The sequence below is a fragment of the Arctopsyche grandis genome, chromosome 2 (assembly GCF_051622035.1).
Source record: "Arctopsyche grandis isolate Sample6627 chromosome 2, ASM5162203v2, whole genome shotgun sequence".
Taxonomy (NCBI): Eukaryota; Metazoa; Arthropoda; class Insecta; order Trichoptera; family Hydropsychidae; genus Arctopsyche; species Arctopsyche grandis.
In genome coordinates this window covers 4,391,006-4,535,184 of record NC_135356.1, presented here as the reverse complement: position 1 = coordinate 4,535,184, position 144,179 = coordinate 4,391,006, and the positions used below count along the sequence as shown (strand labels likewise).

The following is a 144,179-nucleotide window of genomic DNA, read 5'->3' as shown; positions in this document are numbered from 1 at the left end:
TTAAAGACTGCAAAAGCCAAAAAACTGTAAAAATCGCGGATTTTTTTAAACGCTCATATCTCGTAAACGATCACCCACCAACAAAAATCAATATCGTATTCGAATTAAGTGGGTCAAACTTAGTAAAGATTGGTTAGTCTCCGCTCTGGTAACTCAAAAACGTGATTTTTTGTTGCTCAGTGTAATCTAAAATAAACTATAAATTGAGTCGGCTTTGAAAGCCGTCCCATGCAACGTTTGACAAAAGAGACAATTAAAAACGGCTTTCAATATACACATATGTATTTTTATAACCGTTTTATCCTAAACTGACCTAGTACATACTACATGTATGTATTTAGAATAGTCCAAAAATAAACCTGACGTAACCAAAATAACCTAGCATAACATGTTTCTACGAATACTCGACCCTTTATCCCGATTAAATCCCACTCTATTTCAACGTAAACTTGACAGAACTTCGTAGAATTTTATCACGGGGTCACTACAGATTGTAAACGCTACCGAGTTATATAAATGCCTAGATATCATAAATATGTATACGTTGTATACGCGAGTTTAATGCCCCGGTTTATGCATATGTATGTATGTATAGCTCGCCCACTCTCGTTCATTCATTCGTTTCCCAGATTTTCCCGTATTTTCCCACAACCGGCAATATTTTTCCGACCGGTGGCGCGTTACTCACAATCGTTTTGTTTATTTTATTTAATGAATTCGACCGCCACCTCAGAGATGTTATGCAACCGAACGCCGAGTCTAAATACGCATTACGGAAATACATTACATTCGACCGTGAAATACTCGAATGAAGGCTCTACGCCCGGTTTTTAGACCGCAAATAAGGCTAAAGCTTAGTCATCGTAGTAAACAGATTTTTTTTCCCATCAGAAAACTTAGGTATTCATATTTTATATTATTTTAATATAAACATAAAGCTTTTTATGTTGAAATTTTTCCTTTTTATAAAAACAGTGACTGGTGCTATAATCAGTGGTGTAGTGCTAATTAAAAATGTGTTTAATTTTAAGACCCCCCCCCCTCCCCGCTTTTTTCGTTACTTATATATGTATGTATCCTAATATTGGTAGTACAAATATTTATAAAAACAATCAAATGCTAATTAACTTGAAAAGTCAATCAAAATGGTCTGAGTAAGGCTTATTATTTTTTGCAATATAATATACAGTTCTGAAAAATTTGTTAGATGATTAGAATTCGGCATCATTCAAAGTGCATATAATTTTTTCGATGGATTGTTGTTGGATTGTTTTTAAATTTTTTTCTGCATTCAAATGGGCATTTGAGTGAGGATACGGTTGTAGTCACCAAATGTTAAATCGAGAGTCTACTCATAATATTTGGAATACAAAATTTTATATGAAATATAAGCAAAAATATTTTTTATTTGTACTCGAAAAATAAATTTTATATCAAAGTAGCAGGGCGGCCACCTGGCTCAAAACGAAGTACCAAAACGAAGTACTGGCTCAAAATGAAGTATGTCGGGCGGTGACCTGGCCCAACTACACCACTGGTTATTTATTTATTCATTTTTGGACCATTGTGGCATTACAGGAAGAACCTAATGCGCCCCAATGGCCTACATTTGATAAAGAAGAAGTATAATATTATAATATTTAGAATTAGAGAGCTGCGCGAAAATGCGCCAGCACAGAAAAAATATGGGATCCATTTGTCAAGCAAAAAAAAAGCTTAACAATAGAAATTGACAAAAGGATACCGTTTCGGCGCATTTGTTCGCCGAAGACTGGTTATAATTAGTGGCCGGATCCACAGCGCGCCGTTTATTGTTCAATTGTTGTAAATGCTATTGTTCAATTGTTGTAAAAGGTTCACCCACCCTTTTTTTTTGTACTCTAGCTTTGTAAATAAAGCCAAATAGACCGTTGTAAATAGACCGTGCTTTTTCCAGATCCCTGGAAAAAGCACGGTCTCTATCCACAGTCTAGTTATAATAGTACTAGTGTTGTACCTGTTGATTTCAACGGGTGGTTTCGGAAAGGAATTGATACTCATTACTAGAGGTAGGACCGGAAGCGTGCGTTTTCCAGGAAACAGGGCGTTTTGGGTCTATTTTTTTTTTAATTATTTCTTATTTAACTATACATATATAATATTATTACAATTTAATTCAATGCAAGGTCTTTAATAATATTATTATATGATGGTATTTCCCTACATCAATTCAGGTCTAACATCAAGAGAATCTTGACCGATTGATTCATTTCTTCTCCTATTCTATTTTATAACCTTTTTCCAATATTTTTATACTTATAGTTTAGTTATGTAATGTGCTATTTAATCATGTTATAGCTTTCATTCTTTTCCTTTTCATTTGTCTATTTTGTATTTACCTTTTTCATTTGTTTTATATTTGTAAATTTCAATTTCTTCTTATATTCTATTTTATAACCTTTTTCCAATATTTTAATACTGTTGCGTAAGGGTGGGTGGAGGATCCAAGTCAAAAGGCCAACAGTCGTTTCACAGCATTTATTGATGATAAAGGAGTTACACACACTGTCACTGCTCCGTCCAGAATGAATTATATCGCCTACGTACTGCCTTATAAAGGGTAGATCTCTCAGGACGCCTAATCTGTTTACCTGTTATATAGTCACGTATTCGGATATGTATTTCAAAGACATTGGGACTTCCCGTACCGATTCTGAGAAATAACTAATAACGGTCATTGTTTAGCCTAAATGCACTTAGAGTCCAGATATAATCTTTGGAAGTAAGTGCATGCATTTAGTTAACCGATAACAGATATCCGTTGGTCTAAGTACAATTCGCTCAATCCACGGCGTACGTAACAATACTATAGTTTAAATATGCAATGTTCTACATATTTTGTCATGTTATAGCCTTTATTCTTTTCTTTTTCATTTATTTTCCTTATATTTATCTTTTTCATTTTTTTTATAATCTTTGTAAAAATCTGTTATTGGACTCGGATGTTACATATATTATATATTTACTTTTTGTTTTTTATACATATCTATGTACATCCTGTTGTCTGTTGATTTTTCGATAATTAAAATAAAATAAAATTACTGTAAGTTTTGGTGTCCATAACATGACGTCGACATTAATTTAAAAGTCTTTACTTTTATCGTCTAAAAATATAATTTTCCATTAATTTTAATAATATTTTTTTTTATTCCAGACGATAGGGAGAATGCAATCCCTATCGTCCATATAAATAATATATAGATAATAAATACAATAATATATGTACATAGCATAGTAATAAAAAATAAAGTTAATAAAATAATTATATAAATAATAATAAAAATAATAATAATAGAAAGAATAATTAATTCATTAATAAAAATATATACGTATTCCATAAATAAATTAATAAAACCAACAACTTAGTAGTACATAGAGTACATTTTCGAAGTGTTTACATTTAAGTATGGTAGAAGCTATTAGTACAAGTGAATAATATATGTAAGTGTGAGTGATGTGCTCTGTAGATGACTTTGCAGAATTCCTTCACTTGTCGATCTCTATATATTTGTAGCTTTATCCTTTTATATGTATAATATATGTAACTGCGTGTACTCATCGTCGCTGTGACACACACATCTGAGTGACGCTTAACTTTTTATTATATAATACGATTGTTGAAATTCACGATTTTTTTTAATTCAATTGCTTTATCACATTGGATTAGTCAGTGGTGAACAATTAGGTAATTGCACCGCAATGTAAATATAAATATATAAAACGCGCGTTATGTAAGGTCTGATTCGTTCAAAACCTATTGTTTGTTTCGGTAAATACATACATATGTACAGTACATACATATGTACGTACACACATATATCGAAAACAAATATATTTTTTTATATGTACATAGATAATACATATGATGAAATGAATTTTTCAAGCTACATATAACCAGTAGGTGAGTATGGTATAATATATTAATCTAAATTACGCTACAGGCAATAATTCAATTGGACAGCGATATTTATCTTGGTATAAAATGAAATTAACTTGTCGATTTATTTACTTTGGAAAAATCTTCTATAATCTCCATTGTTTTTATTATATTCAAATATATGTATGTACGTAGTTGTGCTGTGCTATTCATATCTTATATAAATAAATATAATTTTGTCAATGTTTTATTACGATTTTTAATAAGATCCAACAATATCATTCGATATACATACATATGAAGTCTGTCATTCCAATGAGATTGCTTCTTTCTTAACATTATGTATTTTAAATTTGGCTTTAAATTTTTATTGAACCCCGGCCCTAAGAAAATAATAAATACGAGCATGGTGACTAACAAAAAAAAAAACAACAGTTTTTAGATTGATTAGAGCTTGTTACGTGAAATTAGGCATTGGAATCAGTGGTCTTATAGAAATGTTTCGTGGAAGCACCAAAATTTTCTTCAGTGTGATTTAAAATTCAAAGCTAGTTTTATTTACTTTGGGGGGAGAGGTGGACTTAATTTTGAATACCGATTATTCTCCTCAGATGATTTTTTTGATACAATTATCTAAATTAAAATAAATGAAATAATTAAATTAAAATAAATAAATAATATACAAGGTTTTATATGTATTTGAAAGTGGCGAAAGTTCAATTTTAAGTTCCAAAAACACTTTTTCTGTTTGACTTAATTTACAAATTGTTATCACTTATTTTAATTCGATATGTCCCGAATCTCGGCAAAGCAGAATAAACGTATTACAGGCCACCGGTATTTTTGAATATTGTTAAACGTAAAACATTATATTATATTTCTAGAAATGAAAAAAAAGTGGACTAATGCCACTTTCAAATTTTACGACTTCAATTTTTGTCGGCTTTTAATTAGTTTTTTTTTATATAGATACATACATATATGTACATATGAGTCGTTATTATCAAAATTGGAATAAGTCCACTTTCCTTATTTCGAGAAAGATCTCGCAAAAAAAATAATTAAACACACGGACGCAATGTATGTACATATGTATATATTATATGTATGTTTGTGGGTGTGTATGTGGCGGACGCGTCGACAAGTATGGAGATTTTAGAATACCAGATATATATGTTATGCATAGGGATGTGGTGTGACGACCGATCGTGTCGCGGATGTGGGGGAGACAAACTTGCGATCTTTAAAAAAGAGAGTCTGTCATTGTAAGTTGATAACAATCTTACAAGACCAGTCTTATGGGATAAATGGCGCAGAAAACGCTTCGGAATTGTCTCTAAATTATCTACATGAGTTTGGTAATAAGGATACCATATGACTGAAGCATACTCCATACGAATCAAACTGTTAGAGAGCAATATCAGAGTATGCGGATTCTTAAAGAGCTTCGCAACTCGGCAGATAAATCCCAATAGTTTATATGAAGTAGTGACTATATGGTTAAAATTTGATATATACAATCATACATATACGTATCTATCTATCATCATCATCATCATCTATCTCATCTAATACCATTTGTTTTTAATTTTGTCGTCTCATGTCCCTCGTGGCCTTCCTTGCACCATTTTACATTCTCTCAGATATCATCCAAGCACTTATTTTGTCCACCTTTCCCATTCCAGAAACCCTTCTGCGCTGAGACAAACTTACGATCTTGACAAAAGAGAGTCTGTCATTGTAAATTGGTAACAATCTTACAAGACCAGTCTTATGGGATAAATGGCGCAGAAAAGGCTTCTGAATTGTCTCTAAATGATCTAAATGAGTTTGGTAATAAGGAGACCATATGATTGAAGCAAACTCTTTTCGAATGGTATAGTGCAGGGGTAGCCAATCTGCGGCTCGCGAGCCACATGCGGCTCTTTGAAGGATTATTTGTGGCTCTCGATAAATGTTCTCGATTACTGACGACAAATAAGAAAGACAACATTTTTACATTGCAACATTTTAAATGTTATGTATAGTTTTCAAAGGCCCTATAGTTAGGGAACGTGCGTCACAAAGCAGGTTAAAGCTTGCACTCGAGAATGTGCGCTCTTGCTGACGCCAAGTCTCTGTTCCGTCATAATGTTTTCCTAAATTTCCTTATGTGAATCATTTTATTCCACCTTAAAATTCGTGAAATCCAAACACCGATCAGTATTTTATTTATTTTATTTTATTTTATTAATTGAAAAATCAAAAGACAGGATGTACAGAGATAGGTATAAAAAAAACAAAAAGTAAATAAATAATATATGTAACATCCGAGTCCAATAATAGATTTTTACAAAAATGAAAAAGATAAATATAAGGAAAACAAATTAAAAAGTAAAGAATAAAGGCATGACAAAATATGTAGTACATTGCATAATTAGACTATAGTATTAAAATATTTGGAAAAGGTTATAAGATAGAATATAAGAAGAAATTGAAATTTACAAATATAAAACAAATGAAAAAGGTAAATACAAAATAAACAAATGAAAAGGAAAAGAATGAAAGCCATAATATGATTAAATAGCACATTACATAACTAAACTAAAGTATAAAAATAATGGAAATATTGGAAAAATAGAATAGGAGAAAAAATGAATCAATCGGTCAAGATTCTCTTGATGTTAGACCTGAATTGATGTAGGGAAATACCAAACAGATCAACCTCATTCAGCTCTCCGTTAAACATACGATAAACGCGCTGCAGATAAAAATATTTTTGGGAATTAGTATTGAAAGGATCAAGTGAAAAGAGTGCAACGCGTCTAGAGTATCGAACTGGGATTCTGAAATTAACCTTATTCAGTAAATCAGAACAATCAAGGAAACCATTTATGAGCTTAAAGAAGAATATAGCATCAGTATGTCGTCGCCTGACAGAAAGATTGTTAAAAGAAAGGATTTTTAAAATGTCGGAAACAGTAGAATGGGTATAGGTAGGAAAAAGGTAGCGTAAGGATTTAATAAATTTAAGTTGAACTTTCTCAATACAATTAATATGGGATAAATAAAAAGGTGACCTGATAATTGAGGCAAATTCAAGGTGAGACCTTACAAAGGAAAAATAAAGTAATTTTAGTACATACGGATCATTAAAGGGTTTTGTTGAGCGGAGTAGGAATCCAAAGAATTACTGAGAAGTGCCGTCACCAATTATTTATGCAAGTTTTAACTTTGCACTAAATTGCATCAAAATTAAGTTAATTAATAATAGTTGGTTAAATATGGATTTATTTAGGCCAGAGAGTATGTACAGGGATTTCAAATTTTGTTTAACAAATATGCACTTGATTGATTTTCTTCTGCGATATGTAACCCAAACAGAGCTGGACACTAGTGTATCGGTAGAGATGTGATGAATGAATTCACTTTCGTTTTTCTTTCAATCGGCGCGGCGCATCCATGCGTCAGCGTAACATCCATGGAAAGTGTCACGGAGAAAGTAACGAATCATTACTACGGCCTCCACGGAACCTTAACCCATATGCTCGACGTATGTTACGCAACCGGCTCGACGACCGAGGTGTGCGACCGCTGCCACCATCCTTGAGAATTCGTAATGAGACGCACACACACACACACACACATATGCTCGTCGTGCAATCGCATGTAACAAAAAAGCGTTACATGATCGCAAATCGAGCGAGACCGTTACGCAAAGCAAGTGGTGGCAAATGGTTGCTGGGTATGACCCAAATTTGTGATTTCTATAACTTCGACCTGCGACCTATGTATTTATGATGATTTTTAATGCTGAACCTTTTGAGTTCTAGAGCTATATACATATCTATCTATAGGTACATACGGGTGACCGTCACCGCATCGACAGTCAAAAAATCAAAATTTTTCGTTTACCATGCATACATATGAAAAATGGTTAGTATATACATATATCAGTGGGGTGCGGTAAAACTCTCTCCCCCCCCCGTCGTACATCCTCACTAAATTTGCGCTAGCAGGATACAAGAGGAACAAGAAGAACAGGCTTTTCCTCCCGTATCCTGCGCGCGCACATTAAACAAGGCTGTATGACAAAAAGAGAGATAATTTCACCGCATGCCACTTATATATATATTATATATATATATATATATATATATATATATATATATATATATATATATATATATATATATATATATATATGTATATGTATATATATATATATATATATATATATATATATATATATACAGGATCCGGATGTGAAGGATTCCAAGCGAAACGCACAGATTAAGTCAGAAGTATTTATTATAACATGATGTCGTCGGGCTTGTTCTCCAACAAGTGACCATAACAACACGCATCCGGTCTCTCCCATGCATACCACACACATACTTTATCCCTAGCGGTTTGACCAACCACACATACGGCTCGGCTCGTTTAAAAATCATTCCTACATATATATATATATATATATATATATATATATATATATATATATATATATATATATATATATATATATATATATATATATATATATATATATATATATATATATATATATATATATGTACGTTCGATTTTTTTGTCGTTGCTTACAATGATCATTTTACATAATGTAATTTTGCAGATTTCGATCATTTTTACGTGTACCTTGTGATGACCGGTCGTTATGACACACTCGAATGATTTTCCGAACGAAGTGGCATGCGGTGAAATTATCTCTCTTTTTGAAATTATCTCACCGTGTGACCGGTGTAAGTGGTTTTAAGGATTAGCGACAAGCTAAGTGCATGTAGGCTAAACAATGGCGACCGAGTTGGCTGGTATTGGTCCTTTCGCAGAATTGACCTATACCGTGTCGTAGGAAGACATATCCGTACGTGACCATAACAATAGGTAAACAAATTAGACTTCGAAGATGTCCTGTGAGATCTATCCCTTATAAGGCGATACTTAGGCGATATCAGGTCATTCTGGACTGAGCACTGCCAGTGCGTGTATCTCCTTAATCAATAAATGCTGTGAGACGACTGTTGGCCTTTTACTTGGATCCTCCACCCACCCCTACGCAACAATATACTATGTATACCATGCACCTTTTTTTTTAATCTTTCGATTTTGGATCTTTCCCTTCGGATATTTGCTTTTTCGATCTTTTGACTTTCGGTGCCGTGAGGTAGACCCAGGTACATATAATACATATGTACATACTTAGAAACAGGCGGGTTTTTGTGAGGTCTTACACCTGTGGGTTGTGATAACTAGAGGTAGGACTGGAAGTGTGTGGAAGGTTCATCATAAAAATGAACAATGAACGGCGCAGGGTCGGCGGTTCAGGCAGGTTCGGCGCAATAATTTGCAATATCTCAAGACTCGTTTTCCCAACTTTTTCGTTGTACTTCATCGTCGAGTTTGTATATGTATAAATATTTTTTTATTTATTTATTGAAAAATCAACAGGCCTCAGATGTAGAAATTCATAAAAATAAAGAATAAATTTAACAAAATAACATCTGAGCCCAATTATAGACTTTTACACAATACATAATATATCTAGTACATATAATCGCACGCATATGCCGTCTTTATGGATGATTGTCCCGACCTATTTGTTGACTCTTTCAGTACTTTTCGAGCTAAGGTGGAGAAGGAAATCTGTGGTTGATTTGCTTCTTCACCTTCATTGTCATTTATTGTTTATTAATTTTAATATGTTTTTGTAATTTTTCTTTTTTGTTTGCTTTATATTACCATGTGGTGCTCACTGTACACGGAATATAATATTTTCATTTGTACATATTTGTATATTTTTTGTCTTTTCTGTAGTGCTTCTTTTTTATATTTTATTCTGTATGTTTACGAAAGGAATATCAAATTGACACCCTTAAAAGGTATATAGTCGGCCTATGACGGATTAAAATAAAAACTGAAAGAATGCGACATTATATCGAAGAACGTATCATTAATGAACAGAATAAAATGTAACCTAATACGGATGTACGTAATTAGAAAACTTCTACAGCGGATTTAACCTTGTTCATTATTGTCTATTTCGTATTAATTCAACAATAAATTAGTTATTTGAACACAACCAGTTATATTCTTGAGCATAATTTTTATTGAAAGAGCAACGTCAAACTTTGGTCAGCTGTCAGACAACTCAAATTTTATTCGTCAGCAGATTCACTAGGAAACAACAGCAAGTGCATGAATTTGCGCGTCAGTGTATACTGATTCGAGATTTTACGCTCTTACTGTAACATATGTACATATATTCAAAACTTAATACGAAAATGTTTTACATGGTGAAATACTTCTTTTACAAGGTAAACATTAATTATTGAAAAAATATAATAAGAATTGATTTTTAAATGTGTTTTTTTTTTAAATATTTGTAGGTATGTTAATAGCTTAAAAATCTATCAATGATCACAATATTTCTCGTATTTTAAAGATATAACATACATGTATATATGTATGTATAAAAAAAACATTTTTGTATACAATATACATCTGTACATTGTATACAAAAATGTATACAATATACAAACGTATATTGTATACATTTTTGTATACAATATACGTTTGTGAGTCCACGTCAATCGTTTATTATCAGAATTTGCCAATTTTATCTGATCATTGTTGAAACGGTTCCTTTAAATTGGCAAAAAAATCATCCTACCCGCTGTCACAAATCTTCTTTATTATGTATGTACTAGTCTAAAAATCCATAGATGTTTCAATGGATTAATTAATTAATTAATCAGCTTCTCGAAATACAGTGATTTATGTCATAATAATGCATTTCAAAATGCAGTTTTCCTGTCAAGCCTTCCTGGTATGTTAAAAAAAAATATATGACCAATGAAAGCATTCAAAAATCAAACGATAATATTAATATTCGTAATACTACATATTTGGTATTTGGTGGAAGATGAACAGCCCAAAGCACTTTGCAATTTCTTTGGTGTGTGAATATTTTCAATTGCATTCTAAATAGTGTATAAAATAATCCAATAAAAAAAATATATAAACTAATTTATAAAAGTGCAGCCCTTGAATTCCTATACTAAGTTTGATAGCCCATTTATATATCTCATTGTTTAAATTTTCTACTAATTTCCAAGCGGTGACTTTTTCTTGTGCAAAATTTTCCTCCAGCGGCTTTTCTGTTTCCTACCTTCTGTAGGAATTAAATGGAACCTGTGAATGGTAATTAACAAGGACTCGTATTTTTAGCATTTTGCGATAGATACTAAAGATTTACGTTGGTTCGATTTGTGGCATTTTAAAAAATATATTTTCTCACTAAATATGTCCTGTTAACTGTCGTTTTATGTTATTTTTCATTTGTCATGCTAGCATTTAATTTTATGTATATCATAAATTTTATTCTGACAATTTAATAATGGCGAAGAAATAGGTGCGAAAAGTAAATTAGCAAAAATAAACGTGAAAAAACGGAATTTGAAAAAAAATACATACATATGCTGAAAATATTTACATTCATACATACATACATATATGTTTATGCTAAAAATATGTACATACATACACATCTCATGTTTCCTTTCATGTAAAATATATACATACATCTGGCTGAAAGTTTTCCGTTTCTCTTGTGTATGTTTTCTTAGAATTTGAACAACGGAATAAAATTTATTTTATGAGGCGTGGAAATCAATAAAAATTTACGATTGAATACGAATAAGTTTTTTGTTCTAAAGCTTTATTTTCCATACGTCTACATCATAAAATATCATGAAAGTGTGGTTGACATTGAAACCTGAATCGAATTTATTTTCAACAAATATTTCATTGCATTTTTTTTTAATTCAAAATTTGTATAAGATTTTGTAAATGTATGTATTAATTTTTATTACATATATTTACATACATATATGTAATGAATAATTAATTTTTTTTTTTATTATTTCTATATACATATTGTACATAATAATATAATACTAGCTGTATTACCCGGCTTCGCTTGGTATTTATAATATAAACCGCTTAAACATGACTAATCTAATAGTAAACATTTTATTAAATTTATTTAAATAGTTTTATTTTATATAAATTTATTTGAATATTTGGTTTCGTCCACACTTTTTTTTATCTTATCATATCAGGAGTGTTTACAATCTGATCACAACTAAATTCAAGTTTGCCTATCTAACCTATCCCAAAATGTCTAATTAAAAAAAACTAAATGAAAATAATGCGACATTCGATTTTCAGTGCGCTAGTTCTAGAATTCTTTTAAAATCAAACGTATTAATTAAAATTTGACATTATTCGAGGCGTAATTTAAATTATTATTGACACCTGATTAGGTTTCTTATAAACACGAGAAAATACGTCGCGAAGAACTCACACAAGTCGAAACTTTTTTGCTCGCGTTGCTAATTTTTCAATGGTTTTTGCACGTTTTATATAATATGCATTATCGTTTTATGTTGCAGATTCAAAATAATGAACAGGTAACACAACCAATCCAATGGACAACTCTACGAACCGGCTAAGATGGCTTTACGCTACTATGTTGACCGATATGCAGATAGGAAAATCGATTCAGGTGATATGCTTAAAAATCTTTTCTAAAATACAAATTTATACATACGTATGTTTGGATTGCATATTATACGTACACATGTAATGATATTTATCCCCTTGGTATAATGCCAGAATATCATCAATTGGTATGTCGTGTTGTTATTAAATATACACCTGACACGAAGTACATACACTGTTCTGTGCATGTTATATAACATAATTTTGCATAATACTGAATATTTCTCATTCCTACACAAATGCCTGTATAATATTAAAATATATAAAACATTATTTTTGTTGTATTGCGTACTATTGTTGTCAACATTTCGTTACATACATACAGGTGTATCTACATATTTTAGTACTATAGTCGATCCGATGTATCGGAAACTTACGAGAACTGAACATGCTGTCGCATTCGTGCAATGTTCAAAGTCGCTTCACAGTATTTATTGGGTGATTAAGGATATCCACGCACTGCCAGTGCTCCGTCCAGAATGCCTTGGTATGGCCTAAGTACCTGCTTATAAGGGGCAGGTAGCTCACTGCATCTTCCTCGACACGTTTGTTTACCTATTGTTATAGTCACGTACCAGATATGCAGTCCCACGGTCTCGCGCTGTCAGATCTGAGAACTCTAGCGGGAAGTGGCTGGGTGCCGTTACCGACCACTAAGTCCATTTGGGGGTCTCCATTGTTAACCGACAGCACTTAAGCCTGGAGATAATCCTTGAAAACCAATTATAACGGCGGCTCCAATATATGCTACAATATTATTACAATATAATTCAATGCAAGGTCTTTAATAATATTACTATAAGTTTTGCTGTCCATAACATGACGTTGACAAATACTTTTTAGTCTAAAAAATATTAATTAATAATAACTTTTTCATTACAAATTGCTATTGAAAAGGGGTCAATTTGAAATGAAAAAGGTTTAATATGAAACTAAAAAGGGTCAATTTGAAATGAAAAACGATCAATTTGGAATGAAAAACTTGTATAGTTCAATGAAAATTCTTTAAGGATATGTATTACTGTAAATTTTTCTGTCATAACTTGACGTTGACAATTACTTTTATCGTCTGAAAAATATAAATTACCATTAATATAAAATATACACGCATTCCATAAATAAATTAATAATATCAACAATTTACGTATTTTATATTAAAATTTTATTAATGTAAATATTTCGAAATACGAAACACGAACTCAAAACTAACAAATTCAAAAGTTAAATTCTACCGATCGCTATACGCACGAAAAATGTTGATTTCTTGACTATAATGCAATGCGAAACCGAAACGAAATGTAATTGGCCATCGCGGGTGGAGTGGGGGGGGGGGGCGTGAATGCGATAGCATGTACAAGTCTAATACTTGATCAGTTCGACTGTAACAAACGGGAAAACAAAAATGAATGAATATGTATTATGTGATCTAAAAAAGATCGAAAACTAATGGGGTAACTGATACTAAGTTGTATGTATTTTTATTTCATGAAACGGAATGTACTGCGAGTGCGACGAAACTGTGTTATTGTTTTGTTCGCCAAACATAACATATCGATATACATATCTCTCGACTGGGAGAGCTATATTCTGATTTGATCAGGATTTCGCCGTCTTAAAATTGACGAGCAAAGCGCTTAGAGAGTTTTCCGAACTGGAAAATCGTATAAAGAATATTTTGTAAATGAGAAAAATCGTCAAACAAAATAACCCGCTGAATCATCAAACGGCTTTGTAAGCGTCAGATATTATTATTATTATATAAAATGTAGTGCGCCAATTATTTCCGATTGAATGATTTGTAGCATAAGTCTTCTATAAATGTATATATGTACATACATATTTATAGATATGCAGAAGTTTTTCCTCGCTTTCCCAACATGTATCCTGAATATTATTTATCAGACTTGTAAAATGAATATGGAAAATGTAAAATGAATATGAGACTTATGTAAAATATGCTATCGCATTCACCTCCCCCCCCCCCCCCCACTCGAGCCGCGATGGCTGATATTTCGTTTCAGTTTCGCATTGCATTTTGGTCAGGAAATACAAAATTACGTATAAACTTGACTTTTATTTTTTGTTAGTTTTGAGTTCGTGTTTCTTATTTTGAAATATTTACATTAATAAAATTTGAATATAAAATACGTAAGTTTTTATTAATTTTTATTAATTTTATTATTATTTATTATTATTTATTATTATTATTATTAAGATTTTATTTATATATATTTATTATTATTATATATATATATATATATATATTTATTATTATTATATATTTATTATTATTATTATTATTATTATTATATTTATTATTATTATTATAAATATATATATTTATTATTATTAAGATTTTATTAATTTATTTATGGAATACGTATATATTTTATATTAATGGAAATTTATATTTTTTAGACGATAAATGTAATTGTCAACGTCATGTTATGGACAGCAAAACTTACAGTAATATTATTAAATACCTTGCATTGAATAATATTGTAATGATATTAAAAGAAATAATCAAAAAAAATTTACGTTCTTATAATGTCATAGCACATTGAACGAATGCGACAGCATGCTCGATGCTATATCGGATCGACTATATATTTTATAAGCCATTTTCATCCCTTATTCGACTTGTTCAATATCTTCAATTTAAAAATCTTTTTTGGCGAAATTTTTTTGTTCAAGAAAGCCTAGTGCAAAATATAAGTTTAATGGGCCACTGTTCGAAGAAGAGTATCTTCAAAAGTTTTCATATGTATATACATATATTCATAATAGATCGACATCGTTGTGTGTGATGTGTCAGGGTTTCTTAAATTAATTATTACTGATTTATTGTATACAGTCGCTAAATTCAAGTTTTATCATCAGAGGGACATGCAAGACTGGACGATTTTTAAATTTATGAAAGGGTACGGAAATATTTAATTTTTCACGAGAGGGAGCGCTACGTTTCTGGATTCCACGAAAGGGAGCGGCGTTCCCATGTGCTTCCATTCATTTCGAGCCTGAAAGCCTGGATCGCTGAAAGTTATTTGAAAAACTGGATGCTATCAGGCGAGTTTTCACAGTAGGGTGAGCAATCAGCTAGTGGCAAAAAAATTCGACTCAGAGGAGCTGCCACCGCAAAAAGATTCGCGCCTCGCAAAAATAATAAATAAAAACATACACCGCAATCGCGTGACTAATGGGATTTCGGTCGGGAAAATCGGGGTCGGACGAGACACTTGCTCTCACACTTGCTACTCGTATGATTAGTTTTTTTTCATTAATTTAATTTTGGCTCCTTTAACCTAGAAATGAGATCGACCATGTGGCGGGGATGTGGTGGCACGAGGCGCCAATTGGCTCGTTTTACTCCACACGTACACCTTCTTGCAATTTGCTCCTTATCACCGTACTCATTATGGAATTATATTGGGAATTATACATCACTATGTAGAGCAATATTCCGAGTGAACAGAATACAATGACCATTTTACAAAACTTTGCAAAACAATCAAGAATGTCGTAAATCTCAATAGATTAGATGTCAAACAAATCGATCGAGTGATCTCCATATCAGTGGCGTTCTCAATGAAATTCTCCCTGTTTTAATCGCACGGAATTACTTACGTGTGCGCGAGCAGGATACAAGGGGTAGGATACTAGTTGACGTCCTACCGAGTCCTCATGTATCCTGCTAGCGCACACGCAAGAAAAGCTGTGCGATAAAAACAAAGAGACTTTCACGGCACGATACTGGTGTTTACCTATCATTGAGGGAAACAGAGGAAGAATACGGTCGACAACAAGATGGCGTGAACAGGTCAGGACTGCCACTGGAAAAACGATTGTTGAATCATTGCGAGCTGCGGGGTGTCGAGAGAGTTGGAAGACTATAAAGGCGAAAACACACAGCACGGAACGTAGCACGTGGAACGTCTTCATCTTCCACCAAATACCAAATAGTATTAGGAATATTGATATGAGATATATAAATGGGCTATCAAACTTAGTATAGGTAGTTCAAGGGCAGGATTTTATAAAAAAAATATTTTAAATAAGGGAGACCTTCACCGAACCTAAGATTGTGGCCTTGCCCCAAGAAAACCCTCGCTCGTATAAAAATTTTAATACATGACAAACAACACATTTCTGATCTTTATTGATCTGCGGCTGCTCTTTTATTTGGTCAATTATAGTGTTTCTCCCCATATTACTGACAGATCATTTTCGAATGAAGCCACATACCTACATATGATATATATATATATATATATATATATATATATATATATATATATATATATATATATATATATATATATATTCACATTGAGAATATCTGTGATAGGGCAACAAAAATCCTTGGATTCGTAATCCGTAATTCGTCCGAACTAGGGCTCACTGCCATTCGTCTCTTATATTGTACATTAGTTCGCAGTGTGCTCGAGTTTGGCTCCATTATATGGTCTCCCTATCAACTTCGTTACTCTCTAATGTTGGAACGAGTCCAAAGGAAATTCCTTAGATTTTTATATCTGAAGACATTTGGATTTTATCCATATCTGTTCCCTAGTGCCTTTGTCTTGGGATCTTTGGGTTTCAACTCCCTGGCAAAGAGAAGAGATTTATTTCTTGGGAAACATTTCGTAAAATTACTTAGAGGAGAGATTCACAATCCCACTATCCTGGAGAAACTAAAATTCTGGGCCCCGGAAAATCGTAGAGTTTTAAGAAAACATGATATATTTTTACCAATTAGGGCTAAATCAAACGTGCTCATGAACTCCCCCCTCTCGAGAGCTGTTCGACTCCTTAACTTACTGGCACATTACTTGGACCTATTCGATGCCAGTTATGTTGAGTTGGTGGAACACATCCTAAATAGCACGATATAAATTTTTCAATCTTATTTCTTTGTTTTTATTTTGTGTACATATTTTTTACTTGATTTTTATTATTTTTTTATGATGTTTTTTTTTTATTTATGATTTTTATTATTTTCTTATGTTTTTTTTTTATTTATGATTTTTATTATTTTTTTTATGATGTTTTTTTTGTAATTTTTATGATTTTTATTATTTGTATTAAAATCACATTGACGCTTTGGGGCAACCTGTCAAGTCTCTGTGGTATTGATTTTTTAAAATAAAATAAAATAAAAATAAAATAATATATATATATATATATATATATATATATATATATATATATATATATATATATATATATATATATATATATATATATATATATTCGTCGAAGGAATATTTCGGAAGAGAATTGTTAATCAAGATAATTAAATTACATTTTCTACACAAATATTTAAATATCGGCAATCAATAAAAACATTATTTTAAATATTTAACTTAACTATATATATATATATAGTTCAGTGCTTTCACATATCGGTACATAATTGTGGCGTGTTCTCAATTTTTTTTATTTATCTTTTTTTTCGACAAAAAATAGCGTTTCATATTATCTTAAAATAATATGTACATAATAAAATTAACATTAAATATTTTCCTTCGCAGTGACAATTATAGTTTTCTTTAAATAGATTTAAATAGGTTTCACAGAAAACTATAATTTCATTATTCGTTGAAATAATTTTCAAATCTAAAAAAAAATGATCAATTTCGTCTGTGGTGCGGTTTAATTAGTGCGTCTCAATATTAATACGCATTTAATTTTCGATTATCAATTATTTCAATAAACTTTCATAGGAAAAAATGCCACTTGAGAATGGGGGAGGAGGAGGGGGCTAAAATATTTTTGTTCGATGGCGGCCTTGAACTTCTAAGAACTTTAATGTTGGCTAAGAACTTCTGATGTAAAATACATATAAATGCTCAACTAGAAATTTGAACCAAACCTGTCTTAAAAAATGCAGAACGTTGAACGATTAGCATTGACTTTGAAACTTAGCTCGATATAATCAGACCCACAAACGAAGCGATTTGTCGTATGATAGTTCTGTTGTAGATATCACATTATATTCCTTACATCATTATTTTATTCTTGTAAGTGTGATATGAGCCGCTCCATTGTTCAATTGGATCAGTCTTGTCAAGCGTGTGGAATCTATGATTGATTTAGGTATCACTTTTAATCATCAACTCACCTTTCACAACCACATCAAGACATTCGCTGACGTTTCCTTTCGTCAAATCAGATTTGTATTCTTGCTTGATTTTCAACTCGCTTGTGAGAAGCAAGCTAGAGTATAATTCGATTGTGTGGAATCCGCATGAAGCAAATTACTCTCTAATGATTGATCATGTGCAAAAAGCATTTCTTCCTTTCCTATATACATCGGAGAGAATATGGGTATTACACACATGTCTAACTCTACTCCTTTCCTTTTGGGCATGCTTTGATATTGTAATTCCCTTGAACTTCGGAGAAACTTCTCATTAATTCCTTTTGTTCTCCAGCTTCTACGTGGTAATACGTCATGGCCGCTGTTGCTGGAACAGTTGGGATTTTATGTCCCTAATAATTATGTGCGTGTTAGACATCTTCATTTGATGGTTATATGTACTTCCTGCTCCCAAACTTCTTTATCGAATGGCTCATATTCCAAGAGCTATCCGACTTCTATGTTAATGAAATCGTTGCTGCTGAGTCTGATTGTAATATTTATGTACATACTCACGAGATCATTCATATGTATGTAGCTAGTACAATGTATAGTGCTGATTTGTTTCAGCATACACTAGTTTCTCAACCAGATGTGATAAATCGTAAGTTCGTAAATTTTAAATCGTTATAATGTATTGTTGTGCTGCTATAAGGCACGTACGCCATCCATTTTGTCGTATCCAAATCGTCCCCAAATACGATGAGGATATTCCGAGCTATTATATCGTATATTATTATATACATAAGTATCTTCGGTGCTTCATATACATATGTACATACAGTCATATATAGGATTATGTTTCGCTGGCGTTTTTTCTTGGGATTTATATTTTTATTTTTGCAGACACGAAGATCGATATGAGGTTCTCCTTCTTTATTACCTTTTCTCTGTCTTGGTTGGGGCTAATTAATTCCAACACTCCGTCAAACGGAAAAGAAACCGCAAAAAGAAAATAAAATGAAAAAATTAACTGGGAGAGAGAGAGATTCTTTTGCGGGGGGCTTATAGGCTGTCGGAATTTCAGAGGTTTATAGTGCAGAATCTCCATGATAATTCTTTTCGCGTGAAAATTAACATTCAAACGCGGTTCATTGGCACGAATTTCCCGTGTGGACGCCGATAAATTTTTTTACTCGTATTTTTAGAATACACCGATGAATTTTTGCATACAACAGTGTTCATTAGAAATAAGCAGTCGCTAACCTGATTGTTTTTGCTTTTATCTGTATATGTATGTACGTACACATGTGTTGATGAAGTATAAATAAATAAAGTATTGTTTTAAATTTCGACTATTTTTAGATTTTCACTGATTGTTGTTGGTGAAAATCTAAAAATATGATGGTACTCGAACACCATAAATTCCATCACTCTGAAACATCGTATTGCTTTATAAAATGTTTATCGTAACGCTGTAAATTTAGAACCAAAAAATTAAGTCCATTGGATGTATCTTCTTCATAGGTATCCTCCGTTTTATTTTATTTGTCTAAAACCGCAAAATGAATTGAACTTAAATAGTAACAAGTTTCAATAAACAGTGTTTTTTTAACGGGAAGAACTACTTTTACTGAAGTTTTTGTTTTTGAATTTCTTATCTATAAACTCGATGCCTAAGTTTTGTAACAATACATTTTACTTAGATCTATCGACCGAGAGTCAAAATTCACATTTTATTCCACCATTTTCTTCAGCCTTTTAAATATTTTTGATCTTCACAGTAAAAATGGGTAATAAATAGGTAGTAAACATTAAAGTACGCTCTAAGGTCTATTCATAATGGCACAGCACAGACCGGCAACTGCACGTAAATAGCAGTAAGAAAAGTATTATTTGGTACATTCTACACACATATATGGGAGACATTAATTAATTTATTTATTTACATATTAGCCATAGTGACATTATATAATACTGCATCACTATGACCAGATATATAAGCATATTACAAATACTATGTATAAAAAAATTAGCGAGACATCTATGTTATAGATAATTTTTTTAAATCATATTCAAATAGTGGTGACATAGTGGGTAGGATGGTTTTTGCCAATTTGATGGAGGAACCGCTTCAACAATGAAATCAGATAAATTGGCAAACTCTGATAAGAAATGATTGACTTGGAGTCACAAATATCCAAATCTGACCAGCACCATTTAATATTATACTCAGAATAAATTATTTTCAATCGCGGTCAGCTCACGGGATCGAACCCAGCGACCTCTCGGTGCTTAGTATCATCGCAACCACTAAACCATAGCCTAAATATGTTCCGTAATAAGTTCGTGGCGTAGCCGACACTCATATGTATCTACATATGTATATATATGAATTTTTGAAAATATTGTAATACTGCATGTTTTTTAATAAATAAATATTATATTATACAGCAGTACATCTCACATTTTCCGGTTTTCTTTGGACATTGTAGAAATATTCAAGTGCGCATGCGCATATGAATATTTTCGGAAACGTCATATTGTGACAATATTGACTCGACAATACGGCGCAAGCAATATTGCGCTGTAACGACGCGCTCTGTAATGTATATGTAAACCTATTTTGCCTTGCACTCGGCCAACACAAGTCTAAACGTATCGAAACATGCGCTGCTGTATGGTATGAATATAAGTAGTTTTTCCGTACACTTCTGTGCCGGGCTAACAACCTTGCAGTGCTGGATAGTATGAATACACATTTATGATTCAAATCGAGATCGTGTCCGCAAAAATCATGGACAAAAGACAGCACCAAATAAAACAGATTCCCGTACAACAATGAAAGCTTACGAATGATAAAAAAAAATGAAGTAGCATAATTTTTAAATAGTTTTTTAATCATAACTCTAACATCTCGATCGATTGTACTAAATTAATTATTTAATCCCACTCGTTCCGTCGGCCGATGGAAGTCTAACGTTATCTGTGTGTAATTATGTAATTTATGTGGAAAAATATGAACCCGTAGATAGTAGATTAATCTGATGATATTATTTTTGATATCTATTTTATCGCATTTTTATGTGGTTATCAATATATATGTATTATATATTAAATATTCAGTTTCAATTTATATACAAAGTATGTACATCTACGGATGTAAATAATAATTATGTATATTCTCCTACATTTTGATCGAGAATATTATTATCATTACGATTTTGGTGACCGCCATCAAAACAAAAAGCCTTACAAATAGCCGCGTTTTAATCAATTCGTTCGAGCCGTTTTGTTGATTGCCTCATATTGTCAATGGAGACGACATCGAATCACCAATTTCCTCTTTCGCTCGTCTTATTGCAAAAGCCAAAGAAAGAAGACGTGCGGCTTTCTTTCTTCAAACCTTAGAAAGAAGCGACCAACCTTTTTTTTCAATTCCCTTATCGACTGCGGATTAAATACGTTACGATACGTGCTAATTCACCATCGATGACATATCCGTTATCTAATGCCTTGGCAGGTCAGATCGCTTATATAACATGTTTTCCCTTTTTTTCAGTATTTATGTAGGTTTAAGATTCAATCTAATATATAATAAATAAAAACAACATATTGCAGATTGAAACTGGTCTAATTGCTCTAATCAAATTCATTAGATTTCAATCCCTTTAACATGTGGAATTTTATCGACAGTGAAAATTTGATTGTTTTTGATAGCGCTTATCATTTTTCGTGTATTACATAAATGGTATTATAATAAATGTTATTGTCACGAATTGTGTTCCAATACAAAAGTCGGATATAACGTCATGAAGCCATAAAAAAACTGATAAAACCGCGTTGTATAAAGATAATTGAAGATTTGTCATGCTCACTAAAAAATATCAGATAACACAATTTCAATCATTTGCAATATATTTATCGAAAAAATCAACGCGTTTGCTAATTTCGAAGTTGAATGGTGGTCTTATATCATCATCATCATCATCTACAGCCATTCCAACACCCTTCCACTCGTCTCTAGTTTGTCTACCAACACCCTTCCACTCGTTTCTTCTCCAACAACCTTCCACCCTCAACTCTTATCCATCTCACTCCACACATTTTTCTAATTTCGTCTACCCATCTTCCCTGCGGTCTTCCTTTTACCCTTTTTCATTCTCTCGGGTACTATTTTAGCACTTATTTTGTCCACCTTTCGTCCATTCTTCTAGCCACGTGGCCCGCCCATTGCCATTTCAAACTCTTCACTTTATCCAATATATCCACAACCCTTGTCATACTTCTCAACCACCCACGTATCTCGTTTTCTGTCTTTCCTCGTTATGTCAAGCATACAACGTTCAATACTTCTTTGAGTGCATTGGACTTTGTGTACCAAATTGGCGTTCAATGTCCAAGTTTCACATCCATATGTCATCACTGGTAAACATTGATCGAAGATCTTTTTCTTCAAATAATATACATATGTAAAAACGGACGGGGTATTTGTATGGTTGTATGTGACGAGTGCGTGGACAAGTATGGAGATTTAAATAAAGTGAATTTTAGAATACGTTATAAATACATACATGTCGAGGAGACCCGGGAACATTTGCTCATGATATTGAGCGCCTGAGTTTGAACGGGTGACATCAACGTCAGATGCGTCAACGCGTGTGCGGAAGCGTACACACATAAAGGCACGCACCAAGAAATACACACAAACACACACACATTCATTCATCATTTGTACTTTGGCGAGCGTAAAATGAGCGCACTTGACTTTTACTATTAATACGCGCACCCGCCTATAAATTACCTTACGTTATATTTACGTTATATGTATGTTACAGTAAGAGTCTAAATCTCGAATCAATATACACTGACTAGTAAGTGTATGCATTGTGTAAGACATTCCCGGGAATTCACGGTTGTCCTGTGTCCCGGGAATTCTTATCTCGAATCCCGGGAAATGGAGTTAAAAACATCTTGGGAATATACAAAATTTTCACGACTGCACGAAGGGAAATAATAAATCAAATACACAAAGAATCGTAAAATATTCTCAAAGGTTTGTTGTTTAACAGTAAGTACAGCGCATTCCCCGAATGTGGAAATTTTATGAGCATAATGTTTATGTGCGTTTAGCCAAAATCGTTTCTTGTCATTCTATTTTTGGAAAATCTCAATACCGAAGGACTTGACCTCACCGATGAATTATTCCGAGAATTGAAAATTAAAATTGAAGAAAGAAGAAGAAAACTGATTTTCTGAACACAAATTTTTAATAATTCTTATTTTATATCGAACAAAACATTCTTTAAATGTTATAAAAGTGAATCTAGGTTCTACGGTGAAACTATTATATCCTTCTTGTTATTGACGATTCCACAATGGAAGAAACTATTTTATATTCGGATGAAGATGAAACAATTGTGTTTGACGATGAATGAAGAATTAAATAAGGAGTTATAAAAGACATTTATACAAAATATCGTAAATAAAAATAACCCCGACTTTAAAAAAGAAATTAAAATATAAATGCTGACAAGAAAACAAACCAAGAATTTAAAAATATATTTTCGTCCCTTTAAACAGTAAAAACAACTTCGACCAAAACTGAAAGAGTTTTTTCCATTGCTGGAAATTTTGTACCAAATCTAGAAATAGGCTTTCGGAATCTGACTTAAATATTTTAGTATTTTTAAGCAGCTACTTTACATAAGTTTACTTTTTCAATTACATTTTTTCCAGTTAATAGATATATGTATTATGTATTATTGTTTACTTTTTTAAATTTTGTAAATAAATATATAATTTTTTTTATTAAATTGAAAAAAAAATTTTTTTTTGACATGTGTCCCGGAATCCCGGGAATCCCGAGAACGATCCCGGCCTCCGTCTCGTGTCTCGGGAATTGAAAAAGTCCGGGAATACAGAAACCCTAATCCGTAAGCAGTAAATGTTTTTGAAAGGAATAACAATTTGACATTTAACAGTTAACAAGTATATAATCGGCCTATTACGGAATTAATTAAAAGCTGAAAGAATGCGACATTACATCGAAGAACATATATGTATGTATTATTAATGAACAAAATAAAATGTAACCTAACCTAACCTAACACGGATTTACTTATATTGTATTGATTATTATATTACGGATTTACTTACATATATGTATATTATAAAACTTATGCAGTGGATTTAACCTTGTTAATTATTGTCTATTTTGTATCAATTCAACAATAAATTAGTTATTTTGAACACAACCAATTAAATTCTTTAACATAAAATGCATTGGAGGTCATACTTTGGTCAGCTGTTAAACCACTCAAATTTCATTCGTTAGCAGATTTGCTAGTGCACAGCAGCAAGTGCATGAATTTACGCGTCAGTGTATACTTTGTCTAGTAAGATTATCTGCGAAATGCTTTAGCTTAAAACCAAAGCTAGTGTACACACTTCATTAGTCAGTGTATACTGTTTCGAGATTTGATGCTCTTACCTTAACATACATACATATAACCTTATTTTAATTCGTTTAACAATTCCTTTGCGAAACCACCCGTTGAAATCAACGGGCACAACACTAGTATTTTATTATTATTACGAATAATTCGCTCGAAATTATTCTTGTCATATAAAAGCGTATGAACGTTTGAGAATTCTCATCTTGTCTGGCATATTGCAGTACGTAATTTATTCTGTAACACGCCGTTGAGTGCCTTTTATATTAAATTATTCTAGAAAAATTTTCATCGGAGCAACTCTCGACTTCCACTTCCAGAGTCAAATGTAATTATAATAACAAAATAACAGTATAAAATTAAACTGAGCAAACGTACCTGCTTACATTACATACATACATATTTACATGCTTCATATATTTTATAACCGAGTATATCTCATGTGTAAGGCAATATAAAAGTCAAGTCGACGGAACCGCGTGCCGTCTACTCAGCAACTCGCTTGATATGTGTACATATACTAGAGCTTCATTTTTAATTTTAGCTTAACTCTTTTTCACAGTGCACATGAATACGATTCAACGGAAATTCCATTCGACCGATATTATGATAATATTATTCAGACTCAATTTTTCTGTTTCTTTATTTAAATATATTCAAAGTCATCTTTATTTATTAGTGAATCACAACTATTTTACCATCGTTTTTGTATAGACTAACCCTCAACCCGTCGTGATGTCAAATGAATATTTAATTTTATGCAATACAAGACACTAAATTATAAGACAATCTCCGAAATACGAATTAAATTGTATGAATATGCTATATTTGGTTGGTGCTTTGAGTTGATTTAACGCATCAATTATATATGATTTAATTATTCCGTACGAAAATTTTCAATGTTATATTCGTCTTGTTACCGTATTATTAGAGCGTATTTTTAGCTTCCCTTTTTTAATTTTCGTGTTTCATTTAAGCTTAATAGAATATTCAGTTTTATTTGACATATTAATCAAAAATTTCAATTTGACATTTATAAATTTTTAAATGAGTCGGATTGTGGGAAAATCTAGAAGCCAGTCGGAGTAGCGTTTTTCTTAACGATCTCACAATATTCGTTTTCAACAATATTGATCCCTCAATATTCGAATTCACTCTTGGATAATTCGCAAACCGCATACTTCGCACCCGGATAATCTATAACAGAGCTTCTCAAACTTATTCTAGGACGAAACAAATCTTACACCTTGGTTTTTCATGTATTTATAAATATCTAAACAAAAAACATTTATTTTCAAGCATTTATATCACAATATAGACCTTTTTTGACCGCAAATAATTTTCGGACATCTTAGGGAGAGATGGGCTAATAATAATATGATTGCGACGTACATATGTATAAGCACTTACAAAACATTATATAAAATATACATACTATAGTATTCATATTTTTAAAATAAAATCACCCGAAATAAAAAAACTATCCTTATTCAATACCCTTTTTAATAATAAAAACATGTAAACATTTGTTATTCACGCATTCCGTTTCTGATTCACGCATTCCGCTTTCTATCATATAGCGTTTCATACTTCCATAAAAAAGAAAACAATTAACTATAGTAGAACCGATCTAGCACGCGACTTGCGTAAAATGTATATGCTATCGCATTCACCCCCCATTCGACCCGCGAAAGCCAATTACATTTCGTTTCAGTTTCGTATTGCATTTTGGTCAACAACATTACATATTTGTGCGTTGGTAGAATTTGGCTATTATTCTTTGTTAGTTTTGAGTTCGTGTTTCGTATTTGGAAATATTTAAATTAATACAATTTTAATATAAAATACGTAAGTTGTTGATATTATTAATTTATTTATGGAATACGTACATATTTTATATTAATGGAAATTAATATTTTGTAGACTAAAAATTATTTGTCAACGTCATGTTATAGACAGCAAAACTAACAGTAATATTGTTAAAGACCTCGCATTGAATTATATTGTAATAATATTGTAGCATATGCTAAAAGGAGCCGCCGTTATAATTGGTTTTCAAGGATTATCTCCAGGTTTAAGTGTTGTCGGCTAACAATGGAGACCCCCGAATGGACTTAGAGGTCGGTAACGGCACCCAGACACTTCCCAGTTCTCAGAATTATCAGATCTGACAGCGCGAGACCGTGGGACGGCATATCTGGTACGTGACTATAACAATAGGTAAACAAACGTGTCGAGGAAGATGCACTGAGCTACCAGCCCTTTATAAGCTGGTACTAAGGCATTCTGGCCGGAGCACTGGCAGTGCGTGGATCTCCTTTTAATCACCCAATAAATGCTGTGAAGCGACTTTGGCCTTTTATTTAGATATTATATAGTCAAATAAGAAATAATTAAAAAATAAATAAAAAAAACATCATTTTACGTCCTTACAACGTGCAAAGGCTTTTCTTCCGGTATTAATTTGCGCGCGCAGAATACGGGAGGAAAAGCATGTTCGTCTTGTTCCTATTGTATCCTGCTCGCGCAAATTAAGTGAGTATGTACCGTTTACCATGCACCATTTTTTTTTATCTTTCGACTTCGAAGATCTTTCGATTTTCGATCTTTGCCTTCCGATTTGCGTTTTCTGTCATTTAACATTCTGTCTCGTCACATAGACCCATATGATATGTATGTACATAAATATTTAAAAAAAACTATTGATATTTGTATAATGTATTATACAAATAGGATTATACAATAAGAAATAGAGATATACATAGTTATTATACTAGAAATAAAAACAATTTAGTTGTAGGTAGAATAAGGAAAAAGAAGACAGCTGGTTGTGTTTTTCACAGGGGTGTGCTCATGTACAATGCCCTCCCTGAGTGCGTCAAGTCTTCCAAAACCGTGGATGCATTCTTGCGAGGTGCGAGGAAACACCTCTGTGAATTACAGTATATTTATATAATACATACAATTTTACAGTTTAGTAATTAAGAATGTATTTTTTAAATTATCTAGATAGCTAAAATTATATAAATAAATAAATAAAATATATATACATATATATATATATATATATATATATATATATATATATATATATATATATATATATATATATATATATATATATATATATATATATATATATATTAATTGATATATATACAGTGACAGTGTCAATGTACATATTTACCAACACTAACCCAATTCCTGGACTTCCTAGAAATTCTATAGCATCGCCCACTTATCACGTATATTTTTGCGCTACATTTTGGCCTAAATCGGCAACAAAACGTCATCAGTTGCGCAACGCAACGCAGTAGCGTCTGGTAAAAATCGACCTCAAATAACATTTCGCCGAACGGATTTAGATATAAAAAAAATATATATATAATATTTATACTTTCTATGAATAAACATTTGGAGCGTCGCGTTGCGAGTTTAGTGTGTTCGCTGTTTATATAATCAATCGTATTATTCTTATTTTTATATAACGAGATTTTAATGGATTTACCACACTATATGGCACATCGTATTCGATGATGTTGTGTCTTGCATACATACATATGTACATACACTACCATTTATTTAATTTCGTGACCAAAATTCACCTAACGGGGTCACTCACTTTTCGTACACCATGAATATATCCCACGTGTGTGCTGTTTCCCATCGATTCTACTACTATGCATGTGTGTGTGTGTATGTAATTACAACGCAACACAATTAACTAGAATATTCTATTGACTTAAATACATTATGTATGTACATATATAAATATATATATATATATATATATATATATATATATATATATATATATATATATATATATATATATATATATATATATATATATATATATATATATATATATATATATATATATATTTATGTATGTATGTAAGCCCGGCTCGACTTTTAGCTAGGAGTGTGATAAAGCGCCATATGGAGGCGTTTGCCTTTTATTGTGTTCGTATGACGCATTCTACGTACATATATTATAATATATACCTAAGTATGTATGTGCATACACATGTGCTTTATTGATTAATCGACGTATTAGTTTCTGGAAATTTAAGGAAAAACTTTGTCGTCGTTGAGCAACGTCTCGTGAATGATTGAGTAGCTATAATACATTACGCAAAATAACATATCCGAAATTGTGTACGCGTGATCGTGTGCATTGAAATACGTTACGTATCTATTATAAAATGCAATAAATGTGTTGAGTATTATAAAGTATGTGATGTTTTCATCTCACTGTGGCGAATTGTAACTCTCGATTCGTGTTGGTTCAAAATAACGAATTTCCTCCCGTCTAAAAATCATCTACATATATACATATACATATAAAATTCATACAATCATTGGCTACTAATACAGTTTTAATGTATGTATGTATATGTCACAGTGAAATTATATTCCAAGTGAAAATATATTTTCACTGAATATGCTTTTACTGTAACATATAAACGTGTTTAACATACATCCCTTGAACTTCGGAGAAAATTCTCATTAAATCGTTTTGTTCTCCAGCTACTACGTGGTAATGCCCGTCGTTGCTGGAATAGTTGGAACTTTATGTCCCTAATTATAATGTGCGTGGTAGACATCATCATTTGATGATTGTACCTCCTGCCCGCACAGAACTTCATCGGATGGCTCATATTCGAAAAGCTATAGGACTTATCAATGAAATCGTTGCTGCTGAGGCTGAATATGATATTTTCCACCTCAGTGAGCGTAGATTATCGGAGATAATTTTAACTTATTTGTCTGGTAGCCTGCGCTCATCATTATTTTCATAATAGCATGTGATGTATGAGTGGAATTTTGATCTTCTCTCTTCCGTTTGAGCCTCGCGGGGATGTTTTGTATTTGCGGCTGGTTCTTATATGTACATACATATGTTGGTGCTGGCTATATGTAGGTGCAAGACATTCCCTACTTTGTATCTTTTTTTGTTAAGAAAATTTAGTTTTTATTAAATACAAAATTGATAAAAAAAATTATTTTAAGAAAAACGATTTTAAAGTTTTCGCATGTTATTTGATATTTTTACTTTATCTGCTATTATTTTTTTACGATTATGTATAAATGTATTTTTGGGTTGTGTATACATATATCTATATATTTTTATTTTTCTCATCTCTCTGCATTTATTCGACCATTGTGGCGCATTAGAGACTCCTGTCATGCCACAATGGTCCAAACTTAAACATAAAAAATGACATTTAAAAACAAAAATAAAATTTTGCAAACATTAAAGTTTAATATAATATAATTAACTTTCGTCTATGGAATAGGAAATTTCGTCTTTGAAATGCGAAAGAAATTCCCCCCTCCGCAAAAATCTGAATAATACATGACATATGTAAATACAATATAAAAAGCTCGTTCTCCGTTAGAATTTGTACAATGTTTTGTTAGAGTTGTCGAGAAATGCCATTAAATAAAAAGGAAAATATTTTTTTTGCAAAAAGAAGCAAGCGGGACGACTCTCGTCTTCGGATCTTACATAGGAACTCGAGACGGAAGCGGGATTGTTTGCGTTTTCATAACGGTTTTTAAATAAAATCCATTTATTGTCTACTTAACTTCCTCCGCTATTTTGTATTCTAAATATTTTCCTTTTATACACAGAGCACGGGTGCCTTTCCCAGTATATACATTTTGTAACACATCAATTTTTCATTTAAACTCAATGGCAATTTTTCATTTAAACTCTTTGTAGACGTTCCGATGTAGAGTGAGACTTACAAGTACCAATCATGCTGGCGCATTCGTGCGATGTATTGTACAAACATTGAAGGAAGTAAAATAATTTCTTTATTTATATTAAATCATTTCTTATTTAACTATGTATATTATATTATTACAATATATGTAATTCAATGCAAGATCTTTAATAATATTCCTGTAAGTTTTGCTGTCCATAACATGATGTTGACAATTACTTTTATCATCTAAAAAATATAAATTTCCATGAATATAAAATATATCCGTATTCCATAAATAAATTAATAAAATCAACAACTTACGTATTTTATATCAAAATTTTATCAATGTAAATATTTCAAAACAAGAAACACGAACCCAATACTAACAAAAAAAAGTCAAATTCTACCGATCGCTATTCGCACAAACGGTAATTGGACTATTCGTCACATTGCGGTGGTCACAAAGACAATTTTTGCCATACAAATCGCGAATTCACAACATTTGGCACTAAAGTTCTCGTTAGTGTGATAGTTATCGTTAGTATGATGGACTTTTCGGCTGCCAAATGTTCCGTTATAGAGATTTTAGTGACTTTGTGACCAGTAATCACCGAACCCGCACGAACAATGTTGTATTCCTTGACCAAAATCCAACCCGAAACTGAAACGAAATGTAATTGGCCATCACGGGTCAAATGGGGGGGTGAATGCTATAACATGTTCCTTTTTTGTTCGGTGATTATTGGTCACAAAGCGTTCGCACAAATGTCACTAAAATCTCATAACGGAACATCTGACAACCGAAAAGTCCATCATTTTAACGATAGCTATCATACTAACGAGAGCTCGAGTGCCAAATATTCCGAATTCGTGATTTTCATTGCAAAAATTGTCTTTTGGGCGATCGCAATGTGACTAATAATCCAATTACCTCCAATAATCCATTAATCCAATTCTATCAACCAATCGGTTGATAGAATTTTCGGAGGGGTAGATGTTCCGTGATCGAGATTTCAGTCGAGACTTGCGCGGATCGTTGTGTGCGGAATAATCACCGAACCGTACATTTTACATATGTCTCATGCACTCGTTGAAACATTATTTCGATATTGTGTTTCCAGAAGATGTAATTAAAATTCTCATCAAATGTTTTGCCCCGCAGACCCTCCCCCCTCCCTTTGTTTCGCCACTGGAGCTCAGAATCATTTGTGAATGACGTTTGGGGGGAGGGGGGGGGGCAAAACATTTGTTTGAGCGAGTAGTGGGTTGAATAACCACGACTGGGAACCACAGTTTGAAAGGCGTCGAAGCGGTGTAGTGACCGAATGTCGGCCAGGCGGGAAGGTCAATGTCTTCGTCGTTGCGCATTTCACACGCGGCGCCCCTCGTCCTCTTTTTTTTTCCATGTCATGGCGTCCATTTTACGCTACGGCGTCATTCGTATTTATGACTTAAATTTCCCTGCCCTTCCACGTCCCTTTCCTCTTCTTCTTCTTATTTTTTTTATTCTTCTCTAACTTGCATACACCCGTCTCGCTCAGAAATCGCATATCTACGGAATGACCGAAATATATACATACTACATTTGATTTTGATTTTTAAATGCTTTTTATTATTACTAAATAACGTTCACAATACATTTTAGATCTATTTTAATAGCTACTGATCTACTGATAATTTTCTATTTTACAATTTTAATTTAATTTTGTTAATAATCATAGTATTATATTATTCAAATGTTAATGTGCCGTATAATAGAAAAAAGAGCTCAAGAACCTTTTTACAATTATTATAAATGCTCATAATTAAATGCCGGATAACCAAGGTGCCGCCTTGAAAAAAACGGACCCAGAGAGTGCTGTGTATTGTTCATTGCATTGTTAAAGGTTCGCCGAACGTTCTTTTTTTTTTGGACTCTAGCTTTGTAAATAGAATAAAACCGCCCCGATTCATAGAAAAAGCTCTGTGACTATCCGGTGTCTACTCACAATACATCTAATACATAATATTAACTAAAGACTCTCTAAAGTCGACGATCTAAAGCAGATTGTGGTGTTTAAGTAATCTGTGTTTATATCTGAAGGGTATAGACATTTTGTGGTACTCACCGAGACTCTTCGTAAGTGTGTTAGTATGGTTATTAGTGATTCTGTCTTAGAATCTACTGGTTAGTTTGTTAGTAATGTCTGTAACTAAGAATACAATTCATAATATATGTATATACAACTTTAAATCATTTGTTTTTCGTAGTAAAACGCGAAATATGGATATGGTAGTAAACGCATATATTAATCTATATTGTATATGTATATATATATATATATATATATATATATATATATATATATATATATATATATATATATATATATATATATATATATATATATATAATATATATAAATCAATGTTTGTTGTTTTTTTTGTCACGTAGGCGTTCCTATACCATTCAACCGATTGCGATGAAACTTACAAGAGTTATTGTGTGGTTTCGTTATCGCGATGGTTTCTGTTAAAAAAATCCCCCAAACACGGGAACGGAAATGGGAAAAACGGGAATGAGTGGCATTGCATGGCAAATAATTTCAAATAAGATTACAACCTACGTTGTTAGTGTAAAATAAACAAAGGATTGAATAATTGAAAAAGTGTTCGCCGCCTTATATTGTTTTTTTTAGTCAAGTTAAGTTCGCCGCCTGCGTTTTTCCGAAATGGGAACGGGAATTGTATGCGTTATTGTGGCATTGCAACGCATGCCACAATAACGCATACAACGGCTAGTTTATATATAAATTTTAAATCATATTCAAATAGTGGTGTCGGATGATTTTGCCAATTTGTTGAGAAACCGTTTCAACAATAAAATCAAAAGATAAATTAGCAAAAATCTAATAGAAAACGATCGATTTAGAATCACAAATATCCAAGTCTGACCAGCAGCACTACAGAAATACTTCCGAATAAATTATTGTCAATCGAGGTCAACCCAGGATTTCCTGGAACTTCCAACCCAGGAATTAATAAATTATTTAATCAATCGAGGTCAACCCAGAACTGGGGAAGCTCTCAGTGGTTAGCATTAACTTTATACAGCTGCCTACTAAAGTATTCCCAAAAGTTTGAAAACCACTGATCTACATATGTATGTTAATATTCAAACGAGCATTTCAAAATAGACAACGCTCAGTTGCGTAATCGTTATCGCCGATAAAAATCGGCCCTTGAGACCTCTTAATGAAAAATTTTTCTTTGTAATCGTTCTGGTTGATTTTCCGTGAAAAACATGAGAGTTTCCTCGCCACATTAATCCTCGTCGAATGGTGCACGATCTACATACATATGTATGTAGGATATTTTATCTGGGACCGTGGCCGTCGGCTATATTGCTATTTCACTGTCTTCCGGAAAATCGTCGAACCCGTTTTCCACTTCGAAAGCTAAATTCTCTCTCAAAGTAAATTCTGGCGGATGTAAATATGTATGCATGCATACGTATCGGAAATAATTCTGAAAAACCGAACTTACGCAATCGATTTATTTTCGTGCGGCCAATATTAACACAATCGATCGTTTTTACATCATCTCGAAAAATCTAATCGTTAAAAATCTGATCGTTTTTAGGGTTAAATTTATAGAGTTAAACGTTGTTTTCACTGCTTGAATTGGTGAAAATTAATTAATGTATGTAACATATACATACATACACTATGTTCTAAATACATATACATATGTTTAACGAGACATGAATTTTAACTTGTACTCAAATAGTGGTGACATAGTATTTGGGAAGGTTTAATTAGCCAATTTAATCGAGGAACCGTTTCAACAATGAAATCAGAAAAATTGGCAAACTGGTAGGAAACGAACGACCTAGAGTCACAAATATCCAAGTCTGACAAGCAGCATTACATTTTAAATCGAGGTCGCCTCTCGGTGCTAGACAAAAGTCCAACCACCGAGCCATGCTGCCGACTACAATTATATTAGATTCTTCTTATTTATCTTTTAATATAGTGTGAATCAATATGTATTTTTTTGTTTATATGTATATGCGTTGCGCGATTTTGTAGCCGCGCTTTTTTTTGTTTGCGCGGTTTCGTCCTAACGATTTTGTCCTGTACGGATTTGTGACTATTTTGAAACGTAAGCATTTTATTGTTACATTCAATTGCAGTAGTGCTTTTCCTTTGTTGAAGTTGATTTGTTAAAATAGAATCTACATATGTACATATGTATGTACATACGTATGAATGTATGTATATACGTAAATATTTATTTATTTATGTGTGCTGAAAATTTCAAGCTCGAATAATTTACTTTTTGATTGAAACTCGGCAACTCAATTTACGAAAGTTCGCGTTACAAAATAACAATTTTGATTGAAGTTATAAATATAAATATACTTCATTATGTATTTTGTCAGTAAAAAACATTTCATAATTTGTATCGCCCTACATAAATTATGTGTCGAAAAATAATACATTTTTATTTTTATTAACACCACTCATTTCGTTGGTTCCAAAATAGACCTTTCGAACACTTTTTCGACCTTAGATTTTTTTTTGCATACACTTTTTAATTGAAAATTGCTTATTTTTTCACGATATTAATACATTGATGTATAATACACATAGATGGGCCCTGACGTGTGATTTTGGTCGGAAATCTTGTCTTCACTAACTGAGGGGTGCGGGGGGCTTAACTAGCGGGGAAGTTGGGAAAAAAATGTTTTTTTTCCTACGACGCAGCGGCACCTACCTACCTACTAAGATAAAATGTGCATGCGCCATGTATTTTGCATGCGCCAAAAGGGAGACCAGTATAATACGTGAGGGCGGATCTAGTGTATTATACATCAATGTACTAATACGTATAATCTTATGAAATACGTCTCATCTACATATATTTTTTCTTTTATGAGACATTCCCTTCTTTGTTGTTTTTTTATAATTTGTAATTATTATTTTATATTATCCGCTATTATATAGCTTATTATTTTTATGGTTGTGTTAAATGTGTTGTTTGTGTGTGTATACATGTTTTGTTTTTGTCATGTCTAATTTCTTTAGTTATATTTTTGACCATTGTGTCGCATTAGGAATTCCTGTAATGCTACAATGGTCCAAACTTTAAATAAATATATGCATGTCACTGCTACATACATAATTACATTTAATTATATAAACATTTGCTTACTTTTGTGTAGATTAGATAAGCTGATTATTAAGAATATTACGAATATCCGACCTAAACAAATACTTTAAACAATACACTTTTTACAATTCGAATTACTTAACTTAAATCATACATTTACTTATAGGTTAAGACCAGTGGCGTGCCGAGTAAATCTCCCTGTTCTTATCGCATAGCCTTACTTACGTGTGCGCGAGCAGGATACAAGGTGACTCGGTATGACGTCACCTAGTCCCCTTAAGTAAGGCTGTGCGATAAAAACAGGGGGATTTTTACGGCACGCCACTGGCTTATACATATGTTCATACGTATGTTTGTCGATATCTAGTATTTGTTCATTTTTGAGTTGTGTTACAATTCAGTGATCCATATGCGATTGAGTATCACGTGTGCATTTTCTATGCCCTGCGAGATTTTTCGACCAAAAATATTTGCGCACAATTGTATCTTTGCTTTTTTAACTTTTTTTTCAAAAACATACAGAATTATTTAATTCTTAGTATTTCATAGGTTAGACGTGCGGAAATGAAACTTAAAACAATTATAAGACAGTTCATCACAAGATCTTTCGCCAACGCGGAAGTTTTTTTTAAGTAAACTAGGATTCCCGGGCGTTTACACTTGTCAAAGTATCAAAAATAGGTCGAATATTGTTGAAATGATACTCATGATGTCAACAGCACCCGATTGATATAAATAAGTCTGCTATTAAAACGAGGTAATCAAAATAAGGAAATGGATCCATTATTTATACGGAGTTATAATTATTTTCTCTGTGCCAAATGTCTATAAATCTAGTTATTATTGAATATGCAGTTAAGCTATATATGTATTTATATACAGGCTGGTTCGGTGATTATTCCGGAAAAAGCGATCTCGCAAAAACTCCATCAATCGAAAGCTACACATGCGAAATGTTGTACTAACGAGAACTCGAGTGCCAGATGTTCCGTGATCGAGATTTTAGTGACTTGCGCGAGATCGCTTTTTGCGGAATAATCCGTTTACCACACAGGCTGATTGTTTATTTTACAAAGCGCTTTTGAAGCATTCAAATAAATTTCGTTAAATTAAATTGAAAACTAAATGAAAATCCTTGTCGAGAATGTTCTTCATTTCAAAAGACGACTTAATTGAGTATTTCTTAAACTCCAGTTTTGTCATAATTAAATATCGATCCCACAAGCAACAATGTTTCGTAATCTTTATTTATTTAAAATACTTATTTTGACACACTGATGATTTTTCGTGCAGACGTTACGCCGACAATGAACATTTTTACTTTATCTATGTACATAGTAACAATAGATGACGTTTTGTGATCATGCGAAAATTCGAACTCGAGATTTTGACTGATACGAGCTCAGAATCGATCACTGATCACGTTTTCATGATCTAGAAAAAATGAGTGTGTGTCTTTGTATTTTGGGGATTTTTCGAACACCGTTAGTCCTATCGAACTGAAACTTACATAGTATCGGTTACTAAAATTCTTATCGATACGACGTAAATTTTTTTTAGATTTTTAAGTTGACTGGAAATAGTAGAGGTATCCTCATTCCTCAAAAACATATATAAAGTCATAGGTTGGTCACATCCGAATTTTTACGAACCTCTTTTACGTTTTACTTACGATTACAATTCAGGAAAAAGTTTGCCTCTTATCCGATCGTTTTCATACTTTGCCATATTGCTCATTTTGGTCATCAATATAAGTAAATGGAGCCTCCGCCATTATTTTTATTGTGATCACTTTTTAATAAATACACTAATGCTTGCACCTAGTTATTAGTATTACATAATATAATATTACTTTACTCGATCCAATGTACATAGGTGAGACTTAATAATATCAACAATTTGCTATTTTTATATTAAAATTTTATTAATGTAAATATTTCAAAGTACGAAACACGAACTCAAAACTAACAAAAAATAAAAGTCAAATTATACGCACAAGTATAGTATATAAGTAAGATACGTTTGTTTTCTGAATTTCTTAGTTTTATTTCTCTTTCATTTTTTTTTATTACGTGATTATGATATATACGATCTTTTGTCTGATCCAAAATTGACATAAACAAGCATCAAAAGGACGTAGCCGTCTGCGCGACCGGTGCTTGTTTCCCATCATACTTGTTTTACCATGGATGCTGAAGTTCTCTACAAATCTTTTGCGCATGCGCACAAGTGAGCTGTCACTCTTGCGTATGCGTATGCGATACTTGCTCTGGAAGTAAAATCTCCTTTTGCGTACGTATGGACTTGATTCGTTTTTTTATGTATGAATTTTCGCTTGATTCATTGATTGATATTTCGTACGCTACGTCCTAAATTATTTACTTTCATTATTTTATTGTAATTTATTACTTCCTAAATTATCATATATTATGGCCCTAAATATAAATAGCCAAAGTAACAATGCAAGTGGATTTATCGCCGTTGCTAATAATAATTGCAATTGTTTAATTAATTTATGTACTAAAAAGGACATTTGCTTTTGTCTACCATAAAAATGAAAAAGAGATTATTGAGAGAAAACCGACCCCAATTTTGAATATTCATTTAAAAATGAAATCATATCAAAGACATTTTAATAAAAATAAATATGACAATGTTTGGAAGAACGCCACTGATTAGGTTTCTAATTGGATTATTAGTCACATTCCGGTGGTCACAAAGACAATTTTTGCCATTAAAATCGCGAATACGCAATATTTTTGGCACTCAAGTTCTCGTTAGTATGATAGTGTTACGTACGCCGCGGATTAAGCGAATATAATCCCAGAGACAATGTGACCGTTCAAGGGTTATCGGTTACGGATTAACTAAGTGCTTGCACTTACTTCCAGGATTATATCTGGACTCTAAGTGAATTTAGGATAAACAATGACCGTTATTAGTCCTTTCTCAGAATCGGTACGGGGGGACCTAATGTCGTGGGAATACATATCCGAATACGTGACTATACAATAGGTAAACAGCATAGATCTAGAATATTCTAGATCCGCCCTCACGTGTTATACTTGTCTCCCTTTTGGCGCACGCAAAATACATGGCGCATGCACAGTTTCTCTTAGTAGGTAGGTAGGTACCGCTGCGTCGTGGGGAAAAAAACCCAACTTCCCCGGTAGTTAAACCCCCCGCACCCCTCAGTTAGTGAAGACAAGATCTCCGACCAAAATCACTCGTCTGGGCCCATCTAGTGTATTATACATCAATGGTAAACAGATTAGACGTCCTGAGAGATCTACCCTTTACAAGGCGGTGCGTAAGGATTAGCGACAGGCTAAGTGCAAGTAAGCTAAACAATGATTGCACTTCCCAGAATTGACCTGTTCCGCGGGAGCGAATGTCGTGGGAAGACATATCCGTACGTGACCATAACAATAGGTAAACAAATTAGACGTCGAAGATGTCCTGAGAGATCTATCCCTTATAAGGCGGTACGTAGGCGATATCAGGTCATTCTGGACTGAGCACTGCCAGTGCGTGTATCTCCTTAATCATCAATAAATGCTGTGAAACGACTAAGGCCTTTTACTTAGATCCTCCACCCACCCCTACGCAACAATAGTATTAGTATGATAGTATCGTTAGTATGATTGACTTTTCGTCTGTCAGATTTTCTCTGTTAAATAGATTTTAGTGACTTTGTGACCAGTAATCACCGAACCGATTAGAATACATATTTTTTAAGTAACGAAAAAAGCGGATGGGGGGGGGGAGGGATTGTAAAAATTAAACACCGCCCTGGTACTCTTTCATTTAAGACAACGACACTGACTGTGTGTGTGTGTGTGTGTAGTAACTAGCTGACTTCACCAAGTCGGAACTTGTGTTCTAGGCATGCGTGGGGAGGGGGGGGGGAGCTAATGGGCTGAATAGTGGGCGTGCCTCTCAAAGGATGAGGATCAAATCGGACCATGTCCTGACGTTGAGGATAAGGAGTGCACTAGGATTGCAGGTGTTGCGGATCGAAGAAGCCATTGCGCACACATGTGGGTCATGGTCGTGGGGCGAGCGCGGTCCGCAGTGGCGGTGCTTTCTCCATCGACACTCGAGCGTCGCTCGCTCGCTGGTGTGGACGCGCCATTATCCGGTAAACAAGCTCGCGATATCACCATCATTCAACGCTCTCACACCCATCCCCGCACATACATATATCCAAACCGTTCCCCATCACACTACCAAACCATCATCACACTACCGAAGCAAGCCCCACGCACACCCGATCCATCACCCCTCCATAAGATTGTTTTAAAGTTTATCGTGACGTAATTCAGCCCCCCCCCCCCCCCCCCCGACATCGTTCCTTTATAATAAAAAAAAGTGTTTTTTTTTTTTTATATATATACATATATATTTTTCAACCTTTTATAGAGTGAAATAATCCATTGTGAATATTAGTGCGAATTAATCATCGAGAGGGTGGGTGAGTCATCCGACTGTGTGTGTGTGTGTGTGTATATATGACTGTGCGTTTCTTGACTTTTAGTCACTGCTACTCGTACGAATCGGATCTGTAACGTAATGTACAAATGTAACGTCATCATCAAGTGTTACAGAGCGCGAGTTTGCAGAGTTCGCGGCGTTCTTCATAACAATCGTTACGTAAAAAGTGATGTGAAGTTATATTTCAATATCACCATATAAACACATTCGAATCAAAAGCGAATAAAAATAAAACGAATTACATAATTTATGTGAACTTTTGAAGTTTTCGTTACGATCGTTGGTTGCGCATGTCCTACTTTTCGATGCGGTCATATTGTATACTGCAACCACCTGTTTTTTTTTTTGTTTTTTTTTTGCCGCTGTTTTACGCCATTCTTGATTGCATTAAACATTGTCGCATAATTCTTTCTCTCTGTAAAAGGTTGAAACAATAGTGGTGAAAAATAAAAATAGTTAAATTGTGTTTTAAAAAGTGTGAGAACAAAAAAAAGTTTTTATGAAGTGTCCCGCCGTTTTCGAATATGCCGTAAGTGTAGTGTTTAGATTGGTTAGTGTCATAGATATAGATGTATGTATATATATATATATATATATATGTATATATAAATTTGTAGGTAGTATAAATTGTGTTGAGAACTTTTCCGACCCTTTTGTTCGATGCAGGGTGTCGAAATTAGTCGCAGACTGTGTAAAAGTTTTCTGTGTGTAATAATAATATATACTCGTACACAAGTAACTCTGTGGTTAGTATAGAATTTTTCCGATCCTGTTGGGAACTGGGGACACAACTTTATAGCTGTCTGTGCTTCAATTGTAAAGAAGTGTTTGTTTATTATTTCGTGATAAAATCATGAGAAAAGGGACGGTTCGTTTCAAAAGGAAAAAAAAAACGCCAAAGGCAAAGAACGCTCTGTAAATACAGAGAGAATAATGTAGAACCAGTTCTTTTGATATATTGTGCTGCGAGAACCTTTTTACCTACTTAAAACGAATTTTGTTTTTGTAAATTTTTGAACAATGATAATGCACAATTTATTGATAATAGTGATGACGATGTGGTGATGCAACTTAATTGAGTTGTTTAATTTGAAACTGCATAATCTCTGATCATTACCGTCTTGTCCCGGTCGTTTGTCGATTCTTCATTTAATTGAGTGCTGCACATATTAAGCGTCGGTTTAAGGTCTGTTCATACCTAACCTGCAAGTGCGGACAGTGTTCGTTGGTACATTCTATATGGACGCATTCATACTCCGTTCGCGCATGCGCATTCACGCATTCATACGCGTCCATATTTAATGTACCCAAGAATACTGTCCGTACTTGCAGGTTGCCTGCTGCTGCCGGTTCGTGCTGAATAGGTATGAACTAGGGATCCCAAATCCGAATATTCGAATATTTTTATACGAACTTGTCGTTTTATTTTCAATCTACAGCGCATTTAGTTCTATTTGATGTTCCGGATAATGATTCTCTTAACATTTTAGTAATACCTTGAACTTCTTACAAATACAAATAAATAATTTAAAGCTATTATTCGATATTCGAATATTTGGGATCCCTAGTACGAACAGACCTTTAAACGTGTCCAAGTCCTTAGTTTCCGAATTGGTTTTTGTTTTTTTTTTGTAGTTTCTCTGCTTTTTGTTTGTAATATTTAATATATGTAGTTAGTCTTAAGCAATTAACACTCCTAAGATTAAAAGCTTGTTTGCTTAAATAATTTTTTACGCTACGTAACATTATCATGACTAAATAATTTCAAGGCTTAAAATTTTGTGTAATACGAAGTGTTTGTATAATATTTTTATGTAGGTTTCAAACATTATACGTTTTGTATGAATAATAGTATTATAATATTAATTGTATGTAATTTTTGTGATCGTGCAATTTTTGAAATACAACTGATGATGTTACATAGAATGAAATAGCACAACTTATTACATATGTACACACATTTAAGTAGGCTTAGGACTTATAATGTATAACTTATTCTAAATGCGCTCATATGTATGTACATTGTGCAAGCAGAGGAAACATTTTGACTTCTATACTTAGACTTATGTACATTCAAATTGCTAAACGGGGAGTATGTTTTCCCCTCGGATTAAGTCTTTATCATTTTACAACTATTTTAAAGTTTTTTTACAACAACTATTGGCCAATAGTATTTGTTTTACATTTTAATGTCAGTCAATTGATACTTTATATGCCTGTATTCTCATATTTCAACATTCCCTTACTGAATGTGTATACCAGCCGCTGTACTTTTGAATTATGTAAGACTACGTAATCCAAACTATTCAACTTATGATAACCATTTTTACGCGATTTGAATTGAAAATTACGGGATGTTACATACAACCTTGTCACACTACAAAAGTTAGCGAATTATATTTCAATCGTTTATAGCTTTAAATAATTCAAATATTTATTCATTCTGTCGTTGAAGCGGCGAGCATTACTACTTGCTCGAAAATAATTTATTTTTGACCATGAATATTCAATGAAATTTACGGAATTCCGCTTATAAACATTATATGAAAAAAAATCACAATTACCATCGATTATAATCGATCACTTTTTTATTGTTTATTTTGATAAATGTATAAAATAAACTTTCCGAAACATTAATCATGAAATACATGCTACAAGGTAAACATGGAAGATTTATATGGTCCATATATGTATGTACATATGTAATCCAAACTTGTCACTGTAAATTGTATACACATGTTAAATAATAATTATATATGTGCTTACATAATGTAAGCACATGTACCTTTGTGTATATATGTACTAAATGATTCTGGTTCTAATTTTTTTGTTGTGGTTCATTTTTAACGCGTTTCCTGGCCGCAAATTATTTATTCTATTTATGTACTATCATGTTGATGTATTATCTTAGCTCACAGTTCACATCGTAAAGGCCTAACGTAGTGCTCATCGACCACAGAATCTTTTGGGTTCGTTGTAAAACTTGGTTTTCCGGTAACGTACGGGCTAATGTCTTTTACAGTCACGTTTATTACACAAGTTCACTACTAGATTATGTACATGTGTTGTGAAAATCATTTTATATCGATTCGTTTAAGCTTAAGAATTACTATTATAGGATTAGATTTTAAATTGCACAACGCGTAACATTGTATGTGACTTGAAATTTGTAATTGAAGGGTCCGACTCGATGAGGATCTTTCGACTTGAGCTAGGGCCTTGAAAATAAATTTTAATTGGCGTTTTTAAATGACTGAATGTTTAATTCGTGTCAATACAGAAATCCATGGCAACTAAATATTTATTCAAAAGTGTCTTCGACTTGGTTGGACAACTTAAATTAAATTATCACCAATGAGTGCTTACCCCCCCACCCTCCCCCCTCCCTAGCCTTTTGCTTTAAATTGCTTTAGATAACTTAAATGTACACATATAGAGATAAAGTGTCTCTGGAGTTGCCAACTATTTTTCAAAATATTTCGGATACATTGCTGTTAGAAACAAATTCAAATTCAAATTAAAAAAGTCCTTCATCCTATTATTTGTATTATAAAGTTTTATTAAAAAATTGCGTCACTGAAAATTTGTTTTTACATGTACATATTTTTATATATTTTAGTGCGATGTAGCCGGATTTTTTTAAGCCAACACGTCGGTTGACAATTTTTGGGTTTTTTTCTTTTATTATCAAAACGTGTTTATAACCAAGAACATAAATAATGTATATTTATGTTCTTGATTTAAATTAGAACCATCGGATAGTATATAAAATAGTATTTTTATGAATTTGTGTAGTTTTTAGAAGGTTCATAAAAGGAAAGATATATGATATAACATTGTACCGGATATATGTATGTATTATATGTAGAATGATAAAAAATTTATAGAATATTATAAACATATTTATCTTTCGATATATTTAAGTCAAAAAAGTTGACTGAGCTAGCTTAGCCTATACTTAAGTATTTTGTATTGCTTGCCTCAACATATTATAGTAATCCTCACACATAAAAGTATTATTTTTTGTTATAAAAGTTTCATAATCAATTTTTTTGTAAATAAAAATATTATCATGAAATAAATTCCAACAAAATATTATGCCCTTTCAGGCATTCTGATTACATTCTAAGCAGAATGCAATTGGATTAATATATATATATATATATATATATATATATATATATATATCGAACTTGGAAATCGATACGGGAAATTAAACCCAGAAGCAGACATCGAGGAATTGAACACTGTAATTAGTTCGGTTCTAACCTCAACAGGTAAGAAATTAGGTGGTTTCAGGAAACAGATTAAATTAAGCAAAATTTCAGCGGAAACAAAAAACCTAATTAAGCATAAAAGGAATTTAGATAGGGATAATAATAAGCAAGAATACAATCTAGTAAATAAGGAAATTAAGAAGAGAATAGTCAGGGATGTCAGGGATTTTAACAGCAAGCTAATAGAAAATACCATTAAGAATAACCGTAGCCTGAAAAAGTGCAAACAGGATCTTTTCTTAGGCAAAAACCAAATGATCGCAATCAGATCAGAGAGCGGAGTAATAATTAGGAATAGAGAAGAAATCATAGACAGAGTTTACACGTTCTATGCAAAACTATACGAGAACGACAACGGCCAATTCCCCACTCTGGAATCGACACACGGCCAAAGGGTTCCTGCAGTATTGCCTAGCGAAGTAGAGGCCGCGCTAAAAACTGCAAAGAATGGTAAAACCCCAGGGGAAGATAATATTCCCATCGACTTACTTAAATGTGGCGGCCCCCCCCTAATTAATATCTTAGCTAGGCTTTTCAGCAAATGCATCCAGAACCAAGCTATACCAGAAGGATGGAATAACGCAACTATCATTTTAATACACAAAAAAGGCGACAAAAGCGATATCAAGAACTACCGACCCATTAGTCTACTTTCAGCGGTCTACAAGCTCTTCACGAAGGTTATTACAGAAAGGCTGAAGAATATCCTCGACGAGAACCAACCTATAGAGCAGGCAGGGTTTAGGGCAAATTTCAGCACAATGGACCACCTCCAAGTAGTTGGCGAACTAATCGAGCGCGCCAACGAATATCAACGGCCACTGTGCCTAAGTTTCGTCGATTATGAGAAAGCCTTCGATACAGTTAGTCATAATGCAGTACTTAACGCTCTAAAAACACAGGGAGTGCCGGAACCCTATGTGGGACTGTTAGCTACAATATATAAGAATGCCACAGCTTCAGTTAAAATTTTTTCAGGTACAGATAGATTTAGCATAGGAAAAGGAGTAAGACAAGGAGATACAATCTCGCCCAAGTTATTCAATGCGGTGCTTGAGGGAGTTTTCAGGAAATTGGATTGGGATACAGCCGGAGTAAGCATCAATGGTCGCTTTTTGAGTCACCTTCGGTTCGCAGACGATATAGTTTTAGTAGCTCGTGATTCAGCTGACCTACTTATCAGACTAACACAGCTGGACAGGGAAAGTAGAAAAGTAGGATTAAAAATTAACGTAGATAAGACTAAACTAATGTTCAATAGTTATTGCATGCCTGATAGCATCCCCTTAGATGATAAACCAGTAGAAGTAGTAAATAATTATTTATATTTAGGTCAAATAATTGACATGTCTGGTAGTAAAAATGAAGAGATAAAGAGACGTATGAAATTGGGGTGGAGTGCATTTGGACGGATGAATGCTGTTTTTAAATCAAAAATGCCACTCTGCCTGAAGAAAAGGATCTTTGATCAATGCGTTTTGCCAGTGATGACGTATGGATGTGAAACTTGGACACTGAACGCCAAGATGCAAAATAAAATCCAATGCACTCAAAGAAGTATGGAACGCTGTATGCTTGGCATAACGAGGAAAGACAGGAAGCGGAACACGTGGGTGAGAAATATGACAAGGGTAGTGGACATAGTGGATAGAGTGAAGAGATTGAAATGGCAATGGGCGGGTCACGTAGCTAGGAGGATGGACGAAAGGTGGACAAAAGAAGTGCTTGAATGGTACCCGAGAGAAGGCAAAAGAGTAAAAGGAAGACCGCAAGGAAGATGGGTGAACGAAATTAGGAAAATGTGCGGAATGAGATGGATGAGTGTTGCGCAAAACAGAGACGAGTGGAAGCGTGTTGGAGAGGCCTTCATCCAGCAGTGGATGGCGAATGGCTGTAAATGATGATGATGATGATGATGATGATATATATATATATATATATATATATATATATATATATATATATATATATACATATGTATATATAAAAAAAGATATTTGATGCGGTGCTCCCCAGTGACAAAGTTACTTAGATTGACGAAAATAGAAATTCAGTGACATTTTATTTTTTTACTTACTATAAGTATTATAAGTACGTACACTTTTTACGTCAGTTTTTAAAACCAGCAGACTCCCTCAAGGATTAAGCGTCCCTCCGATCTTAAAAATATTTGTATATACATATATATATATATATATATATATATATATATATATATATATATATATATATATATATATATATATATATATATATATATATATATATATATATATATATATATATATATATATATATATATATATATATATATATATATTTTTAGTTTTGTTCTTTAAGGTGTAAATGTGAAAGTAATATAAAAAAAAATCGAAAGTGAAGTAATAAGAGGCTAATAAATTATATAAAGTTGGGTCATACAACTTATTATTAGTAATAATAAGTTGTATCACCCAAATTTATAGCACTTTATATCAGTATTTGACATTGTTTCATTCAAAAAACGTTTCATATGCCATCTTGCACATGTTAAAATACCGCAAATACCTTATGTAACACTATTACAACAACCTAAATAAAACAACCCTCGAATTATTTGATAGTTATCGAGCTTTAATGCGTCTTTAAAGTGTGTTGATAGCAGTAACTTACATACAATAAGTACTTATGTATGTATGTAGATAGAATTCGCTCCAACAAAAATTCAATCTTGATTGCTTACCCATTCAAGCTACTTTCAAATCTAAGCTTCGAATGAAACCCCTGATAAAATATATTATACATTGCTTACATTAGATATTTGATATCACGCGTGAGCTAAACTGGGCAATTTCTTTATTCTTCTCACAAAAAAATATTATAAAATCTTCTCAAATAATTTCACTCAATTTATGTTTCTTTCACCGATGCGAATAAAACACTTATGTATTTCGTTTAATTTTGATGTTTCAATTGAAGTGTATCTTCCAGTTGTAATATTCCATCTAACTTAATACCAACTACCGTTATAGTTGAAGTATATTTTAAATTGTAATATATTCCGTCTACATAACCGACGTAAGTTGATTTATATGGCGAATTAAATTTCAATTCTTCAAAATATATAACAACTGAAAATATATTTCAACCTTAAGTAACATGAAGAGGTAAGGTTTTCGTGAAAACGTCGCTCGATGATTAGTAAATTGAGTTGGAAAGTAATTTTTGTTTTGAACACATTCTTAGAGTTATCATAATATGATATTCATTATCATAATTCGTAATACCTAGCAAATATTAACGCATCATTGAATTCTAAAGCATTCGCATATACGTCAGAACATCAATCGGCGCACATTGTTGAAAGTGTATTCTTGCTTGTATATGTAGTCATAATTTACTAGTTGCATTGTATGCGAATATCACTTAAAATGCTAGTTGGAATATATGTACATATGTATATTCCAACTGAAAATACACCTCGACTGTAAAATCTACAATAGCTGCTTACGAAATATTTTAGCAAATATGTAGATATACTGCTTAAAGATCGCTTTATTATAGTGGAACCGATCTAGCCTGAGACTTATATAAAATGTACATGCTATCGCATTCACCCCCACTCGAACCGCAATGGCCAATTGCATTTCGTTTCAGTTTTACATTAAATTTTGGTCGAGAAATACAATATTGTTCGTGCGTATAATTTGACTTTTATATTTTGTTAGTTTTGAGTTCGTGTTTCGTATTTTGAAATATTTACATATATAAAATTTTGATATATGTAAAATACGTAAGTTGTTGATATTATTAATTTATTTATGGAATACGTATATATTTTTATATTAATGGAAATTTATATTTTTTAGACGATAAAAGTAATTTTCAACGTCATGTTAAGGACAGCAAAGCTTACAGAAATATTATTAAAGATCTTGCATTGAATTATATTGTAATAATATTATATAGTTAAATAATAAATAATTACAAAAAAAAATAAATTAATTTTACGTCCTTTCAACGTTACAACACATTGCACGAATGCGACAGCATGCTCGGTTCTCGTCTCACGCTACATCGGATCGACTATAGTCGTTCGAAATTGTTTTTTTAAGCTTTCATTTAAAATAGTTTGGCATGTGATATGCCGTTCGGCTGCATTTTAAAGCCTTTTGTCGGCATATTTTCCGTTCGGCGTTTTTGACACTTTGTTTGACAAACATTGTTTTATTGTTTAAGGCGAAATCAGACAGCGGTGTGGATCCTTTAATGATAACGAATATGTGATACACCGTTATCGATCACTGCCAAGCAAGGATACAATTTTACCGAAAATGGTCCAAGGGGTCGTTCTGGTATAGATTTGGCAGATTGGAGCACTGTCGAACACTAAGGGCGAAATCACACAGTGTTGAATGTGGGACGTGGGTTTTTTTTAGATAGTTTTAAACGTATAGAAAAAATGTCGCGTTCATGCGATCCATACAAAGTATAGTCCTTTCAAAACGTCCCGAAAAAAGACTCCCTGGGTGTGTTCGGTAAAATTGTATCCTTGTATTTATCCTTGCTTGACAGTGATGGATAACGGTTTTAAGAAATGTAGGATAACTCGTCGACGTTTCACATACCACATCCGCTGTGTGATTTCGCCCTAAGCGTTGTGCCCCCAACATGATACAAATATGAGTCAGCGGCCGTCATAGTGTTAAGAGGGCTGGACCCCAGCGGCTTGTCCATACAAACGCATTAGGCTTCTCCCTTCCTCAATTATGGCACTAGAGAAATTATTTTTTAATATGCTATTCTATGGATATCCACCATATTTATATATATATATATATATATATATATATATATATATATATATATATATATATATATATTTTGATCCCTGCGCTACAAACGATTGCAAACCAAGCGGGCGCATGCTCATTTCATACTTTTGTCTCGGCTTTTGCCATTTTAAACTTGCCAGAAAGATCCAACTCAATTTTAAGAATTGCCAATCATCAATATACATCGAAATGTCATCTGCGCAACCCCATACATATCTTATCTTTCGCACATGCTGAAATTCAAACAGTTAAAATTCAATCGAAATGAGCATGCAGCCGGGTGGTTTGCAATCATTTGCAGCAAACCCTTTTTTGATTAATCAAAAAATCAAATTAATCAAAAGAATAAAAAAAAAATAGAACCATGCCTATGGTGCATAGTCATAATTGAGGAAGGGGAAGTTTAATACGTGTGTATGGACAAGGCGCTGGGGTCCAGCCCTCTTAAGTTTCTAAAGCAGCCATAGCAGGATGCAGCCGGTTCGCCTCGTTAATTTTTTCAACTCAAATTTGCTGTTCCTGGAGTGGGTCCAACTGGGTGTCTCTCCCCCCCCCCCCCCCCTCTCCCGTTGATTCGTGGAAGTGTTACATAACACGCTGGTCTTTTTGAATGGGCGTTACGTGATCGGCGTGGCGCGCGCGCGCGCACGCACGCACGCACGCACGCTTTCCGCAAACTCGAAGCCACAAGACCCAGAGGGATGGGTGGGTGGTTGAGGGAGGGTGTGAGAGGCGGGTAGGAAAGTAGGAGGGGTTAGAATTCGTAGGTTAGGGTCATTCGCGCGGTGGTGGCGGGCGCGCGCGGACGCCGCCCGCCCACCCACCCACCCACCCACCCACCTACTAAGCTGTTCCATACATATGTGCTCATGCCGCGCGTCGTGTGCTTACAGCAGCAGCAACAGCGGCGGCGAAAGCGTCGACGACAACAACAATACCAAAGTCAACGTCAAGATAATAGAGAGGAAGAGGAGGCGACGGCAAGCCTATGGTGCCGGTGTGGCGGTGAGCGGATGGGCGAGGAGACTGGGTCGGTTGCGAGCACGCTGTGCGAGCGTTTGCACCGTGTGGCACGCGACACGCGACGTAGACGGCGCGCGCCGTTCGCGTGCCCGTCGTGCGGCGACGTGCTGCAGCGCCCGGTGACGGCCGCCTGCGGACACACATGCTGTCTGAGGTGCGTGCGGACGCGTTGCGCTGCATGCGGACACCGCAACTCAACTCAGCAGCACGCCAGCACGAACGTGCTCGTGCAGGATCTCGTCGAGAGGTGGTGGAGTGCTGAGCTGCTGAGCGCGCGCGCCGCTCACGACGCAGAGCTCCTGCTAGCGTGCAGGCCCGACCCCCACGACGCGCTCAACAAGTGCAACAAGGCGCTGCATCATGGTGAGTAAACAAACTTTCTACACACACACACACACACACACACACACACTCACACACACATACATACATACATAAATCTCTTGGATTCGCACTCCGCTCAACAAAACCCTTTAAGAGGGCTGGACAGCAGCGCCTTGTCCATACAAACGTACTATACTTCTCCCTTCCTCAATTATGGCACTAGAGAAATTATTTTTTAATATGCTATGGATATCCACCATTGCGGTGCATCTATCGTTTTATTTTTTTGATTAATTATTTTTTATAGGAGCTAGGAGCCGCCAAACATTTATAAAATCGCCTCTTTTTTACACCCACGAAACGAGTCCAGCGTGCTTATTTAACGGTCGATTTAAAAAAAAATACGCCGATAGATGCACAGAAAGTATCTTTCTCATACCGATAATGATTTTTTTTTTAAAATTGGTCCAGTTTTGGAGAAGTAAATAGGAGAATACGAAACCTCGATTTTGTCAATTTAAAATACGTTTTATCTGGTCGAAGCGCAACTGTCGCATTCACTCAATATATATATTGATATATATTGTCGCATTCACTCAATATATACATACACTCAATATATATATATATCGAAGAAAGGAACGGTAACAAAATAAAGGTTTCAGGTGTACAGCCCTCTTAATGATTGGGCAATCTTCATATTGTTATGGTCGCTCCCCACCTGAATAGCGAATTCGCGAATATTCAGCTGCTTCTGAATACTAACTTCCTCAATTCTGACTTCGTGAATACGAACGATCTTGAGCTTTGTTAGATTCATAGAAGAGTTGGGAATTTCATAGAAATCCAGTAACTTTAAATACTAATACCCTCAATTCTGACTTCGTGAATGTGAATGTTCTTGAGCGGTATTAGGTATTTATTAAGTATTTCACGCTTTCGTGCGAATATGGAATTTTTTTAAATATTTTTCTGTTGTTCAATTTGAATATTGAACAGTTCTCCTTTTGGGACAGATTTGTCACGTTGTTCTAAATATTGTACGTGAGTCGCGTAGATCGATTACATGTACATGTGTGACAATTATACATATAAGTACGAGACAAATAAATTAATTTAGGAATCCAATTAAAAGTTTTAAGTTAAATTAGTAAAACTGTAAATTTACTGAATAAATATAGATTATAAATGAATAGTTACTTAAAATTTCGTAAATGAAATTTCACGACGATAAAATAGATATAGTATACTTTTACAACAATTTATACTTACAACATTCTAGAAAATACATAACATTACAACAATAACCGAATAAAGCGAAACATCACATTTTCACACATCTATAATAATCAAGTTATTTTATTATTATTACTTTTTTTCTCAACATCATGGCTAGTTACGAAGTATTAAAAAAAAATAGATCCAAGGCATATGAAATTCTGTCAAAGGCTATAAAAGAATTAGAAGATTGTCCAATGATACTTAAATTACTTTATTGTTCCCTTGTAAGGTCTCACCTTGAATTTGTCTCAATTATCTATCTGGTCACCCTTTTTTTATTTATCCCATATATGTAAGCTGTTTGTATTATTTTATTTTATTTATTGAAAAATCAACAGACAAGATGTAGAAATGCATAAAAATAAAGAGTAAATGGGTAGGATACAAGAGGAACAGGCTTTTCCTCCCTTATGCTGCCCGCGCACATTAAACAAGGCTGTATGACAAAAAGAGGTACATAGTACCGTTGGGTCTCCGTGACGAGGCAGAATGTTAAATTACAGAGGTATTCTGCGCACGCACATTAATACGGGAGGAAAAGCCTGTTCCTCTTGTTCCTGTTGTATCCTGCTCGCGCAAATTAAGTGAGTATGTACCGTTTACCATGCACCATTTTTTTTTTTTTGATCTTTCGATTTTCGATCTTAGCCTTCCGATATTTGCGTTTTCTGTAATTTAACATTCTGTCTCGTCACGGAGACCGAGTACCGTTTACCAAGCACCCTTTTTTTTGATCTTTCGACTTAAGATCTTTCCATTTTCGATCTTTGCCTTCCGATATTTGCTTTTTCGATCTTTTGACTTCCGGTGCCGTGAGGTAGACCCCTAAATACATAGCACATTGCATAACTTAACGATATTTTTCCCGATATTCCCGATATTTTAACAATCTTTCTGTCAGGCGACGACTCACTGATGCTACATTCTTTTTTAAGCTCCTAAATGGTTTCCTTGATTGTTTCCGATTTACTGAGTAAGGTTGGTTTCAGAAAGCCAGATTGGTATTGTAGACACGTTGCACTCTTTTCACTTAATCCTTTCTAAACCAATTCCCTAAAATATTCCTATCTACAGCGTGTTTATCGTATGTTTAACGGGGAGCTGAATGACTTTAATCTATTCGGTATTTCCTTGCATCAATTCAGGATTGCCATCAGGAGAGTCTTGATTGATTGATCCATTTCTATTTCGATTATACATTTATCTTTATCCAATATTATATCACTTTATGTTTAGTTATGCACTGTCCTATTTAGTCATATTTTGTTTTTTTTTTTATTTTCTTTTTCATTTGTTTGTCTATATGTACTAGATATATGTACATATTAGGTATTTTGTAAAAATCTATAATTGGGCTCAGATGTTATTTTGTTGTATTTATTCTTTATTTTTATGAATTGCTACATCGGAATGACTGTTGATTTTTCAATAAATAAATATATACATTGGCTATATCCTAGTGCAGAGTTTCCCATACTATCTCTGCAATGGAACACTTAGAGAGTTTAATTGACACACGAATTAAAATAAAGTTATATGCTATATTGTATAAATATAATGTAAGGTAGTTTATAAGCTCGCGCGCGCACGTATTAATGGAAAAAGTTAAGTGCGCGCATTAAATCTCCTGGTTAGTTAGTTTGTCAGTAAAATCTACCATCAATTTTAGTTTATTTATTTTTATTTCCGTACCGTCATTTTGCTGAACCGGTCCAGCGTGTTATTGAAGGGTTGACTGTAATTGTTAAGACTTTCATCCATTACAGTCAACTCGGTAGAAAGATTCAGTTAAAAAACGAAAGAAAAGAAAATTGCGCTACCGTGTATCGCGTGAAACAGGATAATAAGTTTTCTTGCAATTTCCTTTCCCGTCTTTTTTTTTGTTTTTGTTTTCTTACGGAACCGCATTATATATGTATGTACATGTATATAATAAATACATATAAGGGGTTCAATGATTTTTTCGGACAGGATTATCTCGTACACGAATATTGTAGTCAGCAATTGAGTGAAATTGCAAAAAACTTGATGCAGAATATATGTAATATTCACTTACAATTTCATTTATATTTTAATTCCTGACATTTCTTACGCCATTTTGCTGAACCGATCCAGTACGTTATATGTAGAAGGATTGACTGTATTTTCCATTGATGTATCTTGAGCAACTTTCATACATTGCGATTTATGTATATATTTTTTCTGTTCATATTTCTATGCAATCCAGTACGTCCTTTGCCCATTTGCACTTCATTTTTTTAGTTGCATATTCACTCATTGTCCCTACAACTTATTATTCCCAACCTACATCTTCCGATACTTACATATACATATATTTGTATAAAGCAGATTTTTTAAATCCCTCTTTCCTTCATTGTCTAGGTTTCATATGCATTCTCAGAACATGTTTTCTTATTTTAAATTTATTGCAATTTATATATGTACATTTAGAATTCCTCGGTCGCTTTTGTTATCATTGTACTTATTCGTTTTATTAATTTCGAAATTACTTACACTGACAATGTATGTATTATAGATTTCAGAAAATATATGCAATATTCAAGTCGCTTTAAAAGAAACCAAAGTAAAAAGGTAACCGAAATACGTTGTAAATTTTTCATTTACAACATAATTGACACTAAAAATGTCAATGTGAAGTACCAATATACTGACAAGATCGATGGTTTTGTCCTGTCTCTTGTCAGAACCTCTCAATATCTTCTAAATGTATTCAATAATGTGTAAAATGTATTACGTGATGTACAGTTTGATGCTGGGAATTCCCAATTTTCCTCTAATTATGTATGTTGAATATTCATCTCGATGATTGAAACGGATACACCGATAGTATAAATTAAAAGATACAGCCGGGATTTTGTTATAAATTTACTCGGCCGTTGGAATCAGTGAAATGGAATGCACGTAAACAATTATTATATCAGTATAACACCAAATTTTAAAAGTCTGCTTATATATTGTGCTAAAAATACTACTATGTTTGTTCCGCTAGACATGACTAAATCCAATTATTTCAGCGATGAATCGAATCGCTTTTGGATCCACGCGACTAAGCTTTTGACTGCAACTACAGCTTCAAAGTAAAAATTAAATTATTGGATTTTGCCTCCTGCAGCATTGCTTTTACATTTTTATACTTTTTTTTAGCGGGGGGAGAAATTCTAGACGGGATTTGAAACGAAATGTAATTTGCATTGGCGACGTATGTTGGTTGTATTGGAGAGTTCGATAGCCTGCGCTTAGCCACTGATGTTTCTACATATGTATGTAAGTCCTTCTGGTAGAAATCAGTGTTATTTGAATAATTAGTTAATCGGCTTAAATTTATTTTATGTATGGGACCATCTCGAGGGTTAATTCAGATGAGATTTTCAAACGTTGTCAAGTGTGGATAGATTTTTTTCGACTTGAGCCGAAATTTGAACCTATGACCTCTCAACTGGTGATTGTAATGTATTTTTCAATAAATCTCTGGCGGACATCACTTGATTTGGACCAGTGGGTCATTGACATGTGCATCATACAAGTAGGATTTTATTAACATAATAATATCAAGCAGGGATGTGGAGTCGGAGTCGTAAGAAATGAACCTACTCCGACTCCTTTTTACAAGGCTTTTAAATGTTTCACTTCGCTAATGGTTCAGGCAATGTCCCTACATTCTTCCGATTTGTTTGAAACGTTGCTATTTTGCGCGGTTTGATCACCGATAGAAATTTAAATCGCTTCCGATAATTTGACGGTGAAAAATAATTGTAATAAACACGTTTTAAGAATGCAAACGCCTTATACGTTTGACTTTCTGCCACCCACTCGTTTTGTCAGATTTTATTATTATAGTCAACTAGAGTCCACTCTATACTATAAGTAAATCCAATAATTAATTGAAGTTTAAAAATTATGATTTTAAATTACATTATAAATAAAATCGTTGAATTTGATGTTTTGTGGCCAAAACCGACTGCTTCTTCCACGTATTCTTTTTTTATTCTGAATTTTACGCTCATTTTTCGGATTGATTTATTTGTGTATGAAATTTATTTACATAAACTATGAATGTACTTACTTTTTATTTATACCCAATTCATTACCAATAATTCAATATATCGGGCTAAATTTCAATTATTAGTGATTTTTTTAATTCCTTTATTTTTTATATTTTGAAAATCGCTATTATTTTTATTACTAACAATTTTAGACGTTGGCAAGAAAAGTCGATCTTACTAAAAACCTTTAAGTTCGAATCATGAATATGTCGAATAATAAAATAAAGTCGGAGTAATAATTCGGTAAAAATAGCTTGAAATTATACGAAAATTTGGTTTTAATACACATTTTCAATATTTCCAAGAAATGTAGACAAAGGATTGAAATCGGTTACTTGTCTTTAAATACATACATATATACATACATTATGGTTATTTTGATCACACAAGAAACAATAGCATTTATGAGCAATCTCAAAGCACAAAGCTCGGTGTTGTTTACGCTTAAGTGTTATGCCCTGATTTTTCGCACGAAACTAAGTCAAGGACACACCAGGGATATACGCTCGTAAAACAAACGCTTACACAACCACCAAAATTCTCATTCGAGGACGTATTTAATTACTAAAGAAAGGCGGTTAGGTTGTTTTTGCTCAAAAACAAGGTTCACTATTGTCAACCTTTTTTTTCTCTCTAGCTTTGTAGGATGATTGACAATGTTAATAGTTAGCCATATGGACAATATACGTCACCGAGAAAGATAATGGAGTATTTTCAAACGTGTCTATTACGATTATTTTTCACCATCGTAACGGCGGACGTGATTTCCAAATATATTGATGACCAAACTGAGCAAAATGGCAAAGTTTGAAAACGATCGGATAAGAACCCAAATTTCGTCAAACGAAATCAGACGATAAAATCGGAAGTAAGAAGAGGCTACATAGTAAAAATGGTCGATAATAGAAGAAATTGACAATAGTGAAAATTAAAAATTACTACTATAACATCTAATATATAATTTGGAAAGAGACTTTGTATATATGTATATAACCTTCGTTCGTTGGGTCGTAGAAATCCGTAACGTCATCGGACAAATAATCCGCTTTTATCCGATTCAAAGGATTCGAAGTTCCCGAGGGCGTAGCCGCCGAGGGTGAAGCCTTAGGGAGCGCAGACGCCGGATTCTGGTATACATATTTCTTATATATATACATAATTTTTTATAAGAGACTTACTATATAATATGTTTGTTTGTTCGTGACAGTCAATTTAATAAAAAATAAATAAATGAGTATTCAAATAAATTTATATAAAATAAAACTATTCAATAAAATGTTTACTATTAGATTAGTTTTGTTTAAGCGGTTTATATAGCCGGGTAATACAGCTAATTATATAATAATCATATATATATAAAGACGGTAATCTGTGTGTGTGTGTGTATCCTAACTCTCGCCGAACATAATGAACGAATCGATAAAAATCGATTAATTCATTTTTCGACGAGACGACTTTGTCGCGACTCGAACCGATCACCCCAAATAGCCTGAATATGGGTCTAAATTGAGCTAATGGTCTCGGACATCACGCCAAATCCAATTTTTCATTTCGCCTTTTTTTTTTAAACATTAATTGAAATATTCCTTCTCGCCATATAAAAATACGTAATTTTAATAATTTCATTTAGCGAGGTTTTGAACCGTTTTTTTAAGTATTTATTTTCAATTAAATTATAATTATAATTTAAATTATTTATATTTTGACGATATTCGAGAAAAAAATTGATTTCATTCACCGCGGGCGCCGGGAATCGAACCTCGGACCCTCCGACCCAAACGCAATGTTCTCACGAGCCCGCGCCGAACGCCATATCCTCGCCCAGAATGCGTGTTGTAAATACACATCATATGTATATGCACGTAATTTGTTATGTGTAATGATAATATTCAACGTTACGAGGTCAATGACCGTTTGTGTATAATCGGAAAATATTACATTTTGTTAACGTTAACTTTAAGAGTTGAAAATTATTACAAATAAAGAATTGAAAACTATCTATGAGAGTCTACGAAAATAACGGTTCCGGTTCCGGATTTTTTTTTAGTTTTATACGGGTATATAATAATTTTATACCCATGCGATGATATTTCATCGGGCTATTCACTAGTTACATATTAACGAGAGTTTTCAAAGACGACATATGTACATACATATATAATGTGTAAATATTTTCGTGTACCAACGGCTATCGCAAATACGTCCCCTCATGAATAAACGTAGATGTATGTCTCCGTAATCGTTGTAGCGATTCAGCCATATGTATACAAGCGAAACGCACATGCTCGTTACGTAAACAAACAATGAATAGTGCGCATGCGTCATCCCTGTCTGCAATAATAGAACGCACGCCGCGTCTATTATTGTACATGTCAATATGTTATCTATTTATTTTTGTGTATTTATTATTTGTAAGCTAGGAAGTTGACTTTTCTTTATCTATGGGCATGTGCGTATATGTATGTATGTACGTACATACGTACCAGTGGCGTGCCGTGACTTTTAAAACGGGGTATGGTACAAAGGTATGGACAAAATCGGTCTCCGTGACGAGACAGAATGTTAAATTACAGAAAACGCAAATATCGGAAGGCAAAGATCGAAAATCGAAAGATCTTAAGTGGAAAGATAAAAAAAAAATGGTGCATGGTAAACGATACATACTCACTTAATTTGCGCGAGCAGGATACAACAGGAACAAGAGGAACAGGCTTTTCCTCCCGTATTAATGTGCGCGCGCAGAATACGGAGGAAAAGCATGTTCCTCTTGTTCCTGTTGTATCCTGCTCGCGCAAATTACATATGTACGTGAGTACATATGTACCGTTTACCATGCACCATTTTTTTTTTGATCTTTCGACTTAAGATCTTTCGATTTTCGATCTTTGCCTTCCGATATTTGTGTTTTCTGTAATTTAACATTCTGTCTCGTCACGTAGACCCGGACAAAATATATTTGTAATTTTTATTTGATTATAATAATCTATCTTGAAGTGATAAGTATAATTTTTTTGATATTGTCGATCCGATGAGTCTCACGAGAACCGAGCATGCTGTCGCATTCGTGCAATGTGTTGTAACATTGTAAGGACGTAAAATATATATATTTTTTTTATATATCTTATATAATATTATTACAATATAATTCAATGCAAAGTCTTTAATAATATTACTGCAAGTTTTGCTGTCAATAACATGACGTAGACAATTACTTTTATCGTTCAAAAAATATAAATTTCCAATAAAATAAAATATATACGTACAAGCTGAACCCGGCATGCGTTTCAATGCCAGAATAAGGCATGCAATTCAACGTCTCTTCAACGCCGTGTCGTCATAAACAAACTGGTAACGTGGTTACCAACGAAAACATTTCTTTGACTACACAATGGCGCTTTAAACTTTCGCGTCGGTAAAATCGTAATGACTTATATTATTATTCAGAGGTTTTTCCCGTTTTTTTTTCACAGTAAGCTTCCCGGACATGCATACAACAAATCCTGAAAGTTCCATCGTAATCGGTTGAGTGCTTTAGGAGCCTATACGAGACAGACAGACAGACAAACAGATATTCAATTTTATAAATTATACCGACCGCTATACGCACTATACGCACGAACAATGTTGTATTTCTTAACCAGAATGAAATGCGAAACTGAAACGAAATTGGCCATCGTGGATCGAGTGGGGGGGGGGGGGGTGAATGCGATAGAATGTACATTTTGTGTATGTGTCATGGTACATCCATTCGACTGGATAATGGATCTAGAATGCATTAATAACATTCCAAGGCTACGTTATTTGTTTCCGCATACTCCGCACCGACTTATTCTCGGGGAATCGTTTTGCGAGCCGAGTCCAGAAGTTTTGAAGTCAAGAAGTTCTGTGTAAATATGTGCTATTTTTAACAACAAAAATAGTTCAGAATGTTGTTTGATAGACACGAATCAGAATATGCTCAGTGGAAATTCCACAAATGCTTGAAGATACGTGTAAATTAAAAAAAAAGTTTTCTCTTCGATGGAACGTCTATACTTACATAGCAATTGAGACGGCAAGTCCGTGCAAGCGAACGACGCGGTGGACCATATCATCAATCATACCATAACAATCCACTACCGCTACCTCAGGTAGTGCTGATTCCGGTTTCTGAACCTCGTTTAATCCGATCGTACAATATCAGTATGAACAACGATATATTTTAGGGGACTAGCTTAGTTAGTCCCTGTAGACCAATGTCACCTTCGTCTTGTCAAAACTCGTTTGTGAGTCTATGCTCGTCGTCTTCGGTGTCCATGTGTGTGCTGTTTGAGGGTCGATAAAGCTAAATCTAATCTTATATTCTGAATGGCTGCAGAGACGTGCTTGAATTATTATCGGTGAGCCGGCTAGGAACAAGATAGGTTCCATATAGTATATAGAACCTACATCTACTATATTGTATCTATGTATATACACACGTATATTCCAGGGCTGTGGTGTCATTAAAAAAAATTCCTACTCAAAAATTTTCTCACAATCCGACTCCGGTTTTAAAAATTGATTTATTTTTCTCATTGGGTTGATTTTTTAATGAAAACGCTAATTTTCTATATAAACAGCGGCGCATTGAGCTCATGTTCTTCACCAGGCAATCTCAAACATCCAAAAAAAATTTCGTCTGCAGCGCATTCTTTTTTTAATCGAATATATTGAATGGGAATAATATTTTATTTCTGATATTATAATCTTAACATATATTAACTCTTATTTCAGATATTCTATAATGTTTTTAAAGTACAAGACATACATATATCTACCCCCAAGAAATTAAGATTAAACCCTCCCTTAAGTATTATACATATGTGTAATATCTTATTTTTACTTAAAAAATACTCATTATTGTCCCGACTCTCATATATTACAATGAAAAAAATCAAGAACATATTTTGAATTAAATCGTGCATAAAAAATTTTCCCATTCATGAAAATTTTCATTTCGAGCCCCGAAGTATAATATAAATAACGCAAAAATATACACTTGCATACCGAGTAGGATTGCTTTTATCCTTCATACTGAATATGAATACGATATAATTGATACGATATTTTTTATTTAAAAAATCGATAAGCAGCTTATGTTCTCAGCAAGCTTACCGTTCTTCGAACGTTCTGCGAATTTATCTCTCACATATTTACATGTACGTATTTGAATTGCTTTTTAAAAGCTATTTAATGTATATAATATTTTTTTACATTCTGTTTATTCTAATATGTATATATGTACATATGTAGTTACTAGTCCTACATAGTTACTATTGACCAGTGTGTTTCACAAATTTGTTTCATTGATATTGGTATTACGAGTAACATCAGTTTGGTTTTATAGTCATTGATATTTTATTGATACAGCCATTCACCATCCACTGCTGGATTAAAGCCTCTCCAATATGCTTCCGCTCTGTTTTGTGCAACTCTTATCCATCTCACCCCAGACATTTTCCTAATTTCGTCTACCCATCTTCCCTGCGGTCTTCCTTTTACCAGTTTGCATTCGCTCGGTTACCATTCTAGCACTTCTTTTGTCCACCTTTCGTCCATTCTTCTAGTCTCACTCTATCCTTCACTCTATCCACTATATCCACTACCCTTGTCATACGTCTTACCAACATATTTCGTTTCCTGTCTTTTCGAGCTATGCCAAGCATACAACGTTCCATATTTCTTTCAGTGCATTGGACTTTATGCATCATTTTTCCTCCTGATGTGTCCCATTCCAAGTTCCTGAAAACTCCCTCAAGTACCGCATTGAAAACACACTGAGTGGCACGGAACGTCATGTCCTTGGATCCCAAACCGAATTCGGGTGTAGTTGCACGTGCAGAGTGCATATGTTTCTCTTAGATTTCTTCAAATATGGGATTCACCGTTATCGATCACTGTCAAGCAAGGATAAATACTTACAAGGCTACACCGAAAACACTCCTAGCGGTATGGGCTAGCGGTGTTGCTTTTTTTCTCACGTTTAAAAGTACCTAAAAAAACACGTACCACGTACCATTCAGTGTGTTTTCGCTCGGGCGAGATGGTGTCTCCTTGCCGGTATTTATGTACATACATACATAAAAAAAAATAAAAAAATTTAAATAGCTACATATTTACAATATTTTATTGTAGCTTTTAATTAAACTCACATTGAAATGAGTAAGAAAACAATGTGAATCCACGATGGAAACGGTCCAAAAACGGTCTGTTTGGTACAAACTCGTTTTTCCGCATATTTCGTTTGTCGTTTTATTTTCGTTACCGAGTGGTAGCTTTTGTAATTTTAATTACTTTATTTATAAGTTGGTTTTTTTTTTCGATAAATTCGCGCGCGAGTCTTTTCTTCTTTTTGCAAAAACATTAATGGTATAAATTACCGTCATGTTCTGTGAGGCAATCAACTTTTTTCTGTTCCTAAGGCGATTTACCATAAACTTCTCAACACAATACGTATATTTTTTACTAAAAACCAGCGAGATTACATACATACATATGTATGTACTAGGGGTTCCAAAAAACCGCCCGAAAGAAAAACCCGGTTGACCAACTTTCACCGGTTTCAGAAAATTAAGATTTCTTTTAAGTTTTAAATTTTTATATCGAAAAATTGTAAATATACATATTATTTTATGCAAAAAAAGAATTGCTTATAAATTAAATTGAGTTATAAACATTATGAACTTTTATAAGATCATTATTACATATATATTATTATTACAAAATATTACAAATAATAAAAGTTGTATTATATATCACAGCCGTAAAATGATAGATCCTGAATACGCACAAATAATTAAATGATTTAAATAAGCCACTATCGAGAATATATTAAAAATATAATATCTTACCTCGTAGAAAAACTGTAACTGTGGAATCGTGAATAAGATCACTGCTGAGATGAATGTGTGTTCGAAAACGTAATGAACTATGAAATATTTCCATCTTTCAAAGTTATTTTACACATCTTCTTTAACTTAAAACAGCAACGAATTCTTAACAATTTTTTCTATACTTTTATACCTAAACACGCAAAAACTACAAATTATGGAAAACCCAATTTGATGAAATTCTGAAAGGCCTCGTGTAGGTTATTGAAACTACTTTTAATAATATTTTATTCGTTTATGACCTGGTCTTCGTCCATTACTAAATCTCAAAGCCGCTCACCGCTAAGAGCTGTATCTTTTTTTATTGTTCAAAGAAGGGTCTGGTCACTGCATCGAATGTCGAAAGCCGAAAGATCGAAAATAATGTATGCATGGTAAACGGTACTTTACATATATGTATGGTAATACTACCCTACATATATGTATAGTAGAAATTTGAAATTCATAATTGTTAGTTTTGAGGGACAAAACACTAATACATGAAAACCTTAAAAAGCCGGTTGATCGAGTCCAAAAAGCCGGTTTTCCCTTCGGTTTCGGTTTAAACCGGATTGGAAGCCCTATGTATTGTAATGTGGATGCTCTCCCAAATACTCACACGTATTATTGCTAGCATATGTCTATTTGAAACACATGTCTTTACAAATCTCAACATTGCCCTATTTTCTACTAGTGATAGTTGTCACCCCACATAGTTCTTTATTGCAAACGCACGTTTCTTTAAATCTTTGCAATGGTCTTGCGACCATTATTTATTGACTTCTCCCCTAGCATACTTATTACTAGAGGTGGAACCGGAAGCGTGCATTTTCCAAGAAACAGGGCAAACTACAAAGCTAGAGAGCATAAAAAAAGGTTCATAATAAAAATGAACAAAGCACGGCGAACAATGAACAAAGAACGGCGCAAAGTTGGTCCGCTCTTTACAGTTATTACTTAAACCCTGTAATTCACATACATATATGTAAAGACTTAAGTTTTATTACTTCTTCCCCCAGATTGTTATTAAAATAGTTTGTTTCAAAGTTAAACTCTAGCTTTATTCGGATTTCGACATATGTTTCACTGTTCTCCGATTGGTTGATTTCACCCAACAGATTTTAAATATATATACATACAACTACCAGCCCTTTGTTAAGGCACTTGCGATTAAACAGCCTAACTAGTAACTTGTGATTTAAATACATAAATATAAGCGTATTATTGTAACTACTCATTTGTATTATAATTCGAGACTTGTATCGTGAATCTCAAAACTTGTCAGCATGGATCTCGTAAATACAAACTGCTTTGGGTAATAAACATAATATAAGCATATCAAAATTATGTTTTTTAATTATTATAATCTACTACTCGTCCCTGTAACAGTATGATATGTACATACATATATAGCTGAAGAGTACCTTGTTTGTAACTGATCGGCCCATTTTATTAAGCAAAATATAAGGTAATATTGATAACCTCGCTTTAGATTGTAAACACCATGTGCACGAAACATCCCAAAATTTCGTAATCGATTACATTACACAGATCGCAGCGTATTACATCATCGGCGCCTCTTCCAGATTACGCAACACTTGCCATTTTATGTAGTTTCACGTCACAACTATTATAGCGGGGAACACAGTACCTTTAAGAAATGATTTTGACACACTCGTACGAATAGACTTTTCCACTCATAATAACAATACCGAACACGTGTTAGGTCCAGTCGAAAGTCACGTATTTAACTTGACAAGCCGAACTCGAATTACATAAACTGAAACGGGTGCGTATGAATAAGCCCGTGGATGTGGATGAGGGTTGATTTCAATCTCCCATTGTCGCCCTCTTGACATGGGGATATTGGTATTGTCCCTTTTCGTCCCTCATTTTTATCCCCATGTGAAATTCACCAGTCATATCGAATTTTGTCGATGTGAAATTGTGTCGCTCTCGTCATTTCCGAATGAATGTATAATATGTAGTAGTAGTGTTCGAGCAGATTTGTTCTCGTAATAAACGGAATCGACTATTTTTATACTTGGTTGTTCACTCAATAAAACACCTACTTTTTATATGCTCATCGTAATTTTGTTTTTTGTTCGAATTTATAAGAAAATATTTGTATTAACCTTCTGAAAATACGTGTTTGGTCGATTTCGTAGATTTACAACGTGATAAAACAGACTCCACAGAATCCAATCAATTTTTCATCTCCGTCAAATAAAACTGGCTTGAGCATACATATTAAAGAAAATATTATAATGATAACGTACGTATATAAATATTTCTTTTATTTTTGGCATGAAATCGGTTTTGACTGGCGTCTGTTGAACTTACGAAAAAAATCGTTTGCTTTCGATGTGCGGAAAACATTTTGTTACGTCTTTTGATGACATTTGGTTGACTTGCACATCTTTTATTATTTGGTTGCGGAGAACGTTTTGTTTTTTTCTTTCGCCTTCTTAAATCCAAGGATGTAACAGGTGTATTTTCCGTCAGGTGTTTTGATTTCAAGGCGAAATTAAATCATTCACATTATAATAATCGGACGAAAACGTTCGGATTCGACTCGATTGAGACCGTGCAATATTTTATGTATGAAAATATTGTTATAATAATGTAATATTCGCTTTGAAGATTTTCAATCAGACTTCACTAAGCTTAAAATGTTTATCTACAAGAATAATTATCCATCATAAATATACCTACATGTTCACAAAGTTCGATTTCAATATCCACAGCTTCAAAGGGATTTCCTCATTATTGCATACATACATGTTTATCATTAGATTATTCAAAGCAACGTTTTTGAACTGAATGTTTCCGCATATAAAGGAAATCCTGAGCTATTTTGACACAGCACATACATATGTATGTACATATCGCGTCCTTTGAACACACATGTAACAACTCCATAATTTCATAATAATGAGCTTTGAATGCCTTTTTTCCTCTCTTTAATAATTCTGTCAGGACGCGAAATATCATAAATACGGAATGACTTAACATTTTTCTTTTGCATGACAAATGTATACAAAATTCGAAACAACAAATTTCGTAGTTCAATATTTTTTAAATTGTTGATCGCTATTTAGTTATTTTAATCAAATCCTTTTTATTGTGGAGTTTCTAAAAACGGAACGAATGTACATACATACATATGTATGCTTTTTTGCATGGAGAATAAAAAAAAAATTACAATTATCAGAAGTACACAAGCCAGCAGCGTGGCTTGATGGTCGCGTTGATATTAAGCACCGAGAGCACGGTTCGATCTGACCGCGATTGAAAATAATTTATTCTGAGTGTAATATTTAATGCTTCTGGTCTGATATTTGTCACTCCAAGTAGATCGTTTCCTATCAGAGTTTGCTAATTTATCTGATTTCATTGTTGGAGTGGTTCCTCATCAAATTGGCAAAAACCATTCTACCTACTATGTCACTATTATTTAAATATGATTTGAATAAATTATTACCTATAACATATGTAGATGACCACGATTGAAAAGAATTTATTCTGAGTATAATCTTTAATGCTGCTGGCCAGACTTGGATATTTTTGACTCCAAGCAGATCGTTTCCTATCAGAGTTTGCCAATTTATCTGATTTCATTGTTGAAACGGCTCCTCCATCAAATTGGCAAAAACCATCCTACCCATAATTAATATGATTTCAAAAACTATTTAAATATGATTTCAAAAATGTATTATCTACAACATAGATTTCTCGCAACATGATTTTAACATGATTTTCCTATATATGGTATTTGTATTATAATTATATGTTTGGTCACAGTGTGCAGTATTCTATAAAGTCACTATGGCTAATATGTAAATACATAAATAAATTAATGTGTCCATACATGTAGAATGTACTAAAGAATACTTTTCGTATTGCTTTTTACGCGCAGCTGCCGGTCTGTGCTATGCCATTATGAATAGACCTTAGAGCGTACATAATGTTTACTACCTATTTTTACTGTGAAATATTTAAAAGAATTCTGTAATTTCACTGGATAATATGTAAATAAATAAACATAAGCATTTTTATGCGGATAGCCGGGCAAAGAGCGTGGGTCGAGCAAAGTTGTGGTCTGATTTAAGGTACAGGGCTCAGGGTGAATTGGGACCCGAAACGGTATTGAAAAAAAATTGCTTTATTTTTGTTGAACAGAAAATAACATTATATGTTGCCTGCGGCTTTGTTTATTTGAGTGTATGTTTTTTTTTTTGAATGTTTTTGTGAATGTTTTTTTATGCTACAATTGAGTGTTTTATTGTACATACTGTAAAATATGAATTTCCTTTTTAAATTTTTCGCCCGCAATGCGTGCTTTTCTTTTGTGTGTAATTGCTCGGAAAAATTTCGATAAAATATAATTTTTATTTGTTATACCTACATATATATTATTTTATATTTAAAACTACACACTACAGAAGTAAAACTTTCTTACAAAAAAATCTACTACAAATACAACCGTCAAAGCTTGTGAAGTGGTTATTAAAAGGGATGTAGTAAGGAAGTGTAATCTTCATATCTCACTTCAGTGCAATTTTTGTGACGTTTGACTTATTTCAATCAATCGTCCACATTCATCTTAACATATGTACATATGTATTGCTCCAAAGCGACGAGTTTGCTATACAGATTCATAATTATTAATTATATATACATACATACATGTATATATATATATATATATATATATATATATATATATATATATATATATATATATATATATACAGTGTAATCTCGATTATCCGGTTTGCGGATTATCCGTGCTTGAAAAATATAAATTATTTTTTTTAAATTAATTAAATTTTGTTCTTATACGATAATGAGACGCACCGATTGATTGCGACCGTAAACATGCGTCTTATTTGAAACAAATGATGTCACAAAGAAATTTTTTTCGTTCCCTTTTTAAATGTATTTTACTATTGCGTCAATTCTTTCAGTCGCTTTTGATCATCGAAGAAGTATAATAACAAGTGCGTGTATTCAGAGCGTTTTTTTTCAAACATGCGTATGTTTAATTATTATCAATTATAATACTTTGTTTGTGTGAAATCATTTTCTTTACTATTAACTCGAAAATATTTCAGATTTACATACCTGTTCGAAATATAGTTAAACAAAAAAATAAGTTAGAGGCGTTCGTGGGAGATTGTGACTGCAGGTCTTTCGAAACGAAAAAGTATGAAAATGTCAAGATACGAAGATTTGGTTGCAACTATACTCATATATTTAAATCAAAAATGAGCAAAAGGAATACCAATTAGCGGTCAAATATGTATGGAAACAGCCAAGTTTTTCCATGAAAAATTAGTAGATAACTTCAATGCTTCGTCTGGCTGGTTGACTAGATTTTTTTTATATCTTGGCAACAGTAGTACTAACTATAAGTACTAACGGCCACATATCTGCTTAACTATAAGCGTTTTTCTCAATAAATAATGAGTATTAAAATTATGAAACAAAAATTTGTGTTGTTAATATGATATTATACTCGAAACCAACTCAAAATTTGATGATTCGGATTATCCGTGTTTTTCAATTATCCGTGCCCTCCCTCCCCAGCATTAGCCCGGATAATCGAGAGTGTACTGTATATATAAACATGTATACACCCATATATTTAAATTAAATACGAAACCTAAGGTCAAACATTGTACAGAAGTCTTATACTAGGAGAATACAGACATCGATCCACAAAAGGCATAAATATATACATATGTATATGTACAAATTTTCAACATTTATTCAAATCAGCGAAATTCGAAATTTTGCGAGAAATTAGGTAAAGGTTGCCAATTTGTTGAAACCGTTTCAATGAAAATCAGATAAATTGGCAAACTCTGATAGGAAACGATCGACCTGGAGTCACATATCCAAGGTCTGGCCAGCAGCAAGCGGTGGGATTGAACCCTTCACCACATTGTTTGAAAGCATTATATGCTAACCACTATTGTCGAACCAATCTAGAATGAGACTTGCTATCGCATTCACCCCCTCCTCCCCTCATTTGACCCACGATGACCAATTACATTTCGTTTCAGTTTCGCATTGCATTTCGGTCAAGAAATACAACATATTTTTATTTTTTATATTAGTTTTGAGTTCGTGTTTCGTATTTTGAAATATTTACATTGATAAAATTTTGATATAAAATACGCAAGTTATATTATATTATTAATTCATTTATGGAATACATATACATTTTATATTAATTGTAATTTATATTTTAAAAGTAATTGTCAACGTCATGTTATGGACAGCAAAACTTACAGTAATATTATTAAAGACCTTGAATTGAATTATATTGTAATAATATTATATAGCTAAATAAGAAATAATTAAAAAAAAATTAAGAAATTATTTTACGTCCTTTCAACACATTGCACGAATGCGACAGAATGCTCGGTTCTCGTTCGACTCATGCTAATCGGATCGACTATATGTGGTCTATGCTACTACTTACTTACAGTTTACTATACCGTCCGTAAAGCAGTCTTCTAAAATTGTTATATTACATTGAACTAGTCACAGCATTGATTTAAGGTTTAAGCTGTGATTTGAACCTACGATCTCCAACCGAGCTCAGGTTCCACATTCGCAAAGCTACCTCTAGCTATGTTTATATGTATTTTCAATGGTGATATCTATAATACAATCGTTCAAAGAGTTATTCACCTGTCTCTTTTCGTGTCATCCCAGAGGGTGAGAGGTCATCAACCGTCTGGGGACGGGTTATGGCAACAATGTCTGCAACTGCATCTCACCTTCAAAAGGCCACTGACCCGTGCTTGCTCTGACTTTCCGAGACAACTCGAAGGGTGATCGGTCACCGGTTTGTCGTACTTAAAAATAAACGAATAAATAAATGATTCGTTATTTGCAGAGGTGACTCGGTCGCTAAATTACCAACCGCGGTCACACCAAGTGCGAGTGCTTCGATATACATAGATAATGCACGAGCGTGTGTGTAAACACTTTAAAAATAAATTGAAAAATTCGCATGCGCGTTGATTTATGTGTCTGTCGGTCTGTCTATCAAACTGGGTGAGACTTTGACTTATAGATTCAGTTCGTTTTTTTAGTTTACAGCATTTATTCAACTAATCGTTGAATGAATGCTGTAAACTGACTAGCTTTTCATTTGGATCTGAACCCACCCCCAACCATAATAATAAAAAAAACCTTTGTCCCTTGAAACAGCTACTTGTGAACTTTAAAAGCATTGTTTGCGGATAAAACTGTAAAGTCAGAAAAATCGCCAAACTTGTCCGCCAACTCGTCTGCGGAAAAACTTCAACGTGAAACTTTAGGGCGAAATCACACAGCGGTGAATGTGGCACGTCGTTTTTTGTAGATAGTTTTAAACATATAAAAAAAATGTGACGTTCATGGCACGCATGGATGGCATGTCTCTCAAAACAACACTTTCGACCTTCCATTTTTTTCGACGTTTTCCACGGCACTCCACTGATATGTACATAGTGCATTGAAGGCGATGTTTTTTTTTTGTAATTTTAATGCCGATTTAGTTATTGTAACATCTTATGTATTACATATATGTACCTATACATATAATAATAACTCCTGGGCGGCTGGCAACTGACGCGAACCGGTTTTCGGTTTGAGAAAATCGTTTTTGTTATGTATGATCGGACCTACACCAACAAGTTAGCCTCTGCTTTGTTCCGCATTTGCATACGATGCATATTTCATCGAGCGATTGTAAATACCCGTTTTTACGAGGCGATCCAATATTTACTCTTAAATCTACCCTTAAGTAATTATGTAAATAGAAAACTGCGCGTACGTTTAATAACCTATTGCATGACATGTACATGGTGTTTTTTTTTTACATACATATGTACGTATTGAAGTTTATACACTCTAGTTATGCATGATCAAAACACGCAGTTGTCTTGTTCACGTTTTTGCGCAAATGAGTTATGAAGGTCACTTTGTTCTTTTTAATCAATCCATCTGAAATCCAATATCATGTTCGGATGGTGACCCGTTTCTGGGACAGCTTTACAATGGCTACTACATCTTCGTGCGACTGATTTATTTGGAATAAACGGGAATTGTGATGAGTTCGGAACAAATTATAGAAATTCAATTAATATTTGCTGTGTTGAAAGTTCGTAAAATTGCTGCGAAATTCGTAAACAACTACGGGTAATTCATCTAATTTTATATTAAAAAATACTAGTGTATTAAATTCATCACACCTACATATATGACAAAGTTGGATCCAAGGATTTATGAAAAAGAGGAGACATATAGAGGGAGGTACCAGTCGAACTAAAATTTACAACAATGATCAGTATTTCATTAGCCGATACAAACTTTCAGTGTGATGGGATTAAAGGTGTTTGAATTATCTCCAAAATACAATTTACTTAATTAGCAAAACAAAAACAATTCCATGAGTCTAATTACAATTACTTAGTATATTCGAAATTCGAAACACGTTCAATTTAATTAAATTAAATATTAGTTAATAAAATAGTATAATATGTCTCGTTCGCAAATGCTGTTTCTAATATGTATTCACGATAGTACATAAATATTCGTCGTTTTATTGTAAATTATGTTTGAAAAAAATAACATATTATTTGTTTATTTGACCGAAGGTCGCTTGTCTCGAAACAGTGTAAACATAAACAAGATGAAAAGTTTATTATTATATAACTATATAACTGAATTATAGCTGGTACAAATAACAATTTTGCATATACAGTTTACGTGATCTATCGTTAATACGGATTGCAATACCGGTTTACCTGAAAAAAATAACATATTATTTGTTTATTTGACCGAAGGTCGCTTGTCTCGAAACAGTGTAAACATAAACAAGATGAAAAGTTTATTATTATATAACTATATAACTGAATTATAGCTTGTACAAATAACAATTTTGCATATACAGTTTACGTGATCTATCGTTAATAGGGATTGCAATACCGGTTTACCGGTAAATTGACAAAATTTCGCCATCGATAAATACCGGTAACTATTATATCGCGAATTAAGTACATATACAGGCATAAATTATGCCTGTATATTTATTTATGTTGCATAATATTGTATTGTGACGAATTGTGGATTAAGATGCCTGGAATTTGTTTATTTTCAGTATTAAATGTGGTAATTTCAAATTGATAAATACACTGGCAACACAGACCAACCAAATCGAAATAAATGCGATCAGACAGTGTTTTCAATTATGATCCAAATTTTCAAATGGAACAAATTTTAAATAAATATGATTATAATAAAAAATAAAATTTATTTATTATTACAAATTTACTTAAATGTATTTATTTATATGGAATTATTCACCTGAGATTTATTTTTAATTATTTACGATTAAATCTATGCTAACGTTTTTAGGAAATATAACCACATAATGTTATGTAATCCACAGTTTTTTTTTCATTTACCGGTAAATACCGGTATACCGGTAGTAAGAAGAATCATTTACCGTTTACCGGTTTTTAAAATTTGTCGGTAAATTGCAATCCTTAATTGTAACGGTTTTAATTCATTTTAAATTAACAATTTACTTTTATGGATACGCTCCGAGGAAGTGATGTGTATGAAGTGTACTAGCGATGTTTTTTTTTATTTTATTTATTTTTTATAGCCTTTCGTTATGGCCACAACTTCTTTTTTATCCATTACCTAATCTTGTCGACACAGTGTGCGTCTAAACGTCCCACAACACCCCCTACTTATTCTAAAGTGCCATTCAAGTAATTTCCCTCACAGCCACTTACGAATCCTCATTCGGCTATATCTTTCATCACCGAAAGTCCCATATTTCGATCACTTATGCCAATTATGGCAATTATGCAAATCATACTTTCAGGCCCCGTGTAGAGCTATGACTTTACTTCTCATATCAGTATATCAAATCGTCTTCAATCGTAAACATTACAATATAATATTTTAATATGCATAATATTATTTTATTTTTTACATAGATATGTATATACCAGAAAAGCCTAACGGGTAAAGCACAATGCGCCATCTTAGACAATTGATTATAAACATTGCGGCAGTTTTTTCACATAAATCGCTGTATTTCGAGAAGCTGAAGGACACAAAATTAACAATTCAATAATTAATTAATTAATCCATAGAGACATCTGTGGGTTTAGACTTGTACATACATTTTTATATGAATCAAATTCAGATATTTGTGACATAGTGGGTAGGATGGTTTTTGCCAATTTTATAGAGGAACCGTTTCAACAATGACATCAGATAAATTGGCAAACTCTGATAGGAATCGATCGAATTGAAGTCACAAATATTCAAGTCTGACTAGCAGCGTTAAAGATTGGCATGGGATCGAACCCGGTAATATCTCGGTGCTAAACATAAACGCAACCAACAAGCCACACTGTTGGCATTATAATATGTACATTTTATTTTCGTCGATAGAAATCATTATTTTTTTAAATGGCATCATAAGGACTGTTCAATCATTCGATAGACTCGATCACACTTTTGCGATGAGCGATGTTCCGGTCGAAAAAGGTTCAATGCCACTGGATAAGAGTTTTTTTTTATAACGCGCTACAAATCAATACCACGGAAATGCTCGTCAGCGTCGGTGGCTCCCCCTCGATTTTATTTCTAGTCAATTTAAAATTTAAAAAATGCGTCTGCTCGTAACAGAAACAAATGTCTGAAAGTTAGGTGCTACAGAGCGGTTCTTTCATTGCGGCGTGAAAACTCTCAATTATGTACTATGACAAATGTTGTGTTTTCCTTTCTTTTATATTCTGCAGACGTTGAAAAAGAAAATGGCTAGATCGCGTTTCGCAGTTTTGCACTCGATAAATTTGTTGGCAGGTAGTCAGTCTTACTACCCTATTTTACGTTTTGTGAATATTTCTGTAAACAAACGCCACTAGTTAGAAAATGTGCAAATATACGGAACCAACTGACTTTTTTCATACATACATATATGCCATGACAGATCGTCCTATATTCGACACTATAGCTAACTATATACATATGTACATACGTATCTAAATGCATTTTACAATTTTGGTATACATATATTAATTTCAAACCACAAGCTCATATCGAACTAGCCGAATTTGAGAGTAATAGGATGCAGACTTTATTGGAACCGTCACTTTAGATAAATCAACGAACTCTAAATAGGAGACTATCTGGGCTTAATAACCATCCAAATACTACCGTACCGTAAAAATAATGAAAATTTTGTTTTATAAGGGGGTAGACAATTTTTTTGTGGGGCGTGCCGTTTTGAGTTCTGGGAAATATGGTCACCTTAATTATAGTGCATGTGAAGAAACAATTGCTTGCATATAATAATTATTTTATTTTTTCAACTAATATTATATCACATATGTATACTGAATCAATTATTTATTTATTTATTCAATTATTTAAGTTTGGACCATTGTGGCATTACAGGAGTCCCTAATGCGCCGCAATGGTCGAAAAAATACAGAGAGATGAGAAAAATAAATATATATACATATATATTTTATTTTTATTTTTACATAGATATATACCAGGAAGACCCCAATTTCAGCATTTTATGATTACATAAATCACTGTATTTCCAGAAGCTGATGAACATGAAATAACAATTAATTAATTAATTAAATAATAAATTATGGATTTTAGATTTGTACATATTTTTTACAAATTGTACAAACAATAAATACAGAAGATTTGTGACAACAGGAAAGATTTCAACAGAACGTTTCAACAATTATCAGATAAAATTGGCAAACTCAGACAAGAAACGATTGATTTGGAGTCACAAATACCCCCAAATCTAAATATATACATATATACAATGTATGTATATATACACAGACAAAAATTACATTTATTTATTAATAATAAAAAATAGCATTATAATAATTGCAGATATATTGTAAAAATTTCAAATAATAAAACACTGTTTGCGTAGGGGTGGGTGGAGGATCCAAGTAAAAGGCCAACAGTCGTTTCACAGCATTTATTGATGATTAAGGAGATACACGCACTGGAAGTGCTCAGTCCAGAATGACATAATATCGCCTAAGTATCGCCTTATAAGGGATAGATCTCTCAGGACATCTTCGACGTCTAATTTGTTTACCTATTGTTATGGTCACGTACGGATATGTCTTCCCACGACATTCGCTCCCGCGGAACAGGTCAATTCTGGGAAGTGCAATCATTGTTTAGCTTACTTGCACTTAGCCTGTCGCTAATCCTTAAAACCACTTACACCGGTCACACGGTCTCTCAGGACGCTACCCGGCCTAATCCGATCGCAATTACCCGGCGGCTCTTTTTAGTATACGTAACAATACAAAGTAGGGAATGTCTTGCACCTATAGCCAGCACCAATATATAAAAATCATCCGCAAATACAAATAATCTCTGCAAAAATTATGCTTTGATGTATCATTTATCATATTACAGTAAAACTACGTTTTCGAGGGTTTTTTCCTTTGTCTTTTTTTATTTAAATCTAAAAGCAAAATATGATACATGTATGATGTATTAACATACGTGCATATATTGTGTGCATAAATATTGATTACATGTAAATAAATGCACATCGATAGTATTACAAAGTGCAACACCCCCTTGTGTGCACAAAGAACAACCGCGTGTATATTTGTTTTATTATTTTCCTTTGTGCAGTGGCGAACAAAAAGGTTTTGGCCTCGCTACTCAAGTTCACAGCAAACACACACTATCGAATTACCAAGGAAGTGAAGTCCATCTCGAGGAGCATTCTTAATACCCACTCAATGACTCTCAGTACGATTTTATTTAACGTAAAAGAAAATACGAAATAACAAGAGACGAAAATGCGAAATACAGTATATACACAATACACCGTTACCTAGGCGATGTATCGATTGTTGTAATAGCGTTGTGCCAGTTGACATTTGTAATCAACGGAAAGCATTTGCAATATGTACATATCTATATTTAATTTCACGGCTATTAACGGGCAGCAGGGAGCAAAATATGCAGTTCCTATTTGTCAGTTAATATTCTCACCAATCAGAACTGCTTCTCACCAATCAGAATTTTCTAGTTCGCGCATCGTAACTACAGATTAGGGATTGCAATTTACCGACAAATTCTATAAACCGGTAAACGGTAAATCATTTTTCCTACAACTGGTATTTACCGGTAAATGAAAATTTGTTTTTCGTGGATTACATATAATTAAATATAAATTTCGGGTGAATAATAATATATTTTTTTATTTGTCATATTAATTTATTTAAATATCATATTTATTTATTTAAATATCAATCATATTTATTAATTTTAATATCAATCATACTTATTCATTTAGAGTTTGGACCATTTGAAAGTGTCGATCATAATTGAAACAACCGTTTGATCGCATCTACATATTACGATTTGGTTAGTCTCTGCTGCCAGTGAAATTGCCACATTTAATGCTGAAAATAAACAAATTCCATACAACCTAATTCATAATACGCCATTTGCATCGATTTATGCAAAAATATGCATCTATATGTACTTAATTCGCGATAAAATAGCTAACGGTAAATTTATAAATTTACCGGTATTCACCGATGGTGACATGCTTCCGATTTATCTGTATACCGGTAAGTGTCATGGTACATCGGTTTAACAATAAAAACTAAAGTTGACATGTTATACAGAATTCATATGAAAATATTGAATGTGAATAAATATGTAAATCGCTACGATAGGTATTCCTAGAAGGACAAACAATCTATTTATGTTCCATTTTATTTGACATAATAAATTTTCAAGCAAAGAATCTCAGAAATGTAATCAATATGTCTATGTATTTATTTTTTTATTTAAGTTTAAGTTTGGACCATTTTGGCATACAGGAGTCCCTATTGTAAAAATACAAATAGATGAGAAAAATAAAAATTGCCTTCCTCTATACACAGAAAAGAAATATATATGTAAATTTATACAAAATCAAAACAATAGCAAATAAAGTAAAAATATCAAATAATAAAAAAGTATGTATGTATGTATGTACATATGTGTCTATCCAAGGGTTTCCAAAAAACCGCCCGAAAGTAAAAGCCGGATGACCGGCTTTCACCGGTTTCAGAAAATTAAGATTTTTGAAGTTTTAAATTTTTATATCGAAAAAAAATCACAAATATTTATTTGAATATGCAAAAAAATAATTGCACTATAAACATTATGAACTTTCATAAGATCATTATTACATATGTACATACATATATATATATATATATATATATATATATATATATATATAAATATATATATATATATATATATATATATATATATATATATATATATATATATATATATATATATATATATATATATATATTATTATTACAAATATCACAGCCGTAAAATGGCAGATCCTGAATACGCACATATAATTTAATGATTTAAATGAATTACTTACTATTTAGAAGAAGAACGCTCAACAACTACAGATTATGGAAAACCCAATTTGCTGAAGTTCTGAAAGCCCTTGAGTAGGTTATTGAAACTACTTTCAATAATATTTTATTGGTTTATGAGCTGGTCTTTGTCCATTACTATATCTCAAAGCCACCGCTAAGAGCTGTATCTTTTTTTATTGTTCAAAGAAGGGTCTGGGTTACTGCATCGAAAGTCGAAAGCCGAAAGATCGAAAATAATGTATGCATGGTAAACCAGGTGTCTTCGTCCATTACTATATTTCAAAGCCACCGCTAAGTGCCGTACCTTTTTTTTGTTGTTCAAAGAAATATACGCCTATTCCCTAAGACATTTTGAATCCAATGCACATTATTTTTTGATCTTTCATAGAAATTTATAATTATTCGTTTTGACGAAAAAAACATCAATTAAAAAGGAAATCTTAAAAAGCCGGTTGATAGAGTAAAAAACACCGGTTTTCGGGCTTTTGAAGTATGGTCCAAAAAGCCAGTTTTTCGGTTTCGGTTTAAGCCGGCTTGGAAGCTATCTATGTATATCTATCCCAAAAACTCCAAGAGACGTACATAGCTTCTCCCGCTACGATGATTATTGTAGCAAGCAATTTTTCACTGGATAAGTTTGCCCGGTGAGTAGTCACCTCAATAGTGTACATAGATCATTACTCATACAATCTCACCCGTCACATCTGACGGATCATTCTCGAAGTGCGGATTATGTAAGCGTGAATTGATGGACTGGCAAACACTCGAAAAGCGGCAAATTTACCGATTTTTGCACACACCACAAATAAACTCAAGTTACATATTACCGTGCATAATCTTTCAATTCACACACATGTAAATTGGTTTTTCTTCATTTTTTAAAATGTCCACCGGTTAAAAATGTCTCGGCTTATGTAACGCGCGTAATAAATATTGTTTCGGTATCTTTCGGTACTAGTATGTATGTACATACATACATACTTATGTACGTATTCTCATACATATGTACATACGCCAAGTTTTATGTACTATCGCTCATGTTCGGCGATTGTTCGACGCTTACATAATTATTGTTTGTTCGGCGACACTCGATTCAAGAATTCTCGGAAGAATTTTGAGCCTCCCCGGTAATTATCTTAATTGTCACGTCTCCTCAGTCGTACGACATACTCTCGATTATCCGGGTTGATTTAGCATGTCGAATGGGAGCACGGATAATTGAATATTGGTTTTTATTTTGTATTTTTAAAGCAAAAACACATGTTCAAACTTTCAAAATAAAATGTTCATTTAAAATCATACGTGAACACGCCCATAGACAATGTATGTACGTATTATTTATTGAGGAAATCTGTGTTTATTGATTTTATCAATTTTCTAATGTCAATACGAATGTTTTCTTAAAGCAATATTATTATACTGCTACATTCAAATTCTCATTTGTTGATCAAAAGTCAGTGGCGTGTTTTGATTTTTAGAGCTTTTATTATTATATAGGTACATATGTAGATATTTTGCATTAGATTTGCTAGAAAAAAATAAATTGCTTTTCCTTTACGCCTGGAAAATATTTCAAACAAAATAGAATGAGTTTTCCGATAGTCGATCCGATGTAGCGTGATATTTTCGAGAACCGACCATGCTGTCGCATTCGTGCAATGTGTTTTAACTTTGTTAGGACGTAAAATTATTCCTTTATTTATTTATTTTAATTATTTCTATTTTAACTATATAATATTATTAAAATATAGGTTTTTCATTTCAAATTGACCGTTTTTCATTTTAAATTCACCCTTTTCATTTCAAATTCACCCTTTTTTTCATTTCAAATTGACATTGAAAAGGGTTGAATTTGAAATGAAAAAGGTTTAATTTGAAATGGAAAAGTATCAATTTGGAATGAAAAACTTGTATAATTCAATGCAAGGTCTTTAATAATATGTATTACTGTAAATTTTGCTGACATATGTAACTTGACGTTAACAATTACTTTTATCTTGTAAAAAATATAAATTTCCATCCATAAATTAATAATATCAACAACTTACCGATTTTGTATTAAAATGTTATTTATGTAAATATTTCAAAACACGAAACGCGAACTCAAAACTAACAAAAAATAAAAGTCAAATTCAACCGACCGCTATACGCCCGAACAATGTTGTATTTCTTGCCCAAAATACAATGTGAAACTGAAACGAAATGTAATTGGCCATCGCGGTTCGACTGGGGGGTGAATGCGAAATCATGTACATTTTACGTTTTAGTGCGGTTTCAGACTAGCGTATTTTTCTGCGCGAATATCGTCGTTTCGGCATACGCGCTTACACGCGCGCTACATTTCGCGCTTCAAAAAACCGGACTCGCGTACACGGGCTTATTCCAGCGTGTTCGCTCCAACCGGTAGTGGTGATTTAGTATCAACATGGATAATACGAGCTTATAAGCGCGTCTACGACGCGCCTATACGCGCCTACATGCACTTCAAAAAACGAGATTATACGCGCGTATAAAACGCTAGTCTGAAACCGCCCTTAAGTCTCATGCTTCATACATACATACATACAAGATCGGTTTGACTAAAGCTTTAATTCGGAATATTGAGCTAGGGCACAAACAAACATCATTCGACGATATATAAATAACAACGTTGCTACGTCTCATTTTATGTTTTTTAATGCGCACTTTTTAATTGTTGAATAATACCAGAAGAAAAAAATTGCTCAATGTAACATTTGATAGAAATACATTTATTTAATGCGAATTTCTTTTATTCTAATGCACAAATAATTCGTTCTAAGGAGGCATTGTTTTCATTAGCAACGATCATTCATTGATGATAAAATTTTGCTGATATAAAGCATGACATTTGTTTTCGACGGGCTTTTGTTTAAATAAAAAAACCCCGACGTATATATTGTATTTCAAAACGTTTTTATTTAAATGAATAGTACGTATTGAATGTTAAATTAATGTTATTGTATTTGGCGGCTAGTACGATTAAATCGCTTTCGGTGCACTTGCACCGGATTCCTTTGTTAAAAACGTCACGTTATATAATTGAAAATATTCTTTCTGTATTAGTATGTATGTGCATATGTATCTATAGGTAAATATTGACGTCAATATTACAACCAATCGCAATTTGCGACATTTGTACATATATTTTTTCATAATGAGAAATGTCTTTTGTAGGATTTGGAGGTAATCAAAGCGCTTGCGAAATATTTTCCGTATTTTGAACAGGTTTCATAGTCGTCGTTTGATTACACATTTCAGTCTTAATTAAGACGGAATCGTTTATTTTCAGGAGCATCATTTAAGTGCTCAAATGTTGTAGTGCTATTTGAGTGCTGAACATTAATATATGTTCGTATTATATACATATGTATGTACGTATATAGTCCCATCAATGAAAGGTGTTGTAACATTATAAGGACGTAAAAAATATCTTTATTTTTTTTTAATTATTTCTTATTTAACTATATAAGATTATTACAATATAATTCAATGCAAGGCATTTAATAATAATACTGTAAGTTTTGCTGTCCATAACATGACGTTGAAAATTACTTTTATCGTCTTAAAAGTATAATTTTCCATTAATATAAAATATATACGCATTCCATAAATAAATTAATAATGACTCTTGTTCATTTCAAATTAACATTGAAAAGGGGTAAATTTGAAATGAAAAAGGGCAAATTTGGAATGAAAAAGGGCAAATTTGGAATGAAAAACTTGTATAGTTCAATACAAAGTCTTTGATAATATGTATTACTGTAAATTTTGCTGCTATAACTTGACGTTGACAATTACTTTTATCGTCTGAAAAATATAAATTACCATTAATATAAAATATATACGTATTCCATAAATAAATTAATAATATTAACAACTTCGTATCTTATATTAAAATTTTATTTATGTAAATATTTCAAAATACGAAGCACGAACTCAAAACTAACAAAAAATAAAAGTCAAATTCTACCGACCGCTATACGCCCGAACAATATTGTATTTCTTGACCAAAATGCAATGCGAAACTGAAACGAAATGTATTTGGCGACCTCTAGACGCTTAGCCATAATTAAAAGTGGCGTGCCGTGAAAATCTCCCTGATTTTTTCGCACAGCCTTACTTGCGTGTGCGCGAGCAGGCTAAGAAGAGACTAAGTGACGTCATACCTAATCCCCTTGTATCCTGCTTGCGCACACCGAAGTAAGGCTGTGGGACAAACACAGGGAGATTTTCTCGGCACGCCACTGGTACATAATATGTAGATATGTACATATCTCGTAATATTTAATGTGCATAAATATAAAATTTATTTGTTATTGAATATATGTATGTACATACGTATAGTATTTGTAATGAACGAATCAGATTGCAATCGTAAACATTGAATTTCCAACAGACAATATTACGCGACCGGGTATTTGTTACATCGCAAATAATTATATAAGTCATGATTCTTGAGCTCATAGTGCAACTGATTTCTTGATATAATTGAACATTATAATTCACACATCGCCCATACGCACACTAGTATATTTATAAATTTTATGTGAACATGTATTTGGGTGAATGACATGTTATCATTCGCCATTCGATAACGCGCTGTCAAAATGCACTGCATGTTGTGATAACAGAATTTGACATTTTTTACAGTAATATATTTCTAGTACTAGATTTTTTTGTGTGTCAGAAAAGACGAATTTATCTACATAGCATGAGACTTGCGTAAAATGCACATGCTATCGCATTCACCCCCCACTCGCCCCACAATGGCCAATTACATTTCGTTTCAATTTCGCATTGCATTGCAAATACAACATTGTTCGTGCGTATAATTTGACTTTTATCTTTTGTTAGTATTTAAATATGAAATAACGTAGTTAAATATTAAATATTTCCATCTTTCAAAGTAATTGTACACATCTGTCTTAGCTTAAAACAACATTTAATTCTTACTTACGATAACTATACAAAATCTATACCTTTATCCAAATTCAATTTGCCGAAATTTTGGAAGGCCTCGTGTAGGTTATTGAAACTACTTTCAATAATATTTTATTGGTTTATTACCATGTCTTCGTTCATAACTAAATATCAAACCCACCGCTAAGTGCTGTACCTTTTTTTGTTGTTCAAAGAAATATACGCCTGTTCAACAAGAAAGTTTGGATATACACATTTATTGTGATCTTTCATAGTAATTTGAAATTCATAATTGTTAGTTTTGAGGAAAAAAACATTAATTAAAGAAAACCTTAAAAAGCCTGTTGATCGAGATAAAAAACCGGTTTTCGGTTTTTTGAAAAAATGGTCAAAAAACCGGCTTGAAAGGACCTACTACGCCACTGATACAATAGTTGTATTTGGCTTCGCGGCCGACTGTATTTTACGATTATAAATTTGCTCCAAACTACAAAAGGTTAGTGTTTGACACGAGGGGGTAGCGGGGGGGGGGGGAATAGTGATATGGCAGAGTTTTTTTGATTTTTAAATGCTTATTATTATTACGAAATTATGTTCGCAATACATCTTATATCTACATATTATAATAGCTACTGATCTACTGATCATTTTCTATTTTACAATTTTAATTTAATTTTGTTAGTAATCATAGTATTATATTATTATAATTTTAATGTACACCATAATAGGAAAAATAGCTCAAAAACCTATTTACAATTCTTATAAATGCTCATAATACATTTAATACATAATATCAATTAAAGGCTCTCTAAAGTCGACGATCTAAAGCAGATTGTGTTTAGGTCATCTGTGTATATACACGAAGGGTATAGACATTTTGTTGTAATCACCGAGACTCTTCACAAGTGTATTAGTATGGTTATTAGTGATTCTGTCATAGAATCTACTGATTAGTTTGTTAGTAATGTCTGTAACAAACGGAATATTATTTATGGCATTCAGTTTTTTCAAATTAGTATATATGGGTGTATTATAAATTATTTTTAGGGAATGGCAGAGTTAGTTAACCATCATGTGTAAGAAAACAAAACATGCATTTTCGTAGTCTTGCGTTAAATGAAAATTTACATTTTAAAAACTACTCGTTCATGATATGAGCATTAAATTGTTATTGTATCTATATTCATATACGAGTAAAAGTTGAAAGGTTGAAAGTTTCCTCGGTCGTTTTATTGTATTGAAATATATAATATATATGTACATACCTATACATGATACATGATATTTATGCACGGTGTCAAGTTCGACCGGTTATTTTCATAATGGCGTACGTTACGTATCGAGTGTTACGTTTCGCTTCGATGCAATCACCCAGTTAACCTTATTAATTTATGTATCTCCGTGACTGTGTTCAAAAATAAAACTAATTAAAATGATCACAATTTATTTGCCAATTTTTATAAATTTTTTTTTTTTCTTTTACTTGGGACTTCTAACTCCAATATATTTAGGGTTGCCAAGTGTCATGGCCAAAAAAAGAGAACATTTACAAGCAAAAAAAAATTTATTTTTTACAATTTTCTTTATAATTGTGCGGGTTATTATTAAAGTGAAATACCATTATTTTACAAGGTAAAATTCCACCAGTACAGGAAAGATTATATCTATGAGGCTAAGAATCATAATGTCCAATTATCTCAAACGAAATATTATATGACTTATTCCTCTTTCATAATAACCGGAACATACATAATGTATGTAGTTAGAAACTTGAAAAGTGGGCTTAAAAATGAATTGTTGAATTTAATCATCTTCCTTGTCGCTCCCAATTTCATCATCTCTGTTGTTATATTTATCTACACTGCTAATTTGGTGCAAAAGTTTCTTATTTTCTTTTATTTCTTTATAAAATTCTAAACATGATATATTTTTGTATGTATTTACTACACCTAAAATACCCCCAGAGAGTGGAAATTTTTAACTTATTTCTTTATTTAGTCCACTGTGGGCTGATCATGGAAAATATTCTTTCTACGTTGACATTTTGGCCAGGTATTGGAAAAGCCTCTCCACTCACGTCATATCTTGTGAGAGAAAAAATAGTACGGACTGCGTGAAATTGAAAAAGAGGACATTATTGGTATAATAATATAAAAAATATAGAGAACAAAAGAATTGTGTTAAAAAAAAGAGAACATATGACTGGTATAAGTGACATTTTTAAAAAAATCTGGTTTAAGTGCTAAAATAATAGCATATATGAAATGCTATTATTTTAGCACTTAAACCAGTTTTTTTTTTTAAATGTCACTTGTACCAGTCTGGTTTTCAGCCCTTCATATTCTCTTAAAGAGACCTGTTGGCAACCCTAAATATATTCATATATTTTATTTTCAAATTAGGTCTTTGCGACATTACATATGTATATACATATGAAGGTATATAAGGGGGGGGGCTATGGGGGCGCTAGCACCCCTCTTAATTTTAAAAATAATATACTATACATTATTATGAGAATTATAAAAATATATATATTGGCTATTTAAAATCCAAATTCCATGTAAAAATCAAATATTTAATTAAAATTTACTCGCACTTTTCCAAGTCTTAAAAAGTTGAGCGTTTTTATCATAATAGCTTTTTAATATCATAATAAAGTAATCAAAATTATTATTGAATAATTTAAGCACGTGTTAAACATGTTTTTACAAATTAAGCGTTTTGATTTCTGTTATGTGTATATTAAAGCAGAGCCGTGCCAATATCGAATAGGAATTTTTTAAATTAATTTGATGAATTCCCAAATTTTTTAGTGAAATAATGTGTAATTAAAAATATATTGTTCCGTCTTAAAATGAAAATTTTAAAATTTGGACCATTTAAAAGTCATTCGATTAATCAATTGATTTGTTTTGACAGCAAAGTATAATTAGTAAAAATATATACTGTTTTCTTGAGTATTCTAGTAACTGCCACATTACGTGATAAAACTTTCAGTAAACTTGAAATAGTTGAAAGTCATTTAAGACATTCAATGGCTCAAGACATACTGAGTAAGTTGTGTATAATTTTAATTGAAACTAAAAGCAAGGCAACACATCTCTTAGATTTACATTTTACAGATCTACGACTTTGCCTCCTTGAACGTTATTATCATAAATTTTTAATACAAAATACTTGGAATTCCTTTCATTTTGATAATCATGCCCCTCAATTTGCGATGTATTAAAATCAAATAAATATTTATAATGTTGTTTTTTTATTATATATTTATTCAAACATAGCTTTTGCCCCGAGTGTAACTTATTCTGTATAAATTTTCATTGATTATGAATGTTTTAGTGCATAATCAAATCTGCATTTAAAAAACCAATATCTATCTTGGTGGTTTTCCTATGCAGACAGCATAAAATTTACTAACCAGAAATCCATTAAAAAGGCGTCAACGAATGTATAATATTTAGTTTTACAACATCATTTCATGTCAGATTTTTACTAGCTCTGTAATCTAAAGATGCGTTAAAACCAAACGGGCACGAATAATTGCTGGCGATAAAAATGAAGCCTCCAAATGAAGCGATTTGTCTGTCGTAGAAATACCTATCAGAGTTTTATTGTAATACCTGCAAATTTAAAAATCGTCTAGTTCATTGTGCTACCTAATATTTATTGGTAAATGGTCCAAATTATAGACAAATTATACGTAATTTAAACAAAAAAATAAATTTTTGCTTTGTATTTAATTGATCAGCAACTTTAAATAAATGCTTTTTATCGGTTACTATAACAAATGATCAGTAATTATACTATATCCATACATTCGGGTCAGTAAACAAAACTAGTTATAACACATACATTTGTTCATAGCTATTGTTGTCTTTTAAATTGACGGAATGCTTATTTTAACAAATGATCAGTAATTATACCTATACTATAATAAAAAAATCAGTTAGCGTTCGATAAATTCGGGTCAGTAAAAAAATATATAGTTATATATATGTATGTATGTATATCTATTGTTATCTTTTAAATTAAATGAATGCTTTTTGGTCAGTTAATATAAAAAATGATCAGTAATTACACGATAAAAAATTAATAAGCGTTCGATACATTCGGGTCTGTAAAAAAATTACGTAATTATAGCACATACATATCTATTTTTGTCTTTTAAATTAAATCAATGCTTTTTGGTCAGTTGTTATAACAAATGACCAGTAAGCGTTCTATATATATATTGTTGTCTTTTAAATTAAATGGTCAGTTTATTTTGACAGTTGATTCTCAATTTGACATGCGTTTGTACGTATAACCCATTTTTTGAGGCCTATTAACTTGTTTGGTTCCCTAACTTTATAGAATAGACTTTTGGATGAATCTCACATGCGTATTTATTGGCCAAATACAAGTTATTGACTAGATTTACACAAAAACCAAAATTTCCCGAGATTTATTTTATAATTTTGTTCACGAATGAAAACATTCACATTTCATCACCTAACATTCATCTATCTCTATACATATATGTATATATATATATATAAAAATCAATGTTTGTCTATCTGTCCGTCTGTCACGTATTAGTTCCTATACCATTCAACCGATTGCGATGAAACTTACATGAGTTATTGTGTGTATGCCCGCGATGGTTTCTGTAAAATAAATCGCCCAAAAACGGGAACGGAAACGGAAAAACAGGAATGAGTGGCATTGCAACGCAATAATTTCAAACGTGTTCGCTTCGCCACCTGCGCTGTTAGGGTAAAATAAACAAACAATTGAATAATTTCAAATGTGTTTCGACGCCTGTTTTTCCGACAAATTATCATTGCTGTGATTTAATTTGATTATTAAGTATTAATTTGTAACTGGAACATTCCCTTATCGAAACACATCGAGAAACGTAAACGGGAACGGGAATTGCATGCATTGAAACGCATGCCGGGTTCAGCTAGTTAAATATATTAAACTGTAGATTAAACTACACTTAAAGTGCAACAATACAAAAAAAAAAGTCATGCCTTTGTTTTTTATAGTATTGATTATAAATCTACTGTTGACATTTCGATTTTAATTGACTTGAAATAATAATAGATACGATTTGATTACGAAGCTGTATAAAAATAGCACTTAATGGCTAGCTACCAGTGAATCGACGGAACTTAGATATCACCAAAATGTACGCTCGTTTGTTATCTATGTACATTTGTAATGCGGATTGAATCATCCGGGTTGATAACGATGATAAATAATACGTGAAGCCGATGATAGGTATCTCGGTTAAGGTATTTATTTGTTGCTTTCCGCGAAAAGAGCGCGCGAAATAAATATCGCGTACTCTACGCTTATTACATATATGTATGTATGTACATATGTATATCTAACTCACTTTACGCACATATGTATATGTATTCTCGTTATGTAACAATATGTAACGTAAACGTGTAGGTGTGGTGACGACACACGCGTGTTTTTGTTTGTTCGCATTTTCTTTCGGAATTTCAATCGACAAAATTTGTTAATCCAATTTTGCAATTGTACAAAGTACACCACATTTTTTATCGGTGAATTATTTACGATCTGTACAATGATCATATATTATAGCTTCGGTGTATTATTTTTTACTTATAAAATATGTATGTATGTTCATTGTTATTCATTATTTGGGTATGTGTTGCCGAACGCATTTACGTAAGTGTTCAATCCTGATATCGCAGAATTCATCATCATGTCAATAACGGAGTCATTCGTTATCATTAAAATCAGATTTCCCTTGAAATCGAGAAAATTTCAACCACTCTCTACATATGTATGTATGTATGTAGTATGAAAGACATGTTTGTGGACACGGAATTGCTCTTTTTCTATAAAATTTTCTACGTTCATTAGTTTCTTATCTTATATGGCCGCATTTTTTGTGATAAATCTATGCATACGTATGTATGTACATGTAATAAATCTGCGAATTAGCTAAAATAAATCTTATTGAATAGTAATTCTAGAAAACGTTTATTATAAATATGTAAGTTGGAAATAGCTGTAGTATACAGTAAACTGTCTGCTGAAAATACCATATTATGATAGGTAATTGTTTTATTAGTCACATTGCGGTGGTCACAAAGACAATTTTTGCCATTAAAATCGCGAATACGCAATATTTGGCACTCAAGTTCTCGTTAGTTAGACTTTTTGGCTGCCAGATGTTCCGTTATAGGGATTTTAGTGACTTCGTAACCAGTGCTTTGTGAAAAAAATTAAAACTCTGTTTTAAAGCAATTAATTTTCGACTATTTTAATAGGTTAAATATACATATGTATGTATGTGATTTGGTAAGATTCAATCTGTGATACTATCCGTATAAATTTTTATATTATTACGGTTTGTTAGACAATCTAACATTGTCACAAATTATCTCACTTTCAATATACGTATAATACAATATATTACATACATACATATATAGGGGTTGATTTATTGCTTAATTCGTTGCGTCAATTTTATAACATCGTCTTGAAATATTTGTGACCGAAAATAACCTTAAATGATTACTATTTGTGTCGCACTGTAACTTTGTCCATAATTGGTTTTGGGTTGAAAATTGACTTACCCTTTAATTACACTCGAAGTTAAGGGGCTGTCGTTGAATTCTGCTAAAATAGGTCAATAGGTCGGAATAACCCATGAGGCCACGAAGTATGTATATGGAATATTCGTTTTTTATTGCCATTGTGTTGATTGAAGCGTTTTTCAAATCGAAAAAGAGCTGCATTGCTCGAAGAAGAAAGTTTTAGATCGATGTATTTTGCTAGTAATGATGCATGAACACGGAACATGAGCATTGAATGTTACACAAAGTATTCATGTAGATGAATAATGCATTCAAAGAAGCATCGAACGTTGTTTGCTCGGCATTATTTATCACAGGAAACGGAACACATGTTGTCACTTAACATGACAAGGAACAAGTGACTTAACATAACATGACAACAGAACAAGTGAAGAGATTAAAATGGCAATGGGCGAAGTCACGTAATTAGAATATGTGACAAAATAAGTGTTTGAATGGTACACAAAAGAGCGTATAGGGTTGTAAGTAAGGCCATTTGTGAAATGGGTGGTTGTAATAAGGAAAATGTGTGATGTTAGATGGATGGATGTTGCCCAGAATAGAGGCCTTCATCCAGTAGTGGTAAAAATTTTACACTAAACTTATTGTAAATGAGATTCTCTCACAAAGCCGTACTGGCATTGGAATCTTAACAAGGTCATCGATTTGTTTACGTAAGTTTTTTTATGTAAGATCCAGGAAAAATCGAACGACCTTAATTATTTTATTAGCAGTATGGACTGTAACCTCATTTTGCCGAAACCACATTTAACCGTGGCGAAAAATAATTTGTTATGAAAAGCTTGTTTCAGTCGCGAATCGATCGTATGTACATAAAGAGAGCATAAACGATTGTTAATAAAATAATATAACAGTACATCTTGATTTATATATATATATATATATATATATATATATATATATATATATATATATATATATATATATATATATATGTGTGTATGTATGTATATGTATATACTAATTGCCTTTTGTATGGATGCATTTGGTTTGAAGGGCTACGACGTGCAGTGATGCAATAGTTACGCTAAAAGACTGCAACGCTTCCCTCGTGTAGTGTTGCAGTTTGCGTACCTTTTAGCGCAAAAATAAGTACAATTTTAATAAACAAAAATAGCCGAAAAGAAAACGAACAAATGTCGGTCAATTTTGACAATACGTAACATGAAAATGCGGTCAAAAACTAATATCAGCGTTTCACAAACTTGACGTAAACTGCTTATTTTTTTTATAATAAATTTTTATTTACATATACACAGTTTATCGTATGTAGGTGTAAATTAAATTTTCAAATTACTTTTTGGTAAATTTTCTATTTAAAGTCTAGATCCTATAGTCGAAATGTGTAGCGTGAGATGTACGAGTACCGAGCATGGTGTCGCATTCGTGCAATGTGTTATAACTCTGAGAGGACGTAAAATTATTTCTTTATATTTTTTAATTATTTCTTATTCTATATAATATTATTACAATATATCTGAATGCAAGGTCTTTGAAAATATTACTGTAAGCTTTGCTGTCCATAACATGACGTTGACGATTACTTTTACCGTCTTGACTCTTTCATTTCAAATTCCCCCTTTTTTTCATTTCAAATTGACATTGAAAAGGGTTCAATTTGAAATTAAAAAGGTTTAATTTGAAATGGAAAAGGATCAACTTGAAATGAAAAAGTATCAATTTGGAATGAAAAACTTGTATACTTCAATGCAAGGTCTTTAATAATATGTATTACTGTACATTTTGCTGACATATGTAACTTGACGTTAACAATTATTTTTATCTTGTAAAAGATATAAATTTCCATTAATATAAAATATACACATATTCCAGAAATAAATTAATAATATCAACACATAAACATTAATAAATTAATAATACGCACGAACAATGTATTTCTTGGCCAAAATGCAATGCGAAACTAAAACCGTCTTTTCTTTTTAAATCTTTTTATAATTAAAAAATAAATAAATAACAATTTTTTTTTTTAATTTTTAGTATTAAAGTGTACATATATGTATATGTACAATACATCTAATAAAATTGAATGTCTGTTTGTTTGTCTGTCTGTCTCGTATAGGCTCATAATATTATTTAAAGACTGTCTAAAGTCGATGACCTAAAGCAGATTGTGTTTAGGTAATCTGTGTGTTATACCTGAAGGGTATAGACATTTTGTTGTAATCACCGAGACTCTTCACAAGTGTATTAGTATGGTTATTAGAGATTCTGACATAGAATCTACTGTTAAGTTTGTTAGTGATGTCTGTAAAAAACGGAATATTATTTTTGGCATGCAGTTTTTTCAAGTTAGTATATATGGGTGTATTATAAATTATTTTTAGGGATTTACTTTGTATTACTTGGAGCTTGGATAGGTTAGTATTCGAGGCGTTATTCCATATACAAAGTATAATATATAATATATACTGAGAAACATTATACATATTATATCACATAATTCACTGCGAATACACAACACGTAAGTGATGTGTCATATAAAATGACAAAATAAAAATTACATTGAAGCGGGTCGTGCTAAAAATTTAATTAACCATCACTTTAACGGCCACTTAAGCATGTTAATTATTTAAGGGCGAAGGGTTGCGTTAATGGACGAACATACATATTCCACGGCAATTGGTAGCATCCTCCCGACCGCGCTTATATAATGAAAATTGCGATTCAAATTAAATATATGTAAATATGTAATGCTCATATGCGCCCACATATGTAAATACTCGTACATAAGTGTGTCAACGATAGTGAAAAAAAAGCACATTAGTATTATACAATTACATACTTGCGCTTCGATAATAAAATTTGTAAGGTTTTTCATATTATAGTAATTAGATTAACTGCGTTCATAATAAGTATGTAATTGTGTAATAGTATATCGCCCGTTGAGAAATCAATATTTTTTCAACAATAAAACTGTTCGACACGAAAAATGGTTCAGAGACGAGATATGATTTCTTATAGATCTATGCCCAGTAAACACGAATCTGGTAATAAAAAATGTTGATTGGCTCGAGATTCGGAGATATATGTGTTTTTTAAATCGTGCGATTTTTCTATAACTTGGTGTTGTTCGGTCGATGTCTTAAAATCTGTCAATTTCCTGTTCAAAATGAATATTGCAATCTATAGTCGAGTATTTTATCTTTCATTTATATTACTTTTCAGCTTTCAAATCTATCCAAGTTGTCGTCCAGTTCAAATCAACAGTCAAAAGTACATACGTATTTTCACTTGGGATTTTTTCCCACTGTTAATACTATTTTATATTGAGTTTTTTCTATTGAAACATATTTATTGGAATAGTGTTCTGGCCACACTATTTTTTGTTTTGGTTTAAAATGGCTAATTGGAAGTGTGCTGAATTTTAAATCGGTAAAATCGCGAGCTAAAAGCTCGTAATAGAATTTACACGAATCTGAATTGAATTAATAGGAATAATATATTAAATTGTCTTTATATCAGAATGAAATAAAATTCCGCTTTGAAAAATCATATTTCGACTATTCTTGTGGATTAATAACAAAAATTCTATTGATAACTGGTTTACCTCGATAAAATAAATGTTTGTTTTTTGTGTATGATTTGCTCTTCTGCTCTATTTTTCTATTTCAATCAATAGCAAAGTGCGATGCGAGCGTTTTTATGTATATATATATATGAATATGATTTTTATGTATTTATAATATATGGATATGATTTTTTTTTTTGGCTCATTGTTGTACATATGTGAATATGTCGAAATTTAATGTTCAGGTTTCGTTATTGTTCTTCTATTTCAGCTCCGAGAAATCATCAGCTCTTGGTGGTTCGATGTCAGGTTTTCAACAGTCTCAGTAGATATGCAGAGGCTCTCAAAGATGCGGACACCGTCGTAGAGCAGAGACCCACCTGGAGTAAAGTAAGCAAATCCACTTTTTCTTATTAAAAAAAAAAAACTTAATCATGTTGTTCGAGTAATTTTGAAAGTATTCGCGTCTCCTATGTTGATAAGTCTACTAAATGACAGTCGGTCTTCGATGTATGTACTATTGTTGAAGTCGTTCAACAATGCGATGTAATTAAACTCATTAGCTGCGCCAATATCTCAAGGTCGTTCGAAAAATTATGCGCAATTTCCAATTGCATAACAGACATTTGTGCACATATTATTATATGTATAGACTTGTTTTGTACCCGACGAGTAGTCGAAAAAATTAAAAGACGCATTATTCAAATTATGAAAATTAAAGTGTCAATCGAAGAAAAAGTCGACGTACATAATTTAAAAATTCAACAGTACAATTCATAATGAAAATTGACTGAATTATTTGTTTGTTTTGGAATTTCGTTTCATGAGATATTCAGCCTTTCGTCCAAAGTTTCACCGGATAACTTTTCTGACATTTTCTTTGTTTATTAATAAACCTTTCCTTTTAATACCTTCACTCATCTGTAGAACTTTTTCCTGCTAACTAAATTGAGACTTTTAATGTGATGCTCTCGTTGCGAAACGATTGCTAAACTTACCATCGTATATTTTTCGTATTGATAAATTTATTGATTCTTTATTTCGAATACATATTTCACTTTTAGAAATCAAAACAACATTACTAGGGAATATCATTCCCTATTCATGTTTTTATTAAATAACTAGTGTTGTGCCCGATGAAATATCATCGCATGGGTTATGGCATATTAAGTTATTATTAAATATAATAAAATTAAAAGAAATGTGTCGGTCCTATGTTCGATCCGCTCGCGGTCGCGGTTGGCTCCTAAACCATTCAACCAATTACGATGGAACTTTCAGGATTTGTTGTATGCATGTCCGGGAAGCTTACTGTGAACAAAACATGAGAAAAAATCTCTTAACCGCTTAGCTGCCCAAAGCGCCTTAAGGCGCAAACAGCCGTATCTATTATACGCTTAGCGCGTCGGCTGGGCGTCTAAGCGGTTAATAATAATATTCGTAATTACGATTTTACCGACGCATATGTTTAAAGGCCATTGTATAGTGATGGAAAAGTGTTCGTTGGTAACCACGTTACCAGTTGGTTTATGACGTCACGGCGTTGAAGAGACGTTGTTGAGTTCCAACACTTAGAAGAGGAACGGGAATTGCATGTATTTTTTTGGCGTTGCAACGCATGCCGGGTTCAGCTAGTTATCTATAAATATTTATTTTTTTCTGTATAATTGTGGCGCATTAGGAATTCCTATAATGCCACAATGGTCCAAAATTAGAATAAATAAATAATATTGATGGTGCCTTTACGGTTAAATTACAATCAGTACTTTATACCTTGCATATACATAGTTGTACACGATTAAATTAATATCATAAAAAAATCAGTTATAAGTAAGTTGATTGTCTGTATTTCTCAAACATTTTTCTGTGTCCTTTTTGTGCAAACTTTCAACCGACTACGAAATAATTAGCAATGCAGATGTAATAAAATTTCGTCGTGACGAATTTCAAAATGCAAATGGTTCCGTTTTGATTCGAATTGTTTCGTTTGGTTCGTACTTGTATATACACATTTATACGTATAGGTCTACAACTCAAAGCGATTACCTCTAATTCAATGTAGTGGTGGTCGGACGATTTTCATCGAATCAAATATATACATATATGTATATACATACATATACATATATTATATGTAAATGACGAAGCGGACCCTATTGAATATTTGTGTCAATATACATATGTAGTACAGTATTTGCCTAAATGCCCGACTTTGCTCGGGCAAGCGAGAGTTGATAAGAAACATTTATCAACACTACTTTTGCTAGAACACAACGAAATTTGATGATCCTATTATATATTGAAAACTGTCGACTCTAACCTTTGAAGGACGGAGCCTCGAGATCGAACGAGTGTCCCAGTATTTTTTTTTATCAAAATACAGCTTTTCTCAATTCAAATGGGTTCAATATATGTATATCTTACTAATCATTTTATACATCAACATAAAAAAAAGTTTTAGTCCTATAGCATGTTTTTGAATATTTTTGTATTGAAAAATAACGACAAACATCAACACCCAAACGCACATAGGTAAGGCCAACAGGCGACTGCATGACTCAATAGCCACGCGCCAAAAGCGACGAAAACAATAGCTTACGAAAATATATCTGTCTCTTTCTTTCGCATTGATTCATCGATCAACAAGAATATGCAAGCGAACAGTCAAAAACACGACTTATCGCTACCGCCTTTAAATCATACTTTGGAACGTATTACAGAAAATTATCGAATTACAGAAAATTATCGAATTATAGAACTATCACAGAAACTTATAAATTACCACATAACTATCACAGAGAATATAGGAACATTTTAAAGGATCGGAAAAACAAACAATGGTTTTTGTCCTGCACGTTATTTTTTACTTACCTCTTCTTACAATGCCTTACGATTACAATTCAATGAAAATTTTGGCTCTTATCCGGTCGTTTTCATACTTTGCAATTACGATGGTGAAAAAAAGTGTCATATTATACATAATAATATGTAAATTAAACTAAATTAAACATCCTCATTCAGCTGTCACTTTGACACTTGTCCACGCTGTCCAGTTCTAAAAAAACAACACCGGAGCGCTGCTGTCTATTTGCCGACTCTATGCTTTGAGCACACAAATTCTTGCCGAATACACGCATTCGCCAAAAAATTTGCAAAATCCGTGAACTGGGCAACATGTTTGCATTTTTCACGCATTCAGCAATTCGCTTGCCGAATGCGTGTAATAGACAATTTCACGGATTCGGTGTAACATACATATAAAATTGAATGTCTGTTTATATGTTTTTCCGTGTGTCTGTCTGTCTCGTATAGGCTCTTAAACCACTCAACCGATTACGATGGAACTTTCAGGATTTGTTGTATGCATGTCCGGGAAGATTACTGTTAAAAAAAAACCTATCAATAATAATATTCGTAATTACGATTTTACCGACGCGAAAGTTTGAAGCGCCAGTGTGTAGTTAAGGAAATGTATTCGTTGGTAACCACGTTACCAGTTGGTTTATGACGACACGGCATCGAAGGGCCGTTAGTAGAGCTCCAACCATCACTTGAAACAGGAACGGGAATTGCATGCCTTATTCTAGCATTGCAACGCATGCCGGGTTCAACTGGTAAATAAATAAATAATTTTACGTCCTTACAATGTTACAACACATTGATCGAGTGCGACAGCATGCTCGGTTCTCATAAGTCTCACGCTAAATCGGATCTGCTATTGGTATTACGAATTATGGTAATGAGTATCGTATTTCGATAACCCTAAGAATGTGTTCAAAACAATAATGTGACTTTCCTAATCCATTTTGTTAGTTGTGTGACGTTTTCACGAAAACCTAAACTCTCCATCTAACCTATAGTTGAACTGTATTTTGAGTTGTAATATATTTTGACCAATTGGAATTTAATTCGCCAATGAATCAAGTTATTTTATTTTTTATTTTATTTTATTTTATTAATTGAAAAATCAACAGACAGGATGTACATAGATATGTATAAAAAAACAAATAGTAAATAAATAATATATGTAACATCCGAGTCCAATAATAGATTTTTACAAAAATGAAAAAGATAAATATAAGGAAAACAAATTAAAAAGTAAAGAATAAAGGCATGACAAAATATGTAGAATATTGCATAATTAAACTATAGTATTAAAATATTGGGAAAAGGTTATAAAATAGAATATAAGAAGAAATTGAAAATTGAAAGTTATGTGGGTTAGACGGAATAAACATACATATTTCAACTAGTTAACTAAAGTTGAATAATTTGTTTTCCGTGCGATATATTTACAAGGTGTAACTATTTTTTTGAAAGTGAACATGTCATAATTAACTACCATCCATTTTAAGTATGAAATGTATCACTGTGTTGATTCCCAAGCCTGGATTGTTTCGAATATGCACTTTAAATCAATCTGCTTTGCCTAATCAAAGTTGCGCATACTACGTAGTTCCTATTAAAAGTCAGGATAATTGAATTTTACTGCAATATGTAATACATATTATATGTAAAATACATAAGCGCGTCCACAGAGATATCTGCAGTGTTGAAACATTCGCCAAGAATTATTATATCGTTATAAATCACGTTGCGCGTTGCGAAATTACCGTTGGCCAAGAAGACCGGTTATTCAATTGTATTTATTCACCACAATTTCGATCAAAATTTAATTACGCTCCTTATATATACATATTAAATGAATATTTATACGTTTGTATTTTCGTTATCTACGCTTTTCATATTAAAACCACCGAATTTCGTATACTATCTTAAATCAATTAAACTTTTTAGAACGGAGACTGTGCAGAAATGTTCATCATATATGATTTACCGGTAAATTCTTAATGCAAATGCAAAATTTGATATGGCATTTTGCGCGGTTTGGTCAACGATGGAAATTTCAATCGATTTTTATAGTTCGATGGTGAAAAATAATCGTGATTATCACGTCTAATTTTGCGATATTTTTGGATACGATGACGTTTAAGCTTTGAAGGACGGAGCGTCGAGATCGAACGAGTGTCCCGAACCGGGGTCGAGTAAGACCCCAGTGTTTTTTAATCAAAATACAGCTTTTCTCAATACAAATGGGTTCAATATATATCTTATTAATCATTTTATACATCAACATAAAAAAAGTTTTAGTCCTATAGCATGTTTTGGTAAGGCCAACAGGCGACTGCATGACTCAATATCCACGCGCCAAAAGCGACGAAAACAATAGCTTACGAAAATATAGCTGTCTCTTTCTCTCGCATTGATTCATCGATCAACAAGAATATGCAAGCGAACAGTCAAAAAACATGACTTATCGCTACCGCCTTTAAATCATACTTTGGACCGTAGAAATGTATAAATGTATTTTTTTTACGATGTAGCCCTTTTCTAAATCATACCAATTCTATTCAAACAAATTTCTTCTAGTTCATTCTAGGAATACAAGAAATATAGAGTGTATAGCTTTGAAAACCACATAGTTATTACGAAAAACGTAAAAATTGGGGCACTTGCATACCCCATTTCGGTGAGGGAGGGTTAATAGGTAGAGGCCTTATTTGTTTGACTTTCCGCCACCCACTCGTCTTGTCGGATTCTAATTGTCTTTAAACGCCTATAATTACCTCAATCGAAAGTATTTATGTTTCGGCGCATTAGACTGAAATTTTATACGTATAAATTCCAGCTTAATTAATACCAAGTAATATAATATACACTTAGTGAATATCCATCAACCTGAAGCGTCAATTTATTGTTAAGCTTTTTCGATCCTTTTATATTGATCTATTATGTAATTTGCTGACATACACAAGTCACACAGTCTATAGGTTGTTTTAATGGTAACATTAACGCGACACAATACATATCATATTTCATACATTTTCCAAAATCAAACAGGTCAATATTGTTATGTCAACATACACACACGCATACTAAATATTAGTGTGATTCAATAAGATCAGTGTTACGTGCCCGGTTTCGCAAAGACGTGTACTTATATCACACATACGTACATATCTACCTGACTTACCAGCCTATGTATGTATCTGATACCTTACATATGCTTACATATATTATATACATACATACGTAGACACAGGGGACGACAAAAGGAATAAGCAGTACACGTGCAATTCACAATTATATAAGGCGAAATGTTGGAAGGAACATGTTGAAACTTACTTCGGTGTAGCACCGTTGCACAATTCTCAAACACCCACGATATTATCATTACGAATCGACACGTTTTATTACTACACACATGCATTATAAATATTTAATAATTATTATTATACAATGTGACGTATGTGCATACGTGGGATGTGTATTCCATGAAGGACTGCACAGTCGAAAACGTACATATATTCATACTGATACAGCATGTACCGGCAACTACACGTAACCAGCGGTACGAAAATAATTCTTTGGTACATTTTGTATGGACACATTCATGTCTAGGGGCCGGAAACGTGCCGCTTATTGTTCAATTGTTGTAAATGCTTTGTAAAAAAGGTTCGGCAAACCTTTAACAATGCATTTACAATCTTTGAACAATAAACAGCCCCTTTAGATTCCGGGCTCTATAATAAATCATGTCTAACGTGGTGTAGACCAGCGTTTCTCAACCTTTTTTGGACCGTGGCCCCCTTTTGTGTTTAATATTTTTCTGTGACTCCCCCCCCCCCCCTTTTTTTCTCGAAAATAGAAGTAAATATTAAAAATATTATATATTGTATATTATATATTAATATTATATATGAATATTATATATTCTATATTATATATTGTATATTATATATTGATATTATATATTAATACTATATATTAATATTTTCTATCGGCTTTGCTGCCTCCCCCAAGTATTTTAAATATTATATAAACTTTATTTTAACATTACAAATTTGAACATACACACGTAATATTTATTTTTAAACATAATATGTATGTTGAAAATAAGTAATAAATAGAAAATAAGTAATAATTTGAAAATAAGTAATAAGAGATAAGTAAGAGGAGTTGCATAGCTCGACTAAATTCAGATTCATGTTAACGCCTTCCCAACCTTATTTAAAAAATCTTTTTTTAGATATACGATAAATCCACGATATTTACCAACCATTAAAGCAGCCTCATCTATGTACATAGTATAATTTCAAAAGCTTGTGTATTTTCCGAAATACAATATATTCAGTTTGATAATAAATAAAAGATTTAAGCTCTTCTATCGATATTATTTAAATATAATAATTTTATAATTTTATTCCGACTGTGCCACCCCTAGAGCTCGTTATGCCTCCCCAAAATTAGAATTTTAATCTGTGCCTACCTTGAGAGGGTCTGGACCTCCCAAGGGGGCATTGTGGACTCAGAATGAGAAACGCTGGTGTAGACGATTAAATAAATAAATAATAAATCTATTCATACTACACAGCAGTACATGTCACCCTAATATATCAAGCAAAACCTGTTTTCTTCGGCCACTGTGGAAATATTCATGCACGATGTGACGTCATAGTGGCGAGTGCACGCGTACTAACGAAGATGCGCATGCGCATATCCATATTTTCGGAAACATCATATTGTGGCAATATTGACTCATTCAGTTTGATATCTAAATTTGTAATGATATTAATTTCAAATGAGGGTAGATAGCCAAATTGGTAGGAACCGTTTTAATAATGAAATCAAATTGATCTCTGAAAGTCTGGTTGAAAACGATTAACCTGGAGTTACATAATATATATCATGGGAACGAACCTGTGACCACGCAGTTGTTGGCATTATACGCTATGTTTGGTTTTATTGCGCTGATATTGAATTTTGATTAATTTAAATGGTAACCAAGTAAACATTTGCCTGTTTATCTAATATAATATATGAAAATACATATCAACTCTCGCTTTCGATCCAAATGATTTGAAAATTACTTTTTTGGGTAGGGAGGGAGGTGTTTAATAGCAGAATGATATAGTTTTGTATTTCTTGCGGAAAGGAAAACACGAAAGTTGTTGTTTTACGAAGATTAATTTATTTAGTCCTTTTCACCATTGTTTTGCTTTGTGAACATTATACATACATATGTATGTACATACATAACTAACAATAGTTTAATTTATGATGGTCATACAAATTTGTTATATATATATATATACTCAGCTTTGTTACAAAGCGTGTTTTTTTCTTTATTCACAAAATATATTATAAGTACTATTGCTATTATATAGAATTTTTTATTTTTTTAGTTTTGCCAGTACCACCAAAATGTACTCGAGAATATTTCGAGAGCTAAATTATGTTCACGATACATCTTATATCTATTTTAATAGCTACTGATCTACTGATCATTCTCTATTTTACGATTTCAATTTAATTTTGTTATTAATCATAGAATTGTATTATTATAATGTTAATGTACAGCATAATAGGAAAAAGAGCTCAAAAGCCTATTTACAATTCTTATAAATGCTCATTATACATCTAATACATAATATTAATTAAATACTCTCGAAAGTCGATTACCTAAAACAAGGTCTTTAATAATATGTATTACTGTAAATTTTGCTGCCATAGCTTGACGTTGACAATTAGTTTAACGTCTGAAAAATATAAATTTCCATTAATATAAAATATATACGTATTCCATAAATAAATTAATAATATCAACAACTTACGTATTTTATATCAAAAATTTATTAATGTAAATATTTCAAAATATGAAACACGAACTCAAAACTAACTAAAAATAAAAGTCAAATTCTACCGACCGCTTTACGCAAGAGCAATGTTGTATTTCTTGACCAAAATGCAACGCGAAACTGAAACGAAATGTAATTGGCCATCGCTGGTCGAGTGAATACTTTAGCGAGATTCCAAAAAAATGTGAAAAAATACCCGAACTTGTTTGCTTCATAACGTTCGAGAGATATTTACAGAATCTTATTTAACACACACGTGGCTTTACTTGACACAATTTCACTCCAACTCATTTTTATTGCGGAAAGTTATTTCTATCGCTGTGTCATTAGCGATGACTGTCTTTCAGGTGTTCAACTACCACCTGAATCACTGGCACTAAATCAGTTTATTTTTTTTTTTACACACGCTCATATGTACATACGTTCGGGTCGGTTTTGCGAAACTGCACCAGTTTTATTTACAGATCATAGCACGCACGGTGGGCGAAATTCTTTGTACATTTTGAAGTGTTTATAATATTTTATAATTTATTAACATACATATATTTGTTTGTACACATGTGTGTACTGTCATTATTGATGACAAGACATGAAAGTATCGCTGCAGTGACTATTCAATAATAATTTTAAATAGTTTATTCGAAGTGGTGTGGGCTGATGATTCGATCGTATCATCAATCTTTGATTGGGAGACCTTTGAGAATTCAATTTAAATACTAAAATACACACACGATCAAAAACAAATGCATTGAATGCACCGAACGAGACTTGCACCTGTTGCTCTTACTTGCGATGACGACACAGGTCCAATTTTGTAACGTCTTTCTTCACTATTCAAATTTCCAATTTAACACTTTATTGCTTCACTGCTTATATTTAAATAAATGTAAGTGTGCATTTGCATATGGTTTATTCAGTTGAATGGCTATGTTAATAATTGCGTTGCCATTGTTCTGTACTATGTAGATAGTAGAGTCATCAAACTCTTGGAGCCAAATATGAATAGTACGACGACATTGTGAGAGCTGTGTTTTACGATTGAATTTAGCAAATTCGTAACACGTTTTAATTATGTTTCATTTATTTAGCTTAATGATGTATGTAAATTACGATCGTTGTGTCAATTTTTGAGCCGATTTTCTTGACGTTTTGAAAACAAATATTTTCAATGATTCGAATACAATATTAAATGGTTTGTAAGAGTGATGAAAGTCATGTTGGAAAACGGTATCTGTTTACTTGATTGCTAAATCAATTAATGAATACTCAGTACTTGAATATGTGGTGTGTGAATATACCTATATAGTGTTTTCCATTAGTTATCAAATATGTACAAAATGACACATCTAAAATCATATTACTTAAAAAGTGTTTTTTGCGATACTTTTTATGCAAATAAGTATGTACTTAAAATCAGGAGTCGCGTTTATTTTGTAAATAAATATTTTTTTCAATCTTAAATACATTTAAATGTAAGTAAATAATTATTTATATTTAGGTCAAATAACACTGAACAACAAAAAAAAAATACCATAGCCGAGACTAACCAATATTTACTAAGTTTACAAACAAACTTAGTAAAGATTGGTTAGACGTGAGTTAAAACGTGATTTTTTTTGACATGTCCGGTAGTAAAGAAGAAGAAATAAAGATACGTATAAAATTAGGATGGATTGCATTTGGACGAATGAATGCGGTTTTTAAATCAAAAATGACACTTTGTCTGAATAAAATCATCTTCGATCATTGTGTTTTGCCAGTGATGACGTATGTATGCGAAAATTGGACATTGCACGCCAAGATGCTACACAAAGTCCAATGCTCTCAAAGAAGTATGGAACGCTGTAGGCTTAGCATAACGAGGAAAGTCAGGAAACGGAATACGTGGGTGAGAAGTAAGGACAAGAGTAATGGATATAGTGGATAGAATGAAGATATTTATATGGCAATGGGCGGGCCACGTGGCTAGAGGAATGGACGAAAGGTGGACAAAAGAAGTACTAGAACGGTACCCGAAAGAATGCAAACGGGTAAAAGGAAGACCGCAGGGAAGATGGGTAGACGAAATTAGGAAAATGTGTGGGGTGAGATGGATGAGAGATGCGCAAAACAGATACGAGTGGACGCGTGTTGGAGAGGCCTTCATCCATCAGTGTATGGTGAGCGGTTGTAGATGACGATGATGACATTAAATTGTGTGTACATATCAGTTTTTTGACATTAACCGGAATTGCTCAAGACGATACAAAATTGGAATAAAACTTCCAAAGTCTTCGGTGTACATATGTTTGGGTATCGTGAAATAGCTTACTTAATTTAATATGTAGTTATAACTTAAAACTATGAGTTTGCATAGTGGAACAACATAAATATTATTGAATATTAAATATTAGTATAAAATTTTTTTTTAACTACGTGATAAAATATGATTGATATTAATATTTATATTGGTTGATGGGTTTTTATTGATGATGTAATAGATAATGTGTAGTACAATTTTGAGAATGATAAATAGATTAATAAAAAATCACTTATCATTAAATCGCTTAATTTTTATATTGTATATATTTCATTAAAAAAATCCTCAACTTATGTACATCATTCGAAGTACACGTGTTGGTACAAGTACCAGTGGCGTGCCTAGGGATAGTGGAAGGACTAGGCTAGTCCTCTAAAATCTTTTAACTAATATTTTAAAGCATTAATAATTCAATTACAATTAACTCAAATCTTTAAACTCACTCGGATTAGTGAAGTTCAGAAACCGGAATCGACTCTACCTGTGGTAGCGGATTTTTATGGTATGGTCCACCGCGTCGTTCACTTGCACGGACTCGCCATCTCAAATCTGTTCCTATTGCTGAACTGGCTCTTTCTGGCTGTTCCTTTCGCGGAATTATTATGTATAAGCGTTCCGCCGAAGACAATTTTTATTTAATTCACTCGTCTCTTTTTAAAAATCTTTAATTTTCAATAAAATATTCCGATTTATATCGATCAATATAATTCTGAACTTCAAATATATAACTGAACTTCAAGATATCAAACATAATTCTGAACTTTTTTGTTGTTAAAATAACACATATTTACACAAAATCTTACCAGTACCATCATGGCAAGGGACTCGCCTCACGAAACGATTCCCTAAAGATCTGTTTAAATAGCACATTTACACAGAACTTTTTGAGTACAAACATGGCAAGTTATTCGACTCACGAAACAATTCACAGAACAAATAACGAGACCTTAGAATGTTGCATTCTCGATCGATTGTTCGACAAATCATTCAGATGATGAAGTTTTTGAAGACAAACAACATGTCATTAAGAAAGATAGGCTACTTGGGATATTTTTACTGGCACCAAAGTAAGAAGAGGCTAGTAAAAAATGAAAAATTATACTAATCACTTCAAGACAGATTATTATAATTCAAAAATATTTATTTTTTATTCATACCTATGTAGTCCCCTGTTTTAAAAGTCACCGATATGTTCATATTGACATGCGCTTTAGGTCATCGACTTTAGAGAGTCTTTAATTAATATTATGTATTAGATGTATTATGAACATTTATAAGGATTGTAAATAGGTTTTTGAGCTCTTTTTCCTATAATGCTTTAGATTAACATTAGAATAATATAATACTGTGATTACTAACCAAATTAAATTAAATTGTAAAATAGAAAATGATCAGTAGATCAGTAGCTATTAAAATAGATATAAGATGTATTGTGAACATAATTTCGTAATAATAAAAAGCATTTAAAAATCAAAAATATTTACATGCATATTAAAATTTTAATTGATAGCATTTTGAATCTGTCTCTTTTAAAAGTGCTTGCACGCGATGCAAGTAAATCAGAGATTGTGTTGAAACTCTGCAAGGACATATTCAGGATATGCGATATTGTAATTTTCGATTACGTAACCGATGATAAGGTTTTTTGCGACGTTTCCTATATACATATATATAATATGATACATAATCTAGAAAAGCCAATGGCGATAAGAGCTATCGCATTCCATTACGAGTTGTGCAATCGACCGTATCGCAACTATTGTTTCGACATTGGATGCATTTAAATTCAATTGCAGTTTCAATTTGATTGTGTTTTATTTGTGTCTGTGGCGATTCAGGTTCAATGTGGCACTTTGACTTTGACTCGTCATCGCATTAATTGAACACACACATACATACATATAATACATTAATACATGGTTTGCTGGTTTGTAAGTGTTATAACTAGACATCGGATAGTCACAGTGCTATCCATTGTTCCATTATTGTAAATCCTTTGTAAAAAAGGTTCGGCAAACCTTTAACAATGCATTTACAACCTTTGAACAATACGCGGCACCTTCTGGGTCCGGTGACTAGTTATAACTGTACGTTCAAAGTTAATGTTAACGAATTGTCCTCAAAATATTGTAGAAACAATTTTTTTTTTTAAATAGAAAAAATAACATAAAGAAGCATAATAAAGATCGATATTGTATACGTATTAGTCAAGATTTCGAGATCGATTAATGTAATTGTTGTTTTAACATTGTAAGACATTTTTGGTGCAACTAATTCCCATTTCAGCCACTTCATGTCAACCTTTTCAGCCTCTTTATGTCTATCTCACACAATGTCAAAATTTTGTATTTAATTTGTTAAATATTAATTATTAAACCGGCTTGGAAGTCCTATGCTGAATTCAACTAATATATTTGATTTTTAAATGCTTTTTATTATTACGAAATTATGTTCACAATACATCTTATATCTATTTTAATAGCTACTGATCTTCTGATCATTTTCTATTTTACAATTTTAATTTAATTTTGTTAGTAATCATAGAATTATATTATTATAATGTTAATGTACAGCATAATAGGAAAAAGAGCTCAAAAACCTATTTACAATTCTTATAACTGCACATAATACATCTAATACATAATATTAATTAAAGACGATGACTACTAATATATGAAACAGTTGAATTGTAAGAATATGATTATGAAACCAAACAATACAAATTTATTAAATGCAATTAATTATTTACGACGTCGGTAAGTTTACGCAAACTGGGACACGAGACTCGTCCCACATAAACGAATGAAAATTTAAAGGTTAATACTTGTAAGAGAGAGACGTTGCAATGTAACAGTACTCGGAGCATTAGCCAATTGATGTATCCCATTACTTATCAATGCATCTCGAGAGACAAATGAAACGCTATAGGGAATTTGAACACACGCGGTATTGTCGGCCAATGTAATATGTAAATCATTATTTCACAGCATTCGATTCCGATTTGCAACACCTTGTCGGTGCTCAAATGTTTACGTATTCGCATGAATAAGTGAGGTTTTCCCGCTTTTCAGCACACGCATTTTTCCTTTCGGAATTTTCCAACGGAAGGGTGAGAAGTCAGCAATGTTCGCGGTTCGTTCACCCCGTCGCGACACGCGCAAACCGCTCGGAAAGCGCGCAACGTTTATTGCTATCGATCAGGACGACTGGGCGAAGATACGCTTTACCCACCCCTATGATCGGATAATTACTTTAATAATCCTTCTTATTTTCGGGGTTTCTTGTTTATTAATTCCCCGTCAAATAAATCGAGCGTTTCTCTTGATGAAAATGTGCCAAATGCACACACACACACACACACACGCACACACTTCCGTTTCATTCTCGACCTGGTTCAGTTATTCTCATACGGTTCGTCATTCTGAGAAATGGCGGGAGCGTCGACTGAATTGGGGATGGAAATATGCCGTTATCGAATTCGCCGAATTCATTCATGCCAAATGCGTAAAGCAGGATATTCCAAACTTTTTCAATTTGTTTTTTATGTGTCAATGGTCATTTAGAAAATCCTTCTTGGTATACAGTCGACTCTCTTATAACTAGTCACCGGAGCCTGAGGGGGCCGTGTATTGTTCAAAGGTTGTAAATGCATTGTTAAAGGTTTGCCGAACAATGGATAGCACTGTGACTATCCTACCTCTACTTATAACTAGTCACCGGACCCAGAAGGTGCCGCCTATTGTTCAAAGGTTGTAAATGCATTGTTAAAGGTTTGCCGAACCTTTTTTACAAAGGATTTACAACAATGGAACATTGGATAGCACTGTGACTATCCTACCTGTACTTATAACTAGACTTAGTGTACAGTTGGCTTGCTGTTCTTTACATAACAATATACCTCTTTTTTAGTTAACAAAACAAGAGAGCAAAAACACATGGCTGACAATAGTAATTGAACCATTATGTTTTGCAAAAAGTGTCGTGTCAATGCCGATCTTTGCTTATAACTAGACTGGTAGGACTGGAAGCGTTCCGTTCATTGTTAATTGTTCGCTGTGCTTTGTTCAATTTTATAAGTACAGGTAGGATAGTCACAGTGCTATCCATTGTTCCATTGTTGTAAATCCTTTGTAAAAAAGGTTCGGCAAACTTTTAACAATGCATTTACAACCTTTGAACAATACGCGGCACCTTCTGGGTCCGGTGACTACTTATAACCATAGGCCGGCGTGACTCTGCGCACCATTGTTCATTTTTATGGTGAACTTTTTATTTTGCTCTAGCTTTGTAGTTTGCCCTGTTTCCTGGAAAATAGCCCCAAAACGCCCTCTTTTCTGGAAAAAGCACGCTCCATCGCCGAAGAGTACTTACATATGTACATATGTATAACCAAAGATAGGCGTTCGAGCGATGCCTTTCGCACAAAAAATGGTTCACCATTGTCAAACATGCTTTTTTGTTCTCTTGCTTTGTTAACTAATGGAGTGGTCTATTGTTATTTAAAGAGTACTAAGCCAACGCTGAAGTTACTTATAACACGGATCTGAAAGCGAAAAACATAGAGATGAGAAAAAAAATGTAAGTACATATGTACAAAGACAAAGAATACATTTATACATAATCATAAAAAGCAATAGCATAACAAAGTAAAAGTATTAAATAATAAAATACAAAGTAGGGAATGTCTTGCCCCTATAGCCAGCACCAATGTATAAGAACCAGCCGCAAATACAAAACATCCCTGCGATGCCCAAATGGGAGAGAAAGATCAAAATTCCACTCATATCTACATAACATTCAATTATGAAAATAATGATTATGATGAAATCCGATAACCTACGCTCACTGAGGTGGAAAATATCACATTTAGGCTCAGCAGCAACGATTTAATTGAGATGTCCGATAGCTTTTGGAATAGGAGCCATTCGATAAAGAAATGTGCGGGCAAGAGGTATAAACATCGAATGATGATGTCTACCACGCACATAATTATTAGGGACATATAGTCCCAACTGTTCCAGCAACGACAGGCATGACGTATTACCACGTAGAAGCTGGAGAACAAAACGATTTAATGAGGACTTTCTCCGACGATCAAAGGAATTATACCCTAGCATACCCAAAAGGAAAGGAGTAGGGTAGAGATATGGGTAATACCCATATTCTTTCCTATGTATATAGGATCATTAGAGAGTCATTTGCTTCTTGCGGATTCCACACAATCGCATTATAATCTAGCTTGCTTCTCACAAGCGAGTTGAAAAGCAAGCGAGAAGACAAAGGGTTGAAGAATAACCTAGCATATCTCAAGACAAATGATTTCCTTCTTTCACATTTTCAAATCAATTATTTTACATAACAACCCTTTCAATGTCAACGGGCAATACACATATTACTTTCACTCAACCCCCTATAAGTTATAGGTAGAGGTAGGATAGTCACAGTTTTATCCATTGTTCGGCAAACCTTTAACAATGCATTTACAACCTTTGAACAATACACGGCCCCCTCAGGCTCCGGTGACTAGTTATAGGCTATAACACGGTAAGAAAAGAAAATAATTATATGTATATTTATATATTCACTTAATATTTTATAATATTATTTATTTAATATACTTGGTGGAGGCGGCAAAGCCGATAGGCCCAAGGGTATTGAACAATCATATTTTACAAATTATCCTGTTTGAAATAAAAATGAGAAAAATTAAAATACATTAAAAAGAAAAAAAAATTACGTATCATAAAGTTATTTTTTCTTGATAAAGTGCGTGACTACAGTTTGTGATACTTCGAGAAATAACAATAACATAAATATGAATGTAAGTACAGGCAGCATACATAAGCACATATGTACATACATATAATAAAAATCACTCTCGAGTGCATATTATTTTATGGTATTGGAAGCATTTTCATAAGTAGGCACTTACGTACGTTAGAAAAAATCATGCTGCGATAAACACGTTCACCAATAAATGTTTTTACGAATATGAAAAAAAAATGTAGATATATTTGTGTTCGAAAAATCATATAATAATAATATGTATGTATGTATGAACGTTAGAAACAAGTTTTTAGACTAATGTCTCGATAAATCTTACCAAACATGCATAATTGATATTATATTATACTATTAGACGTCTCTAATGTAATTTTAACCGGAACTTAAATCAGAAATCGGACAGTTAACAGGTTTATTGTATTGAAATCGACGCTTCTTGTACACAATGTACAATATTTTCATCTCAAGACGGCGTTTCATATCACGATTCGTACTAGTATTACTAGGGGCGTATTTTCTGCCATAGATAAAAGTCTCCATCAATGCACTTGGTATACTTATATGTATAATATACTAGCGGTTTTACTCGGCTTCGCTCGGTATTTGTAATATAAACCGCTTAAACATGGCTAATCTAATAGTAAACATTTTATTACATTTATTCGAATAGTTTTATTTTATTTAAATTTATTTGAATACTCATTTGTTTTTTATTCAATTGACTGTCACGAATAAACAAACAAATATACTGTCTCTTTCGAAATTATATGTAAACCAGAATCCGGCGCCTTCGCCCAGAATGCAACCCCTTTTCTTATAAACACAGACACGACTTCTAATAAAGGTTTTTGAATATTGTTACAGTTTTTCAGTTTCTATTGTTGGAGTAGATATCATTGATTTTCCTCATTAATTTTGATTTTGAATGCTTCATATATATGTTTGCACATGTTTGAGCATGTACATAACTGCTATCTCGTTGATTACTACGACTATTCACTACTCACTACAAAAGTTAGAAACAGTTTAATGACAAAACTTCCGAGGATCCAGTCTCGTGTAGGGAGTAGTACCCTCGACGTTTATATTTGCAGTATATGGCAACATTATTAACTCACAATGTGTAATGTACATAAATGAAGGATCCAAGTCAAATGAATTCTACATAACTTTTGATATTATTTGTCCTATGAAAGGACGTGGAGTCGAAGTTGTTAACAAATGAACGACTCTAACTCAAATTTCGTATGTGAATGTTGAATTATTAAAGAAGGTTGGGCTCATGTTTGCGACGAAACTGGTTCACTAATATGCTATGTATGCATTGAAAAATGCATTCAAATTATCCCGACAAATTTAAGTTAAAAATGCCGGCAATTCATAATCAAAATTTGGGATAGAATATTTTGCACGTCAGAATTTGATATTTAAAGCGACAAAAAACTCAAATTCACGATATTGCAGTCGATCCGAAAAATACGAAATTGAAATCGTGTTGTCTATAATTTGTTTATTTTTATTCAATTATTTCTTATTTAACTATAATATTATTACAATATAATTCAATGCAAAGTATAATATTACTGTAGGTTTTGCTATCCATACCATGTCTAAAAAATATACATTTCCATTAATCTAATATATAATTTCGAAAGAATAAGCTTAAGTTAAGCATACGATAAACACGCTGTAGATAGGAATATTTTAGAAAGGATTACGTGAAAAGTGTGCAACGTGTCTAGAATACCTAACTGGGATCCAGAAAGAAACCTAACTCAGTAAATCGGAACAATCAAGGAAACCATTTAGGAGCTTAAAAAAGAATGTAGCAGTAGCCTGACAGAAAGATTGTTAAAGAATAGGAATTTTAAAATATCGGGAACAGTAGTATGAGCGTAAGTAGAAAAACGGTAGCGTAAGGATTTAATACATTTTAATTGGACTTTTTCTATATAATTAAAATGGGATAAATAAAAAGGTGACCAGATAATTTAGGCAAATTCAAGGTGAGACCTTACAAGGGAAAAATATAGTAATTTAAGTACATAAGGATCATTTTTTTAAGTTTTGTTAATCGGAGTAGGAATCCAAGAGATTTAAATGCTTTATTAGTAACTAGTAACCCGGTTTCGCTCAGTATTTGTAATATAAACAGCTTAATTAAATATGGCGAATCTAATAGTTAACATTTCATTAAATTTGTTGGAATAGTTTAATTTTATTTAAATTTATTTGAATATTCATTTGTTTTTTTTATTAAATTGAACGTCACGGACTCTACTAACCAAACAAACAAACATACATACATACAAAGTCTCTTTCGAAATTATATATTAGACTAGTGTTTTTACCCGGCTTCGTTTGATATTTGTAACATAAACCGCTTAAACATGTCCAATCTAATAGTAAACTTTTTATTAAATTTATTTATTGTTCCCTTGTAAGGTCTCACCTCGAACTTGCCTCAATTATCTGGTCACTTTTTTTTTACTATTTACTAGTTGTTTTACCCGGCTTCGCTCAGTATTTGTAATATAAAGAGCTTGAACATGCCCAATCTTCTTGAACATGGCCAATCTTGAGCATGGCCGATCAAAATAAACCGAGTTTATTATGAGCATTTATAAGAATTGTATATAGGTTTTGGAGCTCTTTTTCCTACTATGCTGTACATTTGCATTAGAATAATATAATACTATGATTACTAACAAAATTAAATAACATAATTAAAAATTAAATTAAAATTGTAAAATAGAAAATGATGAGTGCATCAGTAGTTATTAAAATAGATATAAGATGTATTGGGAACGTAATTTAGTGATTTAATAAAAAGCATTTAAAAATCAAACAAAAAATAAAGATTCCACAACCTTGGCGTTATATAATGGGAGGTTCGACTTTGGTATTTGGCCAACTGTCGTTGCGTAATTCAAGCAAAAGTCGCACGACCGATCCCTTGTGAATGTACTTGTTCGCTCTTACGTAAAGGCTAGGGCCATTCGAACTCTGAGGCTTTGGGGGTTCGCACGGCCGTCGGCCCACTGGCCCTAGAGTTGCACGATATCGATCCCAACAGCTTCCACAACTGTTGCTCTCTGTCTACCCAACCTCTACGAGAGCGAGTGGGAAGGGGTGCCATTCACGTGTTACGTAACCGTGAAATCGTAAAAATTGGGGGGCGGATTTCTGTTGCGCAACACACTTCAAAACTTTTCGCGGTGCTATTGTTCAACGCTACCATCTCAGACTCCTAGTAAAAGTGAGTTTATCGGCGAATCTACGACCGACATATCGCCACACAAATCTGTCGACTTTATTTCGGATAGTATTGTGATACGTGCACTCCGACCGACTTGGAATGGCGTATCCGGTCGACCCCCTACGGCGCGAGGCGGTCTCCGTGACGAGCCAGAATGTTAAATTACAGAAAACGCAAATATCGGAAGGCAACAATTGAAAATCGAAAGATCTTAAGTCGAAAGATCAAAAAAAAAGGGTGCATGGTAAACGGTACATACTCACTTAATTTGCGCGAGCCGAATACAACAGGAACAAGAGGAACAGGCTTTTCCTCCCGTATTAATGTGCGCGCGCAGACACACAGCGGTGAACGTGGAATTAGATACTTTTAAACATGTGAAAAAAATGAACCGTGCCATGAATTCAGCACGCCCCGCCCCAAAATGATCCTCTGGATCTTTTTCAGTAAAATTTTATGCTTGTATTTATCGTTGCTTGACAGTGATCGATAACGGTGTATCCCATATTTGAAGAAATGTAGGAGACCACCCAAAGCCATGCACGTGATGTTCCGTTCACCGCTGTGTGTTTTCGCCCTATTATTTAATTTTAGTTTTATGCTAGCTGAACCCGGCATGTGTTGCAATGCCACAATAACGCGTGCAATTCCCGTTCCACAGATATTAAATTTCATATACATACCCGGCCATATTAATTGGACCTCAATCAATTTTTCGGTTTTTGGTATAAAATGTAAGGATTTTATTAAATAAAAAAAAATAAAAAATGGTTTTAACTATTTTAGTATAATATATTACTACAAATAAATAACAATGTATTTTAAAATAATTAATATTTTGTCGTTCCCTCTATTTAATAATAACGAGTAGGCATACTAGCGATGCATGGCTTATTAATATCTTTGGTATTTTGACATTATTATTCAACACAACCAAAATATTTTAATTAGAATATATTTAGTAGGATTATCTCTAATGTAAAAATATTTTTTCAAGTCGCTCCAGATATTTTAAATCGGGAGAATTCCGTGGCCAATTTAAAACAGGCAAATTCGTCCGATTTGAGATAGTTTGTTATCACCCGAACTCTATTTAAAAATACTAAATATACCGAAACTAAATATTTAAAAGTACGAAACACGAACTCAAAACTAACAAAAAATAAAAGTCAAATTCTACCAACAATATTATATTTCTTGACCAAAATGCAAGGCAAAACTGAAACGATATGTATTTGGCCATCGCAGGTTGAGTGGGGGGTGAATTAAATGAAGGACTAAATTTCGTCGTTACGAAACTTTATTATTAGATATAATTTTTAAGTCTGAAAGACAGCGTTGAATTTAAATAAAACCACTCGACTGATTGCATCGCTCCGTCAACAAATGTTCAATTTGTTAGCAGAAAGTTTCTGGTTTCCGAGAAACCATTACGACGGACAAATTATTGGAAATTTGTATGTCAATTTATTTGCTAAAATTTGCAATATCTATGTAAATTTTCACCTTAAGAAATTCAATATATGTATATGTATGTACATATGTATATATTCCAAGATTTTTTTCACTTGACTTATGTAGACTTCTAAACGTTTAAATGGCAGAATTAAAGATAAAGCAATAGATAAATGACAAGCTAACTTCATAACATGTCTATGATTTGATGATATTACGTTATATGTCACATTATTCTGCTTCAATAATTCGAAATGTGTCTATAACAAGAGTCGGGATCGAGTGTGCTATTTTTATAAATCACGAAAAGGGCCTTTTATCAGGCTCAGATTAAATTATCTTTTTCCTAACCGTTCCATATTTTTATTTCTTGCCCAGTTTTAGAATAATTAAAACGACTTATATTATAAGTTATAATTATTATAATTAATAATTATTATGTATTAATAACACTGAGTTTTTAGTTACCAGAGCGGAGACTAAACAAAACTAAACATTTTTTACTAAGTTGGACCCACTGAATTCGAATATGACAATGATTTTTGTTGCTTTGCTCTCGTTTGTGAGATATGAGCGTTTAAAAAAAATGCGGCTTTTTTTAGGTTTTGGCTTTTACGGACTTTAACTCAAACCCTAATATCACTGTGCTTAAAATTAATATTAGAATGAATAGTCAGATGTTTTTTTTCTATTGATTGTGATTTTCGTTGCTTTCAAATACTTACAATTAACTTTCTAGCGAAATATATAGAATAAATCGCCGCCATAAATTGTCCAACTGATTGCAACCTCGCCGAGGTTCGTGCACATTACGAGGTTCTCGTAAGTCTCACACTTTATGTATTTATAATGTATTTTCAATGAGTGCTATGTGTGAACACGCTCATAGACAATGTACTAACTATGTAAATCTTCAAATGGCGCATATTCGTTGGATAAATATTTGTTCCATTATTCCAAAACTATGTACATTATTGAAACGATCCATATATTTATATGTATAATATCGCTATTCTGTCGAATATAATAACGAAAGAAAAAAACTTCCATATATACTGTCTGATACCAATAGGCAAGTATCTGTGTATTTAGCGCAAATCTATTGAAAATTTATTTAATTAATGAATTTTTCTATTGGTGTTTTATATTATTTATATTAACCGGCAGCATGAACTAGTGGTTAGCATATCTTGCTATAGTCAGTGTGGCTACGAGTTCGAGCCACACTGGTTGCTGCTGGCCACCCCTTGGTTTTGAACAAGTCGGTCGTTTCCTATCAGAGTTTTCCCATTTTTCTGATTTCCATTGAAACGATTCTTGCAAAATTGGCTTTCCCTCCCCATTTCACTCGCAAAATCTTAGAGTTATTATGTTATATCTCAAAGTTCGCCGGCATTCTCTTCATATATATGTCTCTGTGGATGATTGTTGTATAAATGTTTGTTGATGGCATTGTATATGTTTACTTTGCTATGTCATATATAATTTCGAATTATGTAATTATGTATTTGTATTAATATAATATATAATTTAGTGTGTTTCTTGATCTGTATAGTACACTCGTCGCGTTGGAGCGATCTGTAATGACGAGTGTACATAGATTGATTGATTAATTGAATAAAATAAAATAAAATATGTAGTAAGGCAGGTAGTTTTTAGTTTCTGAGCATTTAGCGCCATCTATTGAAAATTTATTTAATGAATTAATGTTTCTATTGATGTTTTATATTGTTTATATGCAAGTAAGTAGGTAGTATTTACCATTTTATTTTCATATTAAACAATCTACATACATATGTATGTACATATATAAAATTTAATGTCTGTTTGTTTGTATGTCTGTCTCGTACAGGCTCCTAAACCACTCAACCGATTACGATGGAACTTTCAGGATATGTTGTATGCATGTCCGGGAAGCTTACTGTGAAAAAAAAACCGGGAAAAAACCTCTTAATAATAATATTCGTAATTACGATTTTACCGACGCGAAAGTTTGAAGCGCCATTGTGTAGTCAAGGAAAAGTGTTCGTCGGTAACCATGTTACCAGTTGGTTTATGATGACACGGCGTTGAAGAGACGTTAATTGAGCTCCAACCATCACTTGAAACGGGAACTGCATGCCTTATTCTGGCATTGCAATAAATATTAAGTTAAACATATTTAAAGGTATTTGAAAAAAATTCGACCGCTTGCGGATCAAATACAGGACCGACTACACATTTCTTTTAATTTTTTTTTTATTTAATAACTTAATATGCCAACACACCCATGCAATGATATTTCATCGGGCACAACACTAGTTGATTGATGATGACAATTTGCTGCCCTGAATAATGAACTGTATTTGTACAGGTCGTCTTTGTTTTCCGAAAACTTCCGATAGCAGCAGGGGGGGAAATTCCGATTAACAAACTATCTGACCTGTTGCTACACTCACTGGCCTATATTACACATATTTTAGTTTGTCTACATAAACATTGCATGGGAACAAAACAACTTGGATCATATTAATCTGTATTACTTACCCAACACGCCCATACTCTAACCTTGGGTATTACATTTCGATGTTTTTCTATGTAGTGTGTGTATTAAAATAAACTTTTTCTGAAATATTATGACGTAACTACGTAAGTATGTTCGGTCAAAGCGTGGCTATCTAAACACATACATGTGCTGTTTTCAAATATTAAAAAAATGTTTTTGATTTTAGTTAAATGATAATAAATAATGTAAGTTGAAAAAAAATATATATATATTCGTATCTATAAATATAATATTACGCACTCGTCTAAATCATTGTTGTCGACGGAAACGAGTTTGTATAACATTAATGAACGATAGAAACTACAAACCAGTTTTTCCCTATATACACTTTTATACGTGTACACTATTGGCTGGTAGACTAGTCTTTTGGAAATTGTATTATATTAATTGGGTCACGTAAGATACTACATACGTACATACATATATAGTGTTTTATTGTGCTAAAGTGAAAAATATTTTATTCATAGCAAATTCTGAAAAATTGCTTTATTTTTCATGCACACACACTTGCCGAATTTTCCGGCGTTGCTCGGATGGGTAAAAGTTTGAGGGAAAATCGTAAAAGTTAGAACCTTTTCACAAAAGTTTTGTTTCCATCCCCTTCCAAAACTCATCTACGGTCTATATAAGTTAAAGTATCGCAAAATACAAACACAGCATACAAAATTGAATCGTACGTAATTGAAAACTGTAAACTTGCATAGCGAACAGCTTTGCCGGGAGTTTTTATTAAAAGACTAGGGTTGTTCCCGTTGATTTCAAAGGGGAGCTTCAGAAGGGAATTAAAATGATGTGTTGTATACAAATATAGTAAGGTTATTTATATGCTCGCACACGTATTAACCCTTTGAATGCTGACCAACGCCAATCGGCGTTTTGCCAACAAGTCCGATGGTTTGAAAAACGCCGATAGGCGTTGTATTTTGAGCATGTACAAAGTAAACAAGAATACCACCCGCTAAACCTTTCCAGGTAGCATTGAAAAAAAAATGCATTGAACATGGGTCGTGTAATCCTTGTCAATGTTTATAAAGACTGGTTTAAAACCGAAATTTCTGAATTTATAACCATAGCAGAGTTTCCCGATGGAAATCCCTAACCGCTGAGTGTTTTAGATTATTTATTTATTTATTTTTATTTTTATATACATATTTTCACATACAACATATGTACAAATATACCAGGAAGGCTTAACAGGTAAACCCCAAATGCGCCTTCCTGGTCCACATAATTATTACATAGATACATGTAAATCTAAATATCTGACATATATGGTCAGTATACATATATTACAAACATCGTATTAATACGATAAATAACGATGAATAACTTTCATGACACAATACGAATTTTATATTCGATAAACAACCACAGAGACATAGTATATGGTGAGCAATATGGCGAAACCTAAGATATAACAATAACTAAAGGTTCGCAACAGAAAATTGGGAGGGAAACACCAATTTTACAGGAATCGTTTCAATGAAAATCAGAAAAATTGGCAAATTCTGATAAGAAACGATCGACCTAGACAAATCAAGGTCTGGCCAACAACGAGACTTAGCGGGGAATCGAACTCGTAACATCAAGTACGAAACAATTCAACATTCACCACTAGACCACGCTGCTGGTTATGGTTATGGCTTGGCATTTCGATTGTGAGCATTACATTTTAACAACAATGAAGAAGATGTAACTAGTTTTGGAAAAATACATTCATTAATAGACATTTTGTTTATTTTATATGATTACAAGATATAATAGACAGTCTAAGCACACCTTAACAAAACTTGAAATCCTCGGCGGTAGTTATCTATGGTTTGTTTGGATCAGCTACAATTTTTATACCGGCTTTCTATTGGATTTCTAAATAATCCTAATTGGAAATGTTGGCGAAATTTTCAGCGTGGCGGGCTTTCAACAGGAAAGACGTCAGCACTCAAAGGGTTTATAGCAAAAAGTCGAGAAATCATTAAACGCCCGCCGTTCGCTCGCGTCAAAATAATTAATGGATGTGTGTGTGTGTGTGTGTCCTCGTGGATGTGTGTATGTGTGTACGGTCCCGCGCATCTGACGCTGACCCCACCCGTTCCAACTCGCTCAATATCTGAAGCACTTATTAGACGCTCCACACCCCCCCCAATATCCCGCTACCCCTCGTATCCTAGACACGATAGGTCGTCACACCACATATCTATGCATAACGTATACTCCTGGTAATGTAAAATTTGTTTTTTTGAAATCTCCATACTTGTCGAAGCACTCACACATACATACGATGTATATACAAACATCGTGTTCGTTTTTATATTGTATATATATATATATATATATATATATATATATATATATATATATATATATATATATATATATATATATGTATATGTAGGTATATTATATTTATTTAGATGGACCAATGTATGTATGTCTTATCAAAAACAATTCATATATTGTATAATTCAAACTGCATGAATTATATTATCTATTTCACGCTACGTATTTCATAACTAATGAAGAAATCTAATTTTACTGCTTTCGAGTCACGTCATTTAATTTGCTGAACCGATTCGCTGAATCCAAACCCAATTGTGACGTTAATTGAATATGCCAATTACTCCAAATTAGCCAAATGTGTCCGGCAAATCGAATGATGTGATTTCGCTCCGTGTACCGTGAAATAGTATTAAAAATTAAGTGGTTTCAAATTGAAAACTAGATTGGAATTAGCGATCGTTTATATACCTATGTACATATATATACATATGTGCATAATATATAACTTTTCATGTCATGAAATCGTCAGTTCTTTAGCGTATTGGTTTCTTTATGAATTGGTCATTATTAGGGATTCCAATACCGATACTACCGAAACCGATTATACCGGTTTTTGGTTGTAGTTTGACCTTCGGTACTACCGGTAGTGCCAAAACACAATAATTTCAATTGTATGTTATTTGAATTGTTTTAAATTGTATGGATTAGTTGAAAAATGATTAAAAACTCAACATTATTTTTGATCTGCTATTCAAAGGAGCCGCTAAGTGTATCATAAATTTGAAATCATAGTTTATTCTAACCAGCTGTGTGGACTAGTGGTTAGCATATTATGCTTTCGAGCAGAGTGGTCACGGTTCGATCTCCGACATAGCCGAACCGAAAAACCACCCCCACTCTACCCGCGATGGCCAATTACATTTCGTTTCAGTTTCGCATTGCATTTTGGTCAAGATATAATACATCATTGTTCGTGCGTACAATTTGACTTTTATTTTTTTATGTTTTGAGTTTGTGTTTCGTATTTTGAAATATTTACATTTATAACATACTTAGGTTGTTGATATTATTAATTTATATATGGTATACGTATAAATTTTATATTTTTTAGACGATAAAAGTAATTGTCAACGTTAAGCTACGGACAGCAAATATTAAGCACTTACAGTAATATCATTAAATACTTTGCATTGAATGACATTCTAATAATATTATATAGTTAAATAAGAAATAATTAAAAAAATAAAGAAATTACATATTTTACGTCCTTACAATGCTACAACACATTGCACGAATGCGACAGCATGCTCGGTTCTCGTAAGTCTCACGCTACATTGGATATATATATATATATATATATATATATATATATATATATATATATATATATATTCGTTCAATCCGCCATACTGCTGGTTAGATTTGGGGGTATTTGTGACTCCAAATCGATCGTCTCTTATCAGAGTTTGCCAATTTTATCTGACCATTGTTAAAACGGTTCCTCAAAATTGGCAAAAAATCACCTTTCCTGCTGTCACAAATCTTATTTATTGTGTGTTTATTTTTTAAAAATTATGTACAAAATCTAACATCCATAGATGTCTCAATGGATTAATTATGTAATTAATTAATTAATTAATTATTATTTCGTATTCTTCAGCTTCTGAAAATACAGTGTGATTTATGTAATAATAATAATGCGGCATTGTTTGTAATTAATTGTCCAGGAAGGTGAAGGGGTCTTCCTGTCAAGCATTCCTGGTATATATCTATGTAAAAAAATAAATATATTTATTTATACGTTGTAATAATGATCGCGCAATCCACGTCAATGGTTCCTTGCCGTCGCACTGTGACATTTAGTGTACGAGCGAACTTTATAGCGAACTAGGAAATTGCGAAATTCGATCTGTCCGTTGTGCAATGTCCGATTGTAATACAAAAGCGAAGTCGGCTCTTTAAGTATCGTCGCAATATTATTATGTATGAATGTACATACGTATGTGTATTATATTATGTATGTTTTCGTTTAAGCTGTAGGGTATATACATATGTATATATGTAACACGTATGTATGTACGTAACTTTAGGCGAAGTTCTCACGTCGTGATTTTCGAAATTTCAATATGCAAACGAGTTATGTGACCGTGTTGTCGCGCATTGTCTTGATTTATCACAAATCATTCAGTTAGCGATTCTAATCCGAAGCGGTCAATGTTAAATTTTACATATTATTTATTTGGGTATTTACATACAACAAAATCTAGTATGTATAGGGACACCACTATTTAACTACATACATATGTAAATATGTAGATGCGAATTCGAATTTAAATATATTTTTTTTTGTATTTCCAACTGCTATGGACCATTGATTTATGTATGTTTACCACCAACAAGCTTAGTAGTTGGCGTATAATGCTATCAACTGAGGGGTCATGGATTCAATTCCATTAGAGTTTGGGTCTGTAATTTGGAATCGCACTGAAATTAAATTCTCTCTCTTGATAGAAAGAGTTCAAAAAAAGTTTCTTAGATGCCTTTACATGAGGAAATATAAATATTACCCCTATTTAATTCCCATTGCCTTTTTACAAGGTATGCCAGGCTTTAATTCACTATCTTCTAGAAGAATTATTTCCATTTCCGAATATTTCTTTGCTGTATTAAAGGGAAGAATTGATAACCCTTCGATTTACCCAATTTCAACCTATTCCTGCGAAAACGTCTGCTTTCGATAACTCGTCTCTTGTAAAGGCTTTCCGGTTCCTTAATGTGATAGATGGACTTTTGGAACTGTTCAATTGTCATGTTGATGAGCTAGTCAGTTTCATGAGATTCTACACAAGTCTATTTGTGTATTGTGTATTGATAAACTGCAGAATGTGCAGAATAGAGCAATGCGTGCAATTTTGAATGTGAGGAAATGTAAGAATGTAAGAAGTATGTTAGATGAATTGAAATGGTTGGACATTAGAAATAGTCTTAAAGTAAGCACTTTAAAGTTTATATATAAGCTAGATAAGAATCTATTACCCAAATATTTTAATAATCATATAGTTAGGAATAGAGATATACATAATTATAAAACGAGAAATAGGAATAAATTAATTATAGGTAGAGTTAAGAAAGCTAAAACTGCAGGAGGTGTTTTTCACAGAGGTGTTCAAATGTATAATGCCCTTCCTGAAAGCATTAGAAGTTCTAATAACATTGCTGCTTTTTTGAAGGGTGTTAATGGATACCTTTGTGGAAGATGATGTATAATTTTTTGCTTTTATTTTGTATTGTATGTATGAGCAGTTTTGCTATTTGAATAAATAAATGAGATGAATGATTGGTAATTTTTATTGTTCTTTTCTTTTATTGTAAGACTGGTGTGACACTTTGGGACGGCCTGTCAGGTCAACCTACCTTATTTTGTCACCATTATTTGAATATAATTTCAAATTCAAAGTAATACCGTTATAGATTTATCTATGCTAGGCTTAAATCCTTGTATTGACATAAGTTTGCAGTGATTCCCATATTTGAAGAAATGTAGTAAAAGTAGAAACTTAAAAAAAGTAAAATCCGTGCGGATTTTTCACATCGGGAGGCCAATCGCGTGTCCGTGCCGGTCATTTCAGCGTGTTTTCCCCCTAAGGGTTGCCCAAAACAGACAAATGGCATCTTATAGTTGAACTGTATTTTCAGTTGTAAAATATTTTGATTTGTAATTTGCCATATGAATCATCACTTACGTGGGTTAGACGGAATATATTCAAAATATATTACAACTGAAAATACACTTCAACTAACTAAAGTTGAATAATTTGTTTTTCGTGCGACATATTTGCTAAGGTATACACTATATGTATATTGCATATGTACATATATCATCATAATTTACAGCCATTCCCCATCCACTACCGGATGAAGGGGCATCTCCAATACGAATATTGGAAGTTAATACTTTTTCAAGGAATCTTTCTTACATAATCTGTATACATATGTATATAAAATTGAATGTCTGTCTGTCTCGCATAGGCTTCTAAACTATTCAACCGATTACGATGGAACTCTCAGGATTTGTTGTATGCATGTCCGGGAAGCTTACTGTGAAAAAAAAACGGGAAAAATCATCTTAATAATAATATTCGTAATTACGATTTTAAATGTGAAATGTGTTCGTTGGTAACCACGTTACCAGTTGGTTTATGACGACACGGCGTTGAAGAGACGTTAGTAGATCTCAAACCATAACTTGAAACGGGAACGGGAACGGGAATTGCATTCCGTATTCTGGCATTGCTATATTTTTGGAATGTTGAAATATATATATCGTTCTGTTATTTTAAATACATTCTTTCTTGAGACTTCATTGAATACAAATATTATAAAATCAAACATGTAGTTACAAAGCGAAGGCCACTTTTATATGTACTTATGTTTTATAACATTGACATCCAAACTACTTTTTTGCATTTCACATAGTCGATGAGTTGTCGAAACTCAATCCGATTCAGATTTCAGTTATTCAATCGTTTATATAAATTATAATTTCGTTATCTTAGTTATTTCACCTGGCCGCAGCCAACTTGTTTCTTGTCGTTCGTTACTCAATTTGCCGCGATTATTCAACAACACAATTGCAATTGTTTCACCATCGAAACTGCTGTGAAATACTGAGATTTAAAAATAACTCCGTGTGTGTGTGACCATTGCGAATTTTCAATTGCGAAAATTAGAATAAATTTTCCCAATGATATTATCAATCTCTCTTCCCCCCCTCTTTTGACGTAAATATACATTATACATTCATTCTAAAATTTTTATGAAGTTTTGTGATCATGTAGAAGTTCGAGCTCAAGATTTTGACTGATTTGAACTCAGAATCGATCACATATCACGTTTTAATGGCTTAGAAAAAATGTGTGTAGTTTAGAGTATCAAGCTGAAACTTAGCATCAGTTACTGAAATGATTATCGATACGACGTAATTTTTTTTCAAATTTTTAAATTGACCGGAAGTAGTACCTCCCCTTATAGGTGTCCTCTCTTTACTAAGTTTATGAATTCAATTATCTCCCAAGCCGATCAACCGATCATACTGAATTGTTTTTACATGTAATAGAAATTATAAATTGTATACCTTTATATATTTTTTATATTTTTCTCAGACACCTTTGAGTGTTTCGAATTAAAATTTCATATCTAAAAGTTTAAGCTTAATAGCAAGTTATATATGTTACACCGAATCCATGAAATTGTCTATTACAAGCATTCGGCAAGAGAATTGCCGAATGCGTAAAAAATGCAAGCACGTTGCCCAGGATTCCGTAAATTCTTTGCCGAATGCGTGAACTGGACAACGTGTTATATTATAACCAAGTGTCAAAGTGACAGCTGAATAAGGATGTTTAATTTACATATTATTATGTATAATATGACTACATACATATGTTTCACTGTTAAAATATTGATCAAAATGTATAAAAATGGCATTAATTTATGTATAAGTCATATGAGATGATCGAAACATATGTATGTAGTCATATTATACATAATAATATGTAAATTAAACTAAATGAAACATCCTCATTCAGCTGTCACTTTGACACTAGTCCACGCTGTCCAGTTCTAAAAAACAACACCGGAGCGCCGCTGTCTATTTGCCGACGCCATGATTTGAGCAGACAAATTCTTGCCGAATACACGCATTCGCCAAATAATTTGCCAAATCCGTGAACTGGGCAACGTGCTTGCATTTTTCACGCATTCGGCAATTCTCTTGCCGAATGCGTGTAATAGACAATTTCACGGATTCGGTGTTATATATATAAAATTTGATAAACACTCGTCAACCGGAAGTGGCAGCTTACTCTTGTTCGATTTTTCTTCCACTATATTTTTCGACCCTTTAAATATGGGCTCTCTTCGCGAGAAAATTAAAGTACGATCGTTGTATCAATGTGATCAAAATAAAAAAAAATCATTACATTTAATAAACCGGAAGTGGGATTTTTTCCTCTTCGAAAAGTCAAAAATGTTACTACCAAACGATTTTTTCCACACCCCTGAACATATCACGCCGAAAATTCATATTTGTATTCTTTGTATACTAACTTAGAGTTGATAAGGTTTTGGTCAGAATTCATAAACCGGAAATTGTAATTTTTTTTAAAACAATACTTCATAATTTTATGTTGACCTTTTAAATTATTTTTATCGTCTTGATATTTAATGTGTTTATAATATATATATAGTGATTTTGAGTAATGAAAAAAATTTGAACAAAATCCGACAACAGGAAATAGAACTTCTACGCATCTTGTGTGAGTTTCCCTTCATTTGCGCTCAATTTATATCGACAATTTTCTCATAGCCGGTATGAGTGAATGTGTATGTAAGTTTCATCATCGAATTTTGCTTGTTATCCTTCTTATATTTCTCAAATACAGTGCCGGCCATACAACCAATGGTGCCCTCGGGCAATTTTTTCTTAAACACCCTTAGAAAAAATTATAAAAACTGGATTACCATCCTTTTTTTTTCCCGGCCCTGAAACCTTGCTACAGTTTCAGGCAGTGTCAGCAAAAGCGTACAAACCCAAATGCTTGGATATAATTCTTGTTAATTGTGCTGTTTTATAAAATTTAATACAATGAGTGAAAGGCTTTTAAATTGATAAGTTCATTGTTAATAATATCAGATTTTGAATTAGCGGTGAACTTAATTTGAAGATTGGCTTTTTCCAGTAGATTGTTTGAATAGAATTTTCCGAGTACAAATGTAGGGCCTTTGGTGCTCTAATTTTAATTTGAAAGCGCTTTTGGCGCATCGAGTGCCGCCCTAACTTATTTGGGGTCTATTTAACGGCACCGAAAGTGAAAAGGTCGAAAAAGCAAAGATCGAAAATCGTAAGATCATAAGTCGAAAGATCAAAAAAAAAAAGGGTGCATGGTAAACGGTACTATGTATTTATAATATATATATATATATATATATATATATATATATATATATATATATATATATATATATATATATATATATATATATATATCATTGGAATGCGGTGAAATTATCTGTCTTTTTGTCATACAGCCTTGTTTAGTGTATGACAAAATGTTGTTGATTGTTGATGATCTAATTTTAGGTCAATCTCGATAATTTATTTAAATTGTGCATGTTCTGTTTTAACTTTCAATATTTAATTTTAATTTTAATATAATGATTATAATTTTATTTTGATACTTGAATTTAATTTTAATATAATAATAATAGTATTAATTTTGATATTTAATTTCAATTTTTAAATTTAATTTTTATTTCGATATTTTGTACGCTACTGGTTTTTAAATTTGGCCTGTGGGCCGTTCGTTGGCTTGGTGCGTACGCACCATAATATGAATATTTTGTAACATATGTATTATACATAATATTGTACGAGATAGCCATTGTGTACTTATCATCATTGGAAATGATGATTCTCGCCTTGCACTATGACACACATGTGCAGCGCGATTGTGTCAATGACCCAACAGTAATCTGATTAAATACACATATGAACTCGTTAAAGAGGTGAAGTTCACTCGTTTCATGGACAATCGGATGTTAATTTTGTTATTATTTTTGTTTTTCAGGGACACTTTGTGCGGGGTGTTGTCCTCTTCAACCAAAACTTACCCAAAGAAGCGCTTATCTCATTTTGCATATCAGCATCACTCGGCCATAGCACTCAACTCGTCAAGAAACATATTACTCTGGTGAGTCACAACAACAACTACATACTATACATGTCTACAGTTTCACAGTAAGAACTCGTTATAAACGAGTCGTCCAATGAAAAGTCTGCTTAATCCCAAGGAATTACAATGTGCTTAGGTATGCACTATTAGTCACTACTGGAGCGCGACAATCCTCGCAAACTTTTAATTGAATTGTAATAAGTCACTCTTCTTGAGAACTTTTGATAATGAATTCACGAAAGCGTCGTTAAGTTGACACTGTATAAATTAAAAAAAAAGTTTTTTTGATAAATTACATTTTTATTCATATTAAATATTAGCAGAAGTATCCAGCTTTGTTTGGGATTAATTTTGCGTGTAAAAGATTATTAAAATACATTTTTATATAAAGTACATAAAATTAATTAAACCGTGTGCCACAACGTGATATTCTTACCGTTAAGGTTTGATTTCATTTACATAATATTTCATCATAAAGATAAAATATTATTTCTCTGGAAAAGTTGACATTCAAACAAACTTTCCTTTATGAAATTTGTATGAATGAAAAAGTTAACATAAATATAATATTATATTTTACTATGGACGCGCAAAAGTATGATCAATTCATTCAATTCTACATACATGTAAGATGTTTATTTTTGCGTTATTGAAAATGAAAGCGTATATGTTTTATGCTACAATAAATTGTGGAAATAGCGATAGTGACATAATCAGCAGTGGCGTGCGGTGAAAATCTCACTGTGTTTGTTGCACAGCCTTAGTTAGGTGTGTGCGGGCAGTATACAAGGGGACTAGATGACGTCATACCGAGTCCTCATTGAATCGTGCTCGCGCACACGTAAGTAAGGCTGTGCGATAAAAACAGAGACATTTTCACAGCACGCCAATGATAAATCGGACTCAATCCTCCAGCTGACTGCCTATCAAGTGATGTTTGATGCTTTTACACACACACACACACATTGACAGTTATTAGTATCATAAACAATCAATGTGTGTGTATGTATGATTACTAGAGGTAGGATAGCCAAGGGGCCGCACTTTGTTCGATTGTTGTGAATCCTTTGTAAAAAAGGTTCGGCAAACCTTTAACAATGCATTTACAACGTTTGAACAATACGCGGCACCTTCTGGGTCCGGGCATTAATGATTACGTCACTCAGGTAGTGTATAGAATTTATTATTTGGAGATGAACTGTCACTATCGCGACGGCCTCGTACTAATATTTTCATTTTTTTTTTGTGTTTTATATAATACATATGTTTGTATGTTCATATTTTTGCGCGTCTCTTAATTAAGTTGACATACTTTTATTGTACTATTATTAATTTGATAAATTGGCGATTGTATGAATAATATTTATTTGCTTTTATTTTTATCAAATTTAAATAAATGCATATTATTAAGTGTTAAATGAAATTAAAAAAAAAATGTGTTCGTAAATGTTTCGTTGTTAATAAACAACCATTTCGTTAGTGTAATTAATTATTAAATATCAAGTGATTGTTATTGATGCGTTTTGAATAAATCACCTTGACTTATATCCTGGTCAGAGTACAATGAATACATATAATCTAAACTTGGATTTGTATTTACATAAGTATTAAAATGATTGCGAAATTCGATGTGAATGTTAACCGACACAATTGCCTTTTTTTATTTATTATTTATTACATGTTTGCTTCGTATCGTGATTGAGACACAAACTTTACTGGTCCTTTCATAAACACTAAGTCACATGTAATATCATTGTATTTCAGTTTGTATAGAAACATTTTGTTTCATTGTAATGTGTTTTTAATGGTGTTGCTTTACTTTTTTCAGTGTTTGTCAAGATTACTTACAACACCTAAGTGGCGCCAGAGAAGTCCCAAAAGAACCAAAGCTTACCAGACCAGAACCCACCGTTCGCATCATTCGCAATTAGCATTCAACAAAAGTAAACTGTGTAAACAACATTCAGCCTCAAAGCCTGAAAAGTCAACCGAACCCGTCAATCCACCGAGTACAGACCATGCGGAGACGTCGTCGAAAATGTTGGAAATCCACCAAATAATAGATCACATATTTAAAGAAGTCAAAAAGTTCTCAGGTACAATTTAGTTTTTAAATCACTCGTCTTCTATCGGAACACATGGTGTAGAATTCGAAATCATTTTCCTTGTATAAAATAATCTTTCTTCTTTAATATAATAAGTATGTATTCTGTCAATTTGAATCCTAATATGCTTCCTCGCTCAAATTGAGAAGATGTTATTGAGTTTATTATGAATTTCACATTTCAAATTAACTGAATAGAAAAGTTGACAAGATGTCATTCATCATTATCTTATTACATTTCCTTGTTTGGTATGAATATTACGGCAGTATTCAATTTTTATCTATACTATAAATATTTTATAATTTAAACAGAAATTATAAATTATCTGATTATGCGGGAATCAAAGTACTCAATGTGCCGAAACGATTAAGTAAAGGCTCGTTTTTTTCGGGTCAAAATTTTAATATGTTTTTGGTCAGAATTTATATAACATTAGTCAAAATTTATATATTTTTTCATTTTCATTATTTATACATTTTCAAAATTTATATGTTTTTCATTCCAAATTGACCTATTTTCATTTAAAAAGGACACTTTTTCATTTAAAATTGACCCTTTTTCATGTCAAATTGACATCGAAAAGGGGTCAATAAAAAGAAAAAAAGTAAGTTTTAAATGAAAATGGTCAATTTTAAATGAAAAAGGGTCAATTTTAAATGAGAAAAGGTCAATTTTAAATAAAAAAGGGTCAATTTTAAATGAAGAAAGGTCAATTTGGAATGAAAAAAGGGTCAATTTGGAATGAAAAACCTGTATCAAACGATCAGAATATAAACGGTCAGAATTTATACTAATTAGTCAGAATTTAAACTAGATCGGTCATAATTCACATCAAATGTATCTTCATCACTCGTATTTTGGTATCTCTTCTTACCTAATTATAATCCAGTATTAATCAAGTTATTTATTTAAGTTTAAGTTTGGACTATTGTGAATGTCCAAAGTAGGGTATGTTTTGCATCTACAGCTAGCACCAATATATAAGAACTAGCCACAACTACAAAACATTCCTGCGAAGCCCTAATGGAAGGGATAAAATTAAAATTCAAAAAGCTATAATCCAGTCTATGAAAAAAAATGATTTAATGCCGACTGGTCATTGTTTTTGACCATTCTGATAATTTATTATAACCATTCTGATCGTTTATTATGATTAAAGCCCGGACCCAGAAGGTGCCGCGTATTGTTCAAATGTTGTAAATGCATTGTTAAAGGTTTGCCGAACCTTTTTTACAAAGGATTTACAACAATGGACCAATGAGCGGCCCCTTGGCTATCCTACCTGTAATTATGATCATTCTGACCATTTATTATTTTTATTATGATTATTCGTTACTTTTATTCTAACCATATGCTATTTACAAGCCTCATATCAAGTTTTTTTATTCTAACCATTTGGTTTTTATTCTGAGCCTAAATAATAAAATTCTGACCAATTAATTCGTCACTTTTAGTAAATCTAATATATAATTTCGAAAGAGACTTTGTATTTAACTATTGTTGGTTCGTAGAAAAACAAATGAATATTCAAATAAATTTAAATAAAACAAATCTATTCAAATAAATTTAATGAAATGTTTACTATTAGACTGGCCATGTTTAAGCGGTTTATATTACAAATACCGATCGAAGCCGGGTAAAAACACCAGTTTAATATATATGTAATTTCGAAATAGACTTTGTATGTATGTATGTGTGTAACTATCATTGGTTCATAGAATCCGTGGCGCTAAATTTAATAAAAAACAAATGAATATTCAAATAAATTTAAATAAAATAAAATTATTCAAATAAATTCAATAAAATGTTTACTATTAGATTAGCCATGTTTAAGCGGTTTATATTACAAATACCGACCGAAGCCGGGTAAAACCACTAGTGTATAATAATGTGATGCTTATTGCAAAATTCCTTACTGAAATCAAAGAATTGTATGGTGTAATTCTCGCACCATACATTTACAGGATTCATATATAGATATATAGGATTCATTTATTGGTAATATGTCATTGCTAGACGGAATGATTTATTTTTAAAAGCATATTCTCTTTGTAATTTTATATTAGATACAGTCTACATGACTACATATCTGTATATATAAAATTGAATGTCTGTCTCGTATTGGCTCCTAAACCACTTAGCCGATTACGATGGAACTTTCAGGATTTGTTGTATGCATGTCTGGAAAGCTTACTGTGAAAAAAAAACGGGAGAAAACCTCTTAATAATAATATTCGTAATTACGATTATACCGACGCGAAAGTTTGAAGCGTCATTGTGTAGTCAAGGAAATGTGTTCGTCGGTAACCACGTTACCAGTTGGTTTATGACGACACGGATTTGAAGAGACACGAGTTGAGCTCCAACCATCACTTGAAACGGGAACGGGAATGGGAATTACATGCGTTATTATGGCATTGCAATGCATGCCGGATTCAGCTAGTATCTAAATATGTAAAAATAAATCGGAACGAATTTTTATGACATGTAAAATGAAAAAAATTCAAAGATTGATTTTGAACATAAACAATTTACACATAGCTGGTAACATGACAGTATTTGTATATTATTATCTATTGAAAATAAGAAATGTAAGCAAGTCCGAACTTTGAACGCAGATAAAAAATGAATATTTTCTTTTTATTTCCAGAGATGACACCTTCTGCGAATGACTTACAAGTGGAGAGCATACTCGTAGACCAGGCCGACTTTGAATGTGTGCTATGCTGCCGCTCCCTTTGGAGACCAGTGACTACACCCTGCGGCCACACATACTGCATGCATTGTCTGGAGCGATGCCTGGATTATAGATCGACATGTCCGCTATGCATGCACTCGCTGGCCGACGTGCAAAACACGAACAAAAGCATAACGACATTCGTCGACGAGGCCATGCGAAATCTAATGCCCTCCGAGTACATCGCTAGGAGGATCAGCCACAGCCAGGAGATAGTCGGCGTGCCCGACTGCGAACCGTACATACCAGTGTTTGTGTGCATCACAGCCTATCCCACCGTCTCGTGTCCGCTGTTCATCTTCGAGCCCCGATACAGGCTAATGATCAGGCGGTGTCTGGAATCGGGCTCGCGCCAATTCGGAATTTGCTCCAACGGCTCCAATCGATACGCCGAAGTCGGCACCATATTGGAAATCAAAGATTGCATACTGATGGCCAACGGTTGTTCGATCTTGTCGACGGTCGGCGTGCGTAGATTTAGAGTTTTGGCCCGCGGGGAGAGGGACGGCTACGACATTGCTCAGATAGAGACCATCCAGGATAACATGATAAGTGTTGAAGATGGGAACGCCGTCGCCGAGCTGCACAACAAAGTCCGTAGAAAAGCCTGGCTCTGGTTCAAAGATATGGATTCCATGCGGAAGCACGACACAATTCAAACATTTGGTGTTATGCCGGACGAGGAGGAAGACTGGTGGACTTTGAGGGATGGCCCGTCGTGGACTTGGTGGGTCATAGCCATCTTGCCACTGTCGCCTCAACTGCAGGTAAAGATTAACACAAAGAAAACAATTGATTATTTGGTTTATTTTTCTTATGTGCACATTTTTTTATTTATTTGATTTTGCTTTATTTGGCGCGTTTTTTTATTCATGCGTATGCCATTGATAAATCAATGGATGAAAGCGATTGATGATGCATTTATTATTTTATGATGATTTTTTTTTTATAATTTTATTTAGGCAAACTTTTATAAGTAGCAAAGATTCAAACCAATTTATGATACTTTGAAACCACATTCATAGATGGTGTCGGATTAATTTCTTTATATTTTATATTTACATCTACATATATATACCAGGTAGACTCCAATACGCCTTCCTAGACAATTAATTACAAACATTGCAGCATTTTTATTACACAAATAGCTGTATTTCGAGAGGCTGAATAACATGAAAATAATAATTAATTAATCTGTAGGGACATCTATGAATTTAGACTTGTATGTACATAAATTTTTACATATTGCACATCTAATATATAATTTCAAAAGAGTCTCTGTATGTATGTATGTTTGTTTGTTCGGGTCGTAGATTCCGTGACGTTGAAATTAATAAAAAACAAATGAATATTCAAATAAATTTAAATAAAATAAAACTATTGAAATAAATTTAATAAAATGTTTACTATTAGATTGGCCATGTTTTAGCGATTTATATTATAAATACCGAGCGAAGCCGGGTAAAAACACTAGTCTAATATATAATTTCGAAAGAGACTTTGTATGTATGTATGTTTGATTTTTTGGTTCGTAAAGTCTGTGACGTTCAATTTAATAAAAAAGCAAAAGAATATTCTAATAAATTTAAATAAAATAAAACTAGTCAAATAAATTTAATCAAATGCTTAGTATCAGATTAGCCATGTTTAAGCGATTCATATTACAAATACCGAGCGAAGCCGGGCAAAACCACTAGCATGAAATAATTAATATTCTGTAGCATATTTCCTAAAAAAGTATTGCATTATTTTGCGCGTATTCTATGCAGCTGATGTGATTTATAGCATTGATTCTTATGATGTTGTTTTATTTTCAGATAATGATTCTTGAAACGTCAGACCTTGAGAAAAGACTTCGTGCCATAGACAGAACATTAGATTATATATATTTTCTAGCTAAAAAGAAACAAACATGTATGAATGACAGGGCATTAGCTTTTATGGACCCACCGCCCGAATACTTCAGCGGCCCTTGGATCTTCAACCAACCGGCGAGCACAAGCCAACTGGGGGAACAATCAATGTGATATCGTTTTGAATTAGAGAAGTAGACGTTTAGGAAAATCTTTAGCGGACAGCGGTAGACATGACATGTATTAGTTTAATATACATACATATTATATACATATATATATATAAAAAAAAAATTAATCGCTCTCACACATGTCATCAAATGGTGCACTGACTTATTCGACACTGTTTTAAGGTACGTTTGATTGTCTATTTGCATTTCGGCCGGAGCATATCTGGTTTGGCATTTGGATTTATTATTAATTAATTGCAAATTAAAAAACGTGTGGTGGATAAGACATGCTCCAGTCAATGTAAGTATAAATATACTTTAATTAAACCCTTGTAAAGGTGGACTTTTTTTATTTTTTATATATATATATATAATAAATATATATATATATATATATATATATATATATATATATATATATATATATAGATATATATATATATATATATATATATATATATATATATATATATATATATATATATATATATATATATTATTAGTTTCAGCACATCATTTTTAGATTATTTAGACGAAATTTTTGTATATAAAGAACAAATCTTATTTTTTCATTTCATAGAGTGACAAATTGTATAATTTAGTCAGCGATAAATAATTTAAATTAATATTTTATTATATTTTCATTCTTCAAAATCTTGAACTATTATAAGTTATATAGGTTTTTCATTCCAAAGTGACTCTTTTTCATTTAGAATTGACCCCTTTTCATTTCAAATTGACCCTTTTTAAAAAGCTCTTTTTTCATTTCAAATTGACATTAAAAAGGGGTCAATTTTAAATGAAAAAGGGTCAATTCGGAATGAAAAACCTGTAGTACCAGGTATGAGATTAATTCCGAATTCTCTAAAATTAATTAGAATTCTTAAAAAATAAATCAAAAGCAAATAATTTGTACTTGCCAGTATACATATATGTACATATGTATGTTCGCCGACTTAATTTGTAACACAATTCTCACACTGTGACCAATTTGTAATTGAAATCATTTTCGTTTTAATAATAAAAAAGATTGGCCACAATAGACATATGTATATATATTTTTTTAATAAATATTTTTGTATTTTAATCTGCAAAATGATATTATATATGGTTCACCTGATTCTTTATCGTTCGTTATAAGTTTATTTTAATAAATTATTTTGCATTTTATGTAATTTATATAGCAAGCTAGTGTGATCTGAGCAGTCACTGGATTGATAAGTCAATATTTAGTATACATATATATATTACATATATTTATATATTTACACCCGTACCCTGGAGAATTGTTCTTCAGTACAAAGGAATATTGTATATTTCATACAAAAGTAAATAAACAATGTTTAATCTCTGCAATTTCCAAAATTTCAAAACAAAATGGCATAATACATATTATACACACTATACTATCTATCTAGTGCGTAATTTTTATTCATATTTTTCTAAATAAATGTAAAATCCAGGGTCGGATACGGTAGTAGCGCCCCCATTAGTTCATATTAGTATAAAATGAAATTTATAAATATTTGGTAACCAAATATGATGGTATGTATCATCAAACAGACAATCCTTTCGATGTTGTATGTATGTCCAATGTGTTAGTTAAATATTAAATAATTTTATGCATATATGTATATAAATAAATAAATATGTATACATACATATATAAATATATAACATATATATGTAAATTCGCTCCCCGTTTTATGCTCATATTTTATTGTTATTTTTTCATGTGAATGTACATAAATCCATTCAGTATCAAATGCGTCCTAAAATATTTTTTTAAACTATATAACATTTCCTCTATTGTACCAAAAGTACGTTTTTATTTGTATATTTATATATATATATATATATATATATATATTTAAAATGTATATTATAAATATAAAATCGTATTTATCTATGTATGTATGTAAGTGATCTGACCCAATAGTGATGTATTTAATGTAATTCCGTTACAATATATATGTATATGTATGTATATATATATATATACGTATATATTATAATTTGTATGCGTGTGTGTGTTGAGCTGAAAACGATTGATACTGTTTACTATAATATTACAAACAGGTTAAACTAATTTATTATTTTTATTTTTATATTCTGTTGTTTCATTTTTGTACCGATCTCAAACTTCAGCTCGTCACTTCTAAGTATACAAAAAGTATGTGTATGTGGGTATAGAGATTTTAATAGATAAAAGCGAATTCAATGCAATACACTCTCAATTTATCTGGTTAGGTGTTGAAAACAAATTTGAATGAATCGAAACAAATATGAAAAATAACAAAGTAGCAAAAATAATTAGATACATTGATGTTTTAGAATGAAAAAAATGAATATTTTCATGTGTTTGTTTGTATATACGTTCATGTGCTAAAAATTTATTATTTATACAGTAGAACCTCGATTGTCCGGACTAATTCCGGACAATTGGCAGTCCGGATAATCGAAAAAATCATAATTGACAGGGAAAGACGAGCACATTCAATATGAATAATTTTTATTTGTCTACATATACATCTAATATATAATTTCGAAAGAGACTTTGTATGTAACTATTATTGATTCGTAGACAAATAAATTTAATAAAATGTTTACTATCAGATTGGTTATGTTTAAGCAGTTTATATTACAAATACTAGTATATAATAACATGAAGATCAATATTAAACTATTCTTTGTTAAGTAATTTAATTTTCAAGAAACAAACATACTTTGAGTATTGAATTTTGAACTCATTTCTCTGTCTTTGAATGAGTCAGTTGAATTTTCTATGTCGTGCATTTATGATTGAGGTAAACATTTGAAAGCAATTTCAATCCGTCGCATGCAAAATCGTAAAGTTTGTGTTCGCTTTTAACAATCCGGGTAATCGAGGCTCTGCTGTATATCATTTCTTGGATGGATTGTTCCGATCAGAGCAATCCTGGTGAATCGGGAGTGTCGTATACAAATTAAGAATAATCGCACATACACACATCCATACTGTTTGTAAGTTGGTTATATGTAAGCGTAATTTATTTATATTAGAATATTTATTTACAAGATATTTATCTCATCCATGATGATTGACTTTTTTTTGTTGATGGAATAATACTGATTTATTGTGTGTATATATTGCATTGATGTAACCAATCGTCCCACAAAAGACGGAGCGGCCAGCGAGTTTTACACTTATTATAGAAGTATCATTGCAGCTGTGAGAAAGCATTCGGCATTTGTATGATCTCATAGTTGAATATTTTTTGAAGACACTATACACATTGTCATAATGTAGTTATTTCCATGAAATACATAAATATTCCTATTTACTACCTTTTTGTAAACGATACTGTAAACCAAGGGTTGGCAACTACCTAGGGTTTGTTGCTCACGGCAAAATCACAACAAATTACCTTTCTTATACGTATATGAACGTTGCCAACCTTTGCTGTAAACTATGGAAGCGTCGATTTCTAACACGGCTCTGCTCCACTTGTTGTGTCTTTGAAAATACATCTTTCCTTTCTCTTATTTATTCATATGTGTATATATATATATATATATATATGTACATATGTATATATGTGTATTTATATGTACATGTAGGATTTTAGTTGGTAAGATGGCGTCGTTGAAATCGTAAAGTTATAAGTTAGTTTTTACTAAATGGACATCCGTTGACGGAACCACGGCTGACCAATTCTAGTGAGTCAATCTGATTCATACTTCTGTAACGTGCTCTCCATAAACTAACTGCATATTTCCCTTTTACAGTAACTCTTTATAATATAACACTCGGATCTCTTATTCTTGTTAGGTTAAGGCCATCATTTGCTTTCGTTTGCTAATCACTAGCAGTCGATCATTTTAACAGTTCAAATTGTCCATGATTTGAAACACGTCGCCGTTTGAAATTCTGCTATATATATTCACTTGATTTAAAATTATCATATTTTTTCATTGTTTACATTATTCAAGTGTGTACGTGGGTATAAATAAATGATCGGTTTTAACCAATCTTATCAAAGAAAACATACTTACTGTGTTTGTATCACGTTCTTACAATTGTTTCGCTCTATATCTGTGTAATTCTCAATCTCACCATCCCAAAATATCATATTGTTGTAAGTTTTAAATATGTGAATAATGCTTACTTAGCAGGTGGCAAGAGGTTTTTATTTTTAGTTCACTCTCTTCACTTTTCTGATTATTTTTTGATTATTGTCTATGTGCTTGTTGACTTTGTTCCACTGCGTCAATCCCTGTGTAATTCTTCAAGAATAAACTGCATTGTTCTTGTGGAACTTCAGTTTTTTTTTGCATTTAATTTACAAAGCTGAAGATTGCACAACTATGCATTCTCGTAATTTGTTAGGAATCTTTGACAAAGTCACAATATTTTCAATGATGCACATTGACGATGTGCTCAGTCTTGATACTTCTTCACAGTCGTCCGTGATGCAGACCAACATTGTGTGATATTGTTTAGTAGTTTATCTAGTTGAATTTTTCTTATACCAATATGTATATGTGCAAATATTCCATTGGAATTCCGCTCCAATTTCCATTGTAATGCTGGTGTATCACTAGCCGATTATTTTTTTAACTTTAATTATTTTGTTAGGAGATAAAGTAGTATATATACCTATATATATATATATATATATATATATATATATATATATATATATATATATATATATATATATATATACATATATATGTATGTATATAACACTAGCACACATTCAGATTATAAAGTCACACCCACTGTGTAGATATTTAAATTGAAAATTGTATTTTAAAGACACAATGAATTGGAAACCTTAATTGTAATGCCTCGAAGGCAGACCAATCCGAACCCGTTTAACACTTTTTATCACTCATATATTTCGTATAGACTTATTTTGGATGTCCACTCAGTACATACATATATATAGTACATATTTACTTCCCTTTCAAAATAATTATATACATCTCAACCTAACTTAATCCTACATAAATACACTTATAATATTTGTATAATAAATCATACGGGGTATAACGCAAGTAGTTTGTAATACTCGGTAGATTTTTATATATTTAAATAACTATCAAATTAATGTTTAGAATAAACTTCGATTCTTCCAAATAAGTTTTTTTTGTACTTTTTTTACCTTCACTTAAATGAAATATATAATAAATAAAAAATAAATATTTATGTATAATATTAATAAACTCTAGATTTTTTTTAAAATGATGAAAAAATTATAGTAAACATATATGTATATACATATTTTTTCTTATATGTGTATATTATATACATAGGTATTTATGTCTTGTACGACTTCATTGAAGAAAATTACAAATTTTTACTTTTCGTTCATCATAAACCTGAAAAAAGTAAACAGCGCAGTGAATGTCAAATTGTGATATATTGTAGTAATGTCTTAGTAAAAATGATACATTTTTATTATTATTATTCTATTGTCAACTAAATAAATAATTATTTATATTTCATTCATTATATGTGTACCTATGTGAAAGACTTTGAAATAAAATGGCAGTTCTCTATACCAAATGGATTTTTATTTTTACCAACACCTCACATATTTTCCACCAACAACTGCGTTTAATACACATCATAAATAATCTGACATTATATATTGACCGCTCTGATAAGTTCAAGTACATAAGTTAGAGCTTGTTAATTTGAATTGCTGTTGCAATTGTGCATGATAAAGAGCGTCCTCGCTATACTTACATACATACATACATACACATATGTATGTATATGCATACAAAATCCATAAATGGATATTTCTTTTTATTTTATTTATCATTTAAATTACACTGATAAAAAATGTATATTATAATATTATATGCATGTATATATTATATAAAACTGTCAAGATGAATAATAACAATTTGCAAGTCGGTCTGCACTTAAAATTAGGCTTTTGCTAATTATATACATATATATATATATATATATATATATATATATATATATATATATATATATATATATATATATATATATATATATATATATATATATATATATATATATAATATATATATAATATAGTAGCCTATAGTTTTGGCTGTTTTAATAAGAGGTTTAGATTTCTCGTTTTGAATAAAATAACGATAATAACACTGTTCGACAAATGACGACTTTTTTTTTGGTTCAGAGACGAGATATGACTTTTCTTATAGAATTATGCCCAGTGAACACGAATCTGGTAATAAAAAATGTTGATTGGCTCGAGATTCGGAGATATATGTGTTTTATAAATCGCGCGATTTTTCTATCTATATTTTGGTGTTGTTCGGTCGAACAAAAATTCGTTTATTTTATCGAGGTAAGCCAGTTATCAATAGAATTTTTGTTATTAATCCACAAGAATAGTCGAAATATGATTTTTCTAAGTGGAATTTTATTTAATTATCATATAAAGATAATTTAATATATTATCCCTATTAATTCAATTCAGATTCGTGTAAATACGAGTAAACACTAGTACGAGCTTTTTGCTCGTAATTTTACCGATTTAAAGTTCAGCACACTTCCAATTAACCCTTTCAAACGAAAACAAAAAATAGTGTGGTCAGAACACTATCTCAATAAACATATAATATATAATAGTATTAACAGTGGGAAAAAATCCCAAGGGAAAAAACGTACTTTTGACTTTTGATTTGAACTGGATGACTACTTAGAGAGATTTGAAAGCTGAAAAGTACTACAAATGGAAGATAACATACCCGACTATAGATTCCAATATTCATTTTGAACAGGAAATTGACAGATTTTGAGACATCGACCGAACAACACCAAGATATAGAAAAATCGCGCGATTTAAAAAACATATATATCTCTGAATCTCGAGCCAATCAACATTTTTTATTACCAGATTCGTGTTTACTGGGCATAGATCTATAAGAAAAGTCATATCTTGTGTCTGAACCATTTTTCGTGTCGAACAGTGTAATTTTAAGGTTTACTTATTCTGTTATAGAAAATATATGTGCATTAATATATGTACGTGTAGTATATGCAGATAAGGAATAGCAGTTTTCCGCAGAGATGCTGTTCTATTTCGGCAATAATGTATTCGATGTTGATTTTGAGAGCGTGAATTGACTGTGGATTATTAACATGAACTTTCCCTTTACATGGCTCCTAAAAAAATAGCTAAATGTCGTCATCCTTCTCTCGTGTCACGTCACGTCGAATTACACCTACATTGCACTTCTATATCGCACTCCATGATAAATTCTACTAGGATTGAGATGATAGCTCACGAATGGAAACTTCAACACGTGTAAAACGTTATGCAATCAAAATCTTACACCCACGCATTGCTGAAAGACAGTTGTCTCTGATGAAATTGAATACAGAATTGCTAGTCGGTGTTGTTCTTGTAGTCTAATTTTTACACCATTTTGGTTCAGATACATATTGTAAATGCACACATATGTATGTAGATTCTCTCTGGTCAACATTATACTTATACCTACTACATTTTACATACATATTTACTTTCCTTATACATACATACGTACACGTGTAGTTTAGGAACGACCTCAGACATCGTTTTACACATTGGATAAAGCAAGTTCCAAATTTTGATTTGGATTTGTAAATACATATGTATGTATATATGTTATAAAATAAATTGACACGTGTTAATTTAAATCACCAGCAAATTGTACGACTAGTTCGAACAAATTTAGATACGGAACAATATTTAATAGAACAAAACTAACAAATGGGTATATAAATTTAAACATGTATATTTAGACTCTCGTATAAATTTTGTTTATTTGTAAATTTATTCTCTCCTAAACCTCTATCACGCTTTTTTTCTGAGATGATACTTTCAAATGGTGTCAAGTGATGATTAATTCACATTATACATATGTACATATATGTCGGTGAATGACTTGACCAGTTGGAATCGAAAAATAGCGATATTATATGTTTGAAAATTTTCCTTATTATTTTGAATTTTACTGATATAATTTAAGAACCGTACACGAGCTCAGGACGTATCAAAGTCAAGCTTGTTTCTGTAAAATAAGCGATTTCTCGCCAGTAGGCATAAATATTTTATGAAATAAGTACTGCCCCTCCAGCACCAATAATTTTGCAGTAATAAACAAATGTAAACATTAAAGATCAGTTACAGATAAGAACCGTACGATTAGACATCAAGAATTATGCCACGGGAAACACTTTGAAAGGTAATGGAAAACTCCATAAGAAAAGCGTACGTTTGCGTACAACAAAATATATCACATTTACCTTATATTAATATATACAAGTAATTTTTCGCAAATATGTATATAATAATTTGAAGTAACTGCCAAAAATTTATGCTTAGCTTTTATTTTTGTTTTTTAAATAATAAAAATTTTGAAAGTCGATAACTAAAGTTTGTTCTTTTGTTGTCAGGTTAAATTTTATTTACTTTAAATTAAATTATATACTTTTTATTTATTCAAGGCACACTTTCATAATTAGATCATCCTCAAAAGGACTCCTCGTTAAGCATAATATCCTTGTCTCAATTTTTTTTCCAGTTCCCAAAGTAGTTGTAGAACACTTCAAACTCAAGGACTCTAAGGCTTCCGTGGTTTTTTGTGACGGCAATCAGTCCGTGAAATCGTATTTCCTGTTTATGGTCCTGAAAAATTGCGTCAAAAACTGTTGTAATGGTTCAAGAAGGTTTATAAGAGTCCCATCAAGCAGTTGGAAAACCCCAGATTTCAAAAAACCAATGTGAAAACTTAGTGCTGGTTTGTTTTTGTGAATTTCAAAGAGTTTGTGCAACGCTTATTTGTTCTATTCAGGAAAATATTCAACTAGGAGTTTTATCTCGAAAGTTTTTCAGCAATTGCACAACTTTATATAAAGAAAAAGTTCTGAATTTTATCAAAAAGGTGTTTGATCCTAAGCAACGCAACGTATACAACGTTTTTGTTGACAAAAATCGGATTTAATTCATAAAAAAAAGCGTTCTGAAGAAGAATTTACAGAACAACTTTGAAAATTGACAACTATTTCAGAAGAGTATTACGTCTATGAGGTTCCCTTGAAGGTAAGTGAAAACTATGAAAATGTTTTAGAAAATATATTTCATTTTTAAAATCAAAATATCGGTCATTTTTGTATAAATAATGTTACAGTGAAATTTTTACTGTCAGTAAAACTATTATTTTACTATTTAAAGATTATAATTTAATTCTCAACTCAAGCAGTGATTTGATTTTGATTTTTAAATGCTTTTTATTATTATTACGAAATTATGTTCACAATACATCTTATATCTATTTTAATAGCTACTGATCTACTGATCATTTTCTATTTTACAATTTAATTTAATTTAGTTAGTAATCACATGTAGTATTATATTATTCTAATGTTAATGTACAGCATAATAGGAAAAAGAGCTCAAAAACCTATTTACAATTCTTATACTCAATCAGTGAGTATGGATGTTCCAATATGTAGATTTACATATTCATTGCACAATGTCAGTGAATTTGTAATTCGAACGCTAATGCACCATGTGTTCGAATTACAACGTACGAATTTGAATTACGACGCACTACACAACCTTAACTTAACCTAACCTTAAATAAATAAAACCGACGCTAACTTAACCTAACCTTAAATAAAAAGTGTTGGCTGCTAAGATATTATGATGTGTTTGCTTCCGCCTTTGGCAACCTATAGTAAATCATGAGGGTGCGGGGCTGCGGGGAGGGCGTGTTCGGCGTCGGAGTGGGGATGGAGAGGAGCGGGGTTGCGACGTGGGGTGGCACGATTCGTATCGGCGACGCACTATCATCCAACAGTCAAACGTTATAATTTCACTGATAGTGAAATGTAATTGGATATAATTTCACCGAAAGATCAGTGAAATCTACTCTAATCTAATATGAAATTTTATATATAAAAGTGGCAAAAATTCTCTTATCTTAATTTCGAGAAATATTTCGCAAAACATCAAATGTGATGTTTTGCGTTTATAGTCGAACCGATCTAGCATGAGACTTGCGTAAAATGTACATGCTATCGCATTCAACCGCCCACTCTACCCGCGATTGCCAATTACATTTCGTTTCAGTTTCGCATTGCATTTTGGTTAAGAAATATAACATTGTTCGTGCGTATAGCGGTCGGTAGAATTTGACTTTTCTTTTTTGTTAGTTTTCAGTTCGTATTAAGTATTTTGCAATATTTACATTTATAAATTTGTTTATATAAAATACCTTATAATATATAAAATAGTTTCTGATATTATCAATTTATTTATGGAATACGTATGTATATCATATATATAAAGACGGTAATCTTTGTGTGTGTGTGTGTATGTGTCCTAACGCTCGCCGAACATAATGAACGAATCGATAAAAATCGATAAATACTATATATAAAAACGGACTGTCGTTAAATATATTTGTATATTTGTGACGGACGATCAACCGTCAACCAGTATGGGGAACAAATTTTTTTTCTTCATATTTTTCATTTTTTCAGTTTTTTCATTTTTTTCATTTTTTCAGTTTTTTCATTTTTTTCAGTTTTTTATTTTTTTTTCATTTTTTCAGATTTTTCATTTTTTTCAATTTTTCAG

The 144,179-nt window shown here is 32.5% G+C and overlaps 1 protein-coding gene across 1 annotated transcript; it reads left to right on the top strand.

Moving 5' to 3' along the window:
* The first annotated feature begins 39,977 nt into the window (after window positions 1-39,977).
* On the top strand, window positions 39,978-133,558 carry LOC143922845 (LON peptidase N-terminal domain and RING finger protein 2). The gene is made up of 8 exons (XM_077446199.1): window positions 39,978-40,024; window positions 40,802-40,906; window positions 50,362-50,854; window positions 92,910-93,028; window positions 126,585-126,707; window positions 128,518-128,785; window positions 131,445-132,298; window positions 133,349-133,558. Exons 2-8 carry the CDS (start codon window positions 40,877-40,879, stop codon window positions 133,556-133,558), a joined length of 2,097 nt encoding a protein of 698 aa, XP_077302325.1. The 5' UTR covers window positions 39,978-40,024; window positions 40,802-40,876.
* The last annotated feature ends 10,621 nt before the right edge of the window (window positions 133,559-144,179 follow it).

Bases quoted from the DNA above. Each gene is read 5' to 3' on its own strand.
- LOC143922845 (XM_077446199.1), top strand. From the start codon at position 40,877: ATGAAGTGTCCCGCCGTTTTCGAATATGCC. The intron at 40,907-50,361 runs GTAAGTGTAGTG...GTGTGCTTACAG, and splicing joins CCGCCGTTTTCGAATATGCC to CAGCAGCAACAGCGGCGGCG. The intron at 50,855-92,909 runs GTGAGTAAACAA...CTTCTATTTCAG, and splicing joins CAACAAGGCGCTGCATCATG to CTCCGAGAAATCATCAGCTC.